Below are 115,442 nucleotides of genomic sequence, written 5' to 3'. Positions count from 1 at the left end.
TCTCTCAGTTTCCCAGCTTCATGAAATTTATGTTAAGGGCCTGAAATATTCCTAAATTAATTTTTAAGTACCATGACCTTGCTTACAGACCTCCTTTTCCTCGAGAGTTTCCTGAAATATAAAACCTGTACATCCTTTAAGAAATGCAGTACATTCAAGTACAATTAATTAGGAAAAATTCACAAGAGAGAGTTGTTCATCTATTGTATTTAGAATAGGTAAAATTTTCCACCTAAGTTAGGTCTGACAACATTAGATTTTTCTATGGTTTCTTTCTGAAGTTCTGCAAGATAGAAAAATCTAAATCACAGTGAGAATACCTTTAGAACTTACTTTATTAATCCTAAGAAATTGTTAATAAGAAACTGATAACTGGGTAAGATCATTAAATGGAACCACGGAATTAACCCGTGGCCTACCATTGGGCTGCTAAGGTTAGATTTTAAACAATTAAATATAAACTAAAGATACTACATTCATGTGTTTGAAAAATCAAAAAGCAAGAAGCAACAGCATCACATACAGTGTGGATTGGGGCCCTTGGAGCTGTGTAACTTGGCAGTCCTGTAAGTGTCACCTTCCCACCTGGTCTCCTAGCCATATCAGTTTCTTGTACATTAATAAAAAGAATCTAGGAACATAGAGGTTAGGAGGAGGAAAATGGGATAGGAAGAAAGGGAATGGTAAGAAAGAGGGCAGGAGAAAAGAGAGCAGAAGGATGCTGGAAAGAGTGTGTCTTAGTCTGTTCAGGCTGCTATAGCAAAATGCTATAGACTGGGTGGCTTACAAAGAACAGAAATTTATTTCTCAGTTTTGGAGGCTGGATGTCGAAGATCAGCGTGCCCACATGATCAGGTCTGTGTTTAGCAAGGGCCTGCTTCCCGATTCATAAATGCTGTCTTGTAGATGTAACCTCACCTGGCATGGCAGAAGGAGAAGGGAGCTCTGTCAGACCGTTTTTATAAGGGCACTAATCCCATTCGTGAGGGCTCTGCTTTTGTGATCTAATCACCTCACAAAGGCCCTACCTCTTAATACCTTCACCTTGGGGTTGGGTTTCAATGTAAAAATTTGTAGAGGACACACTCCGACCATAGCAGAGGGGAAAGGCTAAGTCTTTATATAAAGGATCGGCAACTTTCTCCCAGCCCTCTCTTGCAATTGTCTCCTTTGTGTGTATATTTGTATGTGAATATTAGAGGAAGAGTAAAAAGGAAAAAAAACACAGTCTGGGGAATGGTAGTAGTGAGCCACTGGGAATTCTTAACCCTGTGCATATGTTATATGCATAAACTTCTTTGTATTGCTTTTTCCTCTCAGATCACTTTTATCTTGTCTCAACCAAGTATATTTAATTATTTTGAGATTTAGGTTTTGGGAAAAAATTCAGAGCTAATAGGCATAAGTATTCATGGAAGAAAGGGAAGCAGGGGTGCAGGCCTCTACCATCCTTACAGTAGAGACAAGCTGACCTTTCTCTACTACAGATTGGCCTGATGAAATCCAGAACTAAACTTTCTCTCTGCACTGACCTGCTCAGACTGCAAATAGATTCGTTAACTGATTTTTTTTTAATTTTTAAATTTTTTTAACATCTTTATTGGAGTATAGTTACTTTACAATGGTGTGTTAGTTTCTGCTGTATAACAAAGTGAATCAGCTATACATATACATATATCCCCATATCTCCTCCCTCTTGCATCTGCCTCCCACCCTCCCTATCCCACCCCTCTAGGTGGTCATAAAGCACTGAGCTGATCTCCCTGTGCTATGCGGCTGCTTCCTGCTAGGTATCTATTTGACATTTGGTAGTGTATATATGTCCATGCCACTCTCACTTCCTCCCAGCTTACCCTTCCCCCTCCCTGTGTTCTCAAGTCCATTCTTTATGTCTGCATATTTATTCCTGTCCTGCCCCTATGTTCTTCAGAACCTTTTTTTTTTTTTCCCTTAGATTCCATATATATGTGTTAGCATATGGTATTTTTGAGCCCTGCAGGAAATGCTCCCTCTAACCATGCCTGGCACCATTTTCATTGACTCCAACTCTTCAGCAGGTGGCAGTGTTTCCCTCTATTCCCGGAAGCTTTTGGCATTTCCTTCCTTTCAAAAGAGCACAGTCCCTTTTCTTTTTCTCAATCTACATATAACAGTTGCCTCCTTTCCATCCTTGTTTGGAAGATATTCTCCCAGTGATCTTAGGAACTGAGGAGGAGAAGCAGAACTGTAACATGCAGCAATTCATGCTTGATCGTTAAGGCCCTAATTCTCATGGTTCTATTTCAGGACACTTTAGGACACAGAGTAAGCATCAGTCACCATCTTTCCCTATTCCAAACCCTATTTACTGTTTCTGGTTAGGTAGTCCTCTTGTTGCCTTCATTCTCCCCTGTACAAGCTTGGAAATACCATTAACAGCCTTCTCCAGTGAAATTTCTAATTCTCTAAAAGCGAAGTTTTCTTCCCATCTTTATTCACTGATGGGAATTTATTCAAGAAATTTCCCAAACTCCAATCCAGGATCCCTCATTGAGTAGCTATGTAATCTGGGCAAATAAACACCTTGGGCTTCAGTTTCTTCCTTTGTAAAATGGGATTGGTGAACTAAGGGACCTTTGAGATTTCTTGGATCATAAAGTAATCTGCCACTGCTTTGAATGGTGGTATTGCTGTGGTACCAGATGATTATTTCTGGAGCGTATTTTCTTTGAGTAGCAAAAGTCATTAGATAGTACAAAGAGTGAAGAGTAGATCTAGTAGAGATGGTTGATCTAGGGAGAGAGGGTACTCAGGGTAAGATATAACCTGTCTACTATACAGCATCTCTACTAGACAGCACTTATAGCAGTTATTCTCATGTATTTCTGTTGTGCAGCAACATCAAACAGACCTTCAGGCTTAAATGCTGGAAATTCCTTAGTGAGCTCATTTATTTAAAAATGAAATTACAGTTGAGCTCTTTCCTTGGTTGATTTGATATTCTTTTGATAATAGGTATTTGTTTATTTTTAGTCTTAATTCTATTTGATGAAATAACTTTTTTCATAATAATAAATGATCATTGTAAAGAACCTTCCAATCATATAAAAAGCAATAAATGAAAAGAGAAATTCCTCTCCCACTGAGGCCCTCCCTCCCCATCCTAACCTCAGAGATAACCAGTGTTATCTTCTCTCTGGTTTATTCTTCCATATATTTTCCATGTAATTATGCAAACATATATATGTATACATGTATTGTCACTTTTGTTTTATTTTACTGAATTTAAATGAACACTTTTGTGAAATATATTAATCCTAGAGTAGAATTATGCATGTGAAATAGATGAGTGAGGAAATGAAAAGATTACATGATTAAGGAACAAAATAGGTAACAAACTGAAAACATTCAGTTGCTAATCAAATTGTCAGCTGATAGTGGTGTTTCTTAAATGATAGAGTCTAGGCAGAACTGACCATGGAAAACTGTCTGATTTGAAGAGTTGGCTCAGTGGTTAAGAATCCTCCTGCCAATGCAGGGGCATGGGTTCGAGCCCTGGTCTGGGAAGATCCCACATGCCGCAGAGCAACTAAATTCGTGCGCCACAACTACTGAGCCTGTGCTCTAGAGCCCACGAGCCACAGCTACTGAGCCTGTGTGCCACAACTACTGAAGCCCATGTGCCTAGAGCCCGTGCTCCACAACAAGAGAAGCCACTGCAATGAGAAGCCCACGCACAACAAAGAGTAGCCCCCACTTGCTGCAACTAGAGAAAGCCCATGGCCAGCAACAAAGACCCAAAGCAGCCAAAATTAAATTTAATTAATTAATTAATTAAAAATTAAAAAAAAATAATAAGAGAGCTAGGGTCACAGTGGTAGATGACCATCAACAATTCCTCCATCTCTCTACAAGCTTACCACCAAGAGGCAAAGTCTTTTTCCCCAGCTTGAATCTTGATGGGTCTGGTACTTGCTTTGGTCAATGGAATGAGGCAAAAATGATGCTACTACAGTTCTGGGCCTAGACCTGGCAACTTTAGTTTTTGCTCTCTTGGAAAATAATGACCACGTGAAGAAGTCTGACTACCTTGTTGAAGAGAATGGCCTCATGGAGGCAGTGTGCCTCTTTTTTAGAGGATAAGAGAGTAAGGAGGGAGTTAGATCCAGCCAGCTCCTAGCTATCCCAGCCACTCCAGCTAAGGCATTAGACATGTAATTGAATCCATCTTGGATCCTCCAGCCCAAATCAAGCCACCCCAAACAACATTACACGAAGGAGAGACAAGCTGTCACCATCATCCTGTCCATATTGCAGAATGGTGAGCAAAAAAATGGTTGTTGCTATTTTGAGCTGCTACATTTATTTTAAATGCTCATTTATTTAAAAATGAAATTAGGGGTAGTGTGTTATGCACAACAGATAATAGAAATTGATGTTTGAAAGTTGGACCCTGGCATAACAAAAATCTAAAACATGTGTCATTGATTTTGGGACCCAGCATTGGGTGGAGGTTGGAAAAGTGATGAGGGAACTCTAACTCCTAAATTTTTTTTTTATTTAGTTTTAAAAAATTTATTTTGAAGCAATTTAAACTTACAGAAAAGTTGCAAAATGGTACAGAGTTCATGTATATTCTTCACTCAGCTGCCCTAATATAAACAGATTACATAGCCATAGAATAATTATCAAAATCAGGAAATTAACATAAGGTATAGACCTTATATGAACTTTACCAGTTTTTCCAGTGATGTTCTTTTTCTGTTCCAGGATCCAGTCCAGGATCCCACATTGGCATTTAGTTGACTTGTCTCCTTAGTCTGGGCAGGGACTCTTTTTTCTTTCTTTTTTAAAAATTCAGGTGTAATTGACATATGACATTATATTACTTTCAGGTGTACAACATAATGATTCGATATACACTGAGAAATAATCACCACAATAAGTCTAGTTAACATCTGTCACCATAAATAGTTACAAAATTTTTTTTCTCCTGATGATGACTTTTAAGATTTATTCTTTTAGCAACTTTCAAATATGCAATACAGTATTATTAACTACAGTCACCATGCTGTACATTACATCCCCAGGATTTATTTATTTTATAGCTGAAAACTTTGTACCTTTTAACCTCTTCACCCATTTTACCCACCCTGACCTCTCCCCTTCCCTCCAGCAACCACCAATCTGTTAATCTGTTTTCTGCATCTATGAGCTTGTTTTTTTAAATTATTATTATTGTTTTGTTTTTTAGATCCCACATATAAGTGAGATCATACAGTATTTGTCTTTCTCTGTCTGACTTATTAATATTTCACTTAGCATAATGCCTTCTGGGTCCATTCCTGTTGCTGACAATGGCAAAATCTCATTCTTTTTTATGGCTGAATAGTATTCCATTGTGTGTGTGTGTGTGTGTGTGTGTGTGTGTGTGTGTGTGTGTATATACATATATTACATCTTCTTTTTCCATTCATCCATCAATGAACATTTAGGTTGTTCCATATGTTGGCTATTGGAAGTAATGCTGCAACGAACATAGGGGTGCACATATCCTTTCAAATGACTGTTTTTGCTTTCTTTAGATAAATATTCAGAAGTGGAATTACTGAATCATGTTGTTCTATTTTTAATTTTGGGGCAGACCTCCACATTGTTTTACAAAGCGGCTTTACCAATTAACATTCCCACCAACAGTGCACAAGTGTTCTCTTTTCTCCACACCCTCACCAACACTTGTTATTTCTTCTTTTTTATAATAGCCATTAAAATAGCCAACAGATTTGAGGTGATATCCAATTGTGGCTTTGATTTGCATTTCCCTGATGATTAATGATGCTTAGCGTCTTTTCATGTGCCTGTTGGCCATCTGTATGTCTTCTTTGGAAAAACATTTATTCAGATCTTCTGCCCATTTTTTAATTGGATTGGTTTTTTTGTTTGTTTGTTTTGCTATTGAGTTGTATTAATTCTTTATATATTTTGGATATTAACCTTTTATCAGATATATGATTTGCAAATATTTTCTCCCATTTAGTAAGTTGCCATTTCATTTTGTTGATTTCCTTTGAAGAGCAAAAGCTTTTTAGTTTGATACACTCCTGCTGTTCATTTTTGCTTTTGTTGTCTTTGCAAAAAAAAGATGTAAAAAATCATTGCCAAGATCAATGTCAAGGAGCTTACCACAGATGTTTTCTTCTAGGACTTTTATTGTTTCAGGTCTTACTACATATAAGTCTTTAATCCATTTCAAGTTAATTTTTGTGTATGGTGTTAGATAGTAGTCTAGTTTCATTTTTTTGCATGTGGCTGTCCAGTTTTCCCAACAACATTTGTTGAAGAGATTGTCCTTTCCCCATTGTATGTTTTTGCCTCTTTTGTAGTAAATTAATTGACCACATACGCATGGCTGTATTTCTGGGCTGTCTATTCTGTCACATTGGTCTATGTGTCTGTTTTTATGCTAATACCATACTGCTTTGATTACTATAGCTTTGTAAGATAGCTTGAAATCAGGGAGTGTGATGCCTGTAGCTTTGTTCTTCTTTCTCAAGATTGCTTTGGCTATTCGGGGTCTTTTGTGGTTCCATACAAATTTTAGGATTATATGTTCTGTTTCTGCGAAAAATGCCTTTGGAATTTTGATAGAAGTTGCATTGAATCTGTAGATTGCTTTGGCTAGTATGGTCATTTTAACAATATTAATTCTTCTAATCCAAGAGCACAGATTATCTTTCCATTTGTTTGTGTCTTCTTTGATTTCTTTCATCAGTGTTTTATAGTTTTCAGTGTACAGGTCTTTCACCTCCTTGGTTACATTTATTCCTAAGTATTTTATTCTTTTGGATGTGATTGTAAATGGAATTGTTTTCTTAATCTCTCTTTCTGATAGTTCATTGTTAGTGTAAGAAATGCAACTGATTTTTAAAAAAAATTTTAAATACATTTATTCATTCATTCATTTATTTATTTATTTTGGCTGCATTGGGTCTTCGTTGCAGCGTGTGGGCTTTCTGTAGTTGTGGCAAGCAGGGGCCACTCTTCATTGCAGTGTGCGGGCTTCTCATTGTGGTGGCTTCTCGTTGCAGAGCATGGGTTTTAGGTGTGTGGGCTTCAGTAGTTGTGTTACACAGGCTCAGTAGTTGTGGCACACGGGCTTAGTTGCTCCATGGCATGTGGGATCTTCCTGGACAAACCCGTGTACCCTGCATTGGCAGGCAGATTCTTAACCACTGCACCACCAGGGAAGTCCCTGTATATTGATTTTATATCTTGCAACTTTACTGAATGTGTTTATTAGTTCTACCAGTTTTTTGGTGGAGTCTTTAGGGTTTTCTATATATAATCTCATGTCATTTGCAAATAGTGACAGTTTTACTTGTTCCTTTTTGATTTGGATGCCTTTTATTTCCTTTGCTTGCGTAAATGCTTTGGCTAGAACTTCCAATACTATGTTGAATAAAAGTGGTGAAAGTGAGCATCCTTGTCATGTTCCTGATCTTAGAAGAAAAACTTCCAGCGTTTTGCTGTTGAGTATGTTAGCTGTGGGATTGTCATATATGGTCTTTATTATATTGATGTATGTTCTCATTATACCCACTTTGTTGAGATTTTTAAATCATAAATGGATGTTGAATTTTGTCAGATGCTTTTATTGTATTTATTGAGATGATCATATGATTTTTATCCTTCATTTTGTTAATGTGGTATATGTCATGTTGATTTATTTGTAGATGTTGAACCATCCTTGCATCCCTGGAAAAAATCCCACTTGATCATGGTGTATGATCCTTTTAATGTATTGTTGAATTTGGTTTGCTAATATTTTGTTGAGGGATCTCAATGGAAGCTGTAAGAGTAGTGAGGAAATTGCTATTGGAGGCTGGCTAAGTGGTGTTATGTAGTGGCAAAATGTTTGGAAACATTTGCACTTGTGTGCAGTAAAACATAGAAAATGTACCTAATGAATTTGTAGACCTGGCGAAGATTTTCAATGTGAATGTTCAAAGTGTCAGTTGGCTTCTTTTAGTGATGCGTCATGTATCCCAAGAGAGAAATGTGTTTAAAAAAAAAAAAAAAACTATTCAGTTTTTAAGCAGAGTGTAGAAATATACAGGACCTAGGAGAGTCTTTATAGTCAGCAAAAGGTCTCAAATTAAGAAATGGCCTCAGGGACTGCCTATAAAATGTGACCTCAAGGAAGAGATTTAATCAAAACTCTGTTGAGACCTCTAAAAAATTTAAGACATTGCTTCATAGACCCTCTCATCTAGACAAAAACGGCTTCTAAGAATCTTAAGGGTGGTCCAACAGCAGTCACCTAGATAAAGGCCCAATGTAGACAGAGGTTTGTTTTTGAAAGAATTCTGGATGTTGCTTTGTGCTCAAGGAGTGAACTCCAATTAGAGTCATAGAAAACCCACATACTTTTAGAAATAATTTTATTGATAAAAGCACCAGGAGCTTGGACCAAAGAAGCAGGAGACAGTTCAAAATGAAAAAAAGCCTATGGGCCCCCAACTTTCTATGGGCAAGAAGCAGGCTGAGAGAGCTATTCAACTGTCAAGGGCAGGCAGTTTCTTATGAAAAAGGAAGATTGACTCAGAGGTCAACTAGACCCCAGAGCAGGGAGCCAAGAACAGTGGATTAGGAAACTACTCCCAGGGAGAAGAACCAGGCCCTAATGGAGAACTAGATCCTTAGAGTCAGGACGACAGCGCTTGGCTGGCTTTCAGAATTGCTACAGACTAATGACTGCTATGTGCCTTCCATTCCCCCCTGCCGACCTTTGAAAAGAAGTATCTATTGCATTTATTCTATCCCTGTTTCAGCATTGTATGTTGTGTATTGTAGCTTGTCTTTTTAGTTCATGGATCTCCAGATGAAGAGGAGCAGCATCTGAAATGCCTCATTCACATCTGGGCCTAGTGTGGATTACTAGATCCTAGACCTTAGAGCCAATGCTATACAGAATGATAATCTGGGGGGGGAGGAAGTAAGTGCCTTTTGCACGTCTGTGTGTGGGTGTGTATGTGTGAACAGCTGTGGCCAGAGGGTGGATTATGGTAGAGTGCTTCCAAATATGACTGCCAATAATTCCTCTCATCCCAGCCACTCCTTCCATTAAGAAGTGAGACTCCTGTCCCCTTGGATCTGGGCTGGCCTTGTGACTTGCTTTGGCCAAGAGAATAGAATGAAAGTGATATTCTGGGACTTCTAAACCATGCCTTTGAGAGGGCTTGAAGCCTCTGCTTTCTTCCTCTTGGGATTCAGTCACTGTGCAAAGATGCTTGGGCTGGACCACTGAATGATGAACGATCACACGAAGAGAGGGAGGCCCCCAGGCATTTCAGGTGCTCCAGCTGAGGTGCCAGACATGTGGGGAATGTCACAGACATTCCAGCCCTAGCCAAAGTCATAACTGAACGTAACCACATGTCTGACCCAGCTGACATCATGGGGGAGCTGAAGAACTGTCCAGCTGTGACCTTCCCAAATTGCAAAATTGTGAGAAAATAAATGGTGGTGGTTCTTTTAAGCCACCAAGTTTACAGTGGTTTGTTATGCAGCAATAGATAATTGAAACAGTTATCAAATACCAGGGTATTTTCTACAGCTTTAGCTTTACTCCTAGACTGTGAAGAGGTTGCAACAGTGTCAGACAAAGAAGCCAAGTTTTCAAGGAGACTAAATTCCATAAAGGCTGGACCCTCTATGCTATAGTCATTGCTCTGTCCACAGAGCTTAGCATTATTAGTACTGGCACATAAGACTCCCACATATTTGTTGATTGAATCATTAAATGACTGAATGGAGTTAAGACCCTGTACCATCAACACAAACAAAAAAGCTACCTTAAATAGAGTTTTTTTTTTAATTTTTAAATTTTTATTTATTTGGCTGTGTCAGGTCTTAGTTGCGGCATGTGGGATCTTCATTGTGGCATGTGGGCTCTTTGTTGTGGCACACGGGCTTCTCTCTAGTTGTGGCGGGCGGGCTCCAGAGTGCACAGGCTCAGTAGTTGCGGTGTGTGGGCTTAGTTGCCCCCTGGCGTGTATGATTTTAGTTCCCCAATCAGGGATCGAACCCACGTCCCCTGCATTGGAAGGCGGATTCTCAACCACTGAACCACCAGGGAAGTCCCTTAGATAGAGTTTTAACCATGCATTTTCTCTTTCAAAAAGGTTTCTTGTTGCTTTTTGTTACCAGAAAACGTGATACCTCAGAAGCCAGAAGGATGTCCTGAAGGGAAAGATTTGTAGGAGTGAGGCAGTAGTTAACCTTGACTCCTTCTCAGTGTCCCTCCTATACCTGGACCGATGAGGGCTACTCTGTGAAGCACCTGGTAAATGCCCCAATATCTGCTGGTAACAGAAAAATTATTATCTTTTTCTATTATCGGAAGAGCTAAAAGGCAAGAAATGTGTTCCTAGGGCTAGAGTTAGTACTAAGGGGACCAAAGTGGAATGTCCAATAGCCAGTATTAGATTGGAGACTAAAACAATCAAAGCTGTCTTGTCATGTTAGGTCTTTCTTTTCTATCACTCTCTAGTCCAAGTCACAATTTCTAAATGCCACTTGGACATAGTGAGTGCCTAGTCTGCTCTGTGGTTCTCCCAGAAGCACCCAGCCCAGCCCTTATTTCTCTTTGTGTGATATTTCATACAGCACACCTCTCTACTGAGATGTGAAAGGAGACACAAGTGCCATCTGAAATAGCTCCAGGAGATTAGGGCATGAAGAACTTGTAGGCAACAATGGAAAATTCTCTTTTAGGATGTGGTTGCTTGTATGATCCATACTGGTACCTTCTGGAGAAATGTAAGCAAAATGTCTTTATTTAAAACAACAGGAATATTTGTAATTAGGATAACTGAAATAAGGGAAAAGTCTTCAGACCATTGGAAGAATGGGATGGTTTAAGTTAAAATATATAATTATTATATACTTTTTACTCTGTATTATTTAGAAAACAGTGGTTAAGCAGATAAAAATAGAGAAGATTACTTAAAAATCGAAGCCATTGCTTTAGATCTCTATTTGAAAGGTCAGTGTGTGGGAGATGAGAAAGGCACTATAGCAATCAGTGTTCAACAAAAGACATTTTAGCAGCAGGACCTACAAAGAGCACATCAACTATTTATATCATCCCCAGTGAGTTGCTGGTCATTTCACTTATCAAAGAAAATAAGAAAGGAATTTTCTTTAGATATTCTCTGGATGCAGTAGCAATACAGTTTTGGAATCAGCTGTTAGAAACTATAATTAAAGCTGGTTTTTCCTGTTCACTAATTATTCTGTATGGTTAGTCTCCCTGAAGCTTTATATAATTCTCCCTTTGTTACCAGCTTCTGTTTCTCCCCAGGGCAGTCTGAATCCAGACAGGTAAATAACTGAAGTGTTTAGAAACCAATGTATTGTAATATCTGTACAGCCAAGCAGATATTTGCAACTGAACTTGAAAAAAAATTTAAAAAAACTTTCTGTACATTAGGTAGGGTCAGCTATTTAAAGGTTTCAGCTCTACCACCTGGGTATGGAGACCTCTTGGGTAGGAGGACAAAGTAAAGAAAAACAAAAATTAAAAAAGGATTTCCTTCAGGAACCCACTTAACACTGGGAAGGGGAGGACATTTTTTACTCAGCCACTTCTAATAACCACCTGATATTGCTGTCAGGCTGGTCAAATACCTGCCAACATTGGTGGTCCTTTCACTCACCATGGAGATAAGTAGAGGGACCTGATGTTTAAAGTAGCAGCAAAACTCATTTTCCAGTTTCTTCTTTCAGCAGATGGAAGTGCTTGTGGGCCAGTCTCATATTCCAGCATGTTAGTGCTGGTGATGCACACCCTCTCTGCTCCAGAATAACTCTGTGCCACGGGAATTGAAAAGGATTCTCTCTCCTCAGGCCTAACACCAAAACACCAACAGGGCAGGAATGAATCCACTTGCTTCCTAGGAAGTGGATTTCAGAACTTCTCAGATACTGTGATACTAATCTTCACATGGAGTGGGGGGAGAGGGGTGGGCAAGGTAGGGCAGTGCTAATAACAGGAACTCTGGGGACAAGATCAGCAACTGGAAAAACAAACGTGGGACATTTGACCCCTCCCTAATCACTTGCCTTCATTTAACTTTATCTTCATTTTCCCTTTCCTCACCAAGCAGTAGTTGATAATCAATTGAGTGTAGCTCTCAGGTTCTTGCCATGCAATCTAGTGGAACACCTAGAAATCAGGGACTTATCCTTGGTTATTTATAAAATAAAGAAATATCTAGGGCTTCCCTGGTGGCGCAGTGGCTGAGAGTCGCCTGCCAGTGCAGGGGACACGGGTTCGAGCCCTGGTCTGGGAAGATCCCACATGCCACGGAGCAACTAAGTCTGTGCACCACAACTCCTGAGCCCGTGCTCTGGAGCCTGTGAGCCACAACTACTGAAGCTCGTGCCACAATGAGAAGCCCGCACACTGCAACGAAGAGTAGTCCCTGCTTGCAGCAACTAGAGAAAGCCCATGACCCAACACAGCCAAAAATAAATAAATAAATAAATTTATTTAAAAAAAAAATCTCTAGCTTATCTAGGCTGTGTGGTCAGGACTTTCATCTTTGGAAACCAAATGGAGGCCCTTCTCCTACTCTTTCTGGGTTGCTCTCTATTTCTTTTTCCACTTGTGGCCCCTCCTTCCCCCAAGCTGACCAGGACCATGCACAAAACCAGGCTCCAATAAATATCGAGACTGAAGATTCAGCAGGTGGCTAACTCCTGCAGAGCTATCTTAAAAGGATGTTGCATATAAATTCAAAGTTTTATGAAGCCTCAGAGATCTCTAAGAACAGTGTAAATATCCCTGGTTTAATTAGTAAGTAGTCCTGGAGTTAGGTAATGGTCTGTGGCTTCTAAGGTAGCTCTCTTGAGGATTCTAGTCTTCAGGGGCTGCCTGCAACTATGATGTGTTCTTTCTCATACACTGAATAAATCCTCTTTTAGACCTTCCTAGGCATCAATTCACAATAACTGCAACACACATGCAAATTGATCCCATTCTCTCAGATCTAAAAAAAGACCAGTGCCTCAGTCTAGGTATCAACTTAAATACTTTTGGACTCAAATTCTCCTTGAGTTCTACTTCCCAGGGGAGAGAAAGAATTCCTACGCTGGTACTGATGCCCACTCTCTCCAAGCAGACGGTGGACCACTCACTTTGAAGCCGATCCATGTCAGGGTAAATGCGCTCTAGTTTTCAGCATTTCCGAACCAGATCTTTCGCAGTTTAGGTCAAACAATCCGAGCTCTAAGCAGACTTGACGAGTTTGTTCTGGGCTGAAGGCCATGAACTAGGTTCTCCGACCAGATAAGTCACTAGGCTGAGTCTACAGTAGGTGGGGCGCGCTCACCAGCTCAGAAGTAGTGATTGAAAGTTTGTCGCAGCATCGTTGAATTCAATTACCGGGCTGCTGCAGTAGATACCCTTTGCCCCGCGAGTACAGCACCAGAAAGTTTCGCCCTAGGGGGCAGGGCACTAGCAAGGAAGATGCGCCAGACCCCCGGGGCCCAGCCCCTTCTCCCACGGTTTGGAAGGCGCAGTGGTAGCGGATCCAGAGCTCGGAGTTTCAGGTCTCCGTCCTCTAGCTTGCTCTGTGGGTAGCAGGAAAGGGTGCGACCAGCTTGGGAACTCTTGCTCCGAGATCTGCAAGAATCAGCGGCGGCAGCCAAGGTGAGGGGAGGCGGGGGCACGTGCTTGGATGTGGGTGCTTGTGTAACCAGCTTCTCAGGCGCCAGCAGCGACAGCGCTCCGGCGGGAGGATCGTCTGAGCCTATTCTTCCGCCGAAACCGGGGAGGCTCTGAGGTCCAGCTACCCGTACATGGCGGGAGCACCCTGGGCAAAGGAAGCGAAGCACTTGCCTCTAGAGCTATCAAATGGGAGTGGGAATTTGGAAAGTTCCCCAACTAGGAACACACGTGACCTCCTCCTGAAAGTAGTTCCGACTGTGGCCCGTGTATCCCTCCACCTCCTTTTGAACCCTCCTAGGTCTCCTCGGCTCCGCCCACTCGCTGGGGCTGCAGAGTCCTACCGTCCCGTAATTCATACTCCCGCCCTGCAACCCCGGTCTCTAGCGTGCACTGACCCGCTAGGAGAGCGCGGAACCTGGCCCCGGGGCGATCCACCCAGCCGGGTTTTCACTGCGGCCCAAAAGGGGCGGGGCGAGGAGCCGCTAAGGGTCGAGCTTGAGTTCGAAGCGGTGAACCCAACTGGAACCCCGAGGGGAGAGATGCTCGGCTCTCCAGGGGAAATGCAGGGGGCTGCAGCGTGCATCCCATCCTCGGGGATCCGCTTTCAGTTCACCTGGACAGTTGCCCTCTGGGATCTAGAAATTCAGAGGCGATGTGCTCACAGCGCGCACCGCTGGGAGCTTTCATTTTTAGGGCAAATGAACCGAGTGCCGGGGAAGCGGGAGGTGGGGCGGTGAAAGGGAGCCGGATGAGGTGATACACACTGGAGACACAATAGGGGGTTATTCTTTGTACTAAGACTGACACCTTGAGGACACGGGTGGGGAAGGGGGGAGAGGTGGGAATTCTCAGCAAGGGCTGCTGCAGTCACATCCCTGCGAACGATCGTGATCCGACATCCGTGCATAAGGAGAAGGAGGCTGCAGGCCGTGCCGGGGAAATCTGGAGGTGGAGGCAGGGGGAGGGGTGTCCTCGCTGCAGGGATCGTCCCTGCGTTTTCCCGTACCCTGACCATAGCAGTCACCTGGTCTTTTCCACCTGTGCACAGGTAACCTCAGACTCAAGTCAGTGACACTGCTCAACGAACCGGCCACAGCCTTCACCTTCGCTCCCCCTCTCCCCCTCGCAATAGCCTACTCTGCCTGTGGCTAGGTTTTTCGGTCGTGGCTCAGCTCGTTCCCCCCACCCTGGGCTGCTGCAGAAGCAGCCGCAGCAAGTGCAGCTACAGGCGGGCGCCTCGAAACAAGCCCGAGCGAGCTCCAGGCAGTCATACTGGGCATGCTCAGTGCGCCTGCCCGTTGGGGACTCGGCGCTCGCACCCGGAGCTGCTGCTTCTGCCCCCTCCCTACAGCCCCAGCCCTGCCCTGCCCTTCCCTCCCCCGGCGCGGTCCGTCCGCCTCCCGCCTCCCCTCGGGCTCCGAGGCGCCTGGGCTCCCGGCGCGGCGGCGCAGGGGGCGGGCAGGCCGGCGGGCGGTGATGTGGCGGGACTCTTTGTGCACTGCGGCAGGATACACGTTCGGGCGCCCGGGACGCGGCTGCGCTCAGTTCTCTCCTCTCGGAAGCTGCAGCCATGATGGAAGTTTGAGAGTTGAGCCGCTGTGAGGCGAGGCCGGGCTCAGGCGAAGGAGATGAGAGACGGCGGCGGCCGCGGCCCAGAGCCCCTCTCAGCGCCTGTGAGCAGCCGCGGGGGCAGCGCCCTCGGGGAGCCGGCCGGCCGGCGGCGGCGGCAGCGGCGGCGTTTCTCGCCTCCTCTTCGTCTTCTTTTCTAACCGTGCAGCCTCTTCCTCGGCTTCTCCTGAAAGGGAAGGTGGAAGCTGTGGACTCGGGCGGGAGCCGGCTGAGGCGCGGCGGCTGCACCTCCCGCTCCTGGAGCGGGGGGGAGAAGCGGCGGCGGCGGCGGCGGCTGCAGCTCCGGGGAGGGTGTCGGAGTCGCCTGTCACCATTTCCAGGGCTGGGAACGCCGGAGAGTTGGTCTCTCCCCTTCTACTGCCTCCAACACGGCGGCGGCGGCGGCGGCACATCCAGGGACCCGGGCCGGTTTTAAACCTCCCCTCCGCCGCCGCCGCACCCCTCCTGGCCCGGGCTCCGGAGGCCGCCGGAGGAGGCAGCCGTTCCGAGGATTATTCTTCTCCCCATTCCGCTGCCGCCGCTGCCAGACCTCTGGCTGCTGAGGAGAAGCAGGCCCAGTCGCTGCAACCATCCAGCAGCCGCCGCAGCAGCCATTACCCGGCTGCTGTCCAGAACCAAGCGGCAGCAGAGCGAGGGGCATCAGCCACCGCCAAGTCCAGAGCCATTTCCATCCTGCAGAAGAAGCCCCGCCACCAGCAGCTTCTGCCATCTCTCTCCTCCTTTTTCTTCAGCCACAGGCTCCCAGACATGACAGCCATCATCAAAGAGATCGTTAGCAGAAACAAAAGGAGATATCAAGAGGATGGATTCGACTTAGACTTGACCTGTATCCATTTCTGTGGCTGCCGCTCCTCTTTGCCTTTCTGTCACTCTCTCTTATAACGTGGGAGTAGACGGATGCGAAAAATGTCCATAGTTTGGGTGACTATGACATTTAACCCTGGTCGGATTTCTAGATCATGTATATTTTGTGCCTCTTTTGAATGCATTCAACCTAGGGTGTGTTCGACTATTCGGAACTCTTGCCTGGTTGCAAGTGTCAAGGCACTGATGGGTTTCTTAGTCTGTCTGTGGGGACTCTCCCTAAGGGCTATTGTCCGTTAATAAAGAATACAGTACACTGCTAGTGGATTAGTGAGCTCGGTAATCCGGTCTGCTAAATGAACAGAAAAGTAGATGCTTTGAGGTTGAGCATATTTCGATTAAATCTTGGCTTTAGGCCCTAGATCAAGGGTATAGATCAGATTAAAATGAAAATTAGTGTTGCGCGTACGCATATTGCATCAGAATCTTGCAGTGATTGCTTTTAGTTTCCTGAGTTGCATTGATAGATTCTTTTAAAATGTGAGTTGTGAACCGAACTGATTTGCATAACTTTAGAGCGAGAATCATTTTAGCATATATGGTGCTCATTTGAAGGCAAAAGTAGGTTTGTGTGTTAAAACTAAGTTAATTACAACTTTGAATCGCATTTAGAAGTTTTGTAGCTTGAAATCAATAGTACCGTGATACATCTCAAAGGCGCTCTTACTAGATCTTTGTTAAATTCGCCTTTTTTGTCTCGTGTTGGGGTGATGTGGGATAGGGCATGAAATTTGCAGTTCAGTAGCACTGTATATTCAGTGCTCTTGTGACACATAATAGAATGGAGATTGAGTGGTTTTTGATCCCAGATGATAATGTAGTGTAGGTTCAAGGGTATTGTGTGTAGCAAATGGTGATTGCAGAGATTAAACTTCAGTTTCACTTGAAATTTAAGTATTTTTGTGATACCAGAATTGACACTCACCTTATTTAGGTTTCAGGTCCTGTGACACCTTTGGGTATCCATTAACTTTACTCTGGCTTGTGTAGAATATCAGTATAAGTATAATTTACCAGCTAATAACCAGAAATGCTGGCAAGAGTGGATCACTCCAGCTTCGGATTGTAGGTGTGTTCGCTTTTTTCATATGGTGTATTAAATTTACTGAGTCAGCTTGTTGGATAAGGCAGAAACCCAAGAGTTTCAGTGGTATATAATTGGTTGTCTAAAAGTTAGGCCTTTGTATTTCAAAAGATAGTGGTTATCGAAAGGCATGAGTCTTTGCAGTTTCAGGTATAATAAACCGGTTTTGATCAAGGATGGCGATAGAGCCCTCCTTTTTTGCAGAATGGGAAGTATCGTAGGAATTGAGAGTCAGTGGTAGGCCAGTGTAAGGCATGAAGAACAGGATTAAGTTATTGATCTGAGGTGACTGAAGCATTTTATTAAGGCCTCTATTAAGATAAAAAATTTGGTGCTGTGAATTGTAGCAGTGGACAATACTTACTTAAAACTACATAATTGCATAAGTGTTAATAGCCTTAATAAAAACGGTTTCTTAGCAAGTATTAGTAAACATTTTGCCTAAAGGTAGAGTGACACTAAAGTGTCTATACGTCCAGGTGAAAACTGTGGGGAAGATTTTTTTGAAGAAAATGTTACATATCTGAAGAGGTTTTATTCCTTTGGATTATGTATCCACACATAAATGTGCACAGCTAATTTTGCCCCAGTTTTTGATATGAAATGAAGATAAAAGTTACTGAAGAAGTAGCTTTACAACACACACAACGTAAGTTTTCTGTTAGGTTAAAAAATGATATTTTAAAAGAATATTTGGAAATTTTAAAAGAATATTTGGAAATTTTGGAGTTGCATTGATTGAAAAACTTTACTAAAGCTGAACTTGACCCGCTAGCCCAGAAGATAATTAATTATGAAAAAACTCTTCTGATTTGTAACCTATTTCAAAAATAGTCTACTATTAGTGTGACTTGACAGTCCTCTAGATGTGTAGGAACAAATTAATTAAATGTTTAACTTTTTAAAATAAACCCCCATTCAAAAAATTTTCTAGAATGCTGTTTGTTGGGCAGATTCCTTTTAGTATTCAGAATATGTTTATGCTATTTTTGCTTTACCCATTTGATCTAAAATTATCAGAGTTATAAGACTAACATTATTCTACCAGATTCTTATATGTGAGCAGGTGATTAGACATTTCTCCTTTGATTTCAGAGTGTGTGTGCCGCTATGTATGAAATTTATGTGACTTACAACTTTCTCTAAAACTGTCCTTTTAGTTATGGTATGCATAGAAAGCATTATCATATATTGCGTCAAATGACTAATAACACTTAATTTCTAGAGTTGTGGTTTTATTGAGCCAACTGTTGATACGAAAAAAAATCACTTAGGGAAGTCAGTAAAGGGTTTACTTTTTTGATAGTTGCACTTCCAATAATTTTGAAATACCAAAGCACTTTGGTTTGCTTGGTTTCACTTTAGTGTTTTGTGTTTATTGTGGTGGGGGGAAAATTAAAATGGCCATTGAAGGCTTTGTCTCTAGCAGGTTGTAGTATCTATTTCAACAGCTAGCCTGTTCAAAGTTAAATTCTTTTATGAAAGTAGTGATTGGAGTATTTTTATAAAGATCAATAATGAAGTGATTTCCTCAGAGGAAAATTGAGGACCATAATTTACTTAATTTTTTTTGCAGAATTGAATTATTCTAAAAATAATTTGTTGGTGGGGTTTTATCCTTAATGTTAGCCTGGAAAGTAGTATTAAACATGAGACTATAAAAAATTCATTGTCTTTAGATTTCATGGAAACTTTAGGCTTCTGTTGTATTTTAATGGATAAGTTTGATAAGTTTGCGTCTTCATAGGGAATACTTTTTAATTCGTAGAGAGTACAGGGACTATTGAAGTTAGCTGTATTATCTTTTAAGATTAGTGATTACTGAAATGACTGTATTGTGAGGTTTTTTTGAAAAAAGATTCTACTCACAATTTTTATTTTACACTGATTGGAACTGTTAAGTTGTATTTCTTTCCTGTGCAACATACTTGGGCCACCTAATTGCTATACAATAATTTACAAACTTCATTTTCATAAAGCGTATTAAAGAATAAAGTGCATCTGAGAGGAATTTACAGTTTATATAACTCTTAATATAAGGAAAAAGGAATTTTATTGCTGTTCATTGTAAAAGTTTGCACGGCAGTACAGTCATCAGTGCAGATTTAACATTGCTTATGATACACTAAATAAATACTAAGTAAATATAAAATATGGTGAGGTATAATCACCTATAATTTTAAATAGTTTTAGAAAGATAGTAAAGAAAGGTGCATTTGTGTGTATTACCTTTCAGAATTTTGTTTTAACAATATTTAGGGTAGCTGGTGATACTTTAATGCTTGTGTGGAACAGCATAGTATCTGCTTTTTCCCATTAACCACACACAAAAAAATATAAACCTCTTAATGTTACAAAATTTCTTACTTTTTGGAAGTCTTCAGTACTGATTTTCAAATGTCCTCATTTTGAGATTTGCCCCATTTGCTATTTGTTCATTTTATGATAGCTTAATACTTTTTTATAATTTCTAAGCAACTTAAATAATCACTTCAGTGACTTTTTAATGTAGGAGTATTTATTATGGGAAAATCACTTCACAAAGTTTCTACATTAAATCACTCTCAGTAAACATTCTATTTTTAAATTTTTGCCTTAGCATTTTTAGTAAGACAGCAGTGTAGGAATTGTTTTTATATTAGTATTGTATGTGAAATTTGAGTTTGTGAAAAGAAATTTAGAAGTTTGCATGCATATGACAGTTTTTCACTTACTTGAAATGTTAGGCCTTGGCTGTACTATAAGAATTTAGCTTCCAGAAAAATACGTTATTAATGATGGTGTAAGAAATTTATTTGGTGTGTTTTTTTTCCTGTAGCCACCATTAGTTCTGAAGTTTTATTTCTATTTCATAGAGCCGTCACTCTTTTCTCCTGTCTCTTTTTTTGTTAGATAAACTTGATTTTAAGTAAAATCAGTATTCTTTTGTGGTATGAATTCATTAAGAAAAGGTGTTAGGATTTGTTCTAAGGATAGTGACTTAAGACATTTGTATCAGCTTGTGAGATTGGGGTCAGAAATGATTTCTGTAAATATTCAGTTTTATGATATTAAATATTCTGTTTTACAGTTGCTTTCTATGCGGTGGCTTTGAGGTTAACACAGTTGCTCTCAGAAATACCAGTAATGTTAGACCGAATAACCCTAAGATGTTAAGGATTTGCTGAGCAAACTGATGTCCTTAATTCCTTTATTTAGGCCATATTAGTGCCACATGCATTCTTTGCTAGGTGGTCAAAAGTGTTTTGGTCTGTGATTCTCTAAGTATTGAATATGTATATGCATTTACTAATGTAAAGTACTTTCGTTTGTCAGGAAAGGTGAAATTAGTATATTGGACTTGACTATTCATATATCCCCAAATTTTTGGAATTTTTTCATGGGTTACAGAAAAGCTATTGGCAGTTTGGTTCTTTTAAAATAATTTGCACTGGAATAAAAAAAGCTGTTAGAAAAATATTAGTATAAGAAGAATAAACATAATTTAGGGGTAAATTAATTTTGTATGGAAAGTCTTAATTTAGTTCAGTATAGTTAAGGCAAATTCACTTCATTTGCAACAGTTTGCATTAAGAGATGAGTGGACATCTTCAGGGTATTAGGTATACACTTGTTGGTAGTGTTGAGAATATTGAGAGATTTGGATACTGTGGCGCACCCTCCAGCAAAAGAATATTCTTAACCTGTATATAGTGTGGAAAAAAAGACGGTTTATGTATTATATTTTAAGTGGTTATACACTTAATTCTTATCAGTAGTCATCACTTCAAATATGGACAGTGAATCTAACATAAGTGTTTGATACTCTGTGTATATATGTAAATAAAGACAGAGTGAGGAAACTATAGTAATATTTCTAAAAACTGAACTTTCTTCTCTTTAGAGATCACCTTGTGGATGTGGTTTTATAATTTTTAAATAAGGTTAAATCTATTTTAAATTACATTAAAATATTGAGTATTAGTTTTATCTACACACTGTACATTGTTTCATTTTAGATTTTAGGGTGGCAGTGTAGGCTCTGGAACCAACACTGCCTGTGTTGGAATCCTGACTCTGCCACTTAGTAGCTGGATGACTGTGTAGGTTACTTTTCTCAATCTGTTTTATCTGTAAAATGAGGATGATGGTACCAACCCACATAAAGTTTATTTTGAAGAATAAATGAGATAATGTAAGTAATTCACTTAGCATAGCACCTACCACATTGTAAATACTTAAATGGTAACAGCTTCTCTTAAAAATTATAATTTCAGATTACCCATGTATGAGAAATTATTTGTCTTTTCATTTATGGGAAGAACAGTGATTTTAACTGAATTTCCTCAGTTTTGGATATGTTAGTTAGCATGTTAATTGGTTCAGGCTATGACTATTTTTTAAAATAGGGGTATTCCTTTAGGAGTTGTGAGTGTAACATATCTGTGATTTTGCTGTTTCGCTGCAAATAATTTGAAGCTCTGCTCCCTCATACTATGGAGCAAAGAAGAGTTAATCACGCTAATCGAAGAGTATTTGCTTTAAAATACTAAGCTATGATGTAAACTTCCTCTGTTATGGCTTAATGAAGTAGAAGTTTTAAAATAAAAATTTGCTATAATATGAAATTTTCTTTAGTGTTAAAGATAGGTCAGCTAAAATATCATGTAGTTTTATTCACAGAGTAATCGCCATCTCAAAACTTTTAATATATGATATAACAGTTATATAAACTGTCTATCAATAAAGGTATCTTAGCATTTCTTTTTAAGTTCAGATTTTTGGAGGAGTCATGCAACTTTGAATGCCAAGTTACATTTATTACAGTAACATTTACATTTAATATAATTAGGCAGTGCATTAATGTAGGAATTTTATTTAGGTTAACCCTTTGTATTATTGTTTCCCATTTTTGCTTTTGATCAAGATTCTCATTGTAGGCCCTGGAAATGGGAAGAAGAGCTAAAGGATTTCTTTCTTCATTAATTCTTACCAGGTATGGGGAAGGATGGGATAAGCTTGAGACCTGCCTATTAAAGGCCATTACTTGTATATAGGGATCAATCTTTTTTTTCCCTTTCCCTGTGCTGGTCTCCCAGCTGTGTCACAGTACCCTCAGTAGTGAAGCACTTGATTTCCAGTGAGTGTTTTTTTACATATTTGTTTTGCATTGCAGAATGAATTGTGCTGTCTAACTTTATATGCAGTTATCTGATCATATGATTTTTATGTATTTTGTTATGTGTTGGATAAACTAGCTGTATTTTTGGTCCAAGTCTAGGTTGTAGAATTGAACTGTTCATTTTGACAACTTTTAGGAAAATTTAGTTATCTAAAATTCCCTCTCTTTCTCTCTAATGCTTCATACCCCTGTATTTTGTTTTATATTAATACCCAAAACTTAGTTGATTTAGTGTTATTAAAGCACTTCTGAATAGCTTTCAATTTTATTTATTTTGATTTTTGTAGGTTCTCAGGCTAAATATAATAAGGTTCTATTTTCTTTAGTAGTAATTACAGGGATTGCATTCTGCTAATTTTATATGTTTAATATTTTTGATCTTTTAAAGAGGATATAATTATTTAAGGTATTATGAAATGGGTTGTGATCTGATTCTTTAAATCATATGTATTCCTAAAGTGATTTATAAATATAGCATACATGTTCAGAGTTGCAAACAACTCCTTGTTTTAAAATGTGTGCAATTGTTTTTTCCATTTAAAATTCTTTTGCTCTCATGAATTTAGTGAGACTCTTCTTTTTGAGTATTCTAGTTACTCGGAACTTACTGGAGATTAAATAAATAGAATTGAAATCTTTTCTCTACTTTTAAAATGAAGTTTGGGTACCTGTTTGGATATGAAACAGTGTTATTGCTTTTTTGGGGTGTGGGGGATGGACAGTGCTGGATATCCTCTGTTTGCCCATCAAGATTCATTTTCCGCCTTTCTCCACCCTTCTTTGAGGCCTGGTAGACTGACATCCTTAGATGGCTCATTCAGGCTCCCTTATCCTCTGGCTTCCATTTGGATTCAGCCCCCCGGAGGCTCTAGCAGAATATTGGAGGGAAGAGGGCGAGTTGGCAGGGGGTGCTGTTGGGCACTAAGACTATAGCTCCTTTATGACGGCTCCTCTTCTATGGCTCTTTATTCCGATAATGGCTGCCTTCCATTGTCCCTTTAGGCCTAGGGGTGAAAATGGTTTACAAGGCTTACCACCATTGCTAAATTCTGTGATGCTTCAGTATTCCTTATTGGTTACCTTGCCTTTAAGCAGTCCTTGCATTAAACTCTCTTCAAATCAAAAAAAAAAAAAAATGAAGTTTGGGGAATGTTACCAAGCTTGATATTTAGGTGTAATGTATTTATTAATTACTTTATTCTGAGTCTATCAGAGTTAAAGTGGAATGCCTGGACTTTTTTTCCTTTCATAATATGAAAACAGTACTTTGCCAGGCTTAACTTAGCCTTGTAAAATTTATTTAACATTTTAACTTACTTGTTTATGAAGTATGAAAGATGAAAAAGTGAGGGCTTAAGTCAGAAGGTTTTTTTTTTAATTAATAGAATTAGCTAGCATATACCCTAACAGTGTCTTATATTTGTTTAGTATTTTTTTATTAACAAAGCCTTTTCTATATCATTAGCTCATTTGATTTTGCAAAGAAAAAAGGAGCAACCTAAGAGATGGTACAAGCATTACTTTCCTCATTTTTTGTAGTATAGGAATCATAGCTCCAAAAAAAAAAAAAAATCAGTAACTTGTTAAAGGCTACCTGAAGATTGGGTCCAAAGAAGGATGCAGGGTTTTTAGGTACCTGGTGCAGTATTTTTCCCATTATGTTACATCGGTGGTTCTCAAAACTTTAGATGGCATTCGAATAACTTGCAGGGCTTTAAGTCATAGATTACTTGCCCCACCTCCAGAGTTTCTGATTCATTAGGTCTGGGTTAGGGCCTGAGAATTTTTTTTTTTTAATTAATTAATTAATTTCTGGCTGCGTTGGGTCTTCGTTGCTGTGCGTGAGTTTTCTGTAGTTGCGGCGAGTGGGGGCTACTCTTTCGTTGCAGCGCGCAGGCTTCTCATTGCGGTGGCTTCTCTTGTTGCAGAGCACGGGCTCTAGGCGCACGGGCTTCCGTAGTTGTGGCACACAGCCCCAGTAGTTGTGGCTCGTGGGCTCTAGAGCGCAGCTCAGTAGTTGTGGCGCACGGGCTTAGTTGCTCCGCGGCATGTGGGATCTTCCTGGACCAGGGCTCGAACCCGTGTCCCCTGCATTGGCAGGCAGGCTCTTAACCACTGCGCCACCAGGGAAGTCCCAGAGTTTGTATTTCTAACAAGTTCCCAGGTGGTGCTGATGGTGGTAGTCTGGGGATCACACTTTGTGAATCACTGTGTTATATTATCTACTGTCAAGCAAATCCTTAATGTGTTATCTCTTTTAGTTTAATAGAATTTACACATACATTATATCATTTGATTTGTAAACCCTAAGTAGCTCAGCAAGGCAAGTGTTACCCTGGTTTTTGTGGATGAGGCAGTGAGTTTAGAAAAGCAGCATAGTGGAATGGAAGGAGCATAGATTTGGGAGTCAGCTAGACCTAAAATGTAGCTTAAATCCTTGCTCAGCTACTTATCAGTTATGTAATAAAAGATAAACTCCGTAACCTTAGTGAACCTTAGTTTTCACATCTCTAACATGGTAAAAACCCTTAACTTGTAGGGTGCTTTTTAGGTTTGTTAGGAGAATATATTTTCAGAATATTGTTTGCCAACTGGGGGTGATCTCCTTCCACCTTGTCTGGGTATTTGGCAATGTCTGGAGACATTTTTGGTGGTCACAGCCCCGGGGGGTGGGGGTGGTCAAAGGGCGGAAGCTGTTGGCATTTGTCTCAGAGTAGAGGCCGGGAATGCTGCTAAACATCCTACAGTGCACAGAACAGCCTCATCCACAACAAATAATTGCCTAGCCTAAACTGCCAACACTGCCGAGGTTGAGAAACTCTGGTTTAGACGTGTAAGTGTCTGGTATATAAGTATAATATTTGATAAGTCAGTACCTTTGTCCTTAGGTTGTGGTATTTAAGGTGAAATTGCTAATAAATGATAGAGCTAGGCTTTTAACATCTATTTTTTCTGACTGCTGCTAGGCCAGTATTCTTTATAATAACTTTTTCCACAAAACATATCTCTGGTAACAAAAAAGGGTTTATTTGAAGAAGGCTCATGTGTGACTGACTGATTGTGAAGGTGTTGCTTTGAACTTCTGTCAGAAAAGGCTGAAGATGTTTTCAATAAACGTGTAAGTATATTGCAGTATATGAGGTATTCAGAAGGGTGTTACATAGAACTCTAACAGGATGGATATGCTTTATTAAAGCATTTTTCTTTCCATTTTTATATTGCCATTAGTTTTAAAAGTAATTCTTAGCTTGCTTCCTTTAGTTATGTAGTTAAGAGGTACTTTGCTCACAGGATACTTGTTTTGTGCTGTTTAATTCATTCTTTAATCTTCTGCTTTTTTTTTTTTCTAAAGCTGTTTTTGTTACAGTCAGATGTGGTGAAGTTAAATCAGCTTATGTAAAATGGCAAATTTCTGACAAGTTATAAGAATTTCTCATATCTTTCCAGATGAAGTAGGGCCAACTCTAAGGTTCTCTGATGCATGTGTTACATTCTTTTCTAGACCCTAAATTTGCTATGTCAGCCTGTTGAATTAAAGTGCTTTATTTATCTACATTAAAAACTTGCGTTAGTGTGTGAAAGTTTTAGAAAAAAATTGGGATGGAGTTTTAGACTAGTCCAGAGATGAGAAGATGCCAAGGGGGTAGCTTAGTGGATTCTGAATTTTGTTTTGTTTTTAGGGCAGACAAACATAATTACGAAAGTGTTCTAGGAATTGATTGTTTGCTATGATTTTTTTCTGTTCACTTGATATTACAATTTACTTTGCCTCTCAACTTTGCACAGGCAGATTAAAATGTCAAGGCCTATTTTCAAAATCCTTATGAAATTTAAGTTTTGACTGTTATGATTCTTTGTGAAATTACAGGAGATAGAGATACTAATATTTTAAAACCAGGACTGCTAATCATGTGATAGCTTCACATTTATTAAGAAAAACAAGTAGCATTTATTATTGTAATTTAATTGAATAAATATGGTATTTATTTCAGTATATGAATAAAACACTCCATTTGCTTTACTATACTTAAGAATATTTCTTTTATAAAAACTAACTAAAAATTTTAAAAAATTACTCATTGTCCTACTTCTCTGAAACTTCATATTTCCATGTTAGCTTCTAGTTTTTGTTCATATGCATTTATTTTAAAATATAATTCATCATAGTGAACTTAAAGGTGTGTGTGCATTTTAACAATTTCCAAAGCACCTCATGATTACCTTAATTATTTTAAATGGCAAAGTCATCAGAAATATTTGTTTCTCTGTAGTTATACATTAAACATCTATCCAATGTTTGGCCAATTTTTTTTTCTGCCCTTTACAGATTTTCTTTAGTGTGGATTTAAGCAGACCTAAATATTAGAAAAGGTTTTCATGATTTTGATTCACAAAATCATAGTCTCTTACACAAAAAAATAGCTGAAGTTTGAAGTCTAGAAGCTTTTTTCCCCTTATTTACTTACAGTTATTGCATATTTAAAATTTTAAGCATATTTTAATTATGTAAAAGTGAGGCAAAATAAAATGTATCTAAACACTTTTGATCTGCCAAATTTTCTTTTGCTATTGAAGGAATAGTAATCCTGTTGTGTTGAAATTAAAGCGGATATAGAAGTAATTTGAATAAACTGTCACATCACTTTATACTAAAGTTGTTATAACCCTGTTGCTGTCCTCTCTTTAATCAGAAAGGGTATGACTTGTCATGATGTTACTGTTCTGTAGAGCATATTTTGAATGATACAGTTGATACTTGCTTAGTTGCCTTGGTGATAGTAATTGGTGATAGTGATTGATGCAGGTTTGATGTGCATTTGCATTTATAATCAATATTAATTTTTGTGGTAAAAAATTGCACTTGTTAGTGTATATCAAATTTTAATTTTAAGTATCAGTTACTAAAACATGGAAATAATTTTTTTTTTTTTTTTTTTTTTTGCGGTACGTGGGCCTCTCACTGTTGTGGCCTCTCCCGTTGCGGAGCACAGGCTCCGGACGTGCAGGCTCAGCGGCCATGGCTCATGGGCCCAGCCGCTCTGCGGCATGTGGGATCTTCCCAGACCGGGGCACGAACCCATGTCCCCTGCATCGGCAGGCGTACTCTCAACCACTGCGCCACCAGGGAAGCCCTGGAAATAATTTTAACCTTATTAGCTAAATGATAATTCTCAATGAATTTATTCATGTAGTTAGAAAAAAAAATATTGTGGAAGAAACAAACTTTTCTCTTTTTTAAACACAGTTACTTGTTAGAGTAACGTTTTTCCAAATGAGATAAAATTGTCTCAATTCTTAAACATAAGGAAATTTTAATCTAGGTGTGCTGTACCTTCTTGGGTGTTAATGAAAACATAATGAAGGCAAAAATGTTTTGTTTGTAAGTAAATATATGTATTTTTTTAAAACTCAAAAAGCAATCTAATATATGAATAGTTTTCATGGACTAGTGGTAGAAAATCTAAATAAAATAAATAACTTAGTATACGGAAAGTATATAATTTTTCATATCTAGGTTCTGTCCAGTGTGATCAAGTTTATATCTAATACTGTAAAATACACTAAGGTACTGGTTATTAAGGCTAGTTGGATTCTTTTTGATAATGAAAAGGTCACACAGATTGTGATTTTTGTATAGTGTCCAAAAAGTAAGGTTTGCCATCTGTTACACAAATATAGGAAAAAGTTAAGATAATCTAGTGATATAAGTGGTTTTGACACTTCTCTCTTTGGAATCATCTATTAATTACAATTTTTAAAAACTAATAGCAAATTTTAAGCTTTTGCAAAAATAAAACTTGATGGTTATGCCAGTGATACTAAATACAAAGATAGCGGTTGGAAACTAAAGATTATGTAACGAAAGTCTGGCTTTTAGTCATTTACTTTTAGAAGATGGTTTGGATATTTAAGTGGAAACATCGTGTTTTAACTTGAGGTATTAAGTTATACAAGATTTTGATACTGTAGTTATACAAGATTTTTAAACTGTAGTTTTCCTAAGAGTTGATATATAGGAATTCATTATTACAGAACTTAATCAGGGATCTGATTGAATAAGTATTCCTTAAAGATTTGCTTAAATATTTTTCAAGTTTTCTTCTTTCTTCTACCATAACTCACTTCTTGTCTGTATGCTAGTAAATGAGTTTCCCCTAAAATTTTGCTATTGCATTTTGAACCATTGCAGTAGTTGTTTCTATAATTTAATTTCTTTTCACCCCCAAGAATTTAATCTTGCCGAGTTGCAAGATAGAAGTTGCATAGAAGCATATTGGGCTTAATAGGATCTGATTAATTTTAATCTACTTTGTTTTATTTATTATGTTGACATTGTTTTTTTATTGAGAAGTTTGTTACCATGCCAAGGGATTAATATGATCAGATATAATATTTCAGTTTAGGTACCATTTTGAATTTATGTTCTCAAATTCAACTTTGTGTTCGGGGTTTCTATTTTCCATGTAAGAAACATCTTGCCAATTTCAGATTAATGTCTGATGAAAGTAGATTGTTTTACTAACATCAATTTATAGATTTTGTTCATTCCTGAATTGTAGGCCATGAACAGAATGTTGCCTTTGTGTACCTTTTTGGATAGATAGTGTGTACATAAATTATATCTCTTACATGAAGTGTGGTGCATGTGTAGGTGAGATTTTTTTTATCCAAGTACTAAAATACTTCACCTGTTCTGTTTACTTAATAGTATTTAAACGGTGTGAGGTGTTAAGAGCTCCTTTCCCCTCTTTTCATTTCTGTCCCTCCTGTCTAACTTGGTATTTTTGTTTTTCTGTATGTTAAACGTTATGTTTTTTTGTTTTGTTTTGTTTTTTTGTTTTTTTTGTGGTACACGGGCCTCTCACTGTTGTGGCCTCTCCCATTGCGGAGCACAGGCTCCGGACGCGCAGGCTCAGCGACCATGGCTCACGGGCCTAGCCGCTCCGCGGCATGTGGGATCTTCCGGGACCCTGGCACGAACCCGCGTCCCCTGCATCGGCAGGCAGACTGTCAAACACTGCACCACCAGGGAAGCCCCAAACGTTATGTTTTTAAAAGTTTATTTACTGGTTGAAAAAGTTAGTAACCCTTAAGTTAGTTTTTTCTTTAATGTTTCAGTCTAACTAGTTTCCAAGATTTTTACTGTGTTCTCCTTTGAATATGAAGATTCCACAACTAACCATAATCAGTAATTGTGTTTTCTCCCCCATTTGCAATATTGGATTCATACTAATAATGATATCCCTTGAAGAACATGCTGTCTAAAATTAAGTGTTATCAGTTCAAAGCAAGCAATGTACCTTATTCTCATTGCTGTTAGTATATTCTAAAATTGCATATTATTAAATCTTAAGATGAATTTTGACTAGTATTTTAGTATATATAATTTCAGATCTTTTGAATAATATACTTATTCAAGCAGTTATAAATTGATATAATGATTAAAATACCATCAGTGGGAATATGAATCATATTATACAGTAGTATTAGAACAAGGCACTTATCATAAAATCAGTAATATGATTCTTACCAATAGAGTAATGAATGCCAGTATGTGTGCCTTCCTATTTTAAAATCTATATGAATTTCTAGTTTATATTGTTCTTATCCAGATTAAAATACTGTACTTAGGCAAAACTTTTTGCTAATTGGGGGAAAAAGTAAGTCATTTCCAGATGATTTTCTGACTTAAGATATGGAATAAAGAGATTTGATTTTATAATATTAAAGTCAAATATAAAATGAAACAGCACACACTTGTTTGGAGCTTTTCTCCTTTAAAATGTTTCAAATTAACAGGACTTTCTTTGAAAAGTAAATTTGATTGTTAGAAGTAAATTTAAAAATCTTGCAGTTTTGGCTAAATTAATAGGAAAAAGAAAATCCACTTGTTGGAGACACATTTATATTAGAACTTTGCTTTCTTAATACCTTGTGTGTGTGTGGTAGTTTTTGAATGTTAGGAAATTTGTTCATGATTGTATCTAAAAGATCAATTCAGTTACAAATCTTGGAATCTTTTTGTTCCTTCCAGAATGCAGTTCGCTAATATTGAGTGAATTGGCACTAAACGTTACTAGGCCTTTGTTGTCAAACTACTGACAAATCCCTTGGCATCTTGTACCTTAACTCTTTGAACGTCTTTTTTCTGTAAAAGTTAATGGCCTTTTATCTTTTTGCATAGCTAAAGAGTAGCCAAAACTAATGTTTTAGGTAGTCACTTCTATTAAAATAAATGATAAAAGAATTGCTTTTATAATAGAATGATATTACAGAAGTAATTTATAAGTCTAACAATATTACAGCATAAAAGACACCCTCTTATGTACTTCAGAGTAATGATGGATTGATATAATTTTAACTTTTACAGTCTTTAATATGCTTTATTAAGATTTTATGGTAGAAAACTAATTAGAATTAACATTTGGCTTGGTTCAAGTATATAATGTGGATAAGTATGTCTAATGCATGTTGTTGAACTGATAATCTTTGAAAGTTGCTATGTGTTACAGCCATAATTTGTTTGATTTGTCATTGGTAGTCAATCTTGGATGTTTTTTAGTGGGAGCAACACTGTAGGGAGGCGGGTGTGTGTGTGTGTATTTTAACAGCAGCAGAGTTCTGAAACAGGAAATCAGTCTTATCGTATTCATCCAGAGACCTAGGAAGAAGGTAATTGTTTGGTATACTCGTTAAAACCAGTTAGTTGGGCAACTTAAATTTTTAGAGGTTCACAGATGTAGGCTTGAACAGTTGTGGATATATTATTTCATAATTAACAACTACTCCGGAGAAAAGTTGATTCAGTTAGTTGAGGGGACTAATAATCCCTCAGCTAATACACTAAAAAATTGTACTTTGGATTTTAGACTATTGCTTGCATTATCAGTGACTTGATATTTTTCCTTGGTTCTAATTTGATTAAATTTAAATAAATTTCAGTGCCTTGATTATTCCTTTAAAAAGAGTTTTTTAAAACTCAGTGTAATCAATATATCTAGCTTGAAATGTTTTCAAAATGATTCTTAAATTTGAACAATTTAATAGAAAAAAGTTACTTCTATTTCAGATATTTGTCACTGGAAATTATCTTTCCCTGTTTGTTAATGTACATATGAACATAATTAGATCCTTGTAATCAGTGTTTTCATACTGTTCCGTGTTCTCTTTTATCACAAATTTTTATCTGTCAATGGGTACTTATTTTAAAAGCTATATAGGTAATATTTCATCAGGCTAAATATCATGGTTTGCTAACAGCACTATTGTAAATATCTTTGTATAGTTTACTTTTTTTTCCTTGGTTTGTTTTTTTAGATTATATTGTTAGAGTGGGATTGTTGGAATAAAAGATACAGCAGTTTCATGGCTCTGTAGGTTGCAGATTTCTTTTTTTTTTTTAAGATGCTCATTCCTTTATTTATTTATTTTATTTATGTTTTTGGCTGCATTGGGTCTTCGTTGCTGCGCGCGGGCTTTCTCTAGTTGCAGCGAGTGGGGGCTACTCTTCCTTGCGGTACGCGGGCTTCTCATTGAGGTGGCTTCTTGTTGCGGAACACGGGCTCTAGGCACGTGGGCTTCAGTAGTTGTGGCTTCAGTAGTTGTGGCACGCGGGCTTCAGTAGTTGTGGCACGTGGGCTCTAGATCGCAGGCTCAATAGTTGTGGCGCACAGGCTTAGTTGCTCTGCAGCATGTGGGATCTTCCTGGATCAGGGCTGGAACCCTTGTCCCCAGCATTGGCAGGCGTATTCTTAACCACTGCGCCACCAGGGAAGTCACATGTTTGCAGGTTTCTTGCCAAACGAACCAGTATTGCTTCTAAGTGGAAGAATTACTAGCAATTCTTGATATTACCTTTGAAGAATGTAATTTGTCATTTAGAAAGTGAGATATTTTCAGTCAAGAAGAGTTGGTATAATAGAGAAACATCAAAGAAAGTTGTGAGGTTCAAATTGCTTGGAGAAGTAGAAAACTTTAGTAGAGTTCCTAAGTTATTTGGCAGTCAGTTTTCCTTTCTGGTTTGGCACTGCTAGCAAATAATTAAAAAGTGTTAAAAGGAACCTAAAATTTATGCTGAAGTGAATTTAAGTTAATATATTGGAATTCCTTTTATAATTTGTTTATGAAAACTGTCTTGAGTTGCCTTGTAATGAGACATTTAAACTAAAAAATAACAGGACATTTCTAACTTACGCAACCTCAAATAATAACAATCCCTTATTTACAATTGTAGACCCCTTTGCAGTTTTACAGATTTAAAGATATTTCCGATATCGCATTTGATCTTTGAAACAACCGGTGAAGAAGTTACAGCAAGTGTTATTATCATTGTTTTACAGAAAAAAAAAAAAATTTGAGGCTCAGAGATTAACTTAATCTGAAGTCTAGGCTTTTAAGTTGCAAAGCTAAGAATGGAATTCTGGTTTTCTATATTAAGTGACAGTATGCATTAAGTACTTAGCACAGGGCCTGTCATCTAGTAAATATTTCAGAGTTCTTGTGTCCTGTGTTGTTCCTGGAGATTTCTTTATTTTTTTAAATTTTTTTTGCAGTACGCCGGCCTCGCACTGTTGTGGCCTCTCCTGTGCTCCGGACACGCAGGCTCAGCGGCCATGGCTCACGGGCCCAGCCACTCGGTGGCATGTGGGATCTTCCCAGACCGGGGCACGAACCCGTGTCCCCTGCATCTGCAGGCGGGCTCTCAACCACTGCGCCACCAGGGAAGCCCTCTTCTTTATTCTTAAAATTCCCATCTTTTTGAGCATTCTTTCTCTTAATATTTCTGTAGTTCATGCTTTTGTATCTACATACCCTTTTCACTTTAGAAAATAAAATTTTAGGCTGCATTAATTTGGTCTGTACAGGGATGATTATATGATGTATATCAGGGCAGATGTTCTTAAATACTGAACAATTAACACTTTATCAACTGGGAAATTCAAGGAACTCCTATTTCTGCTTTCCTCCCAATAGAATCATCAGAAACCAGATCCAAACATTTAACACACTTATTAGGGAAAAATAAAATCTAGTTAAGAAATATGAAATCTTTTATTAAATGAGAAAGTCATAGAAGTCTATGAGCATGAGTGGTATTTAAAACATAATTTGATTATAAAAGTTGATAACGTGAATTAACTGTGACATACTTGGAAAGTATTTGTTAAATTTAAACCTGTTAAAATTTGTTGAAAGAAATGTAAAGCTGATGTAGTTTATGAATCTGTGGCTGAATTTCTTTTCCTCCCACCTGAGCCTTAAGTGTCTGTGAGTTGAAAGCACTGACAGAAATCAGGGGAAAAGCTCCAGAAATTCCTCGAAAATGAAATTAAATGGTGATGTCCTGGTATTTGCTAACGTGCTTTTGATTCTTGTTGTCTTCTCTTGTTAGTCTGATTTTATTCCTTTACTCCCACTGCCAGTTTAGCTCAGTGTTCCTCTTGTGAGCCAGGCAACTTGAGATTTGCTTTTTGAAACTTTTTGATCACTACCTCTCTAAAATCTGCATGTCACTTTTTATTTGACCTGTCATGTTCCACGTATGCTATAGCTTCACATTGTACAACTTTCAGTTAACTAGAATTCTAAAAATAGCTTTTATGTGGTCTGGAAATAATTTTCCTTAAAATAACTATGGCAGGAAAAATAAGTAATTATTGGTTTGTATACGAGCACTGCACTTCAGTTTATAAGTTAAGGGATAAGTATATTTGTATACTATACAGAGTACTACAGAGAAACTTTTCAGAACTGCTTTACTGTTAGTAATTATCATATTTATTTATTTTTAATTAATTAATTTTTGGCTGTGTTGGGTCTTCGTTGCTGCGCGTGGGCTTTCTCTAGGTGTGGTGAGAGGGCTTCTCATTGTCGTGGCTTCTCTTGTTGCAGAGCACGGGCTCTAGGCACACAAGCTTCAGTAGTTGTGGCACGTGGGCTCAGTAGTTGCGGCTTGTGGGCTCTAGAGCTCAGGCTCAGTAGTTGTGGCGCACGGGCTTAGTTGCTCCGTGGCATGTGGGATCTTCCCGGGCCAGGGCTCGAACCTGTGTCCCTTGCATTGGCAGGCAGATTCTTAACCACTGCACCATCAGGGAAGCCCCCAGTAATTATCATATTTAAAATAAGATTCACTCTGTGTCAGGAACACATTGTTATAAAATAAAGCTTAGGGAGCTATTTTTTCCCTCCCTTGTCATTTTAATAAAATGTGCAATAGAATGGAAAGTAGTAAAACAAAGTATCTTAGGGAGCTATTTTTGGTTGTTATCGTCTATTTGAAAATTCAAGGTAAATTTATAGTTTAAACCCCATTAATTTAGGCTCAAATAAATTTCTGAGATAAGGTAGACTCATGAGATCTCAAGTCACAAGTTTTTTGAAAGATGTTTTGTTAATTAGAGGTAACTTCGAACATATTTTTAGTGTTTTAAGTTATGCTTGGATGCTTAGAACAGCCAATAAAAATTATTTAACTCATAGTAGCCACATTATTTTATAATAGGTCATTTATATTATGGGTTGAATCAACTTCTGTGCACAGATTTTAAAACTTAACTTATTTATTCATTATTTTCTTTGGACAGTGTTCTGTGGTGTGAAGGGATTGTTGTAGCACTTGAATCAAACATGATATACTGTATATATATAAATTATCAGAACTCATAAACCAGTCACTTAAGATCTGTGTATTTAATTGTATGTAAATTATACCTCAATTAAAGGAAAACAAAACACATTTTAACATGTTTACTTGAAGGAGGGGGGAGTGGGGAAAGACTGTCCAGTGTATATCAGATCTCCTGTAGCTATGGTGGCATCCAACCTAGGCAAGATAGTACCATGTATGCATTTCTTACTCTCTCCTTATTGCATGTGCAGGAGCCACTGATGTGGGGAAAGAAGGCTTCTTTTTTTCCTTTCGGAGTTATATTTTGCACATGTTCTTAAGTTAAATAAAAAGGCAAATTGATATAGTAAAGATTTTAAAGAGTTAAAGATTCTGTTGGGTTTTGATGTTCTTTAGAAGGGTTAGGTTATTCAACAAGTCATTGTCATTGAAAACCAACCAAATAGCGGTGGGCTCTTAAGATCTGTGGTTATACCATTTGTTCATTTCATAGACATCACTGTGTTCTAGGCATTGTTCATATATTAAATCATGTAATCTTTATAACACCCATATATAATAGGTACTTTTATTAGCCCACTCTACTTATTATTCAAAATAATATCCAGTAAGTGCAAGTTAAGTCTATTCTGTATTAGAAGTCATATATATATATATATATATATATATATATATATATATATATATATATATTCCCCCCCCCTCAGTTATTCCTATTTGGTTTAAATTGTCTAAAAAGTATGTCATAAAAATTTTAATGGGAAGCAAAAAAAATCATATGTTAGAAAGGTTTTATTTATTGACATACTTCTTGGCATGAGAAATGTTTGCCTCAAAATTGAGCATTCATAAGTTGCTGACATCAGTTTTGGAAATACCAGTAGATTTTTGTATTTTTAGAAGTTTTTTAGTTTTAACGTGTGATTAGTAAATTACTTTCATTTGAATCTGCTTCCTTTGAAAATTTTATATTTTTATTATTGATTTGGAAGTATAGAAAATCTTAATCTTTTGAGGCAGAATGGTACAAAAAGCTTGGGCTTTAGAGTTACGTACATAATGGGTTTGAATTGTAACTAACTACTTGCTGGCTTTGGGACCAATCTTTTTGACCCTCAGTTTCATCATCTATGAAGTGGTAATGTTACTTCATAGGATTGTTAGGATTAAGTGAGAATGTATTTGGCATACTGTCTGGGACATGTTCTCTGTTTTTCTAATTTATGATGGATGCCAAAGTGTTGGGTAAAATCTCAAACTGTATGAATAAGGATGTTGGGAGTCTGAGGAAAAATGAAACCTTAAGAAGGCTAAATTCCTAGATTCTATTTAAAGGAAGGATTGGATTGTTGCTCTGCAAGAAACTCCCATGTTGATCCTGGCCTTTGACTCCTTATCTGTCTGATTGAATTGAACTTCCTGTCACAGCATCCTTAAAACCAGACCTAATCTTCTGTCAGTCCTGCCACCTTCTCCATAAAGCTTTGCATGTGAGCTATACTGGACTGCTCACTTTTTCTGGATATTTTATGTATTTCCATGTATCTGCTCTACCCTCTGTTTGAAATGTTGTAATTGTTCTTCTTCTGTTTACTGGTGTATGACCTATTTCTTAAGGATTATCTAACATACTACTACCTACTTTGTGAAGCTGTATGTCTGCCCCTACAGAATTAATCCCTCTTTCTCTAGCTCTTAAAATATCTTGATCTTATGTATACATAGTGGGGCCTTTGGCACAGTTGTATGTCTGTGCGTCTGTCTTCCCTGATAGAATAGGAACTCCTAGAGTGCTGTAATCTTTGCTTACTTAGTCTTATGTTCTCAGTGCCCCTTGCACAATGTTCAATGTGTTTTTGAATGTTCAAAATGTGTTTGGACATTATTATTAGTTGCTGACATCAGTTTTGGAAATCTGTAAATTCAGTCGGCCCCCTCCTAATTAAGTAAATAAAGGAGGGGGCTGACTGAATTTACTTTAATGAGTATATAACATCCCCAGTTATGTGTAGTTACTGTTAAGTATTTTTCTTAAGTAAGTTAACCAAGCCCTTTGCAACCTTATTTACTTTATTAGTTAGTATTCATAGTACAAGGATAAATTTGAGTTTAGTCCTTGTTAAAATGACAGCATTTCAAGGGGCTTTATATTTCTATGCTTTTCTTTCTTTTTAAATTTATTGAAGTACAGTGTTTCAGGAGTACAGCAAAGTGATTCGGTTTTATATATATATGATTATAAGAATATATATATTCTTTTCCATTATAGGTTATTCAAGGTGTTGAATATGATTCCCTGTGCTGTGCAGTAGGTCCTTGTTGTTTATCTATTTTATATATAGTAGTGTGTATCTGTTAATCCCAAATTCCTAATTTATCCCTCCCCCCACTTCTATGCTTTTCTGTAAGGCTAGAATCTTACTAGCATTCTCACAGAAATTAATGGTTAGGTAAGTTTGTTAGTAGTAATAAAAGTTTTTTTACATAAAAAATTTTCTGTTGCATTGCTCAGAAACACTTGGCATTATTTCAGTTTATATTTTTTACTAAAATGTCTTTATAGTTTTTGAGGTAGGAATTCCAGATTTGTGGCAGCTGCCACTGCTTTGGGTTCCCTACTGCTGCCTCATTTTCTTGACTGCTATTTCCCATTTTCTTATGTTTCTACTCTATAAGACAGAGTTAAAAAGTAAAGATTCATTTTCAGGAATTGTACTGCTTAGGCTTGATTTGAGCCTCTGTTCTGTTTTGTGTGTGTGTGTGTGTGTGGTACGCGGGCCTCTCACTGTTGTGGCCTCTCCCGTTGCGGAGCACAGCCTCCGGACACGCAGGCTCAGCGACTGTGGCTCATGGGCCCAGCCACTCCGCGGCATGTGGGATCTTCCTGGACCGGGGCATGGACCCACGTCCCCTGCATCGGCAGGCGGACCACTACGGCACCAGGGAAGCCCTGTTCTGGGTGTGTGTGTGTGTGTGTGTGTGTGTACAATATGCTAAAACATTTTGATAGTTAAATAAGAGCTACATTTTTAAGTGGGGCTGCTTTCTTATGTGAGAATAATAGATGACAGCTAATAATCGTGATGTTAAAAATGTTAATCCTAATGGTTTTCTTTTGGAGTCTTTATAGTAGAAGAACCCTTTGAGGTTGAGGGTGAATTTATGTATTCTTGAAGTGACAAAAATTGTTCCTGGCCCATAGTAAAAGCTATTTAAGTCTTAGATACTTTTATTATTATACTTTTTTTTTAAAGAAATTCAGCATTTTTAAAAACTACATACAAAGCTGATTGTAAGTCATATAGGGCAAGAGAGTATTTTGTCAAGACACTTAGTAAATAGATTTGGAGATAATTATAAAACAAACATAATTTTTAAAACCCATTATAGAAATAGTACAGGTGCATCATACCAAAAATACAGAACACAAAACAAGCAAAAATGGGGCTTCCCTGGTGGCGCAGTGGTTGAGAGTCCACCTGCTTATTCAGGGGACACAGGTTTGTGCCCCGGTCCAGGAAGATCCCACATGCAGTGGAGCGGCTGGGCCCGTGAGCCATGGCCACTGAGCCTGCGCGTCCAGAGCCTGTGCTCCGCAACGGGAGGGGCCGCAACAGTGAGAGGCCCGCGTACTGCAAAAAAAAAGCAAAAATGAGAAAAAATATATGTTCTTACCATCTAGAGATTATTACTTTTAGTACTTTAGTTGTAATCTTTTTGTCTACATATTTTAATTTAATTAAGTATACAGGTATACTGTATATGTTTTCTTTTATCAAAATGGTGTCACACTGTACCTTCTCTCTTGAAACCTTTTTTTCAGTCAATAATGTCTACTATTCCATTTCTGTAAATTTTCATCTCAGCCAATCCTCGGATCATATTAAAATTTCTAAAAATGTCATTAATGGCTGGTTTGTCTAAAACAGTAACCAGAACAGGATTGTACCAGTGAACTTGACTGTTAGAACCCTTATGTCTTTCTAAATCAAGGATAGCTACCCATCCCTCTCCTCCTCCCCTTTTAAAATGATATTTGACTTTTTAAAAAGATAATTTGACAGAGACTGCATCATGTCCTGCAGACCTTTTGAATTTGTCCAGTTTATGCTCATAATGTCATTTAGCTTGTTCTATCTCATATAGTGTCTCTAAGTTAAAATTTATATCTCTAAGTGCTTGGTGGATTTGCAGGTTGAAGATGATTTGGCTATCATAGATGATGCTGTGTTCTTCATATTGCAGCACATCAAAAGTTATGTGATCTCTACTTAATTTCCTTGGTAATGCTGAGATTGACCACTGAAATTGGGTGATGACAGTCTTTTCTGCCCATTATTCAATTATATTTGTCTTCTTACATTGGAAGATATTTTGTGCAGTGTTACTCTGGCTCTGTACGGAAGTTCAGTTCCTCATTATCCACTCACCTATTGGTTTAGCACCATTTGTTGATCCTTGCCTAAATCAGTAATTTTATTAGAGCTTGCAAAGTTTGATTTTCCTAATTCTGTCTTTTTATGTTTATTAACTGGTATTTTCTGTTGTGTTTGCTTTATGAAATGGAGTTATTTGCTTTCCCTGAAATAGAGTTCCTACAGGAAAAGTAGGATAAATCCTTAATCTCCCCCTTCACCAATTTCAAAGTAAAGAACTATTCCAATAGCCACTTTTATCAAAAGTTATAAATGAAAATAATTTTTTGTTTAGTTGCTCTAACTTTTTCTGTTTTGAGTATCTTTATAGACTCACGGATTTTCATTTTATTCAGGATTCTTTAATTTACTACCATTTAAATTTTTTCTTTGATACTCAGTTTGTCACACATTTAGCCATTGTGATATCCTTCATGCTAACTCCTTTGTCTGTTTGATATAGACCACTAATCTCTGTATGCCTTCCTGCTTTTTGGCACAGAAAGATATCCCAGGCTTACCTTGTACCTTCCCTGCCCCAGATCTGACATCAACCAGTTTTCCAAGGAGTTGGTACCCTTTAGTGTATTATGATATTAGGGATGAAATCGGGTTCTAGAAGTGTTTACTATTGCTAAGGTGACATACTTTTAGGCCATTTCTTTGAAAAGACCTAAACAATATAGAGTTCTACAAACATGAGTTCACGTTAATATTTTCAGTTATTACTTGAGTTCTTGATTTTATAATGGTATCTCTTTTCTCTTACAGTAATAATCATGAATCTTCAAGTCATTAACATAACTTCATTGTTTTTTCCTATAATATAAGGAAAAAATTTGAAGGTATCAATACTGATATTATTAGAAATAAACTATTGGAAGAAGTTTAAAATTTCTTTGTAGCTCTCTTCCTTCTTAGAATACTTCCTGCCCAGAAGTACAGTAAAATTAGTGTCCAAATAGCCCTTGAAATAAATCCTTTCTCCTGGTTACCAATTTGATATTTAATCAGATTTATTTGTTTCAATGTGTGCTTCCCTCTTTCCCCTCCCCTTCTCTATGAAGCAGCCATTTTTGTTAGTTTCTCAGTTATCTGTGTGTGTGGGGGGGTTTCAAATTCAAACAAAAATATGTGTAAATATTTCTTTTATAAAATATCTCTTTTATACAAAAGGTAACATACTATATACTCTGTTGTGCACATATTTTTCTTAAAATATTCTGTAGATCTGTCCAAGCAGTACTAGTAATCATAAAGGTAGAACATATAGTAATATAATCTTTTCTTAAATTATAATGATATATCAAAATGAAAGCTTTTAGTAATTTAATAGTTATTTTTAGATTGAAAATAATACTGAAATAAGGCTCAATAGTGTGAATGCAGCGGAAATAAAGAAACAAGATCTTTAAAAGGGCACTGGATTTGGTGAATTTTGAATTGTATTTGGAAGATGAATGGGTCCAAGTAGGTGGGCATAGAGCTTTAGAGATGGTCTTGAGTGGCTTAAGGCAGATTAGCTTGGCTGGTTTCTGTGTCAGAAAATCATGAGATTAGAGAGGGTTGATAGAGCTCAAGAAATGAGAGCTAGTATGATGGACAAAATGCATAGAAATGTAGATTATTGGTGCTTTTTTATGGTTAATCTGATACAAATTTTTGAGGGTAGAAGTTTGTTTTATGCAACTGTAGTATATAACATAAGTTAATAGAATGGGCATGCTAAATATTGATTACCTTGTTTGGAAATGAGAATAAGTTTCTACCTCAATTCAGCATTATCAAGTCATAAATACCAAGGGCTAGAAGAGATCATAGTGGTCTTCTCAACCTAACTGTTGTGTAGAATAGGAAAGGTTGAGTTGTCCAATTTATACAACTGATTAGAGGCATAACCAGTTCTTAAACCTGACTTTCTAACTCTTAATTGTATCTACTTTTCTCTATACTGTAGTACCTTTTACAACCATGAAAAATGAGAAGTTGTACAGCTGTTTTTTGTTTTGTTTTTATTTTGAGTTTTGGGTTTTGTCCCGATACTTTAGGACTGTAAATATGGAAGTTACCTTTTACCTTAGGTGCATTCTAAATATATTGAGTAGAAGGATTTAAAAATTGTTTTGTCATATAATTGTTTTGAGGGTCTTTTTTGGGGTCGGTATTTCTTAATTACCTGTATTTCTTAATTACACATAATGGCTTATAAGTAAATACATTTGACAATCTTTTATTAGCGTAGCTTGTAGTGGGGAGAGGTTCTTTTTATAATCAGCTAATGTTTTAAAACATGTACATGTAGTTTGCATTGTTGTGTATTTCAATCAGCTAATGTTTTAAAATGTGTACCTGTAATTTGCATTGTTGCATATTTCCTTAACTTAAGTACTCAGATATTTATCCAAACATTATTGCTATGGGGTTTCCTGCAGAAAGACTTGAAGGCGTATACAGGAACAATATTGATGATGTAGTAAGGTAAGAACTCTTTAATTTTCTGTTTCAAATATTGATGTATATTCGTGTTGTATTTTCATTTAGAAAAGATTTCTAAACCACAGAAAAAGATGTACATTGTGATGTAAACTTTATTTTTATTATGTTGGTGACCTATAACTGCTTTTTTCTTGCTTCACGTACCAACTTGGCCTCAATGGGATAAAACTCATTTGATAAGAACTGACCTTTTACATAATCAGGTGTATGTGATATGATTTCATGGACTCCATAAAATGCCCCTCACCAGTTTAATGTCTGGATTCCATTACACTGTGATTTTTGTCTTTTATTTCACAATTGGGTATTATCCTAAAAATCCTGAGTGGATTTATTCACTTAAATTTATTTATGCTAAGGTGTAGGTACCTGGTACCATGTAATTTTACATAGAGCAGTTTATAATGGGGCGTAAGTGTACCAAGGACCTGAAGAATTCTTTGGTACAGGGGATCTAGAAAGGAGTTGCTGGGCATACCAAAGCCTAAGTGTTTGCGTTACAATTTTGCATAATTTTCTAAGTGTAATTATTATTCAGTTCTGAACAGTAGTTCTCAAGGCTCATTTAAATAATTTTAAATACATTTATGACCTAAGAGTATATAATATATTTTATGTCTGCTATGTAAATAGTCATTATGTTTTCTAATTTCAGAGCAAAAAATCTGTGTATAAATAAATTAACTGTAAAATGTCAGTAGGAACTTTAATTGGCTTTTAAAAGTTAAAATTTTGGATTATTCCCTGTACTCTCAGAAGTATCTTTTTTGGAGACTTTCAATTTAAATATTTGGTGGTTATGAGAATTAAATGTTATAATGTGCAGGAAAACACTTTGTAAAGCTTTTTGCAAATGTAGAATCCTTAAATAGTTGTCTTAGTATATAAGACTATCTGTACTCTCACATGAGTTAGCCATAGTTGTTTTACTAAGTGGTTAACTTTTAGCAATTTGCTTTGAGCCAGAGTATATTTACATTTTTGCAGTATTGAGTTGTATCCAATTGGATTTTTGTAATGTGTTCAGAATTAAATTTCAGTATCTACAAAAAACTCCCAGCGTTCTTTGTAGTTTCTGTTACGGTTATAGATGGTACATGAGGCTGTCAAAGGAACTATTTAAGAACTTGAAAATAGGAAATGAATTTGCCTTCTCATAGTTGGGCAGGACACAGTGGAAGAACGTTTAATATCGCAGATCCATGGGAGCAACAGCTTGATATGGCTTAGTCAGTGATAATACCCATCTACAGAAAATGCAGTGAATGATAGAAAAAGGAATAAGAGAAGTAAAGTTTGACTCAAGAGATGGAGAATCTGGGAAATGAGTGCAGTCATCCAACATGTGTTTGCTGCTGTGGTGCTGGAGTGTTTATCAGGCCTCTTTATGGCCTAGATGAAACATCTCTGAAATCTGTCTACTTCATATTACTATAATTCTGTATTCAACCAAGTCAGATTAATACTTACACTGAAAAGGAGTATGAGTACTCTGAGCAGAGGACGTGTTTTCTGATCACTGTAAGGATATCCTTGTGATAAATTATCCTAATTTTTACATTGTTCTCTTCTGAATGTGAATTAGTCTCTTTTGACTGAATTTACTGAGGCTGATTGATCATGTTTCAGGTTACTGATAAAGTCCAGTTTCTGGTTCTGTAGGTATGATTATCGGATCTTAGGTTGTAATAACGTCATCAAGCAACTACTATGCTGGGAAGTATTTTGATCTGTCATCTTCTGACTTCATAACCTCTGCCTTTATGCCTCTGAATTAAGATTCACACATTTAGCTTGTAATCAGGAACAAAGGTTGAAATTTATTCTATCTTCTTTAAAGTTTATTTTATCTAGCTTTTGACTTTTTCAAATGTCACTCTTGAAAAAAGTTTTATGTGTATGGATTGTTATTAAGCCAGTGGTTACTTTAGCCAACTGATCTTATCACCCCAGTGATAATGGTAATAACACATAAAAATGAAAAATTATCAACTGAACATAATAGCTATGCTGTGCTTGTTTTGTTTTTGTTTGTTTGTTTTGGATTGGTGGATAAATGGCCAGTAAGGCTCTGTTGGCCTCAGTTACCCGCCCCCCTTAGTTTATGAGAAAGGATGAACAGTGACCAGGAAGGAAGATGTAGTTTTTTTTTTGTTTTTTTTTTTTTTTTTTGTGGTATGCGGGCCTCTCACTGTTGTGGCCTCTCCCGTTGCGGAGCACAGGCTCCGGACGCGCAGGCTCAGCGGCCATGGCTCACGGGCCCAGCCACTCCGCGGCATGTGGGATCCTCCCGGACCGGGGCACGAACCCATGTCCCCTGCCTCGGCAGGCGGACTCTCAACCACTGCGCCACCAGGGAAGCCCTGTAGTTTTTCCTATGAAGTAAAATGAAAGTAAATAATTCCTAAGTAGATTGCGTGTTAGGATTAACCTCTCCATGGAAATGACTGTCTCTAGTTCCTAAATAATTGATTTCCTTGAATGGCTTACACTATATTGGAGACACTAGTACTAATCACTAATGATTCCTTTTTGGTTCAAAGATGATAACATCTCAGTGAAAAATGTCTTTATTTTCTTATATCTTTTCTGTTAACAAAAAGAAAACACTGGGATATAGACATTGGGATGTCTAAAGAATACTTAAAATTACCTTTTCTTCTCTAATTCCATATTTTCCCTATGATTTTCTCCCCAAGCAGGAAATATTGTACAGAATTCAGACTTGGTTGTTGCTGTACGTCATTGCTTTGAGTAAAATCAAATCAAATTACAAATATCTTCATGCTTAAATTATTTAACCGTTTAGGGATATGGTTTATTATAACAACATGAGATTTTATACTTGAGGTACTCAAAGTAATACTTCTGTGACAAATATTTAACCTCTCCTTTTGAAGTTACCTCCTGGGATCAGGAATTTAATGTAAAAAATAAGAAGAGAGAGGTGAAAAAGTGAACCAAGTTGAAATTTCTTACTATCTTAACTGCAGATGTTTTCTTTAATAAGCGATCAGAATTGACAGGGCAGGACAGGGTCATTTCATAGAAGGGAAGTTGAAGAACTAGCTCTTCCCAGATTTTTTTTTCTTCTTAATACTGCCTTCTCTACCCTTTTTTTCTTGCCACTAAACTCTTGCTGTGACCAGCTGGTAATATGAAACAATGTTTTATTCAGGTGATTGATTATTCTTTGATATGTATATTAATCTTGTGTGTGTGTGTGTGTGTGTGTGTGTGTATATTAATCTTATCCCTCAGGCTAATATTGAAGTTATCTAATTTACATGTTATCTGGTATAACTCTAGGCAATCTTTAACAAAATTGATGCTTCATATGTTTAACAGACATAGCTTGAGAACTGTTCTGTACCTAATAAATCAGGAAAGTTTAGGTTTAATAGAGGTGAACTGGCTTTCTTACTGCAGAACCTTTAATGTGCTATTACTCATTGTAAATCTTCCAAGAGTGAAATTTTAATATGTTACTTTCCTTTTTCTTTTCTTTCCATTTCTCTTCCTCTCCCTCCTTTCTCCCTTCTCTCTCTCTTTTCTTTTGTAGTGTAGTAAATAGCATCTCTCTAGCGCTAATAGTGTTCCATGGAGCACAATTTGGGAAATGTTGAAAATGAAAAAAGATGTATATAACAATATTTTCCTCTAGTTTGTCAGTAGGAAATAATTTACTTCCTCCTCTTTTACTGGAAAGATTTTAGATGTGGGAAGATTTCTGTATTTATTATGAGGAAATGCTTAGAGCTCAGTCTCCTGATATATAGTGATTTTTGAAAAAAGCCTTTATTCATTGTCTTGTATACTATCAGCTTTTTTACCCATATATAAGTAGCTGTATTATAGATTCAAAAGTCCATCTTCCCCTTTCCTGTTTTATACATTTTCTTCCCGAAGAAAATTTTCAAATATTCTCTTAATCACATGCTGATCTCTCAATCAACCTTAATTGTATGTTGATTTTCAATAAAAAAGGTGTTTGTCATCTCAGCATTACCATTATTGGTTGTTCAGTTAAAAAGAGTTGAAAAGAGATTACTTAGAGGAAAGCTTCAAAATAATTTAAAGGAAAGGATATCAATTCCCTCTCCCTTTCCAGCAGCTTTCGACTTCTTCCCTCATATTGCCTCTCTGTTTCCTGCTTCCTTTTTTTAATTGAGGTGTAAATCCCATAACATAAAATTAACCACTTTAAAGCATACAATTCACTTACATTTAGTACCCTCACAATGTTTTGCAACCACCAACTTTGTCAAGTTCCAAAACATTTTTTATCACCCCAGAAGAAAACCCTGTCCCCATTTGCTGCCTCCCATTTCTTTTGTTAGTCTTTTTTTTTTTTTTTTGGCGGTACACTGGCCTCTCAGTGTTGTGGCTTCTCCCGTTGCGGAGCACAGGCTCCAGACGCGCAGGCTCAGCGGCCATGGCTCACGGGCCCAGCTGCTCCACGCGTGTGGGATCTTCCCGGACCGGGGCACGAACCTGTGTCCCCTGCATCGGCAGGTGGACTCTCAACCACTGCGCCACCAGGGAAGCCCTATTAGTCTTATTCTTTACAAATAGTGAAGCCATGAAGGATTTGACAATGATTAAATTATCTGCACCAATTCAATTTTTGATATTTTAATAATAGGTAACATTTATTTACATTTATTATATACATGTGTTACTGTTGTATAAGCAGTTTACATGAGTCATCTTATTAAATTGCTACAATAAAGCGATCCCCATTTCATAGATGGTTTAAAAGAAGCTAACTTCCCCAAGTGCCACAGCTGGTAAGAACTGAGGCTGAGGATTGAGTCCAGGTCTGTCAGATTCCAAAGCTGATTTCCTTAATAACCATAGAATCCTGTATATCAGAGGACAAAAACTGTAAACTCTTGGGCTCATCTAGCTTGTTGATGTCCTTTGTTTGGCCTAACACAGTGCTGGTCCCCACACAGTGTGGGAAATCATCAAAGAAAATCGTTTCTGGTATTATACCAGACGTTTCTTTAGGATTTGAGTCTCCAGATTGAAAAGATCTATATAGTGCCAAGCACAATAAGTGAAAACAGGCCAATACAAGACAAATTATTTTGAAATTTAAAATACCAAGAATAATGAGAATTCCTCAAAAGATTTCAGGATCATTTAGAAAGGATTAGGAATATCAGTGGCATCTAACTTCTCAGCAGTAGAATTAAAGATAGAAGATGGAGGAACAGCACTTCAAATGTTCTACAGTCAGCCTAGAATTCTGTATCTAGCCAAACCATCAATCAAGTGCAAGAGTAGGAAAAAAAAGACACTCAAGGACTAAAAACAATTTGTCCTTGTAACATATCTTAGGAGATTATTAGAAGATGTTCCCTAGCAAAACAGGGAAATAAACCATGAAAGAAAAGAAAAGGGCTTCGATAAGCAGAGAATACAACTGAGAAACAACAAAGGAAAGTCCCAGGGTGACAACGGTGCCACAAAGCTGAAGAGTAATCAGTAGTGATTAGAGCAGTAGGACAGAGGGCTTCAGGGAAATAAATTATATGTGGATATTGAAGTATTTGGGAGAAAATATAATAGAGTCTTAGGAAATTAGGTGAGTTAGAAACAGGAAGAAATTTAAATTTAATATCTGTTGATTTATTTAACCCAAAATTGTGATGTTACCATTTGAAGGGGATTAAGAGAAGTGAAATATTTGTGTTGGGGGTACTACTGGTTTTGTAAGCCTCCTCTAACATGGCAGAAAATATGCAGGTAATTGATAAATCTACAAAAAGCATTATTACGTATATTATATAGAAATGCTGAATTAAATACCAGGAAAAGGAATTCCAGTACTTGAGGGTAGTTGTTTTGGGGGGAAAAATATGGGTTTGAGGATGAAAAGAGATGGAGATGAGTAATTTTTTTTATTGTGGTATAATATATACAAGGTAATTTCATTTTAACCATTTTTAAGTGTACAGTTTCAGTAACATTAAGTATATTCACATCCTTGTGCAACTATCACCACTATCCATCTCTAAAACTATTTTATCATTCCATACTGAAATGTTGTACTCTTCAAACAGTAACTCCCCATTCCCCCTACTCCCAGCCCCTGGAAACCACTGTTGTATTTTCTGTTTCTATATGTTTGACCATTCTAGGTACCTTACATAAGTGAAGTCATTTAATATTTATCTTTTTGTGACTTATTTCACTTATTGTAATGTCTTTAAGGTTCACCATATTGTGGTATGTGTCATTGTATGTATATACCACAATCTATTTATCCATTCATCTGTTGATGGACACTTGGGTTGCTTCCACCTTTTGACTATTGTAGATAATGTTGGTATGAACATGGGTGTACCAGTATGTGTTCAAGTCTCTGCTTTGAATTTGTTTAGGTATATACCCAGAAGTGGAATTGCTGGGTCAAATGGTCATTCCATGCTTACTTTTTTGAGGAACTATCATATTGTTTTCTACTGTGGCTGTATCATTTTACATTCCTACCAGCAATGTACAGATGTTCCGATTTCTCCACATTCTCGTTGCCAACACTGATATTTTCTGGGCTTTCTGGGGTTTTTTTGTTTGTTTGGTTGGTTTTTTTGGATGATAGCCATCCTAATGGATATAAAGTGGTATCTCATTGTAGTTTTGATTTGCATTTCCTTAATGATAAATGATGTTGAGCATCTTTTCATGTGCTTATTGACCGTTTGTGTGTCTTCTTTGGAGACACAACTATTATATTTTCTTTGGAGATATATCTATTTAAGTCCTTTGCCTGTTCATGTATTGGATGGTTTGTTTTTTTGTGGTTGAGTTTTATATATTCTGGATATTAATCCTTTATTAGATATGTGATTTGCAAATATTTTCTTCCATCCTATGGGTTGCCTTTTTGCTATGTTGCTTTTGTCTTTGATACATAAAAGTTTCAAATTTTGATGCAGTTCAGTGTATCTGTTTTTTGTTGCCTGTGTCTTTGGTGTTGCATCCAAGAAATCATTGCTAAATCCAATGTCATGAGCTTTCCCCCTGTCTTTCCTTTTAAGAGTTTTGTAGTTTTAGGTCTTTAATTTAGGTCTTTGATCAATTTTGAGTTAATTTTTGTATATGATGTAAGATAAAAGTCCAACTTAATGCTTTGGCAAGTGGATATCCACGTTTCCCAGCACCATTTATTGAAAGGACTCTCCTTTCTCTATTGAATAATTTTGGCACACTAATCAAAAATCATTTGACCATATATACAAGGTTTTATTTCTGAGCTCTCTATTCTATTCCATTGGTGTATGTCTGTCTTTATGCCAGTACCATACATTGTAGCTTTGTACAAAGTAAATTTTGAAATCAGGAATTGTGAGTCCTACAATGTTGTTCTTCTATTTCAAGGTTGTTTTGATGATTTAGGGTCCTGTGAGAGTCCATATGAATTTTAGGATGGAATTTTCTATTCATGCAAAAGAAAATAGTTGTTGAGATTTTGCTAGGAATTGCATTAGTATGGTATTGAAATCTTAACGATATCAAGTCTTCTAATCCAGGAACATGCAATATCTTTCTGTTTATTTAGGTCTTCTTTAATTTTTTTTCAACAGTGTTTTGTAGCTTTTTGTGTACAAGCATTTCACCTCCTTGCTTAAGATAATTCCTAGATATTTTATTCTTTTTGATGCTATCGTAAATAGAATTGTTTTCTTAATTTTCCTTTTTGGATTGTTCATTGTTATTGTATAAAAATGCAACTGATTTTTGCATGTTAATTTTGTATGCTGCTACTTTGATGAATTTGTTTATTCTAACAATTTTTTTGTGGCATCTTAAAAGTTTTCTATATATAAGATCATGTCATCTGCAAACATAATTTTACTTCTTTCTTTCTAATTTGGATGCCTTTTTTTCTTCTTCTTGCCTAATTACTCTGGCTTGAACATTCAGTACTATGTTTGGATGGAAGTGGCGAAAACAGGCCTCCTGCCTTGTTATTTACTTTAGAGGAAAAACTTTGTCTTTTACCATAGCATATCATATTAGCTGTGGAGTGTTGTTGTTTTTTTTTAATAGACTTCATTTTTTAGAGCCATATTACATTCGCAGCTATATTGAGCAGAAGGTACAGAGATTTCCCATATACCCCCTGCTATTCATGCATAGCTTCTTCATTATCGATGTCCCCAACCAGAGTGGTACGTTTGTTTTAATTGATGAACCTACATTGACACATCTTTATCATGTGAAGTCCATAGTTTACATTAGGGCTTGCTCTTGGTATTGTACAGTCTGTGGCTATGGACAAATTTATCATTATAAATATATATCCACTATTATAGTATCATACAGAGTAGTTTTACTGCCCTAAAAGTGGTCTGTGCTTTGCCTATTCATCCCTCTTTCTCCCCAGCCTCTGGCAACCACTGATGTTTTTACAGTCTCCACTGTAAAGCTTCTGTTTGACTTTTCCAGAATGTAGTATAGGTAGAATTATCCAGTATGTAGCATACAGAAACTCTCTTCCTATTCAATATGGCAGTATATTGAAGACTCCACAGCACACTGTGTACAAGTACTTTGGGGAAACAGTTGGTGGTTTCTTACAAAACCATACCTACTCCATACAGTCAAGCAATGCACCCCTTTGGCTGTTTACCCAAAGGAGTTGAAGACTAATGTTACACAGAAAGACTTAGTGTTCATCCTTTTCATGGATGTCATACTTCTTAAATGTCTGGCTCCCAAAAGAAGAAAAGGGGAAAAAAAATAGGCTCTGGATCTCTAAATCCCCTGGAAGCCATTTCAGTTGTTGGGGATTGCAACAATGGCAGCCGCTTCTGTGTCTGCACATCCATAATCGTAATCAGAAGCAGCAGTCAAGGATCAAGACACAGATCTCTGATATTTGGAGGACAAGTCCCACAAGATCCATCAGGCTACTCTAGGAATACATCCATGGCTGCCTGCTGGGAGGGGACGAGGGGTGGATAGCTGCTACCACACCAATAGTTGAAATTGAAATTAATTGTGATTTACTGTCCAGGCCTGTCCAGGCCTTCTTCTGGAAGCTGCAAGCTTTTGAATAGACTCCAGAGTTCCAAAATAGTTACATCAGACAGATTATGCCAGGACAATTTTTGTCTAGGTGGGGAGATGCATTCCTAGTGCTTCCTATTCTGCCATCTTCCCTCAAGTAATTTTTTATTACAAACGTTTTATATCTTTTGGAATATATATGTTTATATATTATTTTGACAAAAATAATTTTAAAAATTTTGCACATTGGAAGCTTATTGAGAACTATCTCATAGGAATTCTTTGAGGAAAGGAAAGACTTAAAAAATAAGACAGTGTTTATTCTCACAACTGTCTTTAATGAATTCAGATTTTATATATATCTGAAATTATTTAAAATAAGGTATAGAAATTAGAGAGATTTGAATTCAAGATTTTTTAAGTTTTGAGGGTATTACCTCTCTGCTCTTGTCTAAGTTCTTATTCTCAACTTTCCAAGTATCCACAGTTAAATTTTCCCATTTCCCTTTGGAAAGTGTTGTTTTCTTGCTTTTTTTCCGCCTTTCCATTGTATCAGACTTATAAGGCAATGAGCCAATTGTGGGCATGAAATCCTTGGGAGGAGAGAGGAGGAAGTGGGAGGGGCAGTCATGCTGAATGTTTCCCTAAGTAATATTCAAGTTCTTTGAGAGAACTTACCCTCCCTCCTTTAAAAAAAAATGCTGTGATGTTTTCTTTTAAATAGATTGTTTACTCTCCTGCCTGTCTCACTGTTGCCCGCAGTGCTAGATAAGAAATTACAGTAAAGTTCAGATATTAAAGGGAGCACACAAAAAAGTATGTGTATGATTTCACCAACCCTCATTAAAAAAAAAAAAAAAAGAAAACTATAGGAAAATAAAAGAAAGAAGTCAGGGTTCTTGGTTGCACATGACACAAAGTAACTCTAATTTAACTTAATTAGAAGGCAATTTTTTGAAAAATATTAGATAGCTCATAGCTAGAGAACCACCAGGCTTTGAAGATTTTCAGAAGCTAAGAGAAGCAGGGCATAGTCAAGAGGTTATAATAAGAGTATCCTATGCTGAGGACATTGCTGCTTGGATATTTGCTGTCCCAGATACTGCCACCATGACTGGATATTGGTGACTGTGCTCATAAACTTTAAGTTCCTCTGGAGATCTCTCTGAATAATCTCTGACTCCTCCACACCTTGCTCTCACTACCTGGGATTCAGTGTTCAGAACACGAGGACCTAACTGATCTTAGACCTTGTACATGTGATGCGAGAAAGATAAGGAAGGGTGTATTTGCTTCTCATCTCTTGAAATTCTCCAAAATGGAATGGTTTTGGATGCTCAGCAGCCTAGAGATGGCAAATATCCACTACAGATTTCTCCTATTTTACACGTCCCATCCTCAGACCGTCTTCCCAAAGATATCTACAATTAAAAGTTTCACATATTCTTTAAAAAAAATTGTTTTCATCTTATACTCACTTTTTAAAGAATTACAAATGAGAACATACTGCATATTCCTTTTTCATTTAACATACTTAGGAATTTTCCATATTGGTGTGGAGATATAATTGATTCTTTTATTGGTTGTCTTTTATTCCATTTTATGATCATACCATAATAAAGAGCCTTCCCAGATACATTTTTTAGGGTATTTCCAGTTATTGCTATTGAAAACAGTGCTCTAATGAAAAGCTTCACACATTTATCTTGGTGTCCTTTTGCAAGTACTTATAATCCTTAAGGTAAATTCTTTGCAGTGGGTCCAGTGGGTCCATGGTTTAAGCTAAAAAATGGTATCATTTTATATTCTCACCAACATGTATGAGTCTTTCCCCTCTCACAATCTTGGTGAACTGAATATTATCAAACTTAAAACTTTTTACTGTTTGTTGTAATTTGATTTTTGATTGCATTTCTTTTTGAGGTTAAACAACTTGGTGATCTTTATTGGTCTTAACAAATTTTTCCTTGGTTTGTTTGTGTATACTACCCTATTATTTTTTTTTTCTTAACGATTTTTGTGAACTTTTTGAAAATTAGCAAATTAGTGGTACCGTTTCTTCAGACCATTTTTATAATGCTATGCCACTCTTGCCATTTGAATTTTACAACTACAAGCTTCAGATGAAGCAGTGATAAAGAGCTTGGTGGATTATTTCTGTTTTGAATTATTTATTGTTAACTGTCTTCTCTACTAATATGTATAATCATGGAATATCAGAGATTTTTGTTGATAGCTATTTGTTAAGAAATGTTCTTTAAGAGATAGCCTTGCTTAAATTGCAAATAAAAAATGCTTTTAATCCAGAGAAATATCATGTACCCATCACTCTTGAGTTATTGAATCAGAGCAATATTTTCTTGGACAGAGAAGATAGAAGTGAAAAGGAGATTTAGGAGTTCCTGCTTTTTTTCTACCTCTAGCATTATACAGCTGTCTAACTCATGGAATTCTACCTTATTTATTGTTCTTTTTTTAGTCTAAACATTGCCCCGCACTCCAAGCCTTTTCTTTTGTCTTTTCCATTTTTGTCTTTTTTATATATGCTACTCTTTTATGTTCATCTATAACTATTTCCCTCCTTTTTTCTGGAGATATGTATTTATTTGTTTGTTTATTTTTAAAATAACATTGTGGGTAAATTCTCTGCAGCTATATTTATTGGTCTTAGATAATTTCTGTTTTTCCTCTTTTGTCTTTTTTAACTAGAGTCATTTGTAATTGTTTATACAGAATTTTAGTTTTTAAAGCCTCTCTATGGTCTTTCCTTTTAGATATTGAGTTATGAATTCATAGCCTGTTATTTAAATGAAGCTTTTGAAATCCGTTTTACTGATCTGTATCATATCTAACTATGCCAGTATTTCCTTCCTTGTCTGACGTAAATTCTAAAATTATATGAACACTTTCTCCCTGTTTCCTGGCATTTCCACTCAAACTTGTTCCTCATTCTTGGTTAGAAATGTGTCCAAATTGTAGTTCCCTTCTTATTTATTAGTCTACTGATAAAGGAAAATTAATAAAAAATATCAAGAATTTGTTAGAAAATTGCATATAGTTGAAAATATCTTTTTCAGTGGATATTTTGACAGTTGTGAAGTCCTCAGTTATTACTGTATCTTTCTTCTGTTTCAATTTTATTCTCTATCCCAAGAATATACCCATTTCTGTTTCCTTTCTAAGAAGCATGTGCATTCTATTCCAGTGGATTTTTTCATAGATACATCTTTTAGACTTATGCTATCCAATATGGTAGCCACTAGCCACATGTAGCTAATTATGATTAAATTTACATTCATTAAAAATAAATTTACTCATTCATTTTCCTTTGCACCAGTCACATTTCAAGTGCTCAGTAGCTACACGTGGCTAGTGTCTACTGTGTTGGACAGCACAGATATAGAACATTTCCATCATTGTGGAAAGTTCTATTAGACTACTATTCTAGACAGTGCCATTTTGCTTTGCATTCTAAAAAGTTCTAATTCCTGAAGATTATGTGCTCCTTCTATTGCTATGTCTGCTATTAATCAAAATAAATTTGAGATTTTTTGAAGTGGGTTGCAATTTACAAATTGATGCTTATAATCATATTACTCTTTTTTTTTTTTTTTTTTTTTTTGCGGTACATGGGCCTCTCACTGTTGTGGCCTCTCCCATTGCGGAGCACAGGCTCCGGACGTGCAGGCTCAGCGGCCATGGCTCACGGGCCCAGCCGCTCTGCGGCATGTGGGATCTTCCTGGACCGGGGCACGAACCCGTGTCCCCTGCATCGGCAGGTGGACTCTCAACCACCGCGCCACCAGGGAAGCCCCATATTACTCTTAAAAAACAATTTTTAAGGTATAATTTATATGCAACGTGTACCTTTTGTAAGTGTACACTTCATTGAGTTTTGATGTATATACGCCCATGTAAACATCACCACAATCAAGATTTAGAACATTTCTATTACCATAAAGTTTCTTAATGCCCCTTTGCAATCAGTCCCCAGCCCTGGTTCCAGGCAATCTCTTACTTTGTCTTCTGTCACTGTAGATAAGTTTTGCATGTTCTAGAATTTTATATAAATGTAGTCATATGTATGTACTGTTTTGTGTCTGGCTTCTTTCTTTTAGCATAATAGTTTTGAAATTCATCCCTGTTGTTGCTTTTATTAGTAATTTGGTTCTTTTTATTGCTGAGTGGTATTCCATTTTATGGATATGATATAATTTATTTATCCATTCCCCTCTGATGGACATTCGGGTTGTTTTCAGTTTGGGTCTACTGTGAACAAAGCTGCTATGAGTATTCATGGACAAGACGTTTGTGGACATATATTTTCATTTCTGTTGGCTACCTATGAGTAGAATTGCTGGGTCATATAATATAGATCAATGGAACAAAATAGAGATTCAGAAAAACTCACATATACATTAATTGACAAAGGCTTATTAACAAATGAAGCTGGAACAACTGTAAGTCAGTATGAAAAGTAAAATGAGCCTTTCTCATCATACAGGCATACCTCATTTTGTTATGATTCACTTTATTGCACTTCACAAATGCTGCATTTTTTTTTTTTTTTTTTTACAAATTGAAGGTTTATGGCAACCCTGAGTTGTCAAGTGATGTTTAGCATTTTTTAGCAATAAGGTATTTTTAAGTTAAGGTAGGTACATTGTTTCTTTAGACATAATGCTGTTATTGCACACTTAATAGACTATAGTATAGTGCAGACATAACTTTTATATATGCACTGGGATACCAGAAATTTCATGTGATTTGCTTTGTTGCTATATCTGCTTTATTGTAGTCATCTAGAACCAAACTCAAAATATCTCTGAGGTATGCCTATACACATAAATTAACTTAAAATGGATTATAGATGGAAACATAAAAGAAAATGTAAAACTATAAAACTTCTAGATAAAAACACCAAAGAAGAAAATCTTTGTGACTTTTTGTTTAGTCAAAGATTTCTTAGTACATACAAAATTAACTGTACAAGAAAAAATTGACAAAGTGAACTTCATCAACATTAAATACTTCTGTTTTTTGAAAGACACCATTAGTGAATAAAAAAGCAGCCACAGTCTGGGAGGAATATTTGCAGTTCATATATCTGACAAAGGACTTGAATTCAACACAGTATAAAGATGCTGTTACAAATTCATAAGAGGACAACCCCATAAAGGGCAAAAGATCTGAACAGAAACTTTTTAAAAGAAGATTTATAAATGATCAATAAGCATATGAAAAATTCAAACTCAATCATCAGGAAAATGAAAATTAAAACGCAGTGAGATCCTATTTCATATTTACTGGGATGGCTAAAACTTAAAGGGCTAATGGGTTGGCAAGGATGTAGATCAACTGGAACTCTCATCCATGTAAAAGCACAAAATGATACAACTTCTTCAGAGAAATGTTTGGCGTTTCTTATTCATAATATTTTTAATAGCCTTCTGAAGTTTTTTCAGTGAGTTATAGGTTACTTACTACACTTTATTTCTTTTCCTTCTAATTTTATACCTCTTTAGATAGAATAGATTTTCTTTAGTTCTGGGGATTACTATCTTTCACCTGAATATAATATAAAGCTCTTATTTTTTCTCTTCTATTTAACTTGAGATAATGTAGGAGAAAGTACTACTGTGCAGGCAAGAGTGAAAAGTACATTTTCAACAAGATACTTACTTTCCTTGTGTCAGATATATGGCTGATTTTAATTCTGACAACCTGAAGATGACTAGAAGCAAATAGTCAAGGACTCGAATATTTGCAGTTTGCCTGTGTTAGTGGGATTAAGGCAGATATAATTTATGTGTTAAAAAGAAAAACAACAATCCAATTTCATGTTTTAGTAGTAGCAGTAGCAATTGTAGGTATATTAGGGTTCTAAGGGCAAACGTTGATTCAACATGGATACAGCAGATGAATTAAAAATGGTTACCAAATAGTGACTCACCTACAGAAAAATGTAGCAAATAAGTAATTATTTTTCTTTTTAGCCTATTTCTGGATTAGTAAGAGCTATCTAGTGTTCTTAGGCTATTTTCTGAATGGGATACCTTGAAAGGGGGTTTGCTGGTGGGTTTTTCTCAAGCTGCTAGGAGCAATTGTTATTATGATTGTGGTCGTTCCTACTTGGAGTTTTGTTACCAGTGTATCCACAGTAGTGCTTGTCACATTGCAGGTGTTCAATAAATATTTGTTGGATGAATTTTTATCAGTTCCCAACTCTAATAATATAGACTTTAATATCAGTAAGTACTGGCACCAAGCAGAAATATACCAGTTCACCTTTAAAAAACAGAATGACTCTCAGGCCTTACAGTAAGACTTCAGTTTAATGCAGTAGAATATATTTAGTTTGTCAACATAAAGCCTTTCGGTGAAAAGAAGGATTGGTTAGCTATTGAAACATGGAAAAAGCACTGCCAAGAGAAAGGAAGCCTTAGCCAATGAACTTTAGATATTTTTGGCAAAACCATTCCTTTTGTGGAGATGGAAACATCAGAATATCTTAGTCTATTAAAAATTACTTCATTTAACTAACTTCTCTTGTTTGATTCCACATTTATTCAGCAGCATTCTGATTTCAATTCTCAGGTCTGCTTATGGTTAGATATGGTCATAAAGATATGAATAATTTAGTTCTTATGGCAGTTGGAGTTTTCAATAAATTAGTATATTGCCATTATGATCATTGTGATATTTATACATCAGTCATATGATATGGGTTTTAATTTGTCCCTGGGTTGGGGGGAACCACTCAATATGCTGACAGGATCAAGTCTAACCCTGAAAGGTAGAGGGTCAGACTCTGGACCACCAGTAACTTCACCAAAGTAGTAACTGAGTTTCTTATGCCTTCTAAGAGTCAGTATAAAGCTTATCTTGCAACCTAGATTCTTTCTCCTCTATTGCAATGAGTTCAGTTGCATGGTGTTAATGTATAGAGCATCTGGATTGAGTTTTGCATTTGATTTAGGTAATCTTGTCTTGCTTCTTCAGAGTTGAACATTGCATAGTATATTAATTTGTAGAGTGTGACAACTTGTGTAGCAAGTATATGTAAACATTTATATGTACTATATTTCATGAAGAAATATTATGAAGGTCAGTTTTGAACTTGCTTTGTAATCACTGACTTTTTTTTTTTTTTGGCTGAGTTGGGTCTTTGTTGCTGCGTGCAGGCTTTCTCTAGTTGCAGCGAGTGGGGGCTGCTCTTCATTGTGGTGTGCGAGCTTCTCATTGCGGTGGCTTCCCTTGTTGCGGAGCATGGGCTCTAGGTGCACGGGCTTCAGTAGCTGTGGCTCGCAGGCTCAGTAGCTGTGGCGCGCAGGCTCTAGAGCGCAGGCTCAGTAGCTGTGGTGCATGGGCTTAGTTTCTCTGCGGCATGTGGGTTCTTCCCAGACCAGGGATCGAACCCGTGTCCCCTGCACTGGCAGGCGGATTCTTAACAACGAGCCACCAAGGAAATCCCCAATCACCAACTTGCTTAATTGGAGTGTTTAGTCCATTTATATTTAATATAATGATTAATATGTTTTATTTAAGACTAACATCTTTCTATTTGTGTTTAGTTGTTCATTCATTCCTATTTCACTCTCATTCTCTCCATTCTTCTTTTTCTGTCCTCTTTGGGGTTAATAGAATATTTTCAGGTATTCAATTTAAATTCTTCTATTGACTTTTTATTTGTATGTATAAATATATATATATTTAGAGTTTGTTCTAGGTATTACAGAACACATTCTTAGCTTATTACAGTTCCCATTAAAATATGAGAGCCCTACAACAGTAAAATTCTGCTTGCCTCAATTTTTTTGGTATGATTTTATATCTATGTATGTAATAAACCCCAGAATACAGTGTTATTTTATTTGCTTTAAACAGTTAGTTGTCTTTCAGTGGAATCAAGAGAAGAAAAAGATGTCCTTTTACATTTATTCCTATATTTACTATTTCTGATGCTTTTTGTTTCTTTCTGTAGACTCACTTTTCATCTGGAATTAGTTCCCTTCAGCCTGTGGGCAAGTCTGCTGGCGTCAGATCCTCTCAGCTTCTGTTGATTGTTTTTGAAGGGCATTTTGCTGGATATAGACTTCTGGGATGGCTTTTTTTTTTTTTTTTTTTGCTTTTCAGCACTTCATTAGATCTGATGAGAAGTCAGCCGTTATTCAGACTGGTATTCTCCTATACATAATGTGTCTTTTTCTTTGACTCCTTTTGTTTTTTTTCCCTTTGTCTTTGGTTTTCAGTGGTTTTGATCATGATATGCATAGTGTGGTTCTTTTTTTTTTTTTTCTTTTTGCGGTATGCGGGCCTCTCACTGTTGTGGCCTCTCCCGTTGCGGAGCACAGGCTCCGGATGCGCAGGCCCAGCGGCCATGGCTCACGGGCCCAGCCGCTCCGCGGCATATGGGATCCTCCCAGACCGGGGCACGAACCCGTATCCCCTGCATCGGCAGGCGGACTCTCAACCACTGCGCCACCAGGGAGGCCCAGGTTCTTTTTATATCTGTCTTACTTGAAGTTTATTGAGCTTCTAGTATCTCTAAGTTAATGTTTTATACCATGGGTGGGAAATTTCTGGCCATGATGTCTTTAAAATTTTTTTTCCATTTCTTTCTTCTGTTCTTCAGGTTAGATAATTACTACTAATCTTTGGTCAAATTCATATATTTATTTTCCAGCTAATATTTATGCATAACAAACCACCTCTAAACATAAATAGCATAGAACATTTATTTATTTTACACTCACAGATTGAGTCAGGAATTCAGACAAGGCATGGTGGAGGTGGCTTGTTTCTGCTCCACAGTGTCTGGGGCCTTAGTTGGGAAGACTCAGTGACAGGAGATGAGTTGGCTGGTTGGGGGCTGAATCATCTGAAGGTGTTTTCACTCACATGTCTGGTAAATGCTGTCTTTATCTGGGTCTTTCGTTGGGCTGTTGGCCAGAACCCCTATGCTTGGTCTTTCCATTGTAGGCTAGTTTGAGCCCTCGTAGCATGGCAGCTTGTTAAGAATGAAGTGCATAGGTAGAAGTGCATGGTATTTTTATGACCTAGCCTTAGAAATAGCTTTATGTCACTTCTGCCCATACTGTGTTGGTTGAGGCAGTCACAAAGGTGTGCCCAAGTTCAAGGGGGAGGGACCATAGACCCCATCACTTGATGGGAGCAGTGTTAAGGTTATGTTGTATGAAGAGCATGTGGGATGGGAGATGTAGTCATTCTTAGAAAATACAATCTGTCACATCTTTCTTCTGCAGTCCCCAGTCTTCCGTTAAGACCATGCAAGTAGATTTTTTTCTTTTCAGATACTGTACTTTTGAGACCCAGAATTTCTGTCTTTTATAGTCTCTGTGTCTTTGCTGAGATTTGTCTTTTCATTTGCTATAATCATTTTCCTTTACATTCCCATATATATTTATAATAGCTGCTTCAAAGTCCGTGTCTGCTAATTCTAACATCTGGTTTGTCTTGGTGTTGGTTTCCACTGACTGCTTTTTCTTTTTCTTGGTCATAGGTCATGTTTTCCTGCTTTGCATGTCTAATAAGTTTTAATTGTATGATGAATGTTGTGGGTGATATGTTGTAGGGAGTCTGAATGTTAATTTAAGGGTGCTGAGTTTCATTTTGGCAGGCATTTAAATTAATGGTTAATCTTCTTGTATGATCAGGTGTGGTTTTCTTTGTTAAGGCAGGCCTGTTTTAGTTTTGTCTTTTGTTCAGGGCATGGTCCTTACTCCTAACGTGTGGCCTTTCTGGGTTCTCAGCTGAATACGTGAGTTCCTCAGTGAGGTCTCTCCACTCTGGCTGGACCAGAACTCCTTCTCCTAGAGCTGTGCTATCTCTGGTGTCATCTCCATTATGCTTCCAGATTCTGCATATATGCAGCCCAACCCATGACCAAGGCCCTGAGGTGAATTTCCATACACACTTCGAAGTCCCTCTGTCTGTTCATCCTCCTTTTTCTGCTACCCTCTTCCACAAACTCTAGCTGCTTTACCACCCAGAACTCCAATCTCTGCCTGTATACCTCAGTGAAACCTTTGTTCCATTTGTGCTACTTCCTTCTGCTGTGTCAGAAAAGAGTCTCCAACCTGAAAGCAAGGCAGCCATGGGGTAACCTCATGTTTCTTTTTCCCTAAGGATCATAAGCCTATGCTACCTTTTGTTTAGTGCCTCATACATTTTGCCCAGTTTTACAGTTATTTACAAGAGGAAAACTCCTGTATCAGATACTCTTTAATGGTCAAAAGTATATACATGCTCCTGTAAGAAAAATTTTAAGAGGTGGCCCCTTTGTATTGAATGCCAGTATAAAAAAAGATTTTTAGAACAAAGTTATTTAAGGCCTATTCATAATAGAACTTTAATCTGGTTACAATAACTTTGCTACTGTATAATAATTTATAATGTTCAAATTTTGCTTTTTACTGAATTTTACCCATATATTTGTATTGATGTTCTATAGAAATGGCAAATAAAGTGAAAATTTTTATTTTATTCTCTCTCCCTCACTAATGGCAGATATTCTTTCCCAGTCTCCAACCTGTTTTAATAGGCTTAACATTGCCCCTCAACAAGCCACTACTAGTTTGACACCTATTTACCATCTGTAATGTATTTCCATTTTACTAGGTCAATCGGTATTATTTTGTGGGATATTTAATTTAATGAAAGGTTACCCTAATAGATACTTTTCTTTTCTAGAAGTGAAGTGATTTTATTTTTAAATGTGTGTTATAAGGCATCAAATGAGGCTGTTTATTTAGGAAGTCTTTAGTACTTCCTGAATGGAATGTAGAAAAATAAAAGATTGGGAAGCAGAAATTCTTAGCAGTTGTGCCCATAATAAATAATACTTGAAAGTTGAAAGAGGATAAAAGTTGGCTTTGAATATACATTGTAGACACCTAGCTAAAGTAACGTAAGAAGTGTCCTGATGAAATTGAAGAATAGGCTTTCCATGGAGCCTCTAGGAGGGATTTAAAGAGATAACACATTACCAGCATTTTAATGAATTGTTTCTGTTTTGTTGACATCGTTTCTCACTGATGTTAGATTTGTGATTTTGGCATACAGTGTGTGCCAATAATTTTTTTTTTTTTGAACATCCTCAGGACAGGCTCAGTATGAATGAAAATATAACCAAGAAAAACCTCATGAGTCTTTATAAATAGGAATTGCATGAATTATTAGAACTAATTATTTCTCAAGGAGGACTGTTATCACATTAAAAAAAGCTTTGATCCATGTTTTTTCTACTTTAAAATAGTATATGAAAATATTAATTTTATGTAAACTCTAAAAAATACTGTTTAAGAGAACCTAGACTCTTTTTGTTTTTACATCTTTATTGGAGTATAATTGCTTTACAATGGTATGTTAGTTTCTGCTTTATAACAAAGTGAATCTGTTATACATGTACTTATGTTCCCATATCTCTTCCCTCTTGTGTCTCACTCCCTCCCACCCTCCCTATCCCACCCCTCTAGAGAACCTAGACTTTCAATGAAGCTCACTTTTTGGAGGTAAAACATAGTGTGATATAACTTCATCAGTTCTTACTTTTTTGGGAAAATACATTAAGACAGAAAACTTTTTTCTTTTGAAAGTAGTATGTGCTTATGTTTTAACAACAAAATTGTAGAAGTGTTGAAAGTAAATCATGAAAGCCTCCATCTCTCCCTGAAAACCCAGGATAGCCACTGTGATCATTTTGGTACGTGTCCTGTCAATCCTTTAGACTCCAGTTTAAGTGTATGAAGGGCTGCCACATGTGAATAGTATTCCTTGGAGATGGGCAATGGGATGTGTACATACCTATTAATATAGTATTGGTTTATGTATTTGGATTCAAAACATAAAGTTACCAGACTCAGAATGAACTAAAAATGAACTATTAATCCTCCAAAATACCTTTTTCCTCCCCTCTGCTCACATTTACATTGTACGCTTTCTGTGAGAAAATTGTATTTTGTAGATCATTTTTTGCTTATTCATTTTCTCTCAGAAGAAACCTATGGTGGAAGATATGGCAGGTAGCAATGAGTTGTTGTTTATTAAATTTTATGATCACTGTCCTTCAAATCATTTGTCTATGTTTTGGTTATTCTAATTACCCATAATATTTACCTAAATTTCCAACCAAATTAAAATAGAAACAGAAAAATCTAAAAGTATGTATAAAGCTTCTAGAACAAAACATAGAGAATATCTTTACGAATTCTTTATGTGTAGGGAAAGATTTCTCAGAGAGGATGCAAAGTTCTAAACAAAAGAAAAATTTGATATATTAGATTTTATCAAAATTTAAATTTGTTGATTATCAAAGCACAATATTAAGGAAATGAAAAGGCAAATACACAAGGAGCAAATATCTGACAAAGGACTTATACCCAGAATATATAAAAGACTCCTATAAATCAATAATAAAAAAGACAAATAATCTAGTTGGGGGAAGAAATGAGCCAGTGACTTAAACAGACATTTCAAAAAAGAAAGTGTAAAAATGGCTAATAAACAAATGAAGGACTAGGATTTTAAAAAGCTGACAACACCAAATATTGATGAGACTGTGGAGCAACTGGAACTCTTAAAATGTTGGTAGGACTGTGGAATGGTATAGCCACTTTTGAAAACTGTTCAGTAGTTTCTTATAGAGTTAAATATGCACCCACCCTATCTCCTCTGCGACCCAGCAGTTCTACTCCGAGCTGTTATTTACTCAAGGAAATGAAAGCATATGTCCTCCAAAAGACTTGCATGAGAATGTTTATGCACTTTATTCATAATAACCCCAAACTGTAAACACCCCAGATATCCATCAAAGGAGAATGGATAAACAAATGGTGTTATGTTCATGCAGTGGAATAATAGAATTAAAAAAATGAACTATCCATACATGTAACAACATGGGTAAATTCGAAAAACATTAAGTGAAGGAAATCAGTTTAAAAAGAATGCATATTACATGATTACATTTACATGAAATTAAAGAACAAGGCCAAACTAATATATGGTAATAGTAGTAGCTACCTGAGAGCTTGGTGGGGCTTGACTGAAAATGGGCATGAGGGAATTTTCTGGGGTGGTAGAAGTGTTCTATATTTTGATTAGAGTGGTTGTTACAAAACTTATAGAATTGTACACCTAAGATCCATCTTTTTCACTGTATGTAAATTTTTACCTCAATTTAAAGAAAAATCCAAAAGGTACAGGAATATAGAAGATAAAGAGGGTAGAACAGACAGGAGTGAAAGGGTCTGTAACAAACCACTTTTTCCTGTAATATATTTATAGCTCAGTAGAAGTCTTTGTAGCAGAATCAGTGCATCCTGGGTTGGTTGAAGTAGTTAATGGGTTAAAGCAAAGAATTATAAAAAGTTACACATACCGGGCTTCCCTGGTGGCACAGTGGTTGAGAGTCCGCCTGCCGATGCAGGGGACATGGGTTCATGCCCTGGTCCGGGAGGATCCCACATGCCGTGGAGCAGCTGGGCCCGTGAGCCATGGCCACTGAGCCTGCACGTCCGGAGCCTGTGCTCCGCAACGGGAGAGGCCACAACAGTGACAGGCCCGTGTACCAGAAAAAAAATAAAATAAAATAAAGTTACACATACCTTAAATATTTACTTTGAAAAAGTTGTATACATGAAATACTAAAATCAAGTAGTTCTATAGGGTTTATTAACAACCACTGCCACACAAAAAATAGGTAGTTATTTTCCTTTGTTTCCCTATGCCCTGTGGCAAGAGTTCTTAATCTTAGGCCATGTACCTTTTTGGCAGTCTGGTGAAGCTTATGAACCCTTTCTTAAAATGATTTTAAATCCATAAAATAAAATTCATAGGATTATAAATGTGCCTATTATATTAGTTTTGATTATAATTGTTATAAAATATTTAAAAACATCTATATAATAATAGTTATTACCACATTTAAATCAAATCTGTTGGCAGGTCTAATGACTATGTTAATTTTTGCAGTGTTGATTGTAAATAATATTTTGATATCTTCATCAACTGTAGTATGACATATCAGTTAGTGATAAAGTTATAAGTACTGTTTGTATTACCGTGTAACATAATTTTTCACATTCAAGTTTATGAACTCTTTTTTTTTCCCTCTTAACCTAACCACATATTTTCATTCTCCCATTCTTCCAGTAGTATATTGTAATTTTGGTTATATCAGTATTGGGTTTTTATGTCATTATGACTAGATAAATGTCATTCATAGTTAAGCAATATAGTATATTACAACTGGTTTTTCCTACACATTTTGTTTTCCCTGGATTTACAATTCTCCCTCTCTCCATCCCTTCTTCCCTCCTTTTTTCTCTGTCTCTTTCTCTCTCTCTCATTTAGATTCTACATTCTTAACTTTAATTCATCCCTAAACTTACCCCTAGTTGTATAAATCTCTGTATATGTTTGAGCACATTTTTTATTATATCAATTTTATCTTCTCCAGGAACCTTCCGGTCTCCCCTAATCTGGATTAGTCGTTCTCTAGGCTTGCTGTATGACTGTCTAATCGAGATGTCCCTTCGCTATTCATTCTGGGGATTCTCCTTTTTCTTCTCATGCGTTGGATTCTTCAGTTTCTGGAACTTGTCATCTTCTTTCACGGTTTCCCACCCTTGTTTTGGTGGAACACATCTTGTAGTAACTTCCTGAGAGAGAATATGTGGAAAGCAAAATTATTTGAGACTTTGCTTATTTTAAAATGCCTTTATTATATATATTCACACTTGTTTTATAGTCTATCTTGGTATGGAATTCTAGGCTAGGAATAATTTTAAGTCAGAAGGTTTTGCCCAGTTGTTTTTAATGGTGTTGCCATTAAAAAGGATGATGTTATTCAGATTCCATATTCATTTTATGAAACATGATTCCTCTCAGGCAGCTAGGATCTTATGTTTATGTCTTCAACATTCAGAAATTTCAGTGAGATATGAATGTCTTTATTTGGGTCTGTTTTAATATTGCTGAATACTCATTATACGCTTTCAGTTTGGAAATTCATGGCCTTCAGTTTTGGGTATTTTTCTTGAATTATATCTTGGATTTCTTCTCCTGTGTTTTCTGTTGTTTTCTCTGAGATGCCTATTCATATGTTGAATCTCCTAGACTTTAGATCTTTTAAAATGTTCTCTTCTGTTTTCCATTTGTTCTTCTATTTATTCTATTTCCTCAGCCTTATACTTTTCTAACCCCTCTATTACCTACCTTACAGGATTAAACAAATTTGTATGCATAAAATATTTAAAATAGTGCCTGGCATATAGTAAGTGTTGGCTGTAGTTGTTGTTGTTTAGTTTCTTAACTGATTGTTGAGGGGAGAGGTCTTTGGTCTTTTGACCTATTATTTTGACGTATTAGCTGTATGACCTTGGGCAAGTCCTGTAATTTCTTTGATATCTACTTCCTTCATCTCTCTACCTCTCAGATGTTTGTGAGCATCCAAGGAGAATATGTATGTGAAAATACTTAATAAACTTTGTACAGAGCTAATAGTTATTACTTGCATCTTTCAGATATCAAAAGTTTTTAGTTTGAAAGAAAATGATGGCTGAATTTCCAGGGTTATTTTTAAGATTTCTTGATTGCATGTGACTCTTTCTCACAAAACTGTATAAGCTAGGTGAACTTGAGCTAAATGCTAATGCTGCTTTTTAAAGAAGTTATTTCTTAATACTCAATCTCATTATGTTAGGCTGAAGAGAGAAGATTATGAAAATATTCATTTTATGAAGAGCTATGGCTTTACTTCAGATTGTATAAATCTGTGTAATGTAATAATTACTTAAGAAAGATCTGATTACTAGTTTAAATCCATGGATAGAATATTTATTGGAGTTTATTTATTTATTTTTCTTAAATGATATTTGAGATTAGGAAAAATAGAATCTGTCTTTTGGTTTTTCTCAATAGTAGTAATGTAATTTCAAATGTTAGCTCATTTTTGTTAATGGTGGCTTTTTGTTTGTTTGTTTTGTTTTAAGGTTTTTGGATTCAAAGCATAAAAACCATTACAAGATATACAATCTGTAAGTATGTTTTCTTGTTTGTATGCTTGCAAATATCTTCTAAAATAACTATTGAGTGAAAGTTATTTCCTTGTTAGAATGAGGTAGAGTTAAAGATGTATTTTAACAGAATTGTATTCCTAAAACAATTAGTTCAAGAAGTCTGATTGAGAGCATTGTTAGGTCATTTAGAAAGTGTAGTGATGAGGTAAAACAATGTTGGCACAGATTCATGTTACTTGATCTGCTTTAAATGACTTGGCATCTAGCCCATCTTTGGGCCCATAACCATGTGGTAACTTGAAGTGTAATTCACACAGAGCTTCTGCTAAAGCATTAATGCCATCTTCCATGGAGGGATGCTTCTAGAGTAGACATAATTTTATTCTGTGTCTCTAGGTCAATTGATTGAAAAAGCTATTAGCATATTCTCTAACTGTATATAAAATAAATAAGTTAACTAAAATTGTTGAATTGGGTGGTTTCTCTTGTCTGGGGCAGGGATGTAAGGATTGCCTCTTGATTCAGCTAGCTGACCTTATCTTTAACCTTTAATTTTTTCTTTTGACTTTGTGAGTAGAGGTGTAAAATAGAAAAAAAAAAAAAAGAAGGAAAGAAAAATGTGAAGAAAATATCTTATCATTTTTGCTCTTGACCATTTTTTCCTTCCCAAAATATTGACCATTTTCTAATTAAAAAAACAAATTGTATATAAAATGTGTCATGTTTATACCTGGCTTTTATTTTTCCTATGTGATATGTATAAATTATGCAATGGAAATGTTAATCTAAAGTTATATATGCTAATTTACTGTTATAATTTCTGTAGAGTTTATTTATCAAATGTAAGAACAAGGTTTTTTTCTGCGTTCAGTGGGTTTTCAGATATTCACCAAAAAAATGAAAGATTCTCTGTGCCTTATTGGCTTGTGGGATGTTGCTTTTTTATCTTTAATTTAGTGATCTTTGTACTCTGATAAGACTTCAGAAGACCTGAGAGTGAAGTAGACACTAGTATTGTATCTCTTAGTGAGTTGCCACTGATTTTCTCAGATGAACAAAGAAGCAAACATTTACTGAGGGCTTGCTACATGTTATACATTCTACAACATTTTGTTAGTGCAGAGGTGAATAAGATGTAGTTCCATTCCTCAGGTAATTATAATCTAATGTGAAAGGTAGACAAAGTATTATAGAAGAGGTAACTCTTGTATAGAAGAGAGCTGTGTAGACAACAGTCAAAATAGTGCATTGCACCCCGTAGGGAAGGTTTCATAAAGAATGGCATGTTTGAGCTGGGGTGAAAAGAATCATAGAGGTTGACCTGAGGCTTAGGAGGAGGAGAAATGGCAGTGTGCAGGCAGAGAGAATGGCATGTAAGAAGCTTGTTGGCAATAATATTGTCTAGAATATGGCAGATAATCCATTATGGTCAGATTATGGTGTGTGTGTGTGTGTGTGTGTGTGTGTGTGTGTACAGTGTAGTGGTAATAAGTAAGATGAAAGAAAGTAAAAGGTGCTTTAGAAACTTAAGTTTAGGTGGGTCCCAACTTACAAATGATCTGTGCGTATATCTTTCTCTTTTCTAGATTAACCTCTCCTACAAAAACTCTTGTTACAGGTGCCAGAGTGTTTCTGTGGAGGAAAATAAAAACCACAAAGTTTTGTAGTTTTTGAACAACTGAATTCAGAAGTTAAGTTTCAAAAAAAAAAAAACAAACAAAAAACCAAACAGGACATGAACTGTCAAAAGCTGGAGTCCACTAAATGAGTCACCTCAGGCTTAGACTCTTAGTACTGGGCATGTAGAGAGTCACAGAAGGAAGGTAGAAAGATACTAAAGACAGATTCTGCCTTATTTCAAAACTTTATTTGAGTTTAACATTATATCCAAAGAAAGGAAAGGAAATTCTTTTCATTCCTGTATGCAATGGCTTCCTGCTTCTAGAATTTAGGACTCAGGTTTGTACTGTCAGTATTGTGGGTCACTTGTGTTATTATGGTTAAAGTTGGCATTGGTATCTAGCCTGGAGAGTTAATTGCCTGTTTGTTTTTGTATATCCAAACATCAGACCCCCAAGTTAATGAACTGTCTCATTATTAGTTGAGAGTAGCTTTGGGTGCACATATTTTAACTCCCTTATTCCCCCATCCATTTAATGGAATCATAGACTGGAAAGTACCTGAAAGAGATCATTTAGTCCAACCTTCTCATTTTACTGATGGGGAATCTGAGGCCTAGAGAAGTTAAGTGAGTTGAACAAGGTCACACAGGTACATATGGTAGCAGACCATCCACTGTTGATGCCAGTATTCCCTTTCTGGTTTTTTTGTTTGTTTGTTTGTTTTAATCTCCCCAAATTTTACTTTCTTCAGAAGTTTCTAGAACTACCAAGTTGTAGCATGTTTTGATTTCTGATGTCACTTTTCAGTCTTCTTTACTTTTCTACCCCTGTTTATATTTCTGGCTCTGGGTAAGTGAGTCTGATAAGTAGCAGATGTTTCTATTTTGTTTCTTTTATTTTTAGGATATTAATTAGATGTGATGTATGTCTTTGCAAACATATGTAAATGGAAAGATCTTAAAATATTTGCACTTGACATACCTGTATTTAATAGTATATTAAACTTTTTATGGCAACTATGACATATATGGGTGAAGAAGAGTTCTTAATGTGGATTTTCTAATAATTGACTGTAACTGTTTATATCTCTATTATCAGGCATTCAGTAAGTTATTTTAAGAAAGGACAAAATTAAGCTCATATTATTAACCAAATTCAGGTATACTTGGTGAATTACTTAATACATTAATCATTTTGTTTTATGCAAGTGTGTGTACTTCATTTTTATGTGTTCCTCTGTATTCTGTCTTCTGGTGGGGGTAAGGGGAGGAAGGGTCTCGGAGATAGGGTATAAAGACATAATATAGTTCTTGCCTTTGAGGAAGTTAAATGTTCACTGGATACTAATTTTTAAAAGGTTGACTGTATTTCATGGTGTATTCTATTTGACATACAGCTCTGCATCATTTTGTGGTAAACCTTCAGCTGTTGTTAATTTTTATCTATTAAGTTTTATTTTGTAAGATAGGGATAGCTCCATTGAAGAGAGTAAACAAGAGACCTACATGCCTAGCTGATTCTATGACGAGTCTCATTTCTCTGGAAGCATTTCCTATTAATCTTATCCCTTTCTTCACTTTCTGTCTACTACTTCATAAAAGCTCTCTTTCAGTGCATCTTTATTTCTCTTGTCTTATATAAGCCAATATGAGGTGATGATTTAAAAAAAGATATCTTTTGAGTTCTGGTTATAAGGAAGTATAAATACACTTGTCTTAGATCCCATTCACCATTCATGTATCTTTAATTTTGGTTTGTTGAAAGACTTATCACTAATATACCATAAATTTACAAGGGACTCTGTGTGTGTGTGTGTGTGTGTGTGTGTGTGTGTGTGTGCAGTTATCAGAGAAAGTTTGTGTTTTGTTTTTTTTAATTTTTTAAAATTTACTCATTTGTTTATTTTTGGCTGCGTTGGGTCTTTGTTGCTGTGCGTGGGCTTTCTCTAGTTGCGGCGAGCGGGAGCTACTCTTCGTTGCGGTGCGCGGGCCTCTCATTGCCGTGGCCTCTCCTGCTGCAAAGCACAGACTCCAGGCATGAGGGCTTCAGCAGTTGCGGCACACAGTAGTTGTGGCTTCAGCAGTTGTGGGCTCAGTAGTTGTGGCTCGTGGGTTCCAGAGCACAGGCTTAGTAGTTGTGGCGCCTGGGCTTAGCTGCTCCGCAGCATGTGGGATCTTCCTGGACCAGGGATCGAACCTGTGTCCCCTGCATTAGCAGACGGGTTCTTAACCACTGCATCACCAGGGAAGCCCCATCAGAGAAGGTTTTAATTAAGAGAGTCTTCTTTCTTTCTTACCCGACCAACCACTCCCCAGATCACTTTCATCACTACCAGGCCCAGTATATGTTTTCACATACTCCCTCCCTATCCACACCTGTAGATATTTTCACAGTTTTTTCATGTTTTCATTATCACTGTTTGTTGGTTGTTTTATGCCAAATAATGCTCTTGTTGGAATGCTGACTTTGACTAAAATTTGTTATTGTTTCGTTTTTTAAACTTTTATATTTTTCACTATGCGTGGAGTATGGAACAATACTGAAAAAAGTTAGACTTTTGTAATCCGAGGTGCTGGGCTCTTCCATTTACATATCGTGGTTTAGGGCCAGTTTTGTAATGCTCTTCTAAATTTTAGCTTTCTCATATATAAAATGGAGACAGTATTAACTATTATATGATTGTGAGGATGAATTTAAAAACATGGAAACTTTGTAAGGTATGCACATCTAATAGACATTTAGTAGCTCATTGTTTTCCTTTCCCTCCATTTTTTTCCTCTTAATAATATTTGAGAATCAGTGTATGATGGCAGTTATCAGCAGTGTTTATCAAGCCAAACATTTTGAGCTGCTAAAAAAGTACAGGAATTTTAGATAACTGAAGCTGTATGAAACTCAAAATGTTTATTTTTTGTTGGGCTCTCATGAGACCAGTTTCTTAGAATTGTTTCCTGGTATATACCTTTCCCCTCACCTCGTTAGCCCTATTTTACATGATTCCTTATAAAATATTCCATTAAGGATTCTTCTCTATTGACCATACTCCTCTTTAACTTGTACCAAAGAAAGTGTAAAATGTTATTATTTTCTTGGTCAGGTCTCTTCTTCCTGCTTGTCATTTTTTTTTAAAATAAAAGCGAGTATGAAATTATTTAGCAAGGATGCATATATATGCATATGTCATTGTTAAATAAATTTTCTTTCTAGCAAAACTCAATATACTAAATTATAGTGTGCTAAAATGGAAAAGCTTTGTTTTCAGCAATATTATGAGAAGCTGATTTGTTTCAGGTCTGACCAGTTAGAAATTAGTGGATTGCAGTTTGCTTATAATTAGTTCAATCTTCATGCGGATTTTTTTTTTTTTTTTTTTTTGCCGCACCACCTGGCTTGTAGGACCTTAGTTCTCTGACCAGGGATTGAACCCAGGTCCTCGGCAGTGAGAGCACCAGGGAATTCCCAACCTTCATGTGGATTTGAGTTTAAAAATTGTTTAAAATAGATGAACTCTACAGATATTTCAGGATTTCTGAATGTAAAGCACAGGTCCATAACCACTTATGTGAAATTCTTTGGGCTAGTTGTGCTTCAGCATTCAGAATTTTTCAGTTTTTAGAAGGGTAACGTGGAAGCATATATTTTGTATTGCATAACACCCCAGTGGAATTTGGAACAGTACCTAGAATAAAATGTTTCACTCTTTGCTGTAAGTGTATTCCTGTTAATTAAGGAGTAGACATTCTTATAAACTCAGATCAAGTTCTGCTGCAATTGAGGTTGCCATACAGTTAAGAGAAAGTTTCAGATGCTTCAAAATTTGGGGATTTTGGAATGGTGGATTCAGAGGCTATGGACCTTTATTTGTTTTAAAATGCTGTTTTTATTTTAAATAATTTTTAAAATATCTGGTTTGGTTAGTAGTTGGTGGTACCAGAATGCTGCTGACCACAAGCTAATGTGTGGAATCCCTTTCTGAGCCTATTAATGTTTATAAACATGGCCTATTAATCATGAGTCAGCCAGTGCATGATAACAAACATGTGACTACTATTAAAAAGACAACTTTTAGCATTTCCTTAATGCTAAGTCAACATTACTTTTTTCTATTCTATATTGATTTTACTTACTAGTCTTTCATTACTCTCAGACTTTAATTAAAACTTATAACCTGAGAGATTATTGAAAAAGATGACCTTTGGCTTCTCTAAAAAGAGAAAGATCTGGTTAAAAGATTTAGTAAGTGTTGTGTCTGAGTAGATTAGCATCATTCCGTTTTTCTTTACTTTTCCTTTGCCCTTATAATTTTACTGTTTTTAACATACATCTTTTGTAGTAATAGTTTGAGAAAACTGTCTATGCTCAATTATAAGGCAAAGGTAAAATTGAAGCTAGTTAGTTGTTTACACATATCTTGTGAAATCAAAACTAAAGACCATTAGCATATATAATTTTCCCAAAGGGCATGTGAAGGTGCAGATGCAGCTGAGTTTGCAGTGTTGTGTATTAGTGGCACTAGAAGTGTTGTAAGCAGACGTATAAGCTCTGATTGCGTATACTTAACATTTTCAGCCTTGATTTCCTTAATTGTAAAATGTGGATAATAACAGTACCTACTTCACAGGAGTCTTAGGATTAAAAGCAATAGTTAATGTAAGACATTTAACATAATGCTTGGTACCTTATAAAGGTTCAGAAAATGTTTGTTACTAATATACTTTTTTTTCTCAAGTGCAAAAGATAATTTTATATCACATTTAAACTTTTCTTTTAGATGTGCTGAAAGACATTATGATACCGCCAAATTTAACTGCAGAGGTAGGCATAAATACACTGTATTATGTTTGATAACTTGAAGCCAACAGTCTAAATCTTACTGTCATACCAATAATGAATAATCTCAATTATTAAGTGATATATTTATCTTAAAGATGGTCTTAGAAAATTTGAAAAATAAATTTAATTTTGCTATTGTGTTTTTGGAAACAAGTATCATATAAACCTGCCAGTAGTACTAGGAAGACTAAATTGTAGAATAGACCTAGAATTAGGAGAAATTCCTAGACTAACAGTAGAATAAAGAGAGGGTTATTCCTACAGTTGGAGGCATTTGGTGTAACAGTAAGAGATTACAGGGAGAAAGAAGAACAACTTAACTCCTATCGAGGAACATGAGTGGTGGAAAAGGGTATAATGAAATATGGATAAGAGGAGACTGATAGATGAGAGCAGGAGTTGATTTAAATGTGTTCTTCTCCAGGTGTAGTAAATTCTATCTCAGAGCCCACAGAAACTTTCATTTGTATTTGTGGAACCCTTTGAACCATGAGAGACCTGGAGAGTTGAGAAGCTTGGCAAGATGCTGCCGTGATAGTCAAAAAGAGAAAGTGGGTGCCTTGACAGATTGATATATTGGCCATTGATCCCTCCTAAATATTTAGAATGGACTTTCAAACAGTTGGTTTGAGAATTCAGAAGTGCTAATGGCTTTGAGAGCCAGGATAGATTTACTAAGAATGTTTCATTTTTAGTGGATTTAGGCTACTGCTTACTGGTCAAAGAGTGTTTTACTCGAGGTTTATCTAGCTTTAAATAGGCGTTTAACAGGTTTTTCTGGATGTTTTTGTATGCCACTGGGGAAATGAAGTTGGAATGATGGTACAGCTGGGCAGAAGACTAAGGAAAAGCTGTCCTGCTGATTCCCTGTAATGGTAGTCATTGTCTACTTGAAGAGCTGTTCTGTCACACCAAAGGCTTAATTGAGTGTATCTTGTACCCCATTATGAATGACCTGGTTGAAGATATAAAAGACATACTTTTCACATATTTAGATAACACAGAAGATAAGTAGATTGAATGTTAGTCAGCATTTTTAAGAATCTTAATAGAGTGGAACCAATAAGATAAAATTTAGTAGTGATTTATTTAAAGTCCTATTTCTAGAAAAAATTTTTTAAAAACCTCAACTCTAACTATAGGGAACAGAGAAGTTTTGAGTTCTTATAACTCATGTGAAAAGATCTGAAACTTCGCTTGATAAACTTTACTACAATTGTATACATTTTATAGCTTGGGGTTTTTTTTTTTTTCTCAATTTCTTTTGTAAATGTCTTTAAAGTCATGTGTATACAACACTAACATTTGCAAGACCATCTTTAAAATAACATGTTTGACGTTTTTATTATATGAAGTGTAAAACGCTGTCTTTTCCATTGTTGATTTGTTAGTGATCTGTACTTTCTTTGGAATATATGTTTTGTGATTATGCAATATTATAAGTGTTACAATTCCTTTTGTTAGAAAATGTATTGAGAGCCCTGATAAGAGGCTCCTGTGACATTTAATTTTGAGTTTACCTCCACCTCTGATATGTTGTGACCTCTGATACTTCTTTGCTACTCTATTGCAAAGTTTCCTCCTTCATAAAGTGAGGAAAATAATACCTGGTTTCCCTGTCTAATGGGTAAATTTGAGTTGAGAGACTATTTCCTATTCAAAAATTAGAGAATTATGAGACAATAAATTATTTTTCTCTGGAGTTCAGTTTTTCTTTAAGAACTCTGTTAAGTTTATATGCAACATTTCTAAAGTTAACATACATTTAATAAGCAATTCAGGAGAGATTTTTTTCTTATTTGAGGTTATCTTTTTACCACAGTTGCACAGTATCCTTTCGAAGACCATAATCCACCACAGCTAGAACTTATCAAACCCTTTTGTGAAGATCTTGACCAATGGCTAAGTGAAGATGACAATCATGTAGCAGCAATTCACTGTAAAGCTGGAAAGGGACGAACTGGTGTAATGATTTGTGCATATTTGTTACATCGGGGCAAATTTTTAAAGGCACAAGAGGCCCTAGATTTCTATGGGGAAGTAAGGACCAGAGACAAAAAGGTAAGTTATATTTGATGTTTTTTTTCTTTCTTCTTCCTAGATCTGAGAATTTATTGGAAAATAAACTTTTAAAAAGATAGTTGTTAACCCTTATTTTCTTTCCTCTAAACATTTAAATCAGTATACTACCTTAACTTTCATATGAGCAAATGACAGATTCATTGAATTTTTCTGTTCAGTCTAGCATTTTCATGTCATGCTAGCAAATCTTACCCATTAACTGGATTGCATATTTGGTATCATGAAATCTTTACAAAGCATTTAAAAAGCAGCACATTGATCAAAAGTAAGCTTGATATTCCTGAAGCTTGCTTGAAATTAAAATGTCTTTGGATAATAATTTGGATGCTATTACCTAGTAAAGTGTGATCTTTACTTTTAAAATACATAGAGATTATTCTTTGATTTGAATATTCATAAATGTAGTTATAATTAAAATTAGTCAAAGGTTCTTCTCTTATTCAGAAGACTAAAGACTATGCTGAAAATCATTGACTAATTTGTGTAGTACATTTGACAGCAAAAAATGAACGCTTGGGAGAATTTTTTACAGTGATTTTCAAGGGATTTATTTCTTTGGATAGTAAGTATGGCAAAACATGTTTACATTTCTTACAAATGGACTTTGTACATTTCTGTCTCCAAGAAAGAAAAAAAACCAAACTACTTCAGATAGATGGAAAAACTCATTTAGAGAGCTCTATTGAGGAAGACATCCTAATTTTATATGAAAAATTTATTCTAGTTTTAATAATTTTCACAATGAGGAAGGTTCTCTTACAGTTTAAGCTAATTTCTTTTTAATTTAACTTCAAAACAGAAACATAAGTGATCATAGCCATCATTTTCAGCTGGTTAATGGCATTGATTCCTGGTTCCTTTACTCCTTCCTCATTTCTTGTTTTACTTGTCGTTGTTACATTTTTGAATTATATCTAAGGATGCCAAAGCACTGTTTATTGGTGATAGTTTACAAAATTGGATCTTACTGTTAATGCATGATTTTGGTGAATGTTGATTATAATAACTTGCCATATATTTCTGTATACTGTGTGCACCCTGGGATGATAGCACTAGAATGAATTCCAGAGCAGAGGACTGAGCTTTTTCTCTGGTTCATCCTTTTTTCACTTAGAGGGAAACAATTGCTTTTACTGATTAAAAATACAGAAGGTAAATTTTTCTGTACTTAAGTGAATAAATATAGGGCAACACAGGGAAAAGAGACTGAGAAGAAAACCTAGAGAGATGGGTCAAATTAAAATACAGTCACAGGAGCAGTGGTAGAAATTTAAAACAGGGTTTATGAGCAGCAGACATTTTGGTAATCAAAAAGAAATCAGGTAAAAAGAATTTAAAATAAAAACAGAAAAGTTGTGTAATATGGAGCCAGAACTAGCTTTAAGTTAGGGGCTTTTAAACTGTTTATGTTATATACCTTTTAAAAGTATGATGAAAACTATAACTGTTCTCCCACAAAAAATGTGCATCATGTACATGAACATAAAATTTTGCTTATAGTATTTAATTGCACTGAAAATTATTTTTTTAACAAAGAATGTAAAAAATACTTTATAAGAATAATGTCTCGTTTTCTTTTTTTATGCCAGGCAGTGGCCATTACTTAAGACTGCTGAATAAATCCAAGTGGTACAAATTAACCAAAATTAATCTTTAGTTCTGCTCAGTGGTAAATTTTCATGAAAGGGCTACTATTATTTAGCTTTTAAATAACACATTGAAACTATGCCATTGTCTTTAACTTGGCAACTTTTATGTCGTTTTTGATATCTAATTACTTTTGACTTTGTTTCCCTATCTCATGAAAGAATGAAAGAGCAAATGAACTCTGTAGATTTTTTTTTGCCAGATGAAAGTAGGCTTGTGTCAAGAAATAAGAATTCTTATAAGACTCTTCAGATAAATTCATGTTGCATCATTTGCTTTGCCTTCTAGTTATTGAGATCATTTTTTGGCAAGATTCTGGCATAATACTGTGTTTGAAGGAAAAAATTATGACTCCACATTTTAATTTTAATATTGAAGAGTTAAACTGTGTTAATGAGTTTGTATTTTATGCAGGTAAAATTCTAGCTATAGAATTTGTCTTCCTAAGGCAAGTGAACTTATGTGTAGCAAAGAATTGCATAGTTGCTCCCACTTCTTGACGAAACCTCTTAAGTCCTTGATTGAAAGTCTTGGCTTTCCTGAATTTGGCAACTCTCACAACAGTAGATTTTTTCGTGACAAATCCTCTTGCACAGTCTGTGATTCAAGACTTGGCTCTCATGAAGTCGTAGAATACTTTTACAACAATAGCTAAGCTTTCTCTCAGGATTCATGGTAGAGTCTTACACACCAGTGCATACTGGTGAACAAAGCATGAAGTCACAGTGACGTGTAGAACTTCTGTCTTTACCAAAGCAGCAAAACCAGATGTTTTGCCAGGCATTAAGGTGTACTCTCTGTCTACAGAATACTGAGATTTCTTCAGGGGACTTTTTTTGGGCAGAGAAACTTCACCGTTTTGAAAATGTTACTGTCTGCTGAAGTTTCCAAAAAGGACTCCAAAATAGGAATTATTGTTTGTGTCACCATGCATGTATTTGATGAAAACTAGTAGCTTGCTAAACTGAGACTTCATATGCTGAAGAGAAGTGGTATCTCCAGTCCTTTCATGACCTGCTTCATAGTTTTCGAAAAAAATGTCTTTTTTTGGAATGGATAAAACTGTTTGATAGAGTTACTACAACAGTCTTACTTTTCTATTGCAAACTACAAGTATGTTTGACCATTTCTGAGATATTTGCCTTCACCATGTTCACTCTGTGACTTTTTTGTTTGTTTGGCATTACAGTATCCTTGTAGGTAACTTTAATCAAGGATTTTGAGTTGGGGGGCAAATAAGGTATTTGTAATGGTCCAGCCTTTGTAACTAAGCTGTGCTCTCACGTGTTCTTACACACACCTCCCACCCCCACCACACTTCCCTCCCTCTTAGTCTCTTATACCCACCCACCCCCGCACACGTGAATATATACTCTGTCTGATGTGGGTGCTTCTTCAGGATAGTTGGCTGAATGCTTCTGATAGTGAGAACTAGCCATATAAGAAGCACTTGGGATATTCCGTCCCATCGTGTTCAAGGAAAAAGTAAAACCCAAGGATACTTAAACTTTATTGTATTTTATTTTCTCTGTTTCCCGTTTAAGTTAGATTCAAGAGATGTCTACATAATAAAAAATGAGGCCATATTTTAATTTTCAATGGCAAGATATTTTAGTCATCACAATCTGGTAGTACAATTGTCAGTTCTGTTTCTCTGTAGAGGAGAAGAGACGAGATTTGATGAAATGACAAACCCCATGGGATATTGTTGTGAAACAGGGGCCAGAGTGAAAAGATAGCAAGAGAAGTATTTATGAAAATAAAATGCAAAGCCTGTAGTGTCATGTGGTAGAATATAATAGTAGCTACATCATCAGCAGAACTGTTCCAGGCATAGCATATTCTCTGTCCTCTCATAGGTTAGAATCTCACCCAAGTGAAAGGTGATGGGTTAATAGAAAATGGAGTTCTGTATGTACTACTAAGGATGTACTCAGTAAAATTATGTTTAGCTATTACATGATATTAAAACTCAGAGTTATGTAATTTGGCCAGAATTGATCACTTTAGCATCTTGAAGTCAAAGTAAATCTTTAAGATCTGCTGTGCTTATTTTATTAGCTCATGATTAATTAATATTCCTAGACTATTTTTTGGATGAATTATTCACAGGCTCTAAAGGAGTATCCTAATGTGCTCCTACCTTTATCCTTGTGTATATTTTAAAAGGCAAAAAGACATTTATGGGCAGATGCTGTTGACAAAGCTGTATTTTACTAAACGGTGTTGTTTCCATTATAGGTTGAAACAGCATTAGAAACTAGACAGAGTAGATAAAAGTCATAAGATTATGAGGGTTTTTTTTGTGTTTTTTTTGCAGGAGTATTTCTTATTTTATAGATGATAAAACTGAGACCCAGAGAGATGAAGTGCTTTGAACAGGATTATCCAAACAATTAATGACGGTATTCAGAGTAAAATTTGAATCCCCTGACACACTGGTGAACTTCTTTCTACAATATCAAGTCCATAAATCCTGGAATTGTAAAAGAGTTTTGAAGCTCTTCAGAATTAATCTCTGCACAGAGTCAAGCTCTCCTGAAAGGTCACATAATGATGATGAAATTGGCCTCTTTTGACAAGGCTCCTCACTTTATATTTAAAAACAGATTCTGGAGCAGTAACGACCCCTGATTAAGTAGAATAAGGATAGCTTGAGTTTGTTGGTGTTAAAAATATAATGCTGCAGGCTTCCTTTAAATCTTTGGAATTTGTCTTACAGATTTTCAGATAAATCACGTTTACCTAATGGTAAGAGTGCTAGTGAAATAATAATATATATAATAATATATTTTTAGGGCTTCCCTGGTGGCATAGTGGTTGGGAGTCCACCTGCCGATGCAGGGGACACGGGTTCGTGCCCGGGTCCAGGGGGATCCCGCGTGCCGTGGAGCGGCTGGGCCCGTGAGCCATGGCCGCTGAGCCTGTGCGTCCGGAGCCTGTGCTCCGCAGCAGGAGAGGCCACAACAGTGAGAGGCCCGCGTACCGCAAAAAAAAAAAAAAATATATATATATATATATATATATATATATATATATATTTTAACCTTTAATGAATATAACATCATAAGAAAACTTAGCTGAGCATGGTAAAGCTGTTGTTATACAGCTGTGGAATTCTTCCAGAGAAATAAGTTATCTGATAATAAATATAATTGATTATCCAAAGTAGTTTTATTCTTGAAACATCTGTTAGATTTATTCTCTTACCAGTATTTTAGGTTGTGTCTGTAGATTTGCCTTTTTGTAATTGTGAACCACTATTATGGGAGATACGTAATTTTATCAGTTTTTCAGTTTGTGTAGGATTAATTTTATTAGAAATGTCTTTAATGTTCTTTTGCTTGTAGCCTTAATTTTAACTAAGGAGAAACACTAAGAAGCTGAAGAAAATTGTGTTCTGGTGACATTTTTATAGGAGCAGAATGTTTCTTCTCTTCCTCCTCCTCCCCCTTCCTCTTTCTCTCCCCCACCCTCTTTCTCTTCCTCCTTCTCTTCTCCCCCCACCCCCCCTTCCCCTCCTCCCTCTTGTTTTGAAGAAAGAGGAGCCAGTTGTCATGTTTTTGGTGAAGATTTATAGACTTTGCAGAGACTGTCCTCAAATTAACCTGGTAGAGTCTTGACATTTTTCTCAGCAGACTTGGTACAAATTAGATGGCAGAGTGGTGGGTGCCAACTGACCATAAGATGTGCAGCTGTGTTAGTAAAATACCCAAATAATACTTCAGGATTTGAATGTTGCAGGGAGGTCAAAGTACAACTGATGCCTCTTATTTAAAAAAAAAAAGTTTTCTGAGAGTGGTGTAACTACTTGAGGGAAGACTTTCTTATTCAATAATTTACAAGAAGGCAATTATGTTATACTTCTCTAGGAATCATTTCTTTGCATATTTGATCTTTTGCTTTATGAGCACGTGGCAAATTACTCTAAAATGAACTGTCGATGGTTCCCACCCCAATAAAGCTCCTAGCCTTGCTTCCTATCTAATCTATGCCTTACACTGTCTGTATTTGTACTTATGTTTCAGAATTAAAGTAGATAACTCACAATATTTATTACAGACTATGAATAAAGAATTAAAACATCCTACCAGTAGGGGTAAGTGTATATTTTGGAAAGATTCCCAGAATTTCTGAATTTAGAGAGAGAAATTTCTATTACATGACAAACTTACCCAGAATCTCTCCTCTCTCTCTCTTGTCTTCCTGCTTCTAGAATGGTAGCAGGTAAAGTAAGCATTACTACTTACTTTCTTTGATTAAACTCTCAGGAAAAAATTTTGAGGCTTTGATTTTCTTTTTTGGGGGGTGGTTGTTTTCGAAGCAGTTATTAAAGTTCTTGTGTATTATGATCTCTCTATGTGAGTTCATTAGCTTATCTTTAATAAAGACTTCTATCTTCTAGAAATAATAAATATTAGCTTTATTCTAAGTGATCACAAGAAGAGGAAATTTTCTATTGTCTCTGAGGAATGAATTTATGCTCTAATATATAATCAGGTTATTTTTTTCTAGTCTGTTTACGAAACTTCCCCATATGGTAACCTAATGAAGTTTTCTCATTTTCTTTTCATTTAAAACAAAGTAAGGAAGAACAAACAAAGTAGATGTAACAGGAAAAGAAATGTATTTATCTTTCTGGTATTCCTGACAAACTCGTGACAATTTATTGGTTGTTTTTTGTAGTTATTGGGTGGCAGGGGAGGAGCAGTGTTTGAGAGGTACACACTTGAATTAGTACATATGCACTCTCTGCTGTGCCACGCCAGGATAGCTGGACACTTGAGAACAGCTCTGCAAATATTTATTTGTTACAAAACTTTGTCTTATGTGAAGCCTTCAATTGTAAAGCATTTAAAACTTAAAAGAGGGGCTTCCCTGGTGGCGCAGTGGTTGAGAGTCCGCCTGCTGATGCAGGGGACACGGGTTCGTGCCCCGGTCCGGGAGGATCCCACATGCCGCGGAGCCGCTGGGTCCGTGAGCCATGGCCGCTGAGCCTGCACGTCCGGAGCCTGTGCTCCGCAGCAGGAGAGGCCACAGCAGTGAGAGGCCCACGTACCGCAAAAAAAAAAATAAAAAAATAAAAAAAACCTTAAAAGAAATTAGGATACTAAGAATGTTGTTGTCTAAAATTGTATCTAAGGAGATACGGACACACTTATGAATGGGTACATTTTTACTATAGGGCTTAAAACCGTTTAAGGCTTCATTTTTATTTTTTAATTTATTCCTTGATTAATTATTGAGATATAATTGACGTAAAACAGTGTGTAATTTAAAGATGTGTAACATTTATTTGATACATTTGTATCGCAGTATGATTACCATTGTAGCCTTAACCTCTGTTGTGCCACAGAAGTATCATTTCTTCTAGTGGTGGGAACACATAAGATCTTGTCTTTGGCAAGTTTTTAATGTTTATAATGTAGTTTTGTTGTCTGTAATCCCTGTACTTTATATTAGATCTCCAGAAGTTATTTATCTACTAGTTGTAAGTATGTACCCTTAAACATCATCTCTCCCATCCCCTCACCCACCCCCAGAGTTTGGTAACCATCACTCTACTGTTTTCCAGTTCAGTTTTTGGTTTTGTTTTGTTTTTTTAGATTCCATATATAAGGGATATTGTACAGTATTTGTCTTTCTCTGTCTGACATATGTCACTTAGCATGACGTCCTCAAGGTCCATTGGTCTTGTCGAAAATGGCAGAATTTCCTTTTTTCTCAAGGCTGAGTAGTATTCCATTGTATGTATATATACATTTTTATCCATTCATCTGTTGATGGACACTTAGGTTGTTTCCGTATCTTGGCTATTGTGAACTACCATAAACATGGAAGTGCATATAAAAAAAAAAAAAAACAAAGTAAGCTATAATTATCCTCTTTTTTGGCTTAAAAAAACATTCTTATTTTTTCTAACACATTAATTCTCCTGGGCTAAACTGTGTTTCACTAATACATGGTATTTAAGCCTGTTATCCAATCTGTATATTCATAAAATTTTAAGAGTTTTATACCTTGAAGGACCTTAGCAATTATTTCAGACCCATTTTAGTATAAATGATAAAACAGATCTGCAAAGATCATTTTGTCCTAGGTCATTTAATCTCTCTGTGTAACAACTCAAAACCATATCTCCTAACCTCAAATCCAGTATCCTTTCTACTGTTCTATGTTCTCCTGTCCAAATTATTTTTCTTTATTATTTTGATCCCCAAAGTAGAAATAGAAACTTAAAAAGGAAAAAAAAAAAAGTGACTGTGTTATAATGTATTATAACTCTTTCAGTTTCAAGTCACAGAAACCCAACTCAAAATAGCTGAAACATAAGGAGACATTTATTGGCTTATATAACCCTAAAAGCTCTGGCCTGAATCTAGATGCTTAACAGATGTCAGAAATCTCTCTCTCTACTCTCTTTTTTTGTCTTTATATACTTTATTTTTAGGCAGACTCTCTGCAAGTAATGGCAAGGTAGTAGCTCCAGGTTTACATGCTGTCTACTTTAGCAACTGCGATGGCAAGAGAGCTACAGTTTGAGCAAAAATTTCTAGTTTAGGTTCTGGTTTACCTGGATTAGGGCATGTACCCATCCCTGAACCAAACATTCTGACCAGAGGCTTGGGCCATATATCTGAAGCTGAAGAATAGGGCCCCCCCCTCCCCCTCCCCCAAACCACAGGGAGAGAGATGGCATCCCAAAGGGGGAAAGGATAATAAAAATATCAGTTTTCTGCTTCATATTATTCTCAAGAATCCTGTGGTTCATGTACCACTATTTAGTACACTACTTATAATTTGTTTCATAGAACTGAAGCACTGTAATACTCTAAGCTTTGGAGATTTTTTGTAGATGGGAAAAATAAGAGCTCAGAGAGGTTGTGAATCTTTCAGATTACATAGTTGGTATGCGTGCTATTAGTAAAACCCAGGACGTAGGAGTAAAAAAAATTAGAATCAGACTCATATTTAGGTTCAAATCTTGTTTTTGAACAAGGTGATTGATTATGTGCACTAGGACTGTTTTCTTATCCTTAAAATAGAGGAGATCTATCTTGTAAAGCGGTGGTAGTTTTAGGGATATATGTAAAATGTCTGGCATGCCACTTAATATACAATAACTACTGTTATATGTTGTCATTGTAGGAACTGGCATTCCTAAGAGCCACATTTCTTCCTTTGTTGAATTACTTTCCTGTAATAATCTTACTGTGATCGCTCTGAAACATGGATTTCCAAGCTTCAAGCAAACACTATCATTGTAAAACATCTACATTATTTCTGAGTTTAGAAGTGCCAGTGAAAAGTTTACTGAGGTAGAAAATTACTTTTTAAACTGAGGAATCTAGATTGTGAATTCATCTTGAAGATGATTTGAGAGTATTGATGCAGAGCAAAATGTGTAAAACTGGATCAGGAATGTCACTTTAACACAGGGTGCACTCTACAATGAAGACTTAGCAGTTATGGACTTCTTAGTGCTAAACATAACATCACAATATATTAAGCAAAAACTGGAAGAAATTAAGAAAAATTGATAACAATGCTAGTAGGAATCTTTTTTAATGTACTTTAAGATCAGGAAGTTACAAAATAAGAAGATATATAGGTGGCTTGAATAATATAATACAAGCCCATAAAATGTATTTCTTTTTTTTTGTTATTCACAGAACAGTTATCAATATTAATAATTCATTAGGCCAACCATAAAATCTCACCTCCAAGTAGAAATATATAAACCTCATCCCTTGGTTACAATTCAATAGAATGAGAGATTTTGTTAAAAAGTTTAATCACACTAAATCAACCATTTGGAAATTTAAAGCCACTTACTTAAATAACTTTTGGACAATGAAGAAATAGAAATTTATATTAGGTATTATTAAGGTAATAACAAATAGATGGATTAATAAAGATGAAAATATAAATTTATGAATTAGCAAACAGTAAGCCATTTGAACTAATAAATCCAAACACTGTATAAAAATGCCAATATGGCTTCCCTGGTGGCACAGTGGTTGAGAGTCTGCCTGCCGATGCAGGGGACACGGGTTCGTGCCCCGGTCCGGGAAGATCCCACATGCCGCGGAGCGGCTGGGCCCGTGAGCCATGGCTGCTGGGCCTGCGTATCCGGAGCCTGTGCTCCGCAATGGGAGAGGCCACAGCAGTGAGAGGCCCGCGTACCACAAAAAAAAAAAAAAAAAAGCCAATAAAATCAATACATCTCTTTTAAAGCCAATCAAAGGAAAAAGAAAAGAGAGGGAAAACAAAAAATCAGATGTTGGAAGTTTGAGAAAAGAGATAAAACTACAGTGTGGAAGTGACATTAAAAATTATATTCAGGTATATGCTAATTAATTTGAAAATTTCAATGGAAAAGGGACAATAAATGCTTCAAGATGAAATCCAAAATCTGAATAGACCATCCAAGAGTGAAAATGTATAGGAGCCCTCAAGAAGTACCTGATGTGAATTGCATTTCAGATGGCTGCTATCAGACCTTGAAGCGTCAAATAATTATGTTATTTAAATTGGTCCAGGTGTTAGAAAGTATGTAAAACTCCCCATATGACTGCTTGCATAGCCCTTCTACCTCAATATGATAAATATAACATTTTTAAAACCAGAAAGTATAATATGGGGGAAATTAAATGGTTTGGCGAAAAGTTAAGAGTACGTGGAAGGGAGTTGTGAGGGATAAGAGTGGAAAAAGAGGTTAAGGCTATATTTTCATGTTGTTAAAGAATTATAGTGTTTGATAAATTTGTTGTTATTTGAGTAGACACTAGGAAGCCATTTAACATTTTGAATTATTTGGTAATGTGATTAATCTTATATTTTTGTAAAATTAATCCAAAAGCAGCATAAAAAATGAATTGGAGAATAGATAAATGAAAGGCTGATAATCAGTTGGCTATTGCAAAATTGCAGGAGGCGACTGAATAGAAAGGCCACAGAAAACCAGAACTGGTATTTTGAGAAGCATTTCAAAGTCAAAATCCGGGTTTTGACTGAATCTCTTCGCTATATACCTGAAACTAACACAACATTGTAAATCAACTGTAGTCCAATATAAAATAAAAAAATTTTTTTAAAAGAAAAAAATCTGGATTTCGACATCTGAATAGACGTGAAAGAATCAAATATGAGCATTCTAAACAAGCTTAACCTCTGGTTTGCCTTCCATTTTGCATGGAGTGTGTGTGTGTGTGTCTGCACGCACAGATACACGTGCGTGTGTGTGTGTGTGTGTATGCCAGGTAGTTGATATGCTGACTGATATACCAATCTCTGCCTCGACTCTGCTGCCTGGACCATTGCCATAGTGCTGGGGTTCCCTCACTTCTCTTTACTATAACCCTGTGTATATCACTGCTGTCTCTCAGATTGTTTCCTTCACTCAACGATGGTGATGGTATTAGAATAGATTTTCGGTTCAGATGCTGGAGAAGACAGTGAGTTGAGTATAACGACAAATAACGGAAGTTGGTCCGTGCAAGAATGTGAAAGCTTCAGTTCTGGGATATGTTGTGTTTTGAGTGCTTCTGAGATTTCCAGCTAGAAATGTCCAAGTGTAGGAAATTCTGGACTGGGAGTTGGGAACAAAGTCATATTGAGAGACACAGGTTTTGGAGTTAATGTGTAAGACATAATTAAACCAGTGGAGTAGATAGGATTGACGTAAAGAGGGAATAGCTAAGATCAATTTTTTGAGATATACCTGCATTTAGGGACAAAAAGAGAAGAGATAGCTAGTAAGGATAGGAGAAAACCTTTATTTTTAAAAATATTTTATTTTTATTTTATTTTATTATTTTATTTTATTTTATTTATTTTTAAAATTTTATTGTTTTTGGCCACACCGCACCACATGTGGGATCTTAGTTCCCCAACCAGGGATTGAACCCTCTCCCCTTTCATTGGAAGCGGGGAGTCTTAACCACTGGATCGCCAGGGAAGCCCCAGGAGAAAACCTTTAGGGAGTGTATCCTATGGAAGGAACAGGGAGTTTTCAAAGTGGCAGCTAAAAAATGGGCCACAATGATAATAAGAAAACAGTAGGAAATGACCATTAATGACCATTAAAAACTAGTGACCATGAAGAAATCAGCCTCATAATAACAGATTTCCAAGAGGTAAGGAGTAGAGGCTTCTCAAGAGTTTATATAAGAGAGAGAAGATGATAGTTAGAAAGAGATACAAGATTTTGGGGAGAGTGTGGGTCTTTGGTCTCAGAATTGTTTGCTTGTTTTGGATAAAGGATAAGCGTTACCTGAGCTTTTTCATTAGGAGGAGACAGGTGGAGAGAATAAAGGCAGAAGCTAGAGAGGAGATAATTAATAGAACACTTGCAAAAATGGAACCAATGTGAACGTGAAGAGACACTGTTAGAAAATATCAGGACTAAAAGGATTTTAAGACAAGAGAAAATAATTTTGAGGGCGTTCACATCGGGTGACCTCAGGGTTCCCAGTAAAATGGGAACTTAGTTCTTTGAGGATGATATTTGGGACAGGACAGAAAGAGAGGTTTTAAAATGCTGAAATCATTATAGTCAAGTGTTAATAAGTGCATAACAGAAGAAAGAGTTATTGAATGATACAGATTTGGAATAGATGAGACTGGTAAAGACAGTGGAAAAGTGGATTGGAAGGAATAGTGGGAGGAACACCAAATATCCTCCTGGTCTGTGAATATAAGGGAATTGAAGAAGCAGTGGCTGCCTTATTGAGATGATGGCCAGGAATATGATGCTAAGTCAATCTGAAGAATGCTAAGTTTATCTAAAATTAGAATGTTTTGAAAGTTTTACTTGAGGAAAAAAGTTAAGAATATAAGTATTTTTCTTCACAGTTAGAGTAGGAAAAGGAGAATAATTAGTGGTAGAGAGTAGAACTATATTTTTGGGATATAGTTATAGACCAGTTTAGCTTAAAAATTCTTGATTCAAGAATAGAATTGATTTTTATTAGTCTTAATTTAAATGAAAAAATGGAAAATTTGAAAATGTAGTAATTTTTAATCTTCAAGAGCTTTAAAGGTCAGCCCTCTTCAGATATGTAGAATTTTTGAAGATCAGTAAAAAGTTCATTTCTCAGATTTTTAAAAAGATATATCTTTAAATTTAATCTTAACATTCAAGATGCTGTATGTAAAACATGCACATGAATCATTTTTTTCAGTGTATGCATTCAGGAAATATGATATTTGAAGTGTTACAAATCACATTGTCAACTTAGTGTGGAAGTTTTACTCATTTCGAATCCTAGATTACAGTGTATTCTGTACAATACATTGTATTGTTAATTAAATTTTAGTAAGTGTGCATGATGGCTGTTAAGAGATGAGAACAGAGTGAGGACGACACATTAAGGGCTATGGTCCATACACATTTGGGCCTTCCAAACTTTTTTTTTTTTTTTTAAGGAAAACAAAACGAGTTTATTCATTACCAGATATCAAGATATAATATAAAACTGTAAAACTGGCTTGGTGGTGCTGAATTCTTTCAGCTTTTGCTTGTCTGTAAAGCTTTTGATTTCTCCCCAACTTTTTAATTTCTGTTAATTTGGACACATTGAATTTGAGATGCCGGTAAGCTAACAGGTAGGTAAGGATTGCAAAGTTAAGGTACAGAAAACTAATTATGCATAATTTGATAGTAAAATAATAAATTTACCATTATGTTTTTCACCATTTTTCTTTGAATTGTGTCAATAATTTTGATTCATCTTGTATTTACACATTAATTATTCATCCGCTGGTGAGAACTAACAGATTCACAACACTGTTTCTCTACACATTTGCCTCTCTGTTAAGGATTAACTGGGTGTATAAACACTTGCATTATAGATATGCTACCAGTCACTTGCTACTTGAGTAAAATTAAAGCCTTGAAAACCTTTTAATTATTTCATACAAACTTACACTAAGAATGGAGATAAAGAGAAAAAATATCATCTATCATTCCACTAAACCCCAATAAATAACTTGACAGCTTGGTCGTCTAGTAGACTTCCATTGATTTAATTTTTAAAATCTTATTTAATTTTAATTTTTAGACTAAATTATAAATACACATGGTTCAAAAAAGATTCCCACCCACCCATCTTCTGTCTCCTGTTTCCCCCAACCTGCTTTGCAGTTCTATATTTTATCTTGATAAATATGAATAAGTTTTTTTGCTGAAATGGCATTAAATAATGTATAAAAAATAAGTTTAAACACTTTTTAAACTTTAATGATAATTTTTAGCATTAGTGTTTGTAGCAGCTATTCAAAGCAATACTGTTTTATTGCCATTTCTTTAGGAAAATATGTAGAACTAAAAATCCAGCAATTCCAAAATTATACCTTAAATGTAGGTAGAATTTCTAAAACTGCTGATTCAGACTTCTGTAACATTCTGTAGTTTTAGCATGCTTTTGTCTAATTGTGTTTAGTGTTTAATCCTCATGAGAATCCTGTGAAGATGGTATTGTCTTCATTTTCCTGCAGAAACAAAGTTTGTGTTTTGACTGTCAACATTCAAATCTCAGTTTTCTGATTATATGATTTTTGTACTATAGCCAAAATCTTAGATCATTAGTCCTGATTTGAAATGGCTTTTATCCATTATTTGGCATTCTATGTATTTTTAAAATTGTAATAAAATCATGCTGACCTTTAAAAAACAACCAAGAATACTGAAACAAATACCTATATAACTGCCATTCAACATACTTTTCTTTAAATTCACGTAAATGTACTTTCTACTTTTCATTGGGGAAAGAAAAGTTTTTATCTCCAGAGTTTGTTTGTTGTTTTTTTTTTTTTGCTGTACGTGGGCCTCTCACTGTTGTGGCCTCTCCCATTGCGGAGCACAGGCTCCGGAGGCGCAGGCTCAGCGGCCATGGCTCACGGGCCCAGCCGCTCCGCAGCATGTGGGATCTTCCCGGACCGGGGCACGAACCCATGTCCCCTGCATCGGCAGGCGGACTCTTCAACCACTGCGCCACCAGGGAAGCCCTGTCCAGAGTTTTTTTTAACACATTGGGATATTTAGGTGCCAATATAACATCTAAAAGAGAAATATTGCAAATTCTAAGTTAAATGCTTAAATTATTCTGAAGTCATATCATGTAATAGGAAAAGAAACCTTAGATAAGTTCCCTAATACCTCACTTATTTAGCATCATTAGTGAGTGCATTGCTGCACACAGTAGATTTTTTTTTTTTGAGATAAGACAGGGTCCCCATTTAAACACCACATGAGTTGTATATATTTTTAGCACTGTAATACTTAACTTTTCTAAAACATTATGTATTTCCCTGGTTACATGCAAAGAGGTGTATGTAGCTCAGGGACATCTCTAAGTACCTTTGTTATCAAACTATTGCATACATTTATGTCAACTGCATACTCTTGTTTTTATGGGGTTCTAAAGCCAGCATCACTTTTTGCTGCTGCTATTTCTGCCTCCTAAAGGCAATATGCCTTTATCTGATTTGCTGATTCTGATATGCTTTTGCCTGGAAAATAGGTATCCAAGTTTTTGAGGAATTCTGTGTTTAATAAGAATCTATACATGCTTGTGGGGAACCCTACGTGTAAAGAGCACAGCTGTAGTGCAGAGGCCTTTGACAGTTATTTTGGATATGAAGTGGCCTTTGCTTATTGGGTACATGGGTCAGAGATTGTTGTGACCATTGAATAGAAGGGGGTGTTATGATAATTGTATTTTAAGGGAGAAAAGTTATTCTGATGTTTCCTTTATGTTGATGTTGTTTTGATTTACTCTATTACTGAGCTGGATTTAAATATTAAATCATTTAAGGTCAAATTTCTAATGTATATATGTTCTTCAATGGATACAACCCAGTTACCATAACGATTTAGTGAAATAACTATAATGGAACTTTTCTTTTGAATTTGGCTTTTCTTTTTTTTTTCTGTCCACCAGGGAGTAACTATTCCCAGTCAGAGGCGCTATGTATATTATTATAGCTACCTGTTAAAGAATCATCTGGATTATAGACCAGTGGCATTGTTGTTTCACAAGATGATGTTTGAAACTATTCCAATGTTCAGTGGCGGAACTTGCAGTAAGTGCTCTAAATTCTCATCCTTTGATGTACTGGAACACTTTCTTAACATAGCTAGAAGTTTATATAAAAGTCTAAAAAGAAATTTACCACACTTAAATTTTATGCAGGTTTGTATATTTCTTAAGTATCCAAACTAATTAATTAGCTCAGTTGTTCAGCACATTGGGCTATGGAAGCTAAGACCATTGGGTTTTAATGTCTTTGAAGCCAAATTATATTTATGAAAGAAATATTCTGTGCTGCAACTACCAAATGCAGCCTATATTCTGACTAGATGACTAAAATAACCTGTCCCGTCAGCATGAGAGTAGCATTGGGATTCATCCCTTTACTGGTGTTAGGGCAAGGACCAATTCCTTGATATCTTAGTAAGACTAGATATTAATAGTAATGGTGATAGGGACAAGAAAAAGAAAAAGAAAACGATGATAAGAGATGGCAACAAGCTGAAGTATATTGAATGAATAGGGTAGATTCAGTGTGTGTGGAGTATTAGAGAAAACCTGGATTTAGATCTGAGTTCCAGTGCTAGATTTGTCCTTAATGTGCTATGTAACTGAGGGCACATCATCTGCCTCTCTTTGTCTTTGCTCATCAATAATATGAAGATATTCTGAAATCTGAAACTTCCTAGAAAAGTACTAAATAAGGATCATGTCATTGATGTCTGCCTCTAATTTATTTCTCTCTTACCCTAACCTCTGTAAGCCTACCTCAGTCACCCTGGTCCTGTTCTGCTTCTCTGCTATTCTTTGCCAGAGTTCTTAGCTAAACTGATAGGAACCTTAATACTTTGATCCAAAGCAGGTAGTCAAGGGAGAACACATGGAAGGAAGTATTGTTCAGCCCTGTAAAAGACCAGACTGTTGCTGCTTTTTTCTGTTACATTAGTTTCTACCTTGGAAGTGATCAGTCATGTTTTCATGTTTAAGAACTGTGTTTTATTTATTCAGAATACAATTTTGTAGTTTCTAGATAAGATACCACTGTATTATTTTTTCTAATACCTCTAATAATATTTCAGTGATATTCTGCAATTTGTTGATGGTTTCAGTTTTTAGCTTAAAGTTTGCTTCTTGACAGTATTTATGTAATTAAAATTTTTCTGACCTTAATTTATACCTAGGGAATTAATTTCTTGATGTTGTTTATCTTTGTCAGTTGGTGTGATCACCTTCATTAGATCTTTTCTGTATTCTTAGGGCAAATAACTTTACCAAAGACCACAGATCTATTAATACAGCATATGAAAGGCTTCTAAGAGACCTCACTGATGCTTTTGTCATCTCAGTACAATTTTTAAAACTCCTGAGTACAAGGTACTAGGCTATCAGAGATGATTGGCACAGGAACTTTAGATTTATAGTGGAGAAGGGAAAAGGAAGAAAATAAAAAAGCTCACGCTCTTCCTATAGTATTAGATATCACTGTAAGAGCCAAATGGTAAGGTATAAAATATTAGAGAAATAATAAGGAAGAGAGAACATTCAGTTCAATAATCTTATCTACTATAATTTTTTTTTCACATTGGTCTCTAGCAAACATCTGTCAGTTCTGCTCTACATTTAAATGGTGTGTGTGTGTGTGTGCGTGTGTGTGTGTGTGTTGGATCTCTCAGTGTGTTACATTTAAACTTCTCAACTTACTACTGAAATCTTTTTAATCTTTACCAATTTGCTACTTCTGTGTTTATGCACTATGATTTAATACTATGTAGTAAAGCTGTAGTATAAGTAATATATAACTAATGGGAGGTTGTATGTATAAATCATAAATGGTATATTTAGAAAAATCAAGTTTGCGGGGATTGTCAAATAGTTTCATGAAGGAAGTCCATCTCTTTATTGAACATTTGAGAAAGCATACAGTTTAGATTGGCCTTAAAACCAAAGTATTACAGGCAATAAGAAATAGCTTGAATTGAAGCACAGCAGAAGGAAATGAGCTAGACAAGAAATATAGAGATGGAGAATAGAATAGGAACGGAATGTGTGGCTGAGTGTTGGAGGACTCCAAATGGGCATATCGGACTTGATTTGATAAATACTATGGTGTCAGTGGTCATACTAGAGGCTTAATAAGCTGTATTTAGGTACAGTTTTGTAGAAGGTAGTCATTGCAAGAGGGAGAAAAAATGGTGGAAAGGAAAGCAGTTATGTGACTTGCTTTAAGCCAGATGTGCTTTGCTTGGGCAATCAAATGAGATGTGATTAGTTTTTCTTTTGCCATTTATATCTAAATATCTTGTCGAAGTTTTTATTCTGGTCAGGTGAATAATTCACAGAAAAGGGAAGACAGAAAAGGGAATCTAACTGAGACTTGGAGACATGAATGTTGATATTTTGGTTTTAAACATGTTGTAAATTAGGTAAAGGTGAGCTATTTACATGAAGATATTTAGTGGGTACTTGAAAGTATGGATTTGAACTTAGGTGAGAGATATACCTGATATTTTGAGAAACGTTAGGAAAGAGACATAGTAGTTAAGCCTTTCATGTAAATTTGGCGCGGGGCTAGAAGATGGGAAGGTTCAGAGGAAAACAGGGTGAGAGCTGAGACAAATAGGATTTGTAACAGTGTGGGTTCAGGAGGAGGAAGAGGAATCAGTGAAGAAAACAAACCATGTGAAAATAAAGTATCTTCTGCAAAGTTGTCAGGGGTTAACAGCCTTTTTCTTATTTGAGTATTGTCTTAATATTTCTAAATAAAGGAAAAGTTACTATCTTCTGTGTATCTAAAAGTGTTGAAAAAGTTAATAAAAGATGACCAGTACGATTTTTCTCTCACACTATATCAATATGCATATATCCAAGAAAATTTAATTGTAATTTTTGTCTGCTACGTATCAGTCTCTTCATTTCTTTTTTTTAGAACACGGTCGATCATATCAAAGATACATATCTCAGAGTTGTGTCTTAAAAGTCAAAAGAACCATACTAATGTTGGACAACTGTTAAGTTTAGTCTTATCTATCTAAAATGTGAAATTCATATTGTAAAGAAAATTATTTTCTTTAGTGATTTGAAGAAATACTTTCTACTTATTTTTATTAAAATGTTTTAGCTTAGTGTTGCTTAGATATTTCCTCAAAAAACTAATTTCTAATTAGATTATCAATTGTATATATAATTCTAAAGTTCTTGAAGGTACACATTTTAGATGTAGTTTAATTGAAATCTGGCTTACACAGTTAATTTGCTTTTTAAAGTCCTAAGGTCAGGATTATCAGATTCTGAATTAGTGGAGTTTGAATTAATAAGATTACAAGGCATTTCCCTCCTGGTTGATTTTTATCACAGCTTTGAAATCATACCTTGTTTATTTGCTTCTTCAAGCTAGGCTTCCCAGTGAAATTTTCAGTAACAAATAGTCTTGTAAAATAGTTCCTTGTACTTTGAATCTTTAGTCAAGGAAGTGAAAATTATTGACAGGTTGTTAGTGTAATGTTTCCCTTTTTTAGAGTTCCTTTTTCTCATGATAAATGTCTCACAAATCCATATTGGAATAATCCCTCATGCTTTTATGAAGCCTGCTATTTATTATGTGATTGATGCTACCTCTTTACATTATTATATAGATGAGCCAGTAGGTGTTTATTACACTGGAAAATTTATTTAGCCTGAATAAGCTTTTTGCCTTGTCCTCAGTTGTTGGTCACATTGATAAAGAATGTGATACTTCTTTTTTTTGTCTTTAAGGATGATGCCTTTTGGTGCTGAGAACTTTATGTCTATATATATATATGTATTTCTCATGCACTTTATGCAAGCTTATGTTTTTATTTCTTGATTATCTTGGTATGTTTTGAAACTTTAAGACCCACTTCTTACCTCCTCAGGTTAATTACTTTTTTTTCTAATGAACTCTTGTTTTTGAACTTGGTGTACTACAAAAGAATTATACTTTGTCAAATTATTTAAGTAACTTAAAGTTTTTCAAGTCCTAGGATCTTAATGTTCATGACTTTAAATTCTGTCATTAATGTCATTAGGTATAAATGTATTTATGAGTAGATTTTAAAAATAAAGAACATAATCCTTGCCTGTTCACACTTACCAGCCTTTTAGTTGCGTTGCTAATATGAGCATGATACATCTTGAGAGGTCATATTTTACCAGTTATTTTAAAACACATATGGGTCAAAGCCAAAATACTTGTTAATGAAAATGGAGTGTGTTTTGGAGAGAGGGGGGTTGTGCTGTAATTTGTACTTGATGTCTGTTGCATTTCTTTGCAGATATTTCAAATCTCTTTCCTCCTGTTTCTTTTGGTGGTGGCTTTATATATACCTTTAAAAATAAAATATGTTATAAGTAAAATTAATTATGGTTAATATTTTTATAAATATTGAAACTTGTGCTTATGGAATATATTATAACTTTGTTATGGATTATATTCTCTTCTTGTGAATGTGTAATGATTGGTATTTTGTGGTTTTTATTCCGTGGTAGAGACTTTAAAATACTGCAGCAAATACTTGTTTTAAAAGTAACTTTTTATGCAGTTCATTTTAATTCTTAAAATACTTTATATTAGATTTTAACATTGTAATGTTGAAATTTTGATATTACTGTACAGTGCTAGAAGTCCAGTCTTGGACTTTTCTATCCACTGATTTGTTTTAGATCAGGGGTTAAAGATGCAGAATTACTACTTTGTGTATATTGCTGATATTAATCATCAAAATAGCTTTTGACAGTTTGACAGTTAAAGGTATTTCCTGTGAAGTGATACTAGTTATGTATTTGACCACGCAGATCCTCAGTTTGTGGTCTGCCAGCTAAAGGTGAAGATATATTCCTCCAATTCAGGACCCACACGACGGGAAGACAAGTTCATGTACTTTGAGTTCCCTCAGCCGTTGCCTGTGTGTGGTGACATCAAAGTAGAGTTCTTCCACAAACAGAACAAGATGCTAAAAAAGGTTTGCACTTTACTTTTATTGGGAAAAAATATCCAGAATAGCCGTACCTTGAATAGTAACCTCAGATCTTTTGCTTAAAGCATTTAGTTAGGCAGAAGTCATTCTGTAAGGAGAGACTAAAAGATGTATTTTATGACTGACATCTAATGAATCACGAAGGATTTTCTATTAGATCTGCACATGCTTTGCTTACTATGGCATCGGTGAGCCATTATTAATGGTAAATAGCCTATTAGAAGGAAACGGCCATGTGGCATTATAATTTGAGTTGAATTTTCCTTAACTTAGGTTATGCATATAAATTTTATAAAAGTATTAAAGATTGCATACATATCCCATTCAATCAGTTACAGTCCTTTTAGAAGGGATGATTAATTACTGAGAAGTTAACATGGGACCATGAGTTTGAAAAAAAAATTTGGTTTGTATGTATACATAAAATCTGTTTTGTGGTCTTGTGTAATGACACAAACCACTTTTCCCCCATTTTGGTTAATGTTTCTTGAGACTGGGTCGTTTTATATTTAGCTTCCTCAAATTTACTGAGTATTTCGATTTTTAGTTAGGAGAGAAATAAATATGAAGAGGAAGTAATAAAGAATGAAAAGTGTGGTATTATTTAAATATGCAGGTTTAGAAAGTTAGTGAGGTTTGCATCTCACTGAGCTATATTTAGAGAATGCAGGGGCTCATTTTAAAACAAACTGTCTTGGTTTAAAATATTAAGTATGAACATTTAAGGTGAACCTAAGGTGCAAAATTTTTAGGTAGTAATGAACAAAAACATTAGCTGTGTATATTGTTACTGCCTCCTTAAACATACCAGATAGTGTATTGCTAATCTTTAGACAGTCTCTGTAATAGGATTGATTTCATTTTACTGAATTTTAGCTTTTTTTTTTTTTGAGAGAAAATAAGAGGAAGCTTCATTTACTACAGAAATTTTAACCTCTATTTTGACTTGTCAAAAGAAGTATAATTTCCTTTATCCAGAATCCAGGTAGCTGGAAAATCACAAAATGTAAAACTGATTTTTTTTCACCAGAAACCCATTTCCTACATGTTCTGTATAAATAAAAGTTAAGTATATCACAGTAACTTTGAAAATATATTTTTCAATAATCCAAGAAGTGTTAACAAATGTTTTAATATTAAGGTAAGTAATTTTTTTCCTTCTATTCACTGTAAGACTGGTACACATAAGATTTTATGTTTTGCTTTTAAAAATAGGCACCTGTATCACTGTTTCCCTATATGTTTAGGAGTGTACTAGTTCTTATTCTTCTAGTTCTTATCACCTATACATTATATTAACACATGTAAAATTGAAGATTAAGTTAAATATTTATAATAATTTGTGTATCTTGAATTACTTTACATTTATTTCCATTTTATGTGATTTTCCTTGCCTGTTATAAATGTTTGTTCTGATTTAAACAAGAACAGTTTTACTATAATCAGTACATTAGCAGAATCTACATTTTTTGAAATTTAAATTCTACTAGCTTATTTTCTTCTGACTCTAAGTAAAATATGTGTCTAGTTATTACTAACTCAGTAACTTTGCTAAAATGATTGAAATTAACAATATTTTCAAAGACTACCATATATAAAATTGCTATGCTAGGTACTGTTAAAAGATACAAAGACATTTAAGACATAAGTTATTTAAGGGTCTTACCATCTTCCTGGGAAAATAAACTTGAAGATAAATTAAAATAAAAGATTTAAATGGCAGTTTAAGGCACCAGATAAGGTGTCATGGTGTTGTACATCATTAATTGTCAAATAATGCATACAGGCCAGTTCCACTAATTAAGAGAGAAAACATTTTCTATGTTGGTCAAGAAAGGTTTGAAATAATGAACTTCTGATGTGGTTTTTGATTTACAAGACCTCATTATTAGTTAATAAGTGATTTTTTAAAAATAGGCATTTTATAACAACAAAAAGTTGAAGTTCTTACCCGCCCCATATTGTATTATGAAAAATTTCAAATATACATTGTCATGCAAGAAACTGGAGCCACTTAATGTTTGTATTGCTGTAGAAGTAAAAATGTATCTGCCTTGCTTCCTTGGGAAGTTGTAGTGACATTTTAAGAACTTTTGGTAAAGTAAATTTTGTAATAGCTTGTTGAAACAAAATTAAGTCCATTTCTGGGTTTTTTAATATATACATATAAACTCAACACTTTTAAAAGCTAGTGTTAGACTAGAAAAAGAGATATTTTACTTAAAGTATTAAAGTAAGTTTATTTTAGAGCTTGTGGAATTACATTTTTGGTCTAGATTTGAATTAAAGGAAAAGTCCTATGTGAATTAGATGCAACAGATAACCCACAGATTGCCCAGTATTAGTCTTTGTGTTTACCTTTATTCAGAATATTAATGACACATGGCATAATTTGTTCACTTCTTAGGGCAAATGTTGAATATAAGTAACATTGTCTTTTTAAAAAAAATTTTATGTCTGTTTTCTTTTTTTTTTTTTTTTAGGACAAAATGTTTCACTTTTGGGTAAATACATTCTTCATACCAGGACCAGAGGAAACCTCAGAAAAAGTAGAAAATGGAAGTCTGTGTGATCAAGAAATTGATAGTATTTGCAGTATAGAGCGTGCAGATAATGACAAGGAATATCTAGTACTCACTTTAACAAAAAATGATCTCGACAAAGCAAATAAAGACAAGGCCAACCGATACTTTTCTCCAAATTTTAAGGTCAGTTAAAAACATTTTGAGGAGTTGGTAAGTGGTTCTGTGTGTGTGTTTGTTTTATTCTAGGTGTGTAGCTGGTGAAAGACTTGCTTGACTAATTTTTAAATTATGTATATTCATAAGCATTGTTTATTTAGCAGTAAGGTGAAAGTTTCTAATGAAATCCAATGCACAGAGAGTCAAAAGGTTACAGTTTCCTTACCCTATTCTTTGTTAGTTGGTGAAATCTGGGGCATAGGTTAGGGAGGGGATTTAAGTAAGTTGGATATGAAGTAGGAATAGGTGAAAAAAGAAGTGGAAAGGAACTCAGCCCTTTGGGAATGATTCATATGGAATGTCCTCACTGCTTTTACTCTTGTCCCCCTCCAGTTTACTCTCAACTCCTTAGAGCGATCTTAAAATTGACTTGATTGTGTCACTCCTGTTTATACTTTTTAAAGACTTTGTGCTTTTTTGATGTGACCTGCAGGAACCTGCATAATTTAGCACAGGACTACCTTCTGCATCTACTCTAGCCACATTCTCTCCCTGCAATTCACTCTCAGACCTGGTCTCTTTTCAGTTCTTCAAAATGCTATACTCTTCTGCCTCAGGTCTTTACAATCCTTTTCCTTCTCCCCGAATCTCTCCACCCTTGGCCTTTCCCTGCCCTTCACATGGCTGTGCCTCACATTCTAACCTTAACTTCAATCTCATGTGCTCTGTAAGGCCTCTGATCATCCTCCCCTCTCCTTCTCTTTTTAAAACTCTGTCTACTTCCTCTTATTATGGAATTATTTGGTTCATTTTACTTTTATCTAAATGTGATATGTATGTGTATATTTCTATTTATATTTCTAGATGAGAATTCTCCAGGTTAAAAAGCTGACTTGTAAACATTCCCAAATGGTGGTTTGCCATTTTTTTTTCTTCCCCTTTCCTATTTCTTATTCTACTTCATTTTTCTCTCTTCCTTTCACCATACCCTCCTCCTTTCTCTTTTTAAATTCTCTCTTCATTCCATTTTTATAGCATGTAGGGGCTTCCCTGGTGGCGCAGTGGTTGAGAGTCCGCCTGCCGATGCAGGGGACACGGGTTCGTGCCCCGGTCTGGGAAGAACCCACATGCCGCGGAGCGGCTGGGCCCGTGAGCCATGGCCGCTGGGCCTGCGCAGCCGGAGCCTGTGCTCCGCAACGGGAGAGGCCACAACAGTGAGAGGCCCACGTACAGCAAAGAAAAAAAAAAAAAAAAAAAGAATATTGCTAATCTTGAGAACGAAAAATGGAGCTGGAGGAATCAGGCTCCCTGACTTCAGACTATACTACAAAGCTACAGTAATCAAGACAGTATGGTACTGGCACAAAAACAGAAAGATGGATCAATAGAACAGGATAGAAAGCCCAGAGATAAACCCACGGACCTATAGTCACCTTATCTTTGATAAAGGAGGCAGGAATGTACAGTGGAGAAAGGACAGTCTCTTCAATAAGTGGTGCTGGGAAAACTGGACAGGGACATGTAAAAGTATGAGATTAGATCACTCCCTAACACCATACACAAAAATAAGCTCAAAGTGGATTAAAGACCTAAATGTAAGGCCAGAAACTATCAAACTCTTAGAGGAAACAATAGGCAGAACACTCTTTGACATAAATCACAGCAAGACCCTTTTTGACCCACCTCCTAGTGAAATGGAAATAAAGACAAAAATAAACACATGGGACCTAATGAAACTTAAAAGCTTTTGCACAGCAAAGGAAACCATAAACAAGACCAAAAGACAACCCTCAGAATGGGAGAAAATATTTGCAAATGAAGCAACTGACAAAGGATTAATCTCCAAAATTTATAAGCAGCTCATGCAGCTCAATAACAAAAAAACGAACAACCCAATCCAAAAATGGGCAGAAGACCTAAATAGACATTTCTCCACAGAAGATATACAGACTGCCAACAAACACATGAAAGGATGCTCAACATCTTTACTCATTAGAGAAATGCAAATCAAAACTACAATGAGATACCATCTCACACCAGTCAGAATGGCCATCATCAAAAAATCTAGAAACAATAAATGCTGGAGAGGGTGTGGAGAAAAGGGAACACTCTTGCACTGCTGGTGGGAATGTGAATTGGTACAGCCACTATGGAGAAGAGTATGGAGGTTCCTTAAAAAACTACAAATAGAACTACCATATGACCCAGCAATCCCACTACTGGGCATATACCCTGAGAAAACCATAATTCAAAAAGAGACATGTACCAAAATGTTCATAGCAGCCCTATTTACAGTAGCCTGGAGATGGAAACAACCTAAGTGTCCATCATCGGATGAATGGGTAAAGAAGATGTGGCACATATATACAATAGAACATTACTCAGCCATAAAAAGAAACGAAATTGAGCTATTTGTAATGAGGTGGATGGACCTAGAGTCTGTCATACAGAGTGAAGTAAGTCAGAAAGAGAAAGACAAATACTGTATGCTGACACATATATATGGAATTTAAGAAAAAAAATGTCATGAAGAACATAGGGGTGAGACAGGAATAAAGACACAGACCTACTAGAGAATGGACTTGAGGATATGGGGAGGGGGAAGGGTAAGCTGTGACAAAGTGAAAGAGCGGCATGGACATATATACACTACCAAACGTAAGGTAGATATCTAGTGGGAAGCAGCCGCATAGCACAGGGAGATCAGCTCGGTGCTTTGTGACCGCCTGGAGGGGTGGGATAGGGAGGGTGGGAGGGAGACGCAAAAGGGAGGGGATATGGGAACATATGTATATGTATAACTGATTAAATTTGTTATAAAGCAAAAAAAAATAAAAAAAATATTGCTAGTAATAATAAAAATAAAGGGGGGGGCTACCTGTTTTAAGTGAAAATGGATCTAATAATAAGTGCCTTTAAATCTTATATTTAAAGTGTTCAGTAGTGTCTTCTAGAATTCGTAGGTTTCCATTTACTTTCTTTTCTCTGTCTATATTTTACTCAATTATTAGCTTTTAAAATGTGACTTCCTCTAACTTTATTATTTTCTGTTTTAATATTGCAATAGGTTTTATATTTGTAATTACAAATAAAAACTATTTCAGTTATAAGTAAACATATGAGTGAGCTATACAAATATCTGGGAAAAGGGGGAAGAGCTGGTGCAGAAGCCCTGAGACAGAGTGAGCTTGGTTTATTTGAGGAGCAATAGATAAGAAATTGTTTTGACTAACGCACATCAGTCCAAGTGTGAAGACGTTGAGTGTTTTCTGCCTGGGAAAGATGTAATCTGAATTTTGTCTTTAAAAGTTTACTCTGTCCCCTCCTTTAAAATATAGACTCGAGAGGGGCAAGAATGAAAGCTGGGAGGCTAGTTGAAGGTAGAACTAAAAGGATTTGCTGATGGATTGGATATTGGATGTAAGAGAAGGAGAAAAATTGATAATGATTCTTGGATCATGGGGGAGGGGCTGTAGATATAATAGAATGATCAAAGGATTTGAAGTCAGATCTAATTTAAATCCCACATCCACTACCTACTAGATATGTGGCCTTTAGCGAGTTCCCTAACCTTTCTGAGCTACAGCTTTCTCTCTTTTAAAATAGATACCTACCGTTTAGAGTAGGGTTTTGGGGGTTTTTTTTGCGGTACGCGGGCCTCTCACTGCTGTGGCCTCTCCCGTTGCGGAGCACAGGCTCCGGACGCGCAGGCTCAGTGGCCATGGCTCATGGGCCCAGCCGCTCCACAGCATGTGGGATCTTCCTGGACCGGGGCACGAACCCGTGTCCACTGCATCGGCAGGCGGACTCCCAACCACTGCGCCACCAGGGAAGCCCTAGAGTTGTTTTGACAGTTATTTCAGCTCTGCCTACAAGGCTGTTGGTTCACTGTTAAGAGCACTGTAGGATATTAACTTTCTTATTACTCCCTTTTGGTGAAGTTTTTAGAGTGAATGGAATCCTAAACATCATTGTTAATCAGTATTTTACATAGTGTAGTATTTGTATTTTTTAGTATTGTTTGTATCAGAAAATACATTGAATTTCAGATAAGTAGTTAAGTGAAACATTCTTTTGGAACTCAACTCTTTGTGAGTTTAATTTTGTGATTGAAAATAGATTATGTGGACTATTGAACTCAATACATTTCTTTTGCAGAATTATTTAGTTAATGCTTGTAACATGCCTATTAAAAAATATAGTGTATTAACATCCCAGTTTCTTTTCAGTATATACCAAGAAAGAAAGTGTAGGAAATCTTAAGAAGAGGGTCATTTAAAAGGCCCTTTAAAGATCATATGTGTCATAGTACTTAAAAATGAATCTGTCAAAAATATGTATCTTTAAGTAATTTAAGATTAGTCAGATTTATGGATTTTCCATTTATACTTTCTCTTCTTTCTCTAGGTGAAGCTGTACTTCACAAAAACAGTAGAGGAGCCATCAAATCCAGAGGCTAGCAGTTCAACTTCTGTAACACCAGATGTTAGTGACAATGAACCTGATCATTATAGATATTCTGACACCACTGACTCTGATCCAGAGAATGAACCTTTTGATGAAGATCAGCATACACAAATTACAAAAGTCTGATTTTTTTTTTATCAAGAGGGATAAAACACAATGAAAACAAACTTGAATAAACTGAAAATGGACCTTTTTTTTTAATGGCAATAGGACATTGTGTCAGATTACCAGTTATAGGAACAATTCTCTTTTCCTGACCAATCTTGTTTTACCCTATACATCCACAGGGTTTTGACACTTGTTGTCCAGTTGAAAAAAGGTTGTGTAGCTGTGTCATGTATATACCTTTTTGTGTCAAAAGGACATTTAAAATTCAATTAGGATAAATAAAGATGGCACTTTCCCATTTTATTCCAGTTTTATAAAAAGTGGAGACAGACTGATGTGTATACGTAGGAATTTCTCATTTTGTGTTCTGTCACCAACTGAAGTGGCTAAAGAGCTTTGTGATATACAGGTTCACATCCTACCCCTTTGCACTTGTGGCAACAGATAAGTTTGCAGTTGGCTAAGAGGAGTTTCTAAAGGGTTTTGCTACATTCTAATGCATGTATTCGGGTTAGGGGAATGGAGGGAATGCTCAGAAAGGAATATGTTTTATGCTGGACTCTGGACCATATACCATCTCCAGCTATTTACACGCACCTTTCTTTAGCATGCTACAGTTGTTAATCTGGACATTTGAGGAATTGGCCGCTGTCACTGCTTGTTATTTGTGCATTTTATTTTTTTTAAGCATATTGGTGCTAGAAAAGGCAGCTAGAGGGAGTGAATCTGTATTGGGGTACAGGAATGAACCTTCCACAACATCTTAAGAATCCACAAATGAAGGGATATAAAAATAATGTGGTCATAGATAAGAAACACAGCAACAATGACTTAACCATATAAATGTGGAGGCTATCGACAAAGAATGGGCTTGAAACATTATAAAAATTGACAATGATTTATTAAATATGTTTTCTCAATTGTAATGACTGCTCCATCTCCTGTGTAATCAAGGCCAGTGCTAAAAGTCAGATGCTATTATTACCTACATCAGTCAACAACTTACATTTATTTTATTAGTTTTCAATCGTATACCTGCTGTGGATGCTTCATGTGCTGCCTAAAAGCTTCTTTTTTCTCATTAAATATAAAATGTTTTGTAATGCTGCACAGGAAATTTCAATTTGAGATTCTACAGTAAGCGGTTTTTTTTCCTTTAAAGATTTATGATGCACTTATTCAATCCAATAGATGTCAGCCGTTCCACCCTTTTGACCTTACACATTCATTACAGTGAGTTTTGCAGTTTTGCACATTTTTTAAATGTCATTAACTGTTAGGGAATTTTACTTGAATACTGAATACATATAATGTTTATATTTAAAAGGACGTTATTTGTGTTAAAAAGGAAATTAGAGTTGCAGTAAATTTTCAACACTGCACAAATAATGTCATTTACTTTTTCAGTAGAAATTGTCCCACATAATGCTTTTATCAATTTGCTATTGAAAGAATAGATTTTTTTAAATGTGCAGTGTTGAATCATTTCTTCATAGTGCTAGAGTTAGGACAAGGGCTTCAATTTCACTTCTTAAATATCATATATTTGATATGCCCAGACTGCATACGATTTTAAGCAGAGTACAACTACTATTGTAAAGTTAATGTGAAGATATGATTAAAAAGGATTTTTTCCCCCAGAAATTTGGTATCTTTCAAATTATACCTTGACCTTGAAACATGTGACCATCCAGCCAATTTATTTCTTAATGGTGTAAAATCTCATTTTCAATAACTTATTGGTGCTGAAATTGTTCACTAGCTGTGGTCTGACCTAGTTAATTTACAAATACAGATTGCATAGGACCTACTAGAGCAGCATATATAGAGTTTGATGGTAAATAGATTAGGGAGAACTTCATCTAAAATACTCTTAGTAAATAATCTTGACATGTTTTCCATACCTCATCAGTTTCATTCAACAAATAAAATTTTAAAATTTTTAACAAAGCTGTTAGGATTTACACATTTATATTTAAACATTGATATATAGAGAATTGATTGACTGCTCCTAAGTTAAATTGGTAAAGTTAGAGACACCTATTCCTAAGATCTCATCATTGAAATTTATATGTCACCTTGTCTTTCATAAAAGCTGAAAACTGTTGACTAAAATGAAAACCAACTATTCATGTTTTGAAGATGGTTATTAATACTGTTATTTGTTACAGTTTTGGGCACAGTATATTAAAGTGTAACTTGTATGGTTCCAATATGTAACATGGAGGGCCAGGTCATAAATAATGACATTATAATGGGCTTTGCACTGTTATTATTTTTCCTTTGGAATGTGAAGGTCTGAATGAGGGTTTTGATGTTGAATGTTTCAGTGTTTTTGAGAAGCCTTGCTTACATTTTATGGTGTAGTCATTGGAAATGGAAAAATGGCATTATATATATTATATATATATAAATATATATTATACATACTACTCTCCTTTATTTCAGTTACCACGCCCATAGAATTTGACAAGAATTGCTATGACTGAAAGGTTTTTGAGTCCTAATTAAAACTTTATTTATGACAGTATTCATGATTAGCCTGAAATGCATTCTGTAGGTAATCTCTTTGAGTTTCTGGAATGTTTTCTTAGACTTTTTGGATGTGCAGCCGCTTACATGTCTGAAGTTACTTGAAGGCATCACTTTTAAGAAAGCTTACAATTGGGCCCTGTACCATCCCAAGTCCTCTGTAGCTCCTCTTGAACATTTTTTGCCATAATTATTAAAGGGTAGTTGAATAAATAGCATCACCATTCTTTGCTGTGGCACAGGTTATAAACTTAAGTGGAGTTTACCGGCAGCATCAAATGTTTCAGCTTTAAAAAATAAAAGTAGGGTACAAGTTACTGTTTAGTTCTAGAAAATTTGTGCAATATGTTCATAACGATGGCTGTGGTTGCCACAAAGTGCCTCGTTTACCTTTAAATACTGTTAATGTGTTATGCATGCAGATGGAAGGGGTGGAACTGTGCACTAAAGTGGGGGCTTTAACTGCAGTGTTTGGCAGAGTTGCCTTCTACCCTGCCAGTTCAAAAGTTCAATCTGTTTTCATATAGAATATATATACTAAAAAATTTCAGTCTGTTAAACAGCCTTACTCTGATTCAGCCTCTTCAGATACTCTTGTGCTGTGCAGCAGTGGCTCTGTGTGTAAATGCTATGCACTGAGGATACACAAAAAATTACGATGTGTACAGGATAATGCCTCATACCAATCAGATGTCCATTTGTTATTGTGTTTGTTAACAACCCTTTATCTCTTAGTGTTATAAACTCCACTTAAAACTGATTAAAGTCTCATTCTTGTCATTGTGTGGGTGTTTTATTAAATGAGAATATTTAATATTTATAATTTAAATTGATTAGATTTATTGACATTTTAAATGATGGGCAGCCAAATGTGATTAATAAGTTTTTGTAAGGTTTGTTTTTTTTTTTTTTTTCCCTGCTGTCCTTCAAAGCCTACAGTTATATAAAAACATGGGCTCTTGTCAGTTTGGGAGTAGAGTATCAGTCTACTCATGTCTGAGAGAGGCATTTAGCTTTTTTAGTGTCTTAGTCAACACTTATTATAGTTTCAAGCACATTAAATAATATGCTAATCCTAAAAAGTTCACGAGTCTTGAAAAATTGTGCATATATATTTTTTTTACTAAGATGTCTGAAGATAATTCCCCAGAATGGATTTGATATCTCAGATTTCAGTTTTTTGGCTTTTCCATTCTTTATGATTCCGTAGTATGCCATCAACATATGGGGAGCTTCATCTACTCATTGTGACTTGGCCATTTAAAAATTGATATTCCAGAATAGTTTAAAGGACTTTGTGTACTTGAACTTAATCTTGTTATTTCTAATATTCTTAAAAGCTTAAAGTAAGTAAGGCACATCCTTTCAACAAAGCATAGTAAGGTAATAAGTGAAAGTGTAGCTTGTACAAATGTTTTGAAAATAAAGCAGATCATTTATGTAACAATAGAATTTAATGTTATTTCAAGTTTACATTTTCTCCATGTGACTTTTTTTAAAGTAAATGTGAATATATAATGTAAAGAGGTATGAAAAGTATGTGTGTGTACACACATTTATTTCTTTTTAGGTATCGTAAGTATGGTTGAAAACTATACTGGAGTCTAAAATTATTCTGATTTATAAGATGATCTTGGTGATGTCTGAAAAATAGGAATTTACTGACAATTTTGTTTTTATTGCATGTTCTAACTACTCTTAATTTGAGCTAGCTTGGTTAAGTGAATGCCATCACCATTTCCATTGAGAATATAAAAATCACCAGTGTTTAACATGCAGGCTTCCAAAGGCTTACAAAAAATCAAGACCCTTAAATCTAGTCAATTTGCTGCTAATGTGAAACTTTTTTGTTCTTTTATTCTTGCCAGATAATTAGCCACAGATCTAAAACAGTCTTAAATGGCTTAAGTGTAAGTTTTGATTAGCAGTGCTGTTACTAGTGCAGAGAGAAATGTTTGTGAATGGAAATAATAATATAAATATTCAGTCTAAACTGGTATAAGTACCTAAAAAACTAGCAAAAAAGATAATAGAGGAAAACATTTTAAAACTTTTAAAGATGAGATGTTAGAGACTGATTTTCCTATAGAATTATGTATCTATAGGAAGCCTAATGATTATCAGTTGTTTTTAATTTTAGAGCAAATCTATTCCTTTATGACCATGATCTTGGTATTTTTCCATTTTTTAAGAGATCTTCTTCAAGTATTGGGTTGGCCCAAAAGTTTGTTCGGGTTTTTAACATCTTACCCAAAAACCCGAACGAACTTTTTGGCCAACAATATATCAGACTGTATGTAGCCATTCTGACAAATTCACATGTGTTGGTAGCTTTAAAAGTTTGTAATGTGAAGTCAGTAAAGGACAATAGTTTCATTGGTGGTAATACCCTTTGGTTCTTAAGCTAGCTTTTTTGAGAATAGTTTCCCGTAACAAAATCTTCAGTGATAATCTCACCACCTGGAAACAGCTATTATTAATACTTTAGTGACTATACAATCGTTTTTTTCTGTATATTCATGTATATATTTTCTTCAAAAAATGAAATTTGTACTGGGCATACTCTCAAGGCCTTTCAGCTTAGTATTTCCATCACGGATCTGTAGAATGTTAAATTACATCAGAAAATGGACAGTGACTGGATTCTTTCTAACACTACAGATGCAGATTATGTGCAGTTATTGAGAGCCCTTTCCAATTAAGTGGGTCAGTCATGGACGTTTAAATATGGTTAGCATCAGAATAATACATGTCTAAGTAAATAAAACGGTTACATTTATTTAGCATAGACAAGCTTAACATTGTAGATATTTCTCTTCAAAAACCATTTCAAACATTTGTATTTTGGAATTAGGTGTTAAACAGAATGTGGGAAACGCTATTAGTAGTGAACTTCATCATCACCTTTCTATTTCTCTTATAGGTTGGAAAAGAAGGGTGAGCTTTTCACTTTTTATAATTCCCAAACAGTTGCTCAATTTAGAGTAAATTAATTTAACACCTGGAAAACAGAAAAAAAAGCCACTGCTGGTTTATCACTTAGCTGTTTTTACATCTGTGTGCTCATGAGACTTCCATCACATCAAAAACTATTTCATGAATGGTTCACCTTTAGCTCTGGAACTTAATTAACCATGATTAGTATAATGGTGGGCTTAGAACATAGACCTCTTTTTCAACAGTTACTTGAGAATTTGGTGGAAAAAAGTTTAGCTGGAGGGCAGTACATAACTTACAAACCAATGTATTGATATTTTATGAACATTTTTACATATATGAGTGAAGTCAACTGCCATCTTTGAGCATTACCACATTTTAAAATAAAGCATATTTTTAAATGAAGTGTTTAACGAGGATTTATATTTTTCATTTTTTTAATTAAAAGTAATTTATATCTCCTTTGTTGCATGTGGATTCTCATCTGTTCTTAAAATGGTTAGAGATTTTGTTTGTGCTGGAATGGAGCAAGGCCTGTAGTCATGGCTCTAGTGTTTCAGTTTGTCAAATCTGTTTACTGTAGTGAGATTATCTTAAAATGTTTAGATGTGGCTTTCTGTAGCTTATCATTTATTGGCTTTTATTTATGTACACTTTTAGGATTTTCTGTCTATACAGTTGTCTAAATGATATCCCACGTTTACAAATGCTCATTCAGTTTCTATTTTCTTTTTCCATTATAATGCCTTAATGGGCAGTTTTTAAGTGTGTATGCATGTGTGTGAGTGTAGGGAGGTCTGGGTGGGTGGTGAGAGTGCTAGGTTCCGATTTTAGAGATTAAATAGTTTGATTCAGGCAAACAGTTCTCACTGGAATTTGACAGTTCATCGTAATGAAAATAATGTTAACCCTGTATGACCTTTGACATACAGTAATGAATCTTGGATGTTAATGAATTTGTTGGTAGCATCTTGATGCATGCATTATTGAGTTATTTTCTAAGTTGTGCATTTATCCAAAGTTGGTATATTGGAAATGTTTATATCAAATTCCATTTGGCTACTGATGGACGTAAAAACAAATGCTTTATTATGGAGAGTATTTTTTCTTTAAAAAATTAAAAAGGTTAATTATTTTTAATATTTGGTTTTAAACTTTTTATTTGACAAGTATTTATCAAGTCCCCACTATATATAACAGATCTTTGGAATACATTAGAGATCAAAACGACACCCTCTCTTGCCCTTGAGTTTCCACTCTAGTAGAGGAAATAGACCTTATTTAAAAAGTTATAATATGTGATACTGTGATGATTACCAAACATTCCATATGCTCCTCTAAATTTTCACCCCTTTGAAGTTAGATGGGGCCATTTTAACTAGTTTATTCCAACAAAATAGCACTGAAAGTGATGTGACACTTCCAAGGAAAGGCATTGTAAATAAAATCCCTTGTACAATCCTTAGGCTTCTCTCTACTACAGTGACCGAGTACATGACATGTTCCAGATGGTGCAACTCTGTCAGCTTGGGTCTTGAGTGACTATATGAGCAAAACTTCCTCAAATTCTCTCCCTACATTGAATGTGTTAGATATTAGCATGAGCGAGAAGTAAACGTATTGACGTAAACATTTTGGGACAACTTGTTACCATAGCATAATTATTAATTACATTCTGACTTATGCTTTGGAAGGATCAGGGAAGGCTCTCTTGAGCAAGGAAGGAGTTAAGAATAAAGCAAAACGGAAAGTGACATCTTTAAACAACATGATGCAGTAAGGAAACGAAACTGCAAGTCACTCAATAGTTATTGAGCACTTGATACATGTCAGGCACTGTTATAGATGCTTGGGATACAAATGGGTGAACAGTGGGTTCCTGTCTTCATGGATCTCACATTCTAGCAAGGAATAATAGATAAGGAGCAATCAACATACCATATGTAAGTTAATAAATGCTATGGGGGGAAAACGTGGAACAGGGTAAGGAAGACCAGGTACGCAGAGGTAGAGAGATTGCAGTGTTGGCCAGCATTAAGTCCAGAATAGGCCTCACTGGGAAGGTGAGAATTGAACAGACCCCCTGAAACAGTAGTTAGAACTTTTCATCCTTTTAATCAGCAAGGTGCACTCATTATCCTCTATAAAGTTTTATTCTCACCTTTTACAACTCTATATTAATTCTTGAGTTTTTAAGATCATTATTGGTGTATCTAGATAGAATTTTTAAGAATACCACTCAAAATAGTCACAATGTTCTAAGTTACTTTATTTTCTAAATTGGTTTGGCAAAATCTATATAAACAATCTGTTTCTCTTCATTTTCAGAGTTGAGTTCATTTTTAAATTTCTTACAATCTTACTAAATGTGTGTGATTGTACTTTGGCAATATTTGATATCACTTCAGTAGAAGTTAAAGTTCTGTTATGGCCTTAAACACTACTGTAAAGCTGAAAGGAAATGTCACTTATGATTTATTGATGGGAAACAAGTTGTAAATTTTGAGTTAACTCAAGAAACAAAAGGTGATATTTATGGCCTAGTTCTTTATATTCTTAACTCATGAGCAAAAACCTGTGGAAATGTATAAATATCTAAATAGTAAAAGAAATATTTGTTCACAAAGAGGAACCCCACACACACACTCTTCTCCAACCCCATTTCAAGATCCAAGAAGTTTAACTTTGTGATCAAGGGAAAATAGTTGATACAGTAGAAATGTGCAACTATTTATCAGGAATGTTTATTATTAACTGGTATTTGCTATTGATCAGTTTCTTCTTCCTATCAGGGCAGGTATGTATAATTGGACATAAAATTTTGAAAGAAAATGTTAACTTCAGCTTTTTAGAAAATAGAATTGTAAGTGGTTTTAAAGACATTTCCTTGACAGTTTTGCATTTTGTTTTTATTCTGAGTCCAAGGCTTTTTTTTTTTTTTTTTTTAATACATTTTACTTTGCTTTGGAAAGAATTTAAGGTAGCTGACTGGGTTTCCCTAACGTGAGAAGAATTGCCAAGTCAATTTAGGAAAAAATATTACTTGTATCCATTGGTCTTGGCCTAAGGGTTAAACTTCACTTACTGGGAATATCTCCTGAACCTACCTCACTGGAATTTGAAAATCCATACATTCCAATATTATTGTGAATTGCTTCTTTAAGCACTGATAAATAAGCCGTCAACCTAATTTTCAGAGAAATAAGCCACGTTTTCACTGCAGTGTTTACTCTTCTTGAAACAGCTGAGACTTGGGAAAAATTGAGTTAGTTATGTTTTTCTATTTGATATATTTACAGGTAAATATGACCTGTAGATATTGTGAAACTCACCAAAAATATAATCTATAAAAATTTTTTTAAGTATGAAAATACGACCTATGCTTATGCTTATATCTATGTTTATGCTTCCTTTTTCCATTATAATCATGTTTTTGAACTTAGAGATTTCCTAGTTTTCTAATCCTTACTATAAGGAAGAGAAATGTATTTAAATATCATGGATATGAAAATTAGCAAACTTCTCAGTTTTATTCAATATTTCCATGAAGACATCTTTGGCAGGAAAACATTTTACATGGTTATCCTCAACAAGGGAACCACAAGCGTTCCTTAAGTAATTAAATAGCTAATATTTTGTTTACCGTGTACAGCCATCACAATTCATATGAATAATGCATGGGCTTGTTATGACTATTAGTATTGTATATTAAATGAACATTTGAAAGAGAAAATGAGTTTTAGTCTGTGGTAAAATAGCAGGTATGAGGTAAAATTTCCCTTTTGCCAGACTCAGCAGACATCATTTAATGTGTTTAGCTGTCCTTGGAGATGACTTAAGCCTTTGTTTCTATACAAAAGCCCAATAAGGTTAAAACAAAAATATCACTAAAATTAAACACAGTTCTACCTCAGAAAACCTGAAGACACGTATTTAAAATTCATGGGAATTCTGTGATGTCAGGTACCTAGGGACTAAAACAAAATAGCACAGAGAGAGAGAGGAAGGTGAAGTAAGAAAAGAAGGGAAAGCAGGAAGAAAAGCATGGGAGACCTCAAACTAACTCTTAGTACTGGAGGGCTGGTAGAGGGATAGGAAAATAATAAATATCATTCTTTTGAGTCTGCGGTATGTGCCAGACACTGTGGTAGATATTTCACATGCTTTACCCACCCTTCAAGGTAGGTAGTCGTATCTCATTTTCTGCACAAAAACTGAAGGTCAGAGTACGTTAATTTCCCAAGTCTGACAACTAGTAAGTAGAACTGGATATGAACAGGGCAGTCTGCTACCTGTTAAACAGAATCAAATTTACAAAGTGAACAAAACCCAAAGCTTAAACAACTAATGGGTAATGAAGTCATGCAGATATTCTTTATTACTGACAGAAGAAAAGCAAACCTCAGTACCAGGTATAAGTCATGCAAACTGAATTGCAAAGAGAAATATTTAATTGTTTGAGCCATAAAAGAGAAAAAACTCTATATCTTGCAAACTTCTTGACAGGTACGATGGTAAGATGTTGGCACGCATTTTCATATCAAGACTCAGAATGAGAGCTCTTTTATTTACTAGTTTATTATTAAATCAATTCAATAAACTTGTACTTTATTTTTGCTTGAACTAGAATACCCGGACTGTTCAAAGTAATTGGTTCTCAGTTAAGCAGGCCAACCAGCCATCCAACAAGTATGTGTTGCATGCTTTCCGTGTCCAGTTGGAATTACGGTAGTGTAGAAGTCAGAAAAGTTCATAGAGTTTACATTTTAGAGTGGGGAAACAGATTTTACATAGAGGGAAGAGCAAGTAGCATGGCTTGCTGTAGGTGCAAACTTGGCCACTTAGGAGCCTGTAAGAAGAGAAAGGCTGGTGTAGAGTAAGTGACAAGGGAGAGTGGTGGAAGATAAACATTTGTTCTGAGAAGTAGGCAGGGAAACTTCTGGTTCCAGCTGAGGTGGACCAAAACCACTCAAGTCTGTCTTTCTTGCTAACAACAGCTAAAAACCTCTGGAGCAAATGTGAAAATCAAGTACCTAAGAACTCTGAAAAGTAAACAAAGGCAGGTAGATTGTGAAGGAGTGTCAAAACTTGGAAAAGCAACCTGTATGAGGATGTTTCCCATTTTTTTCTCTTTTCTCTTACAGCTTTTGCCTTAAGGGTGGGCCCCACTTGTGGAGCTGCACGGCACTGGAGACATGACTAGCTAAAATTCAGAGAAATCCAGCTTTCTGGCCAGAGGAACCAGAAAGAGTCTCCTTTGAGCCAGAGAGCATGGGGTTGGGGAAAGTGGGAAAATCTTGAAGAGATGCTGAGAAAAATCCTGAGAGTTGTTGGAAAATCTTCTAATTCTGTGTATGACATTCCACACATCCTGGGCTCACTCCTGAGCTGGCATGCACAGGACGGACCCAAGGCACCATAGCAAAGTCTTTGAAAATGAAACTGAGATCGGAACAACCACTCTCAACAGGTGAGACAGAATATGCAATCTGAGCCTAATTGGGTTGATTGCCTGTTTAACTAAATGAACAAACAAACAAAAACAAATAAAATGTTTTCCCCCAAGTTCCAACAAGATCCAGACTTGGTATAACCCAATATCCAAAATTATATAACTAGGAAGAACCAAGAATATTTTTTCTAAAGAAAAAAATATCAAGAGATGCCAGCCTCCAGATCACCCAGATGTTGGAATTATCAGATGTAAATGCAGCTATTATAATTATGCTTCATGAGGTAAACACACTTGAACTGAATGGAAAGATAAAAGTTCTCAGCAGAGAAACAAATTATAAAAAGAATCACATGGAAATTTTACAGCAAAAAGTACACCATCTGATATTAAAATAAAAACCACTAGATGGGCAGCAGAAAAATGGAAATGATAGGAGTCAGCAAACTTGAAGATAAATTAATAAATGTCAGATTTTAATAATGACTTTAAAGTCTTAAATGTAGATGAGTGCTTGAAAAGCAAAATATATCTGATTGTAATTAGCTACACATGCCTTAATAAGATATTAATCCAAGTACATTCATGGGGCACCCTCAGATATATATGAAGAAGTTCCTGCTGTTTGTCAATAACACTGAGTGAAGAATTAGCATTATCATAGGTCCAACCATAATTATGTCAATTTTATAGTGTTTTATATAGGCTTAATATGTAAAAACATGTTTCAAATGCTCTGTGACTTACAGTGTCCAAAGTGGCATTGACAAAAGTTTTCTGATTGGTTCTATTACATTATATACCTGCAGCAAAAGCAATTTTGAAACATGAGAGAGTCATCACCAGATAACTGCTAAGCTCATCCTCAGAATCAGTGCTTGGTAATCGCTTTGCTCATCTGCTCATGTTAATTCATTGATTCATCCTTTGCAGTTGGGCCTTTTTCCAAATATGGATGTTATTACAGAGATGTCCTAAGAAAATTGACCTATTGTG

At 35.8% G+C, this 115,442-nt stretch overlaps 2 protein-coding genes across 2 annotated transcripts; one reads left to right on the top strand and one right to left on the bottom strand.

The window, feature by feature from the left end:
* Positions 1-13,425: 13,425 nt before the first annotated feature.
* KLLN (killin, p53 regulated DNA replication inhibitor) lies at positions 13,426-14,297 on the bottom strand (the record flags this gene model as incomplete). The annotated part of the gene is given in 5 exon segments (XM_081247835.1): positions 13,426-13,640; positions 13,643-13,796; positions 13,800-13,835; positions 13,839-14,051; positions 14,130-14,297. Coding segments are annotated over 5 exon segments (786 nt in total).
* A 1,124-nt stretch (positions 14,298-15,421) lies between these two features.
* PTEN (phosphatase and tensin homolog) lies at positions 15,422-110,136 on the top strand. Its single transcript, XM_081223530.1, has 8 exons — positions 15,422-16,169; positions 41,889-41,973; positions 73,449-73,492; positions 75,333-75,571; positions 91,186-91,327; positions 96,088-96,254; positions 98,753-98,977; positions 103,358-110,136. Exons 1-8 carry the CDS (start codon positions 16,091-16,093, stop codon positions 103,541-103,543), a joined length of 1,167 nt encoding a protein of 388 aa, XP_081079656.1. The 5' UTR covers positions 15,422-16,090; the 3' UTR covers positions 103,544-110,136.
* Positions 110,137-115,442: the final 5,306 nt, after the last annotated feature.

The sequence above is a fragment of the Mesoplodon bidens genome (genome assembly GCF_964165515.1).
Source record: "Mesoplodon bidens genome assembly, chromosome: 1".
NCBI classification, from domain to species: Eukaryota; Metazoa; Chordata; class Mammalia; order Artiodactyla; family Ziphiidae; genus Mesoplodon; species Mesoplodon bidens.
Note: the sequence above shows the minus strand (reverse complement) of the source record. Positions and strands in the feature narration are given on the sequence as shown.

Coding starts and splice junctions, on each gene's coding strand:
- PTEN (XM_081223530.1), top strand. CDS start 16,091: ATGACAGCCATCATCAAAGAGATCGTTAGCAGAAACAAAAGGAGATAT. Junction 41,974..73,448: donor AATATTGATGATGTAGTAAG/GTAAGAACTCTT, acceptor CTTTTCTTTTAG/ATGTGCTGAAAGACATTATG. Junction 96,255..98,752: donor AGAACAAGATGCTAAAAAAG/GTTTGCACTTTA, acceptor TTTTTTTTTTAG/GACAAAATGTTTCACTTTTG.